This window comes from Carya illinoinensis, chromosome 13, assembly GCF_018687715.1.
Source record: "Carya illinoinensis cultivar Pawnee chromosome 13, C.illinoinensisPawnee_v1, whole genome shotgun sequence".
In the NCBI taxonomy this organism is placed as follows: Eukaryota; Viridiplantae; Streptophyta; class Magnoliopsida; order Fagales; family Juglandaceae; genus Carya; species Carya illinoinensis.
The window spans coordinates 29,536,710-29,680,888 of NC_056764.1; the positions used below are offsets into that span (position 1 = coordinate 29,536,710).

General features: G+C 35.8%; 6 protein-coding genes across 11 annotated transcripts; 4 read left to right on the forward strand and 2 right to left on the reverse strand.

Annotated features, from left to right (window-relative positions):
- The first annotated feature begins 13,564 nt into the window (after positions 1-13,564).
- LOC122291608 (rho GTPase-activating protein 7) lies at positions 13,565-38,709 on the forward strand. Of its 2 annotated transcripts, XR_006236716.1 has the most exons (23): positions 13,565-14,295; positions 16,046-16,082; positions 17,382-17,458; positions 17,860-17,930; positions 18,009-18,087; positions 18,229-18,373; positions 18,553-18,672; positions 19,288-19,365; positions 19,499-19,554; positions 19,638-19,707; positions 23,123-23,210; positions 28,385-28,628; positions 29,100-29,321; positions 30,148-30,501; positions 32,244-32,293; positions 33,084-33,144; positions 33,228-33,311; positions 34,667-34,780; positions 34,852-35,021; positions 35,884-35,953; positions 36,117-36,154; positions 37,724-37,930; positions 38,179-38,253. XR_006236716.1 is itself a non-coding variant. In XM_043099412.1 (22 exons), the coding sequence occupies exons 1-22, from the start codon at positions 14,242-14,244 to the stop codon at positions 38,356-38,358; spliced, it is 2,631 nt and encodes an 876-aa protein (XP_042955346.1). In that variant the 5' UTR covers positions 13,568-14,241; the 3' UTR covers positions 38,359-38,709. The 2 variants fall into 2 exon arrangements, 1 of the variants encoding a protein (XP_042955346.1); XM_043099412.1 differs by lacking the exon at positions 36,117-36,154 and having other exon boundaries at positions 13,568-14,295; positions 38,179-38,709.
- Positions 38,710-42,361: 3,652 nt separating this feature from the next.
- Positions 42,362-50,490, forward strand: LOC122291229 (protein SMG7-like). Of its 2 annotated transcripts, XM_043098877.1 has the most exons (9): positions 42,362-42,517; positions 43,082-43,261; positions 43,355-43,475; positions 43,673-44,278; positions 44,541-44,663; positions 45,684-45,916; positions 46,023-47,969; positions 48,121-48,261; positions 49,853-50,490. In XM_043098877.1, exons 3-7 carry the CDS (start codon positions 43,404-43,406, stop codon positions 47,947-47,949), a joined length of 2,961 nt encoding a protein of 986 aa, XP_042954811.1. In that variant the 5' UTR covers positions 42,362-42,517; positions 43,082-43,261; positions 43,355-43,403; the 3' UTR covers positions 47,950-47,969; positions 48,121-48,261; positions 49,853-50,490. The 2 variants fall into 2 exon arrangements, with proteins under 2 accessions (XP_042954811.1, XP_042954810.1); XM_043098876.1 differs by lacking the exon at positions 43,082-43,261.
- Positions 50,491-62,036: 11,546 nt separating this feature from the next.
- LOC122291821 (non-specific phospholipase C2) lies at positions 62,037-65,621 on the forward strand. The gene is made up of 4 exons (XM_043099815.1): positions 62,037-62,720; positions 63,246-63,853; positions 64,811-64,990; positions 65,111-65,621. The coding sequence occupies exons 1-4, from the start codon at positions 62,254-62,256 to the stop codon at positions 65,419-65,421; spliced, it is 1,566 nt and encodes a 521-aa protein (XP_042955749.1). The 5' UTR covers positions 62,037-62,253; the 3' UTR covers positions 65,422-65,621.
- A 568-nt stretch (positions 65,622-66,189) lies between these two features.
- LOC122291823 (hydroxyproline O-arabinosyltransferase NOD3-like) lies at positions 66,190-74,900 on the reverse strand. 4 transcript variants are annotated; one of them, XM_043099816.1, is made up of 9 exons: positions 74,608-74,898; positions 73,564-74,173; positions 71,990-72,057; positions 71,700-71,901; positions 71,289-71,386; positions 71,039-71,108; positions 70,879-70,950; positions 70,305-70,418; positions 66,190-66,638 (listed from the first exon to the last, which is right to left on the reverse strand). In XM_043099816.1, exons 2-9 carry the CDS (start codon positions 73,960-73,962, stop codon positions 66,549-66,551), a joined length of 1,113 nt encoding a protein of 370 aa, XP_042955750.1. In that variant the 5' UTR covers positions 73,963-74,173; positions 74,608-74,898; the 3' UTR covers positions 66,190-66,548. The 4 variants fall into 4 exon arrangements, with proteins under 4 accessions (XP_042955750.1, XP_042955751.1, XP_042955752.1 ...); XM_043099817.1 differs by lacking the exon at positions 74,608-74,898 and adding an exon at positions 74,366-74,594; XM_043099818.1 differs by lacking the exon at positions 74,608-74,898 and adding an exon at positions 74,362-74,594.
- Positions 74,901-84,405: 9,505 nt separating this feature from the next.
- On the reverse strand, positions 84,406-86,632 carry LOC122291471 (ABC transporter G family member 23). Its single transcript, XM_043099199.1, has one exon. The coding sequence runs from the start codon at positions 86,611-86,613 to the stop codon at positions 84,523-84,525; it is 2,091 nt and encodes a 696-aa protein (XP_042955133.1). The 5' UTR covers positions 86,614-86,632; the 3' UTR covers positions 84,406-84,522.
- Positions 86,633-104,314: 17,682 nt separating this feature from the next.
- On the forward strand, positions 104,315-109,573 carry LOC122292817 (proline-rich protein 36-like). Its single transcript, XM_043101339.1, has 2 exons — positions 104,315-109,289; positions 109,373-109,573. Exon 1 carries the CDS (start codon positions 104,386-104,388, stop codon positions 109,225-109,227), a length of 4,842 nt encoding a protein of 1,613 aa, XP_042957273.1. The 5' UTR covers positions 104,315-104,385; the 3' UTR covers positions 109,228-109,289; positions 109,373-109,573.
- The last annotated feature ends 34,606 nt before the right edge of the window (positions 109,574-144,179 follow it).

Genomic DNA, 144,179 nt, shown 5'->3' on the forward strand with positions numbered 1-144,179 from the left:
TTATTCAGTTCATCTTCTTTCGCATCTCATCTTCTTCACTTTTTTGAAATTAGTCTGCATTCTTACTCTGCAATCTCTTTCTGCTTTCTCACTTTGCAATGGCTTAGCAGTCTTCTCATTACCAATATATGAGGTATTCTGCACCTCGTTCACCAGTTGTTTCTGCTTCTTCCGTAGGTGTTATAATGCAATCCAATAATGATCTGACTAATAAATCAAATAATGAAATTATCTACGAGCTTGTGAGTCTCGGTACCCGATACTCATCAACCCTTGTCGCATATTCTCAACGACTACAATTTAGGACTGGTGGGGTTGACAAACTCCACGAGAATATTTCTATCATTCAGCGGCTTCTTATGGATTCCAACATGAAGATAGAAGCACTAAAGCGAGAAAACAAATATTTAAAATCTTTGCTTAACTCTTCTTTTCGAGTGGCTACTCCTTTAGATAGGAAAGACATACAGATTTTTGAAGAGCAAGAGTGTTTAAAGATTGAGGCAAAGAGTCTCAAATTTTTGTAATTTTGCTTTGTGATAATAAAATAATACTTCACAAATATTCATATTTGTGTTTCTATCTTCTGTTAGATCTTCTATGTATTCTATTTTATTTCTCCTTTAATAATGCACAATTTCTTATAAAACCGTAATATGAATCTGAAGTACTAATTGTATTTAAGAGATGATATTTTAGATTTAATAATTTCATTCATCTCCTCCATGAATGTTCTCTAAATCCCAACTGAAGCTTCTCATTTTACAAATTTTTGCTTGTTATTTAGAAAAATTCTACGGGATCAAGATATCAACAATCGTGACAGCGCTGCTGCTCTCATTCTAAACAGGTTGATTCACATGAATAACCTCAGTTGCTTCAGTATACTGAATGAGATGTACTTATTTTTTCTGTTCTTTATTTTAGGGCATTTCACCCCTCTCTTACCTGCTGTTGAGCGGTGCATAGCAGTGTTGCTGATTGCTGAACGTGTTGCTGATTACTATTATTTACTTTCATGGGAAGGTTTTACATTTATATTTTGCCTCCACTAGGCAAACGTCCTTTGGAGTGGCTGGGAAAAAATATTTATAATTTATTTTTTTTGGCACCGATGATGATCATCGAATATTGATGATTTTCTTCTTTCTACTTTTGACTTTTAAGACACCTTTCGTTGGATAATTTGCTTTGTCGTTTATTATTTTTCAAGCTTTTTGCAGACATGTGGGATAAACTAATTTTTAGGAATGAGTCATGCGTTCTTATCGCTAAAAAATACTATTTCCTACTAATATACGAATCTATCATTGTAGTGTGGAGACACTCTCAATCTATTGTGCTTTCTATTTATCCCGTGATAATATATTATGGAGTATAATATAGGAAGTGGGTAGGGTCGGTTGCAAGGGTTGTGGGATCCTTTTCCTTATCTTACATTTCTTTCCTGTTTCAAAGCAAAAAATATAAAAGCAATTTGTCCAAAGTTTGACAATAATGCTTCTCCAATGAAAGCAACCACTCACCTACTCTCTCTCTCTAGATTGCTTGTGAGGTATGAATTCAATTTCGTTAAGTTTGCCTACGCCATACAGAATCAGAAATTCTAATTGGATAGCTGGGGAAGATTAGATGCGTACAGTATTGCACATTAATATATGTTATAATTGGATTATCATTCCCCAACTCGCATCAAATATATTTAATTATAATAATATAATATAATTTTGTATGATTTCTCATTTATCATCATGTCTTTAATGCTCCAATGGTCGATGTAACATCAGTTGTCAATTGCATATATATATACATATTTATATATAGTTAGTTAGGTTCTCCTATTTTTTTTTTTTTTTGTCATTTTTTAGATGATATAAATTATATTTTATTCTCTCAAATAAGACTGGAAATTTTGGTAAGAATAGGCATGCATACTGTTTCAGCTTAAAGAAATGGCCAGTGATGATTCTCGAAAGCATAACCGGCCAATAAAGAAAAATATATATGCAAGTTGATTTGTAGGCATTTCTTCATTCTTTTGGACATGGTAAAAAGTATCGAATTGATCATAAATTGATTCGATCATCTTCGTTAGGAATTCATGTTAATTTAATTCCTATTATATTGATCTATTTTTGATCGATAAAATTGAAGATAATTAGTGTATGATATTACATCAAATTTCATAATGGCAGTATATATATATAGATATATATATTGGCTTGATATTTTATAGGTTAGAGATATATTCCTGTTAATGCCACATGCATTCGATCCACAGTAATTGTCTTTGCTTTCTCATCTAAAATAGTAATTTCAGTATTAAATAATATTCTTATCTAACTCTTATCCTTATCTCGACGTTCCTTTATCACACAACAAATGGTGTGTTGGCATAGTACTAGACTTAAAAGTAGCACAACTCATTTAAAATATAAAATAATAAATCAATTAACATGTTTTTTTATTGACACACCACATAAAAAATATTGACATATTGATCTACTTAAATAAAAAAAAATATATTTGTTTTTTGAATTTTTTATTAATATATATAATAAATCCTAACCTTGGTAAATGGGGGGTACGTGGTATATAAATCCTATGTATATATAGCCCCATGGTCGGGAGCTGCACGTAATTTCTCAAACCAATCATGACTCATATCAATCTCGTTTTACGCCGACAATATCTATCCTGCTTGTACATACAAGATATGAATGTTCCTTTGCTTTTGATATTTTCACTATAAAGACTTCTTAAAATAATCCATGATAAGTTTCAAAATAATCCATGATATGTAAAAGCATTATTCTCATGCAAAAAATATGTTACATATAGATATAATAATAGTTATAAAAATATGGAATCATTATCATGATCGATGTTGAATTATTGCACTACGTACGTACTGGCCTACCTTATAGGAAACAAACATGAAAAGCGACAAAAATTCATCAAATTAAGTTTTGATTTTAGTAGAATATATATAAAGGGAAGTGATTGAAAAAAATAATAAAGAAATAATAGAAAAAATTGATTTTGCCTATAAAATCTTGCCAATTCATGTGTGATGTGAGTCTGCACTTAGGACGAAAGATATTAAATATGGATATATCTTTTGTAGATTTGCTGTTAATCTCAACATCAAGAAAAATATTACCATCCTGGGAAAAAAAGGAGTATGGGAGAGAGCCACAAATCATAAACAATTAAAGAAATGAATCCGTAAAGAGATTTGGTTGCAGCAGTGGTTTGACAGGGTGATAGGACGTCTGGATGATTAAGAATAACACGCTCCTTAAAACGGTCTTTATGGCTCATTTGTGTTTACTTCTAACTTCGTCTCGCATAGCTGATTCGGTTTTTGTTTCAGAAGGTACGTATTTCCTTAGTTTTATTTCTTTTTTTATGGTAAGGAATATCTGCTTACACATAATCTGTCTGTGTATATATATGTATATATATAATACAATTAAAATTTACAATGCCTTTTGTGTCTAAACAGGAATTCTCCTCATCAAGAGATCTAAATATATAAAAGACTCTCTATTATTCATTTCAAGACCTGTAAGTGCCTTTATATATATATATATATATTATATATCTCTTTTTGCTGGTCCCTACTTATAATTTTTTTGTAGATCCTTACTTTGAATGACAAATTAATTTTGAGAAATATTTTATTCAAGAATTTTGATATGTGATATCGATCTATGCTTTTTATAAGTTCCATTTTCATGGTATTTTTCCATTTCATGTGTTATTTTCTTATCTTCATTTCCTTGTTAATTTAAAGTATAAATAATTTGATTGTATGTATTTTTCAACATATGAATCAACGAAATTGTTTATAGCATTTAAAATGCATCATGGAGGTATGGATTTCGCATTAAGCAATTATTATTTATTCATTTAATTTTGGTTGTGTGGATCAGTATCCAACTTTTGGAAGAATCATTTGCTTCGTTAACATAACGAGTAGTGGTAAGCTTGTGTTAATAAGTTATGTAGCATTTTTTTTTTAAATAGTAATATTAGTTTTGTAAAAGTTAAGTTTGGAGACTATTTTTTGAAGATCAAAGAAAACAACGGGCTTGATCCCTACTTATAATTTTTTTGTGGATCCTTGCTTTGAATGGCAAATTAATTTTGAGAAATATTTTATTCAAGAATTTTGATATGTGATATCGATCTATGCTTTTTATAAGTTCCATTTTCATGGTATTTTTCCATTTCATGTGTTATTTTCTTATTTTCATTTTCTTGTTGATTTAAAGTATAAATCATTTGGTTGTATGTATTTTTCAACATATGAATCAACGAAATTGTTTATAGCATTTAAAATGCATCATGGAGGTATGGATTTCGCATTAAGCAATTATTATTTATTCATTTAATTTTGGTTGTGTGGAACAGTATCCAACTTTTGGAAGAATCATTTGCTTCGTTAACATAATGAGTAGTGGTAAGCTTGTGTTAATAAGTTATGTAGCATTTGTTTTGAAATAGTAATATTAGTTTTGTAAAAGTTAAGTTTGGAGACTATTTTTTGAAGATCAAAGAAAACAACGGGCGGAGAATATCCTGTATAAAGATTTACCAGAAGAGAAAAAGGAAGAATTCCGTAGAAAATGGAGAGAAATATATGCTAAAAAAAAGGCATCTAGCAGTGATTCCCTCCAATTAAAAGATTCAACTTCGTTTGATGGTGATCAACTGACTATATCAATTGATGAACGTTCAAATGATGATCTCCAACATATAAACATCATTCAAGACTTTACTGTTCTACAAAAGGTGTCAAAGAGACAACGGATTTTCCATTCTAATATTGACATCGGTGAACTGATTTCATCTCATGAAATATGTGTTCCTCCTGGTGTAAATCTCTATGTGGTTGATTCAGAGGCAACTTCAGTATTAAACAATGTGATAGATCGTTCAAATTGTCCGAGTCATTTTATGGATTTTTTGACACGTAAATCAGGAAATACATACATAGATAAAACAACCGTCTCTAATCAGTTTCTGATTCAACAGGTTTTTCTGAAATTATTTTGTCATCTTTCGTATTCAAACATCCTTCTATTCTTTTTTTATTGAAATTTGGGAACATTCTATTCAAATAGGCTCCATGTATTGTTCGGGAACAGTCAAGTTTTAAAACAAGTATATCGCCACCTTGTAGGGGTAAGAAACCAGTATAATTATATTATTCATTCTTCTGATTCCATTGTCAACTCTTGTCACTCTTCCAGTAGTGTCCTGGGTCAAATCATTCAAAAAACAATCGATGAGTTTACACCTATTGTCTTATATTCACTTTTGAACTCAATAGGTGAGGGGCATCGCCGCTCTGCTGGACTTAGGCAATTATTACAAGTCGTGCCATCTGAAGCATATTCTTTGCCGTATGTGCCTTGTTGCAGACATTGTAAAGCAAAGCGATTCTATCATGAAACAAACGGATTTTGTTGTGCTGATGGGATAATTTCTTTGGCCACAAATGCCGTCCCTGATCAACTTTATGATCTTTTCACCTCTAACACAAATGAATCTACGCATTTTAAGACCTATGTTCGGACTTATAATAACAAGTTCGCGTTTACATCCTTTGGAGTTAAATTCGATGAAGATCTTTGCAGACGGAATAGAAGAATTTATACCTTTCGAACTCAGGGACAGATCTATCACTATATCAATAATTTAATCCCTTTAAATGGTCGTCCTTCTTATCTTCAATTGTATTTTTATGATACGGAGCACGAATTAGAAAATCGCATTTCTGATTCAGACAGAATGAATCCATCAATTATAGCTCAACTCATCGATATTCTTCACATCAATCCATATTCTCTGTTCTTTCGATCTCTTGGTGATTTGTCAAATTTGAAAAATCAAGTAATACATATAAGATCAAGTGTTGGTCTAGATCAACGTGTACTCAATGTCCCGACATCTTCACAAGTTGTAGCAATATGGGTTGAAAATGAAGATGCAGATCAGCTAAGAGGACGAGACATTTATGTCTTTAGTCATTCTGGTGGAAGTCATATAGTTCAATATTATTTTGGCTGCTATGATCCACTTCAGTATCCGTTGTTATTTCCTCTTGGCGATACTGGCTGGCACCAAGGCATTCAAAGGGTCAATAGAGGAAGCATATTAACAAGTAACGAAACAACCCGATCAATAGATCCTCACCGATCAATATCAGCAGAAGAATTACTTAGAAGAGAACATCGAGGTTATACTGTAATCTTAATCTTCTAATTTTGTACTTAGTTTATAGACATCTAATTTTATAATATTTCATTCCCCTACAACTTTTGCAGCATTGAACAGAAAAAGGAAGGATCCAATTGTTTCGTGTCATGAATATTATTGCTACAAGTTACAAATCAGAGAAAATGTCAGATCAATTTTGTTACTGTCTGGTCGCCTATTGCAACAATTTGTTGTCGATATGTACGTTAAGATCGAGACGTCAAGATTAGATTATTTCCATAGCAAACAACAACATATTTGATCTGAGTTATATCAAGGTATTATTGATACCATTACACTTGGGGAAACTGATACTTCTAATGTTGGAAAACGGATTATTTTGCCTTCGTCATTTATTGGGGGTCCAAGAGATATGCGAAAAAGATATATGGAAGCAATGGCTTTAGTTCAGCGTTATGGTAAACCAGACATTTTTTTAACAATGACGTGCAATCCAAACTGGCAAGAAATTTCAAATGAATTACGCCTGCATGAGCAGAGTCAAAATCGGCCTGATTTGGTTGTTCGGGTCTTTCGTGCAAAATTAGAAGAATTAAAGGATCGATTATTCAAGCAGCAGATATTTGGAAAAGTCTCGACATATGTTTATGTTATTGAGCACCAAAAAAGAGGGCTTACACATGCGCATTTTTTAATTATATTACAGAGGAATTGGAAACTCTATGCGCCTGAATCTTTTGATGAGATTGTATCGGCAGAAATACCTGATAAAAATACAAATTTGCACTTGCATAATACTGTTATCAAGCATATGATGCATGGATCATGTGGAGTGTTGAATCCAACAAATGTTTGCATGAAAAAAAATGGTTGTTGCAAAAGTCAATATTCAAAAAGTTATGCATCAGGTACGACTGTTGGAAATGATTGCTTCCCACTATATAAGCGTTCTGACAATGGAATAACTGTCAAACTGAGAGGCCATAATTTGGATAACCGTTGGGTCGTTCCATATAATCCATATTTGCTTGCAACATTTGACTGTCACATTAATGTGGAGATTTGTTCTACGATAAAAGCAGTCAAATATCTTTATAAGTACGTTTACAAAGGGCATGATCGTGTTGCTTTCAATTTGGTTTCCGAACAAACCAATCAATAAATTGACGAAATCCAACAATTCCAATCGACCCGATGGATTGCTCCACCTGAAGCTATGTGGAGAATATGCGGCTTCATTGTTAATGAAATATACCCATCAGTATATAGCTTATATTTACATCTTGAGGATAAACACCAAGTAACTTTTCGAGCAAATGAAGACTTAATCAATGTTCTCAACTCTGATCGATCTGCAAAATCAATGTTAACAGACTTCTTTGCATTAAACCAAATAGATGAAAATGCTAGGACATTGTTATACAAAGAATTTCTAGAATTTTATGTTTGGAGCCAACAATACAAAGAGTGGACTCGTCGGAAAAAAAAAACTGTTATAGGTCAAATTGTTACAGCAAATCTATTTGAAGGTGAGAGGTATTATCTGCGGATATTGCTAAATCATGTAAGAGGACCTTTGTCGTTTGAAGATCTTAGGACAGTTGATGGTGTCGTGGCTCCAACATTTCGTGAGGCAGCAACTATGCACGGTTTGCTACAAAGAGATAGTAGCTTACAAGATTGTTTACATGAAGCATCTCTATATCAAATGCCGTCCAATTTGAGACGACTATTTGCAACTATTTTGGTTTATTGTAATCCAACCAATCCGAGAGAGCTTTGGGAATGTTTTGAGCAAGATATGTCAGTTGGTTTTAGGTCGACTGAAGATTCTATGTCGGATGTAAGAATGTAAGTTTTGCGCTCAATCTCTTTTACACTTGAATCAATGTGGAAAGACATTAATTCGTTCCATCTTCTTGATGACAACATTTGTTTTGGTGAAGACCAACTCGAATCTAGGGAAATCGATGATGAATTGGCCGTTAAAATTCCAGAAGAAGATATTGTTGCATCAGAAGCCCTTAATAGTAAACAACGACATGTCTATAATTCAGTTTTGGGAAAGGTTTTTTCTAATGAAGCTGCTACATTCTTTGTCGACGACCCTGCTGGGACGGGGAAGACATTCCTGTACAAGGCACTTCTTGCCACAGTAAGATCAAGAAAATTAGTCGCACTTGCAACTGCTTCATCTGGTGTTGCTGCATCCATCCTTCCTGAAGGTCGAACAGCACACTCGCGCTTTAAGATTCCACTAGATACTGATGAACATAGCATATGTTGTGTCAGTAAACAAAGTGTCATCGCAAAGTTACTAAGTGTGGCAAGGTTAATTATATAGGATGAGGCCCCTATGTCAAGAAAACAACATATTCAAGCATTAGATAAAATGCTACGAGACATTAATGATTCAGAGTTAACATTCGGTGGAAAAGTTGTCGTTTTTGGTGGAGATTTTCGCCAGGTTTTACTTGTGGTTCGTAAAGGAACAAGACAAGAACATGTTGACGCCAGTTTGGTTTCTTCTTACTTGTGGCCTACATTGATCAAGTTTCATTTGAACTGAAAATATGCGAGCAAGATTGGATCCAGTCTTTTCAGAATATGTGTTAGAATTGGGCAACGGAATGCCACCAATCACAGTTGATGAAACTATAAAAATTCTTGATGGCATGCTTGTTCCTTACGAAGATGACTGTACTTCTTTGGATCATTTAATAGATGTTGTTTTCCATGATATTCATGAATATTCAATAAATATTTCAGCTATGATGAATCGGGCCATATTAACACCAAAAAACAGTTATGTTGATGAAATAAATGCATTACTAATTCATAGATTTCCTGGTGAGCTTAACATTGATTGATCCAAAGGTATAATATTTATTTCTATCTATTGTTCTATATTTTTTTTAGTGGATTAAAAACTGGTAAATGATTTTGTTATTTTTGCATTCTATCTATTGAGTTTTGTTTTTATTTTTTATTTTTTTACTGCTAATTTGTTAGGTCTTTTGATGTTTGACTTTTTAAATCTTTGGCTTCCTTATATAAATGTCGACGATGTTCTATTAATTTAGTTATCTTCCTGTAACACATTTAAAAACAAAAATTTTACACATAACTCAAAACAATTTAAAATCAAAGAAAATCATTATAGTCAATTATTTATTACAATTTATTTTTTGTAAATTATCTGTTACAATTTTTTATATTATACAGGGAAATCAGCTGCAAGCTACAATATTTGATAAGGATATTGACTCGCGACAAGATACTTTGCACATTTTCCAGTCATATTACATCAGTAATGCATATGTGAAGCCATTGGATCCGAAGTATAGAATTGAAACATATGAATATCAATGGATCTTAAATGTTAAAACGATAATTGAGGAAGTTCCAAAGGATGAAGGACAATTGGAGCCACCAAAGTACCAACTCATTCCATTCAATGAATTAGATGCCTACAAGAATTCAATTGCAGAAATAGGTAATTCACTCTTTACTTTAGAATATTTAATTATCAATATACTAAAAATTTAAATATTATTTGTCAGACATTTTAGCCGTTGCAATTTAAATCAAGCCATGTAGAGAGATAACTTTAGCACATGGACCAACAATTATTCAAGAGATATATGTTATCGATCAAGGGTAAAAATATTTTTTTAATAGTTCACTCTTTTTGAATTATGTTCCAATTTTTATTTCTTGCATATTTTGCTAATTCTTTATTTTTTATTCCAATTTTGTAGCTTAAACCCCATATGTTTAATTATGTCGGGTCGATTCGTGCAAGATGAATGCAAAAAAATTTCGGAAATGATTGAGACAAAGCCAATTATACTTGGAACCAAAATAAGAGTTAGTTCTTATAATGGTATTTTTAATAATTAACAATCTTATATTTTCTTTTACATTGTATATACTTGCATTAATTATGATGCCTATTTCTAATGAAGGATTATCTCTATCATCACGTCCGAAAAGTAAATTTATGATCAATCCTATTATTCCTGAGGTAACTTCATTGCAAGAGTGGTAATCATTACAAATAAGTTATTATTTGTTTCATACAATTTGAATATTGAAATTTTCATATTTTTATTTCTTATTTTGTATTTGTTTTTATGAATTTTAAGGACAGCAATTAATGATTTATTACTCAAGAGTATTATTGCAAAAAACTTGACACACCCATCTGCATCTCTATCTTCTGTTGACATTCGGGAAATAATCAAGAATTGTGATGTTGCTGAATACATCAAAAGTTTGCAACCCATGGCGGTAAAATCCTATTCTTAGTAACAGATTCAAATATTTATACAATCAATTTTTCTAAAAAATTGTCTCTAACTAATGTGATGCAGAAAACAAAATTTTGGATAAAGGCGAAGATAATTGTGGTTGATTTGCGCCAGATATTTTTTTACATGTCATATATTGGCTGTAATAAAGGAACTGTATATGATTACAATGATACATTCCTTTGTTACCATTGCAAACACGAAAACATTTCTCAACCACGGTATGTATCTTTCAAATCTTTTATTTGATAATTTATGTAATAGATTTAATGTATAGTTTTTATTGATTCTAACTTAAAATGATATTTCCAACAAATTTATAGCTGCCGAGCATATGTTGAACTCGACGATAATACAGGAAGACTATCTACTGTTATGTTTGGTGAAGTTGTAGAAGAAGCATTCGGTTGTTCAGCAGTTGAGCTTATGAATCATACTGGAGATGTACATATTCTTATTTTCCATTCGCTTTATTGTTGCGAGTAAAAAAATCTATCTCAAAATTTTTAACATATTTAATACATTATCTATAAATACATTGAGGTTTATATTAAAAAAACTTTTAAAAGTAAATTATAACAAAAATCGTTGAAATTAATTTTTATATACTTGTCTATTATGTCAATTTTATTTTTATTTATAACATGCATAGTAATTTAATTAAAAACATTACATTCAAAAATTTGTGTTAATTTAGAAGACATAAATTTTCAGCATATAAGTTATTTAAATTTTTATTAATTATGCAATTATAATTAAAAATTCCCTTTGCAGGAACATTTGTCATATATAGAAAATCTTGTGGCACAAGTTTCACAGAAAGAGTGGAAGATTGAACTTCTTGTAGACCTCAATCGACTCAACCAAAAGCAGTTCAAGAATTTCAATGTCGTCTCTATTAATGCTGTACAAGATGACACAAAATGATGGATCAGAGTAAAAATATTAAAGGACTCATATATATATTTTTTTATCATTTTGTGTTAATTTAACAGTGAAGGTTGTACATCAGACTTTCAACTATGGTCCATGTCTTTAGATGCCACAATCTATTATTGTTGTAGAAGACAACTTGTTATATTTCAATTTCTCAGACATACAGTTGTTTTAATATAATTGCTGTATTTTTCTTTTATACTATTATTTACTTTAATGAAAAAGTTTTACATTTATAATCTGTCTCCAGGTAAACGTCCCTTGGAGCTTTAATTCTACTAGCATATACATATATTTATATATAATCCATTTACTGTGCTCTAAAATCTATGCCCAAGCCAAGTACTCGTACACGTGCTGTCTACTCGCGCTCTCAAATCACGTCGCGTTCGGACGCACCGAATTCAGACGCTTCTAGATGGGGACAACACAATAAGACTCCGGTGTTATTCCTCCCGTGATACAGTGCGTGTACACACATCAAGTGATGAGCGTGGTGCTGTCCTCACTCACCTGCAAGTCATTTTTGTTTTGTTTTAAAACCTGTCGCTTTGGAGTTCTTTATGTGTCGGGCCGGACTCCTCTCCCTCTACCAGCTGGGATCCACTGCGGCGGCCTTTAAGTAAACGACGGCCGAGCACCAATAATACCAAGCCATCATGCTTATGAATTCAATTCATAAACGCTATCAACCTTATTATGGCTTTTAAATTTAATCTGTTTTGCTGTTTCTACCCACTTCTGTTATTGGGTCCATTTAAATTAATGGAATTAGGTGAGCCATTGATTTAAGTGATTAAAATATAGGATAATGGAGATACCATCGTTAGATATAGTTTTAAGCTTTAAGCTGCGGAAGTTCTATATATACATTTTGAAAAAAAAGTAAAGTTTATTATTAAAAAAATAAATTTTTTTATGTAAAGTTTGGATTTACTCAATTTTTTAAAAATAAGCGTTACATAGACAAATAAATTTGATAAAAGTAAACTACAAATTGACGAATCTTTATGTGATCTGTTAAATTTATTTTACAATAAAAATAACTTTACAATCTAACATATCAAATTAAGCCATATTAATTTATGAATTAATTTTTATATAATTATTTTATAATTAAAATATTTCTCTTACGTATATTACAATCGAAATGCAAACAAATGAATACAATTGACTTTTGAAATTCACCATTAATGTCTTTTTTCCTAAAAAAAAATAGCTACTTTTTAAGGTAAGATTTTGGACTTTTTAGTATTTATATATAAATAACTGGTGGTTTGGCTTTTGCCACCCTGGCCAGATTTGTCCATCTCGCGGTGGCTATGTTGTTGGGGGTGGCAGCAACTACATGCGACTTGAGTGTTTTTTTTTAAAGTCTTTTTAAAATCTATAAATCAATTGTGACTATAAAATATATTTTTTAATTTTAAAAAAACTAAATTAACATGAGGTAATTTTTTATCGAACCACACGTTTTATATTAATAATAATGGACTAAAAAATTTAGCGGAATTCTATTTTCTAATAAACAAAACTATGTAGAACTATTGGTAAAATTTATAAGGACATATGATATAAGAATAAAATCTCTTAATTTCAATAAGTAATAATGTTATATGGGGTGTAAACTCTCTTTTAGAAAATAATTTATTTATTCAGCAATTCTATACCACACATCTGTTGATATGAATTTTTATTTTTTAATAAATATATAGTATAAGTTGTTGAGTAGAATTTTTTTTTTTTAAATAGAACCATTATAAAAAAAATTAAAACTACATACAATTCTTATTTAAAAATTACAATGTATGATTAGATAATTTTATTTTTAAAATATTTTAAAATTATAAAAATATTTTTTATAAAATGATATTTTTTTCGCATATAATCTCTGCTTAGAGATTATAAATATAATTTCTCTATCAAAAAATGATTATTGTATATAGGTATTATTAAATATACAAATTATTATGTAATTTTAAAAGAATAAATTGAATTCGGAGAAATGGTGGAATATCTATTGATGTTATCCCAACATGTTTACTAGATTGTCTCGTGAGTCGTGCCAGTCCATCCCAGTCCACAGTTACTCTTTACCCTATTGTCTCTGTAAGAGAGATCACGGCCAAAAGTAGGTGAAAAGCGAAGACAATAGTATTACTCTCCGCCACAACTACTGTCGATCTCCCTCTACCTAATCTATTCGGGGGGGAAAAAATAAAAGGAAACTTGCCCTATTATATATTCGAAAGATGGAGAGAGAGAGAGAGAGAGAGAGAGAGAGAGAGCGAGTCTGAGAGTGCTTTAACTTGCTAGTTTCCTACTGCTCTCTTCTTGGGAAAGCATTGTTTCTTCTTGGGAAAGCAAAAGCGAACGGGAGGAGATAAGATCGACTAAATTTACTGGGAGAAAATGTCATAGAAAATTACTTTTACATTAACATATATTTCTAGAAAGAGAGAGTGTGTGTGTGTTTGTGTTTGTTTGTTTGTTTGGGAGAGGGAGTGGGGGATTCGGTTGGTGCTTCTTTACGTCTGTCCAATCAAAACCCTAGTCTTCGAAACTCTGTTAACTCCCACTCGCTTCAGATCCCCGCGATTTCCCGTTCCTGTTGATGCGCCGATCTGCTGGTACATTTTGGCTTTACGCGATGGGGGGCTTCGTTCGGCTGGTTTTTTTCCAATGTTGAGGATTTCCGGCGGAGATTGTGCGTCGATTCGGCACCATTTTGATGTATTGGCTTCGGAGCTAATTGTTTACAATGGCGGCTACGTTAGCGGCTTTCGAGCGCCCCAGAGCTGGGGCCTCCAATACGGTATGGCTCTTTTTGGTTTGTTTGGGTACGGCTGGGATAATGGATGGAGTTGGAAGGAAAATTTTGGATTTTTAATTTTATTTTTCTTTTCTTTGGATGTCAAGTGAACCGAAGCTTCAATTCCATGTTCTTTCTTCTTCTTTTCTTTTCTTTCATTCTTTTTAAAAATCTTTAATGGAGAATCTGGCATTTGTAGTTATCTGTTTCCTTTTCTTATAATGCATTTAGTTAAATCGGGGTTCTTCTGTGAGGAAGTTAGAAAGTAAAGTAATTGAAGTCCAAATCTTGTTATTACAAATTCCGAAAATTAATTTTCTAGTAAGTAATTAGTTTAAAGTTGTTATTATTAATTGATAATTATGGGACTATTGTCTATTTGATGACTGTTGTGTTTTACTATGTTGGTATGAACGGATTTAGGAAATAATTTTCAGCTTTTCTTGATCACATAGATGGTGAAATTGAATTTAAGCTCTTGGTTTTTCGAGAACTCTTATTATAGGCGAATAGTTAAGTCATATTGGGCTTTGATGGACAACTGAAATTTAATAGAACCGCTATGTTACCATCATTTAATCAGCGGACTTGAGATTGGGTTTATCCTGATACATTGATGTAAATTCAGTCGTTTCCCTTCATTTTTTTCTTCTTTTAGCAGAAGAATTTTGTCCAAATAACTTATTTTTGTATTTTTTCTCCAGTGTTGTAGCTACTTGCCAATGGATCATATGATCTAACCCTTTCGCCCCTTAAGAACACCCCACTCCCAGTGAACGCAATACTCAGTTTTAGGTTTCTGGTATGGCACAATGATAATTTAACTAGCAAGGGTCAGTAGCAGCTTCCTAAGAATTTTATATATTTGTTTCATGAAAAATATTCTGGTCTCCTTCTAGAATACATGGGATAAAGTTTTTCATCCTTCATACTTAAATACTAATAAATATGGAGCTTTAGTCCAAATTCACTGGTTGTCAGTTTATTTGGCTTTTAAGTTAACCTCTAGGGACTGGCCCAAGTGGTAAAAGCCTTGTTCTTGTGGTATGCTCCCTCTAGGTCTAAGGTTCGAATCCTCTTGGGTGTAAACAATTTCTAGGGGCCATCGGACTAGGAGAACTTCTCCTTGAATAACCAAGAGGTGCAGTTGCGAGAAACTCCTTGTTAGGACCTATGCACCCTTGGGATTAGTTGGGACTTTGTTCTTGGATACCCAGTACCAATAAAAATAAAGGTTTATTTGATTACAGAGAAGTGCAGACATCTTTATGTGTGGATGTGCATGTCTACGTGTTGACATGTGTTTACCACTGTCTCACATTGGTGTGCTTTCATTCTGCAGCTTAAGGAAAAATTGTTGGATTTTTGATATTTTATAACCGACTTATTAGCCTTGCCTTGTAATACGAGCACGGAGTTGTTGTATTGTCTGGCATGTTTTTCCTTGACTCGGAAAATCGCTGTTTCTGGTTGAATTTGGAAAATAGAACTAATGGAACTTAAAGGCACCGTTTTTTTTTCCCTTTTTATTTTTAACATTTTGAAACTTGGGTGTTGTCCTTAATCATTCAAGTTTAAGTTCAAATCATATGGATTTTATTGATAGGTTGATAATGATTGTGCTATTTTCTTCCACCAATGAAACTGTAACAGACTCTCTAATCATGTATATGCTTTTTCATTTATTTCTTAGCATTAAACTCTGTTACATTGTGGTGATTACTCATGGTTTTAACACGTGACAATTTGGCAGGTTTTCAAAAGTGGCCCACTTTTCATTTCTTCAAAAGGTTGGTTCTGAAGAAATTGTTTGTGCTATTCTTTCTTTGATTTTCTTTCTTGGGTATCCAACAATCTTATTTGTTTACATTGTTATCGTATAGACGTTTGATTATGTGTCTTTTGTGTGACTGCATCATTTTTTTATGCACTCTACTTACTAGGGAATCGGATTCATTTTACAGCAATAATTTCCCATTTAAAAAAACTTACAGCAATGATACCATCCATCATAATTTCATGTCTAAGAAATGACCACATCTTAGATCCTTCTGCAATTGTTTACTTTACATTTTTTCATGCTAATACTTATGTCCATAGCAAAAGCTTGAATCCGTTCAATGTCGAGGTAACATTGTGAGCACAAGTTTTAGTTACTTGCTATGCTTAAGTTTAGAAAATGGGCTTACTATTGCTGCTTATTCCACAAATCACTGGTGTTAAGTGGATGGTATACAATTGCGTGAGACAAGGGTATTCAAGGAGATTTTGTATAGTTTACTTAATTTATGAGGAATGGAATGTCATCATTAAAATAGTATGACAAATAATGATTGGAAATCCTTAAAATAACAAGGAAAGAAAAGAAAGAGCTAGTTTAATTTTCAATTTAATAAGCTACACATTTCTAATGCACACTCAACATATCTTTTATGAGGAACAATATTTTCTGGTGTTACTTTGAGAAGAGGAATTACCATTTGAAGGAGTTTATTGGCATGGTTCTTTTCTATTCATAATCTTCTTGTTTACTTATACAGAAGTTCATATTTTGTAAAATAAATTTGGGTGCGAAGTTTGCAAGTCTCTTTTAGTCTCACATTAGCATGCAGCTCTCTTTTCTTGCTTCTCTGTTCTTTTAATTTATGACTGAAATCTAGTAAAAGAAGTGAGGTATAAAAACCTGCATGCATGGTGGTTTGGGGTTCAATCCATTTTGACAATTTGTATGCTCTTTTCTATCACTACGAATGACTTTCCATTTTTTGGTGCCTTGTGAATGTGTCATTTGTTAGCCCATTTACAAATAGCACAAACTTTTAGAGCTAATTGGTTTACAAATAGTGTTTAATCTTTCAACTAGTGAAGTTTTTGTTTGTGGACTTTGAATTATCTTGAGCAATCTCGTATGTTCCACCATTAGCAGCATCCTCTTACAAAATAATGGATGTAATGGATTCCCCTTTGTTGTGCTAGGAGTTTCCCATTTGTATGAAGTTATTTTTAAAGCATTGTATTACATGTTATTGTCCTTTTGCATAGGAGTAATTTTAATGTTGCTTATGTTTTGCTCGTTTGAACTTCTGCAGGAATAGGCTGGAAGTCTTGGAAGAAGCGGTGGTTTATCTTGACACGCACTTCTTTAGTTTTCTTCAAAAATGATCCTGTTAGTACCTGCCATTTCTTCTCTCTCTCTCTCTCTCTCTCTCTCTCTCTCTCTCTCTCTCTCTCTCTCTCTCTTTTACGTATAAGGATGTTCATATGGTTATTTACTTGGCCAGTTTCTAGATTTATTTCTTGTTCACTATTCTACGATATTGTTATTGGTATTTAGTGGATTATGTATTCATTCTAGTTACCTGTCAAGGTGCAGCTTTAGAGATCTAGGATTCAATTCCACTCTAGGATTTCTCCTGGATTATGCCGTGTGTGCTTGGGTTTTCCCCTTGTATATGCTGTGTGTGCTTGGGTTAAGCCCGTTGTGCTTTTTAATAAAACATTGATTGCTTATCAGAAGAAAAATAAGTTGAATAACAAATGATTTGTTTTCTTTTTACTGTCATGTAGAGTGCACTTCCGCAAAAAGGTGGTGAAGTGAACCTGACTTTGGGAGGCATTGACTTGAACAATTCTGGAAGGTATGCATGGTCAATGCAATTTTCTTGTAGTAGTGTTCTCGACCCTTTGACTCATAGTTGTAACTGTTTATCTTGCAGTGTTGTAGTTAGAGAAGATAAAAAACTGTTGACCGTATTGTTTCCAGATGGACGTGATGGCAGAGCATTTACCCTAAAGGTGCTTAATTTACAAGTGTATTATTACTATTAGTTTTTTCGATAGTGGTGCAATAATTTGCATATCACGGCTTCTCATTTTACTGTAAGAATTCTTGTTTGTATGCTCTTCTGTTTTATTTGTGCTTTCTCCTCATGCCAGGCTGAGACATCCGAGGATTTGTATGAGTGGAAGACTGCCCTAGAACATGCCCTTGCACAAGCGCCGAATGCTGCCCTTGTAATGGGACACAACGGGATTTTTAGGAGTGATACAAATGATACAATTGACGGGTCTTTCCATCAATGTCTGTATTTCTTTATTATTCATTAAAGATCTTCATTGAAATATGGTTGATCTGTTTGTGTTTATGTGTTCACTTGTTTATACACATCTATGTGCACACAGACAGACACATACGTGCATATTACTTTATTTAGGTATACATATACTTTGGTATCACAATAATTCGTGTGTATCTTCCAGGGAGGGATAAGCGTCCTGTTAAGTCCTTGGTTGTTGGAAGACCAATATTGCTTGCACTAGAAGATATTGATGGAGGTCCATCTTTTCTTGAGAAAGCTCTCCGTTTTCTTGAGAAGTATGGTAAGTTGAGATATATAATTTTACTTGTGCTTGTTTTTGAACTTCACTGCACATGTGGTTTTTTTTGGCTCTGCTGTAAGCCAAGCCTCTTCAATAGTATTACTAGCAACATTCTTTTGTTTTCTCCTCCTTTCCCAAGTTATGATTGAGAAACATGTTATTTATTTTAGCCCCCTACACCGGACTGGAATCTCCATCCCAATAGCTGTTTTCTGTGTTTTTGGTGATTGATTTGTTTCATTTAATATGTCATACATGATACAAAATACGCATTCCTCTCTCTCTCTCTCTCTCTCTCTCTCTCTCTCCAAGCAAATGAAGTAAAAATTTCAGATTCTACTATGCTATTTTTCTACTAATCACCAAATACAAGGATAAAACAGTTGATGTGTGTTAAAACTCATATTTGAAATCGGTTTTGTGACTGAATCAAAAAATGCACTAAAATTGATTTCCTTTTTGACTGATTCAACTTGAATCGTTCTGATTTGAACTGTTATTCGATCCATGGTTCAAGTGATTGTATGAAGGGAGAAATAAAGGAAAATGCATGGAAAGGGTTTTCTGCTCACTCTATCATATGCGTTTTGCTTATTGACTTGTGTTTTGCAACAGGCACTAAAGTTGAAGGAATTTTGCGACAATCTGCTGATGTTGAGGAGGTAGACCACAGGGTTCAAGAGTATGAGCAAGGTATCTGTTCTGCTTCTCCAAATGTTTTTATTGTTTGTAATTGAAGAGTTAAGTGTTGTTGAGCCTCTTCTACCTTGTTGTTCACATGCCTTTCAAACTGAGGTTATCCCTTTAATTTCCTTACTGCTTTTAGGCAAGACTGAATTTGGTCCTGATGAGGATGCTCATGTCGTTGGTGACTGCATTAAGGTAGTTGTTGTCACTACCTAGCCTTCTTGACCAATATATTTAATACATGTGATTCAACTTCAGCAAAGCTGTTTGATCTGCAGCATGTTCTTAGGGAGCTACCCTCCTCACCAGTTCCAGCCTCATGTTGCACTTCATTGCTGGAGGCTTACAGTGAGTTAAATTACCTTTTTCCCATTTTCACTTTTCTTTTCTGTATATAATTATTTTACCATGGATGTTTCATGTTGAATAACCTGCCATTCATTTTTCTTTTATATTCTGTAGCATTTATTTTGGGAGGTGGTTATGAAGAAAACGTTGTCATTACACACAAAATGAAAAAATAGTAAAATCATTCAATCGCTCGAAAGGGAAGATAACTTGTGATGACCTGAAAAAAGCTAATATTTGAAGGTCTGAAAGTTGTCCCCCCCCCCCCCCCCCCACAACCAAAAAAAAAAAAAAAATCAACGATGGTTATTGTTTTTATTTTAATTTAGTTTAGAACCCCTATAAAAGACAGCCAAAACATTTTTTTTTATAAGTAAAATAATTATATTATCAAAAACGAAGGCAAAAGCCTGATACAAAGATTAGTGACCAGTTCTAGGTTTGATCAATGGATATAAGGAATTCATGTAACCCCAATCCATTGAAGTCAACCACTATGGTCCAAGTACAAAGAGTTCTAAAGAAAAAAACTATCAAATCCTCCATCGATCTCTCTGTCCTCGAACGTCCTGTCATTGCACTCTCACCATAGACACCACATGATGCATATAGGGATCATCTTCCACACTGCTTTTATCTGTTGATTTTCTCTCAGATTTTTCCAACTGGCCAAAACCCCGACCACCGTCTCCGGCATAACCCAAGCCAATTCCAATCTGCCAAGAACCTCATTCCATAACCTTCTTGCTACCTCACAGTGTATTAAGAGGTGGTTCACTGATTCACCTCCCTTCCTGCACATGCAGCACCAATTTGCGATGATCACCCTGCGCTTCCTCAAGTTATCAGTTGTAAGAATCTTACCCAATGCTGCAATCCACACAAAGAAAGCTGCTTTGGGTGGCGCCTTATGTCTCCATATCTTTCGCCATGGAAATTGAATAGGTGTCTCTTGGGTAAGAGACTTATGGAAAGAGCACACCGAAAAAGTACCTCTAACTGTAGGTATCCACCATAAACTATTTTGTGAATTACCCGGTTTAATAGAATACAAAAGGCTATAAAAGGCTTCAATATTGCTCATCTCTCAATCTTGTGCCGCCCTACTGAAGTGGATGTTCCATTGAATTTGTTCCCCTGATCTTTCCAGTACATCAGCTACTGAGGCATCACTATCTCTTGCAATTCTGAATAAAGAAGGAAAAGATTCCTTTAGAGCCCCCTGATCACACCAAGTGTCATACCAAAACTTAATATGGGTTCCTCCTCCTAAACGGATTCGGGTATAACGATTGAAGACCTTCCACCCTTTTCTTATATGTATCCACAAACCCACTCCATGTGCTCCTATCACTTATTTTGTCTATATGGAAACATATAGACAAAAATTCCGATTTGTGTTGATTACCGGCATAATATTTTAGATTTTGAATCAAGAACTCAATTCCTACCCTCCTGGCTGTCCCTTTTTAGTATTTGAATTATTTCTTGGGTTTTCTTCATTTCAGTTCATTTTTTGTGAGACTGACAGTTGGAGATGATGGATCATTTCCATTTTCCTAGCTGCTCTTTTTCATTGACTCTATTGAACATGGCCATTTGATCAAGTTCTATACTGAAATGATGTGGTAATACATATAAATAGGCTCATCTTCACTGGCCGAACTTGATTCTTGTCTTGTAAGCAAGTCATAAGTATTACTGTTTGTGAGGCAGCATTGTAATAATTGGGTCATATGAATGGGATAGTAGCCTTATGTGGTGCCTTTGGATGGAGAGAGGTGGTTGATGTGTTGAAGACTGGGAACATTCCTTAGATGAGCTTGAGATTTTTCTGACACCTTGTATTATGGGCTGCAGTCATTGTTCTCAATGGGGCTAGTTTTCATGACTGTCTTGTTTCCATTTCTAGTCCTTAACTTGCAATTAGGTGTTGTCATTGTATACCTCCTATGTACTTGGGCCATGCCTATTTTTCCTTTCAATAAGATTTATCTCACTTATAAAAGAAATGAACGGGATGGTAAAAGTACTTTAATTTTGGTCAACAGGCCTTAATCAGGCCTTACTTGGGAAATGGTTGTGGAGGTATAATTACGAGAAGGAAGCACTATGGAAAGGGGTGATTGATGCAAAGTATGGAAGTGCTAGGGGAGGTTGGTACTCTAATGAGGAAAGGGGGGCACATGGTGTGGGGTTATGTAAGTATATAAGAAAAGGGTGGGGGGTATTCTCTAGCAACACCAGGCTAGGTATGGGGAATGGCCAGAGAATCAGCTTTTGGAATGATGTATGGGTCGGTGATACAGCTCTTAAGGAGGCTTACCCTGATATTTTCAGCATTGTGAGGGAAAAAGATGCGAATGTGGCAGACTTGTGGGGTACTACACATGATACTCAAGTGTGGAACATAAATCTCACTAGAGAGGCTCATGATTGGGAAGTGAGCATGCTGGTAGAGTTTTTTAACCTACTTCATAACATCTCCCCTAATGCTTTAATTGATGATAAGCTGGTTTGGTGTGCATATTGGAAAGGAAAATTCTCGGTAGGCTCTTATTATGCGATTCTTGCAGCCTCACCTTTGCCTAACTTCCCGTGGAAGGGTATATGGAGGAATAAAGCACCTCCTAAGGCGGCATTCTTTGTCTGGACAGCAGCCCTTGGGAAGATCTTAACCATTGAAAATTTAAGAAGACGCGGTCTTATAACGATGGATTGGTGCTTTATGTGCAAAAAGAGTGGGAAAACAGTAGATCATCTCCTCCTACATTGTGATTTTGCTAGGGACACTTGGAATCATTTCTTTAGCAGGATGGGGTTAACATGGACAATGCCGGGAAGGGTAGCTGAATTATTGGCAAGTTGGAGAGGGATATCAGGGACAGCGCAGATTGCAGCACTATGGAAAATGGCCCCCATCTGTATCTTATGGTGTATCTGGAGTGAACGAAACAATAGGATTTTTGAGGACCAGGAAAGATCTATAGAAGAATTTAGGGGTTTTTTATTGAAGACTTTATTTTTGTGGGCCATGGCTTTAGAGTTCAATGGTCTCAGCTTCCATGATTTCCTTGTAACTTTTTCTATCTCTTAAAAGGGTGTATTCACAAGTATACTTCCAGTGTACCTGGCTATGCCTTCTTCTCATTAATAAAATTTAATATTACTTATCAAAAAAAAAAAAATTTTGGTCAACAGGATATTGGAACTGGTTCACTTGATATCTTAAAGAGTGAATATGGATTACCTTAAGCTATTTGGTTTAAATAATTTTTCTATGAATGTTTGCCTTATTTGATTATTTTACAATAAACTTCGGGTGCATTAGACTAATGAGCTTATATTATTTTGTTGGTTTAACTTTTATATGTGTACTCAATTAATGCTGTTTCTCTGCTCTTTATTGGATAAGAAATCGATCGAAAAGAAGCTCGGATAAATGCAATGCGGTCAGCAATAATGGAGACATTTCCTGAACCAAACCGACGTTTGTTACAGAGGTAATTTGTTCTATCTCTTGCATGTATTTTTCCCTTGCTAACCCCTGAGGGTTGAAGTGGTAAAGGCCCTCGGCTTGGGGGTATGTTGCTCCTAGGTCTAAGGTTCTAATCCCCTTGGGTGCAAACAATCTCTAGGGGCCTGTGCACCCCCGGGATTAGTCGGGACGATGTTCTTGGACACCCAGTGCCAAAAAAAAAAAAAAGTATTTTTCCCCTGCTTCCCGATATGCGTCTTTAGCATTGTCAAGCTTTGTATTCGTAGCCTTTTGTTTTTGGACTTCTCATTTTTAAATCATGTACATCTCACTTTTTAAATTTTGAAATATTTGCTTCATTCTTTACTTGTCAAATAAATAAAAACATATTTATGAGGCCAAAGTTTTTTGGGACTGAAATTGTCTCTCTTCATGACGTGTTTATCAAAAGCATTGGTTGCATGTACCAATAAAAAGAATATTCTTATGAGAAGATGATGCATGTAAAAGATTTTTTGATAATTAAATGTGAATTTTAATGATACATGTAAAATGCATAGCTTGGAACTAGCCTAACTGTAAAGGAAAATGTTTTTAATTGGAATTACCACTGAAAAGGGTTGTGCACTGCTCTGCTTAGATGTGCCTTGGGCTGGGTAGCCAGTTTCGGAAACTACTCATTGTCTTTCTTTTACATGGACTTGTTTATGGGTGTGGTTCCTTGTCCATTCTTTGGATTGATACGCCTTCCACAGATTTTCTATACCCTTAGTTATGCTTTATCAACATTACTTGGGAACGGTGAATAGAAAGTTGTGTAGCATGACCTATAAAAACACGTATTAATTTTACGTATCAAAAAGAAAGTTGTGTGTAGCATGGTACCCTTTATAGTAGGCACCATTTGGAACTAATATGTGGTTCTGGTGGTTGGGTTCATGTGTTTGGGATTTACCCCCCAGGGTTGGGTCTAAAGCAAGGGATAAATCATGAAACCAAGATTCTTTTATAGATAAATTTAAGTGCAAAGCAAAATGTTAGTGATAACTATCAAGAATGAATTTTAAAACAAATCATAAAAGCATTATAGACTAAAAATTCAAATAAAGTTAAATGTTTTGCCTGAAATTGTTTTTTGATAAGTAAAAAGAGATTTTATTAATCCACGTAATTAGGCAATGCCTGAGTACCCAGGAAGTATGCAAGAATGAGCCTAATTACAAGCTACGCATTGCAAAAAGCAGCATAAAAGTCATTAAAACTTGTTCCATTTAATACAATAGATGAGGCCCATAGCAACAATGTATGAAAGAAAAAGTCCCTAAACCTATCCATTGAGCGTTCCTTATTTTCGAAGCAACGACCATTTTCTCTCATTCCATGTGCACCGCATTAAGCATAGAGGCACCATCTTCCAAACAGCTGCGATGTGACGATTGCCCCGGATTCCTTTCCAACATGACAATAAATCTATCACCCTTCTAGGCATTACCCATGCAAGCAATATGAGCCTAGTGAAGATTTCATCCAATAAAGAGTTGACTACTTCACAATGAAGAAGGAGATGATCCCCTGATTCACTATTGTATTTGCACATGAAGCACCAATCTATTATGTGGAGGCCATGCTTTTTCAGCTTGTCAATAGTCAATAGTTTCCCATGGGATGCCAGCCAGTTGAAGAAAACAACCTTGAGGGGAACATTGATCCGTCAAATGCATTTCCATGGGAAGGCATTGGAAGAGTGAGTTGTCAATACCTTGTAATAGGATCTGATTGAGAAGTTCTTGTTCCCTATTTAAATTAGTTTACTTATAAAAAAAAGTTCTTGTTCCCTGTAGGTGTCCAAAGTGATCTATCCTCCCCTCCTGCCATAAATTAAGCAACTATACCGCATTGTAAAATTCAGCAATGTCTCCCAACTCCCAATCCATTGCAGCTCTAATAAATCTCACAGGCCATTGAAAGGAATTAGTAGAGATGTCCGTGTTATCAGCCACTGAGGCACCCTTATCTAAAGCAATCCTATAAAGAGAGGGGAAAGCATTTTTCAAAGCAACATCACCATTCCAAACATCGTGCCAAAACTTGATTTGTGTGCCCCTTCCCACCTTAAATCTGAAATTACTAAGTAAATCTTCCCAACCATTACGAATAAATTTCCAAATTTCCACGCCATACGCCCCTCTTACTTCATTAGAGCACTAGCCTCCCCAAATGCTCCCATATTTAACATCGATGATATTCCTCCATAGAGCATCCATTTCTTGATGATACCGCCATAGCCATTTTCCTAGAAGGGTCTTGTTGAAGGTTCTCAATTTTCTAACCCCCAACCCGCCACAAGACAAAGGGGCATACTTTATCCCACTTAATTAAATGGAATTTTTTCGCTTCCTTTAAACCTCCTCACAAGAAATCACAGACATTCTTTTCCAATCTATTTGCCACCCCTGTAGGCAAAGGAGATAAAGATGAAAAGTACGTTGGGAGATTGGATAATGTATTCTTGATTAATGTGATTCTACCACTTTTAGACAAGTAAATTCTCCTCCAACCCCGCCAATTTGCATTCAATCTTTTCAACAATCTCATCTCACATTACCTTGGATTTATGAGGAGCCCCCAAAGGAAGTCCAAGATACTTCATGGGCAAGGATGACACCTTGCAGCCCAAGATGACAGCCAATTCACTTAGATTATTAACCAACTGGAACCATTTTTTGATAGATTCACCTCAAGACCGGAGACAGCTTCGAAGCAAAGCAGAAGGACTCTCAAGTAACAAATCTGGTCGGAATTCGGCTCACAAAAAATCGTGTCATCTGCGAAAAGGAGGTGAGAGACTGACAAGCTACCATGTGAGGAACCACCCATCGAGAAACCCAAGATGAAACCGCTATCCACCACCCCCTTCAACATTTTACTCAGCAAATCCATTACTAAAATGAATAGAAGAGAAGATTAATGGTCCCCTTGTTTCAAGATGATCTACCCCATAACTTTGCTCAACTGTTTAGCTAGAACTTTTGAGATGATCTTGTTTACCCCACTCACCAAACTTATGGGACGGAAGTCTTGCACCTCCACCGACCTTGCCCTTTTTGGAATGAGGGCTATGAATGATGCATTAAGGCTTTTCTCAAATTTCATCAATGAGTGAAATTCAAGAAAAACCTTCATAATGTCCTCTTTGACAGTGTTTGAATGAGCCTGAAAGAAAGCCATTGTGAAATCGTTTGGGCTCAGCGCTTTGTCTTTGTCCATCCCTTTTAGCATGCTTAGCACCTCATCCTATTCAAATGACCTCTCCAACCAAGCTGCACTTGATTGATCAATTAAATCAAAAACCAGCCTGTCGTCCTTAGGCCTCCATTGATGTTGCTCCGTCATAAGCTTCTCATAAAAGTGGACAATGTGATCCTTAATAGCACCATTGTCCGAAAGAACCCTTCCTTCAACCAAAGGGCCTGAGAATTTTGCCTCCAGGAGATCTCCTCTATAAGAGTTTTTTTTTTTTTTTTTTTTCCAGCTCAGCTGCTACAACCATTTTCCTTGCCTTGTCATCAGCCGAGAGGGTCCCATCCACCTCTTTTTCACCAAATCGTTGTAGCTCCTGAAACAGATTGTTCCACTGGTCATTAATTTTTGCAAAGACTTCCATATTCCATTTTCTTAGATCCTTTTTCACGGTTTAAGTTTCCTGGCTAAAACAAAGCTAGGAGTGTCCGTGAATTGATGTGCGGACCACCACGATCTTACTTTATCTGTAAACCCATCAGCCTTCAGCCACATGTTTTCGAATTTAAAGTATCTCTGCCCCTCATGGAGACCCCAGCAATCTAATAAGAGGGGAAAATGATTAGAACAAAGCCTGTTGAGCTGTTTTTGGCATAGGTTGGGAGTGGGCCTCCCAAGAATGTCAGACAATGAATCTGTCCAACCTAGACCAGCCTGTCCTATTAGACCAAGTGAAGTCTTCCCCCCCCCCCCCCCCCCCCCCCCCCCCCCCTCCTTCTTCCCCAGCGGGGGCCGCACTAAAGGCAGATCAACCAAGTCCAGCTCTAAAATTAAAGCTGAGAAGTCAGCCATGGCTGGTGCTAGAATCCCTTGACCTTCCACTCGGAAACTGAGTGATGTTGAAATCTCCTCCAATACACCATGGGCTGTTTCACCAACTGCACAAATCAGCAATCTCATCCCAGAGAAGTTTACTATTTGCTATTGCTGTCATCATCAGGCCCATAAACTCCTACGATCCCCATCCAAAACCATCTTCTACATTCATGAAAGAACAAGCTACTGAAAATTCGCCAACATCTTCCTCCACCAAATTAACTACTGTGCCTGAAAAGTAAACAAAGAAATCCCAATTAAAGTCGTTTATTTTTCAATTTTTTTACTTGTAAAAAAAGTCTTTATAACTTTTTTATGAGCTAAAAGATAAATTTTGAAATTTTCTTTAAACTGTACATAAATGTTTTGGGAAAGGGTGAGCTTCTTGGTTTGCCTTCTTATTCTTGGGAGGGGCTGCATGGCCCTACCTCGCCCCATCAGTTTTCTTCTCTGGGGATTACACAAAGTACTGGCTATTATTTTCTATTCTTTTTTGCAACATATGGATGTTCCTATCATTTCTTGTATCCTTATCTTGTAGATAGGAATTTCTCTTTTATACCTTGTGTGTACTTAAAGTTGCGCCTTTTGTATAAATCTAGGCTTCTTTCACCTAAGGCTTTTTAACAAAAAATTTCTAGACCATAAGCTTTTGGTTACCATTCTTTAGATATTCAGTAAGGATTACCACTGGCTGCTTCTGTGCTTTACCCTCTAGTTAATTTTCAGATAGACCTAGTGTTCAGGGAGTTTTCAAACACCTTATTCTGTAGACACTATCCATATTTTGGCTGATATAATGGACATATAATGCAAAATAATGCCTACAGGTCATTGCCTATATATGGAATGATGGGCTTTGATAGAATTTGTGGACTTTGGGTGCAGTTTATACCAATGCTCTATTGAGGCAGATTTATAAAGATGGACACATTTGTGCTTGGCAGCATTAGTATTTGCCAGTTTTGTGGTGTGCTTGAATATGCATATTTTGTGAGTGAAGATGGTAGGAATTCTTCAGTGACGTTTGTTGCAGACTATATTTTCTTACTTCAGTAGTGTCTTTTTGTCATGATTCCACAGAATTCTGAAGATGATGCATACCATCTCTTCTCATGCTCACGAGAACCGGATGACTCCGTCTGCTGTTGCTGCTTGCATGGCACCTTTGCTTCTACGCCCTTTATTAGCTGGCGATTGTGAGTTGGAGGATGACTTTGATAGTAATGGTGATAGTTCAGCCCAGCTTCTTGCTGCTGCAAATGCTGCTAATAATGCTCAAGCAATTATTACAACTCTATTGGAGGAGTATGATAATATCTTTGATGTAAGATACCCTCCTTCGAGCAGTCTCTTACTTGAAAAATGAGTCATGGTCTAACTACTTTCTGTCATTCTGTGTTTACCTATTTTTAAGGTTAGCCTTGGGTTTATGCTTTTTTCTTGTTGCAGATGATGTTAGAAGAACCCAGTAATGTAGCCTCTGTTATTGGCATTTCATATTATGTGTTAAGTGTGTATTTTCACCCTTTTTCTGGATGGTTTCTGTTCCGATAGGGAAATGAGCTTGTCTGGAGTTCTAGCAGTGTGAGCAGTGCGATTGCTTAATGCTCACACCAGTGTTATGTTATCATGACCTGGGTACCATGGTCTTTACTGCTGTGCCCATGTAACATGGACTAGGATGAAGTCAATTCGTATTTTAGCTTTCAAAATTGTCTTAGTCTGCCATTATTTGATTCCCAAGCAGGTGCTCAATTTTCTGTAATTAATGGTCATGCTTTATCTGTTCTTTCAGGATGAGAATCTTAACAGATGCTCCATTTCGGCTGATTCTCGGATTGAAAACAGTGGGACAGAAGATTCATCTGATGATGAAAATCTAGATATGAAAGACAATGGTTACCATGATGCTGAAAATGAAGTTGATCCAGAAACGGATGATGATCCAGAGCGTGTAGACAGTGGAAAATCGAGTGAAAGTAGTGGTTATGCTGGTAGTGATCTTTACGATTACAAGGTTCTCTCTCTTCTCCCTCTCCCAGCACACACATGTAAAACATGTAAAAATAAGCGCGCAGAGAAGCTCAGATGTTTAAATACGTTTGAGCATAGAGATGTATTTCTGCATATTGCATGTGTATACGTATTTGTATATTCACAGAGAGATACCTATTGAGCCAAAATATATTTTAATTTTCAATCTCGTGTTCTGTTGCATCTTTGATATTGTTACTGCTGCTGCTTCAAGTTTAAGATGGAAGTACAGTCCATATGTAGGATTAGGTTTATCTTATGTTGCTCAATGTGCCAGAAATGTCATTTATTGCCACCAGATGCTGATTTTGCTTTAGTACTGATGGTCTTGATCTATATTAGCCATCTTATTGACAATTAAGTCCGCTTTCAGCGAGCCTGGCCAAACCTTAGATGTTAGCTACCTCCTCAATTTTTCTTCAGATGATGAATAGCTTAAAACTCTATCAAATTTTTTACTTTTGGTATAACTTCCGTTTGATATTAGTATAAAAAGGTTGGAGATTGTATTAGTTGTCTCCTTAAGTTTGTATATGGATGAAAGCATTGACAGTTTTATAATTCAATTTGCATAGAAAGAAAGTTCCGTCTCATTGTTGAATATGCTTGGAAGAAACTGAAATCCCAAATTCTTGACTTCCAATTTAGTTCTATGTTAAGTTACCTCATATAGAAAGTGATGTTGTTATTCATGAGTCTGGCAGCTTGTGTGTACTTGAGCCATAATGCACACACAAACACACATGCAAGCATGGGTGCAGACATTAGATTTCGTTGATCATATAGGTAATTTGTCGACACTTGAACAGGCATTTGGGGTTGACGATTCAGATGTTGTATCCCCTAGCAAGAAAAACCACACTTCAACTGAGAGTACAAATTTATGTGTTGATCATGAACAAATAAGAGATCCCAATGGTGACATGTCGGAGGAGCGAGGCAAGCAGAAGAAAGTAAATGATAAATCGATTAATGAGGTGGACCCTCCAAGTGTATCACCTACTGGCGAGTCTTGTCGATCTGTGGGGGAGATTCTTTCTTCAATGGATCCAGTGCAACCTTTGTCAATGCCTGGGATTGAACTAAGTCCTGGAAAGCCAATGGGAAAAGTTGCGGCATCTGCTGTCAATGCAAAACGATCAACATTCTGGGGAAGGGGCAATGTGAGTAGCCATTCGTTGTGCTTTCTTAGTATTACATTAACCATCAGGAATTCTAAATTTGGAAGGAGCAGGTTATATGATATCTTACTTTGGGAAAGATGGTTTTGAGGCTCTTTAAAAAAATATGTTTAATTGACCTAATTTATGTGGAAAGCTTTACTTTCCAGAATTTTCTTGATTTCTGTACTTTTCCTAGTTAGCATATCTGATGTTTACTTCTTGTGTGTGTACTTGGTAGCAGCATATTACTCATAAAGAAATATGAAAGAATAAAAGATGATCCAAAGACTCTTGAATTGTAAATGGTATTCCAAGCCTTACGAAACATCTGTCTTGCCGTTGTTTCTACTATTTGCTATAACAATTAACATTCTTTCTTCCTTTCATGTTGTCACCACGACTACTATTGTTGTCATTGATGATGCTATTCCTTTTGTTATATGCCAAAAGCGCATTGCTTACCAAAAGCAAAGCATACTTTTTGGTGTGTTTTTAGTGAGCTAAACTGCTTAAGGGCATGCTTGGAAACTATGAGAATTCTCAGTATTCTCAAAATTATCAAAATTTCTCATAAGTTCATTCCCAAGCATCACTCAAACACAAAACAGTTTTCAATTTCAAATTTTTCACTTTTTTATCTAATCATTATTCAAACACAAAAATCAATACAAATTTTACGAACTTCAGAACAAAAATAATACTATAAAGGGATATTCAAATAACTTTTTAACTTTATAATATTTTTCTACATTTTTCTCTCTCATTTCCCAAACTCCAATAAAACATCTTCCCTCAAACCATTTCACTGCTATTCACTAAATTCTGAGATACTCTAAGTGTCCAATCATGCCCTAAAGTTAAAAAGCACCAGCTTGTATTTTTTGAAGAAAATATGTAAAATATTAGTTTTAACTGTTACCGATTGTCTGTGGCATTAATTTAGATGAGGATGATGAGAGTTACACATCTTTTGACGACAGTGATATTCATATGCTTAATGATGAGGATGGCCATATATTTTAGGATTGCATTGTATTGTTTATGTTTTTTAGGTCTTTTATTCTTGTTTATATTTGGTGCAGCCGTGTACTTTATTTTGACTGTGTCTATCAAATATCCTGATTGTATATACATGTGTGTGTGTGTGTGTTGTAAAGAAGAAAATTATGTACGATGCTATGTTTTGGGTAATTAACTGATTACGTGATCATCATGTTGCATAATCCCCTAACATATTGAGTTAGTGGCTAAATTTATAACCATCTTTTTTTTTAGACTTTTTTTATTGTATTTTATGAATTTTTGTTGTTATACATTAGTTTTTAAAAATATGAGCTTTACTTTAATCAGGTGCTCACCATAGGCTCTAGTTGGTGTTTGCCTTTTGCCTGACACTTTCATAAAGACTGATTTAATGAGATATATATTTTTTTTCCCTTTCAAGTAAGATAATTTTATAAGTCACTAAAGGGGCACAATTAAGCATGCGGGAGTATAGGAAGGAAAATTAGCAGAATGAGAAATGTTTGTCCAAGTGCTGTCTGAACATATTAGTACAATTTAAAAAGTGTCCTTGCAAATGACGAGTTAAATTTTAGTACTTATGCTTGGGTAGACAGGCACATGATTTGGTTTGACAGAGGCATGAAACAAACAGGAGATGTTCTATTCAAATTTTTGCAATTTTGCATCTTGCACCTGCAATGCCAGGGATGTGAATATATTTGTGGGTTTTTATACAGGCCAGAAAGACACCCTCAATGGAATCGGTTGATTCTTCTGGAGAAGAAGAGTAAGGCGCTCATAATATTTATTAGCACATTGCTTATTCGCATGTATTCTTAACAGTCTTTAGTATCTCTGATTGGCTCTGTTAATCTCAGAATCTGGTTTGATCATTGAGGCTTTGCTTTATAACTTAAACACCCCCCCCCCCCCCCCCCCCCCCCACAAAAAAAAAAAAAAAAAAAAAAAAACTTGCGGGCTTTTATCTTATGTTTGGATCCAGTGTACAAAGAAAAAAATTATCCGTCTGCGATAACTTTCTTTGATGTCCATTGGATAAAGTTGTAAAATCCCCTGTTCTTGTAAAGTTGAGCTCTGCCAGACTGCAGTTTCAAAATGGAAGTGAGAAATATTAGAAAAAATCTTGAAAGAAATTCCTATTCAAATAAGAAAAATGATAAACATGCATAAATTTTCACAACGCTTTACACAACTATGTTTTAAAATTAGGGATATTTTGTAAAATTTCTTATAAAAGTAACATCACTTACAAAAATACCCTCATTTTAAAACATGTATTGTGTGGGTATCATTACTCAATAAATAAGGGGCGTAAGAACAGAGCTTATTTTTTATGCCTTTTTACTTGCACAAGATTTAGGTTTTATGTTAGGTAATCATGTTTAGGTTTTTTAGATTCTGTTGTACTTCATATATCTTGAAAATTCTTTTGCATGGGCTAATTAATTTTTTTTAAGCTTAAGAAACTGTCTGCAGGATGCAAGCTCTTCATTTAATATGTTTACTACCCAAGTAACACTATTTGTGTAAACATTGATTTAGTTTATTATTCATAGGCTTGCTATTCAGAGACTAGAGATTGCCAAAAATGACTTACAACAAAGGATCGCAAAGGAGGTAATATTGCTTTTGCTGAAACAAAACTGAGCTAAACTGTAATGATTTTGTTACTAACAAGATTGGCCATCATTTCTTTATAGGCTAGAGGAAATGCAATTTTACAAGCAAGCTTGGAGAGGAGGAAGCAAGCTTTGCATGAGCGGCGCCTGGCACTTGAACAAGATGTATTCTCTCCACATTGATTCAATTCCTGCCCTAAAACTTATATGTTGTCTTATGCTTCGAATTTGTTTGCATTAGATGTTCCACATATTGTGTTGGCATTACAAGTTTTGATGTTGCCATTACAAGTTTTGATGTTGCCATGATGCTGCATGTGCTATCAGCTCTGAAATTCTGCCATATCGTATGTTCTTGTTATTTTCTGTGTTCCCATCTAAATATTCTCAACTTTTCAAAAGAAATTTCCAAAGTTCTGTATCTGTGCAACTGCACTTAATAAATAATTAATATAGATGGATTGAAATAAAAAGGAAAAATCGTAGCAGAACTCTAGCAAGGGACCTTTTAAAATTCTCTTGCCTTTTGATGGGGGCTAGTTTTCATAGTTTGCTTGTATCCATTACCAGTATCTTGTTTTTGCTAGGTGTATTCTTTGTATACTTCCTGTGTACTTGGGCTATGCTTCTTTTCCATCAAAATTTTTTATCTTACCTATAAAAAAAAAATATTAACTCTCTAGCTGTGGTATAGAATTGATGGGATTGTATGGTGGCGTTTTATCTCATTTGATGTTGTCTTAGGATCCAGCCAGTTGAAAATTCCAAAATGTGCTGAGGAAAGAAAGGTTTAATATTTGCTATGTCATCTATAACATTTAAATGTGATGCAATTGATAAATAGGTATAATTAGACTACATTGAAGAACTCTACTTTTGTAAGAAGCATATTCAGGATATTTGGTTGCACTTATATTTCTTTTTTTATCGGTAAGTTGCACTTATATTCCTTGTTCAGAATTGGGTTCAAGCTCTTCTGTGCTCCTTTTTATCAGTGGATTCATACATATTCGAAGGAGTGTAGTTGGTTCAATTTTCTCATAAGGGCCATCATCATATAACCATTTGTCAACAGAAGCCACTTTCCATTTCCAGTAAAATGCAAGCCAATAGCTGCAGAAAAGTAAGGAATAATGGAAACAGAAATGGGGTTTGATTTAGAATATGCCCTGCTCAAAATTCTAGCATACTGGCTTGTTAGACACTAGAGCATGTTGCAATGCCTTCTAGAATCTTGTATAAAATATAAGAAGTTAGTTTCCAATTCAGTATGTATGATTAATTTGTTCTCCCCTAGGATATTCCCAGAAAATCGTTGTGGGATCAGTGACTGACGTATTTTGCAAGGGTGAAGTATCTAAGAAAATCAATTGTGTTTCTACTTTTTGCATGCTGTAAACACACTTGCACGTATATGTTCTAAGCCTTACAGGCATCGCCTGTTTTCATGTGGAGAATAACTAAAAACATAGGTTCATTGCACTGTTTTCATTTGTCTTCTGACTTGTGAATGACAATAGGTTTCAAGATTGCAAGAGCAGTTGCAGGCTGAAAGAGACCTTAGAGCTGCACTGGAAGTTGGTTTGAGCATGTCTTCTGGACAGTTTTCTGGTTCGCGTGGCATGGATTCTAAGGTTTGTATAGATCATTTTTTGTCATATGCTTATAAAATATATATTCTTATGACTTTAAAACTGATGTGAAGACAAGGGCAGAGCTAGAAGAGATTGCTCTTGCTGAAGCAGATGTGGCAAGGTTGAAGCAGAAAGTTGCTGAACTCCACCATCAACTTAATCAGCAAAGGCAGCATCACTATGGTTCCCTCTCTGATGCATCTGACCGTTACCAACACGTTCAAAATCATAATCCCCAACAGTGAGTTTGAGAAATCATGCTACTGATTTTTAATAATCAGATTATGGTGTTAAGTTATTAGTGGTATCCTCGTTTCTTTGACACCAATAGGACTGTTTACCATGCTTACAATGATGTTTATAAAGCTTACAATGATGATGTCTCACTCAATTATGATGTCTCTCAAAACTGGTTTATGATTTCATTTTGCCTTATTTTTTGGCATATTTGTCCCCATGTTATAGTTTATAAAGAGAGATTCTATAGGTACTACTATTTGGTGTGCAAAGCTGTTCTATCCAATTTCAATTCCTAAATCTAGTGATGTAGTAGCAGTGTGTATTTAATCATGTGGTTTATTGGTGATGGTCTAGTTTCTAAGAAGTTTAAAAATGAGGAAAACATCTCTCCTTCCAATCTTGATTTGGTCAGATGAAAGTGATGGTGTATCACACCAAAGGAGGCCCAAGCCACATCTGGGCCATACTCCAAAAGAAATAGTTAAATGGTGCAATTGGATATTCTTGGAGCCGTCCATTTTGGATCATAGGGTCTTTTGCCTGCCACCAACTCTAATGACCCATTTATATCAATATGTTTCCTTCGACATAATAATTTTAAATTGTGTAGGTATGCATGATAGTATCTCGAAGATAAAGTCATGTTATCAAGTTTACATGCTAGTCATCAAATGGGGGAAGTATCAAATGTCTCACGGCCTTCTGTGAACCTTGTCTTTTTCTGGTTGAATATCGTAGTGTGGCAAAAGTTTAGGGATGTGAATATCCTTTTTGTTGAACGTAGAAGTTACTGCAATGCTACATTTCAAAATTTTATTAACTTATATTTTCTATTACTATATAAGCATTTATTATTATTGCAGGAGATTTCTTCCGCAAGATTTTGATACAACACTTGCTTATTGTAACCATGACCGGAAACAGAGGACTGAGGTATTTTTTGCAAAATTTTCACCTATCTGTCTACATCTCAATTAATCTGAACACGTTATTTGCTAGGATTTTATAGAGAAGAGATGCTAGTTCCAGTTAGTTCATCGTCACTTTCTTAAATTTGTTTGACCATTCTCTTTCTTCATTTTTTTTTGGGGTTTAGATGGTGCAGTGGAAAAAGATAATCCAAATAAATCCATGGTAACTTCTATTGTTTATATACTTTTTAAGTAATAGTTAAATATGAAAGTCCATTTCTATATTTATTAAATCAAAATAATATTTAAAAACTATAAATAAGAAAAGGGCATAGTAGAAATATTGTTACCAAGTATTCATATTCGTTCTTTTTTATTATATACTTCTAAATATGGTTATTTACTTGCCATTCCTTTTCATTCCCTTCTTGCAAAACATCCAAACAATGAGACAAGAAAGATTCCATTCCATTCTACTCATTTCCTTTCCTTTCTTTTCCATTCCAATACATTTTGACAAGAAACTTTCTAGACAAACAAGGCTCGAATGCCATGTTGAAAATTGAAATAGTCCAAGAAGTTTAGGCTGTTAGGAAGTAGGCCAACAATATAACTCATGCACAGGCTAATAATGATCTATATTACTGGTATTGTCCCAGGCCAGTACTCTATTAAGATCTATTTGATTTTCACCAACTGCAGGTTTCAGGCCCCTCCCTGAGAGCAAGGGGCCCAACATCTGAACTAATTTTCCCTTCGTTGGATTTATATATTTATATCCATTGAAGCCGCTAAAAGGGTGAATCACTATAGATGGCAACAGGGTGGGTCAGGATCCCTATCCTCTGCCAGTGAGGAAAAATAGAACCCCGCCCTTCCCATCCTCCATCCTTGCTCCGGGGATTAACTCTATGCTATTGTCTGTCTTCATTCCCTCTTCGCATAAGTGTCCACTGAAGGTTGACTTGGCAGACAAATGATTTGGCATTTCACATCTGAGAATATTCATTGATTGTGAAGCTCAAAAGGCTAGTGATGAGTATCTGAGCATTAAGTAGAGTTGGATACTAGCAGACCTGGAGAACATTTGAGATGAGCTGCTAATATTTCCTTCATTTTATTATCTTCTGTTCTTTGATATCTGCTTAATCCTTCTCTAGACTGGCACCCCAAACCAAGATTTTTGCAGAGATCAGTGGCTCCATTTTTTTTTTTTTTTTTTTTTGAGTAAGAGAGATTTTATTAATGATGAAAGAGGATGTAACTCTAGTACATAAGAAGTATACAAGATATCCACTTAACGATCTAACATATAACCATATTCCAGATTTAGCTGTGGTGCCTCCTCATTAGCTCAGGCTGCCACAGATTTAGCTATGTCTCTATATCTGTCCATTCATGCGGTGTCGTGGAGGGGGATTTGTTCTTCAGTTTTCTTTAGATGAAGTGAAAAGTTATTGATTCAGAAATGTGATTATATTCCAGAGGGGGTCATTGTCTGCTATTTTTGTTTGCCAAGTAGCTGTTATAATTTGAAGCTTACGTAGGAAGTATCTCCTCACCCAAGTGACCGATGTGCAGCACATTGACCTCCTTTTTTTTCAACTATTACATGGATTATAACAGCATTCTTTCCAATCTATGTAGTTGATGTTTGTTCATTTAACATTGTTGCTTTCTTAAGACTCTGTTTGCCCTTTGGCATTGTCTATTTTCTAGGAATTGTTTTTCTCCTTTTTTCTGCAAAACTCTTGTTTCAAACAATACGAATGAATAGACTATATCGCCACAGGAGAGTTTGTTGGGCACAGATTGGAGGAGTATTAAAGGACAAGTGTTGGCTTCTGGTAGCAATATCATGCAGTCTTCTCGAAAGCAATTCATGGAGTCAACAAGCTTGAGTGATTCTAAAAGTACCGAAGCATCCACAAGTATTTCTATGGATGAACTTAGTGCTGTTGATTCTGCCATCGTGCCTTCCACTTCCAGAGCAGTAGAGGCAAGACTTTTAACTATTTTTATGAATCTATGCACTTGGAGGGCATACTTTTTTAAATATATTAGAAACTTTTATCTTTTGAAAATTAAAGCCAGTCAAATATTTTCATTTATTTGTTTCTATTCCAGCATGTGTCTTGTTAAATCCAGTTAGTTTTAGGGAATTGCAAAGACAGGTTTCCAATTTTATCAGTAGGTGAGATTTATTTCCAAATTTATCCTGATATTGACATTGTAATTTGGTTACAGATGGAGTATCCAAGACATCCATCTGCAGCATCCTCTACATTGGTAGAATTGACAACTCGGCTTGATTTCTTCAAAGAAAGACGTTCTCAGCTCATGGAACAGCTCCACAACCTTGATTTGAACTATGGCACGTCTTCACAAGACTTTGTCTATAGACCATCATCCCCACCATGGAATTGACCGACTGGAGATGATGCTTCAATTGACTGTGTTCAGAAGAGTCTTGCCTGACTTCGTATTGTATATTCTTCTACCCGATTACGTGTATCTTTATCCTCTAGTCCAGTAGTTTTGTTTAATATTCTGTCTTTCATATGAAAATTTTCTGTCTCGATTTTTCTTAATGTTGTTGGATTTTGGATGAGAAATTATTTTCCATTTGTTCTTGGGGTTTGTTCTCTCTCCCTGTTTTTTATTTATTTTGGGTCATAAACAATGTAAGGGAAGCATTCTATGTCTTGTCAATAGTAAGTAGAGGTATGTTGTTGAACTGACACATTTATAGTGAAGTACCTTTTTCGTGTTTCATAAGTTTTTTTTGTGCTTTATGTTGACCATTGATAAATTGGATTATTAGTTGAAAACCATTTTTGAAAGTAAAATGAGTGGTAGGAAGAAATTTCAAGCACGGGGGGCCAATTATCAACAGGTTGAGGTCAATAACTATTTAAAAGGAGAAATTTGCTGTGTTTGAGTGTGGAATTCTTCCGATTTTTCACTTTTTTCTGTTAAACCACTGGAATTGCGATATTTTTTCACTTGTGTCATCCTAGTTATCAATTTTCTCCGTTGCCAAATCTGAAAATAGAATTCTAGTCTCATGAATTGCTCAAAGTAAGGTCTTGTCCTCTTTAATGGGTAAAGAAATTTTCTACGCTATTACTATTGATATGAACGAAAAGTTGGGGGAAAAAAAAAAGATTCTCCTTGGTACCATGCATGTCTGAATCAAAAGCATAAATATTCATTGATTCAATCGACAACAGATACTCCTTATATGGAGTACTGTGTGATAACCTCCTCTTGTTTTATTTTATTTTTCATTGTTTTATAATTGTTTTTCTCATATAATCTGTAAATGTTAAGTGTTTTCAAGAGTTTTTATTTGAAAATTCATTTGATGTTATAATATTTTAAAACCATGGAACCCTCTTCCCCATAGCACAAGCAAGGAAAAAGACATTGAGTGATCTAAGCAGGAGATGCCTTCGATGACTACGTTATAAGTGATATAGGTGAACAATCCTCAAAAGTGTCTAAAGAGTTTTATACCTTACCAAGAGTTATTATAGTAGACTGACTGTACTTTTCGTATTGGAAGCTTCCTCACACGCGATTGATGATGCATTTAATGCAGGTCATTTCATTAGATGCATAATGTTGGGTGTGTGCTGAGTTTGAGTTTTAGCGTTGTTGTTGCAGGATAATTATGACACGTTATAAGTCATTTCTCATTTATTACGCGGTTTACGTTGGGTCTAATTGCTCGTTCCATAAATCTCTATCTTCATTCTTATTGATCATCATTCCCAAGTGAGGTCCTCGCCCTCGGGTTTTCTTCTCGCCACTGCTTTCTCATGGACCCTCATCTTTGTGCCTTCGTTTTGCCACTTTCTTTTGGTAGGGCTTTCGCCCTATATTCTCATTTCGTCACTTCTTCTTGTGAGCTCTTTGCTTGTAAGCTTTAGGGATGTGAAAAAAATTTAATAAATTGGTAATTCGGACCTAACCGGATCAAACTGGTGGGATCGGTTCGGTCCCAAATTTGATTCGATCCGGTATCGATTTTATTTTTTTTAAAACCGGTTGAAATTAGTCCAGTTTCAATTTTTCTTTTTCTAAAACCGGATCGGACAGGACCGATTTATATATATATATTAAATTTTTATAGTGTATATAATATTTATATATAATATATAATTATATATAAAATAAATTTGTATTATATGATAAATTACTAATTAATATAATATTAAATTTTAAAATCTTATATCATTTTGTTTATTGTATTAATAGTTATACTTAGGGTTGTACACCGACATGACCCAACACGGAAAAGGCATTGTTTCGACTCGACCCGAAATGGGGTTATTCCGAACGAAAGTATTTCGTATTTCATCCATTACTTGATTACTCGATCCGGATTGTGTCGGGTTGGGTTTGGTTACTCCATTTAAATGTTTTTTCTTGGATCTAGACGAACATGATAGAATTGAGAAGTTGAAAAGTCTTTCTTTTCCCACTGTACACACACACAAAAATGTCTTTCCCGATTCATCACCTACCTTTCTTTCATCTCTCTCTCTCTCTCTCTCTCTCTCTCTTTGAGTGAGCCATGGTGTTACGCCGTCACCAAATTCCTCAGTTGACCAACTGGCCCAGTTATTGGGCCCAAACACCACCGACGCCATGGCCGTTGCAGGCTACCTCTGTGACCAAATCTCCACCATCTCCAACAAGTTCACCGACACTGTTTTGCCATGGCGTAACTTGTTTAGGTTTGCCTTTGCGTTTGGCTCCCCCTCCAACGGCTTCATTGGTAGCCACTTCTTCAGACAGAAGGAAATTCTTTCGTCGTCCTTCGACTACAGTAACTTCCTTTACTAGTTGGCCTTCGCTATCGCAGCTGCAGGTATCACTAGCGGCTCAATCGCCGGGGGCACCCAGTTCATTGCCTACCTTATCTACTCCTTCCTCACTGGTTTCATTTACCCTGTCGTATCCCACTGGATTTGGTCCCCCGACGACTGGGCCAGCGTTTTCAACATAGAAAACCTTTTGTTTGGTATTAGCGTGGCCACGACCCTGTCTGGTTGCACTGCGGCTCTCACCACTCTCTTCGGTAAGAGAATCCTATCCGGCCACTAGAACGTGACAGATATGTCCAATGGATTACTTGGTGAATTCGTAGCGATCATTGCTGGTTCTAAAAAACAACTCCGCACAGAATCGGTTAACGGGTAATTACTCAACTCGGATCGTTTGAAAATGGGTAGCAATGGAATTAACCGCTTTGGAACCATTTTGTTTCGGTTCGGGTAAAATTCTACGGGTTGGGTCGAAATTTCGGATCGACTTGTGTGGACGGTTTAAATGTTCACCCCTAGTTATACTAACATTATATAGTGCATATTAATAGTTATATTAGTACTATATCATTATATATTATAATATACTATAATATATCATTATATTATATATTAATATAATATTAATATAATATATATTATATAATATATAATATAGTACATTAAAATTAGTAAAATCAGATCGAACCGGACCGAAAATCGGAGTACCGGTTTAAGAAGATAACCTGTGCGTAATCAATTTTGAAAAATACAAAATCGGTGCATACTGGTTCGGTTCTAAATTTTATCCAAAACTGAATCGAATCGGACCAGTTACACTCCTAGTAGGCTCCCGTTGCCTTTAGCTCCTAATAGCAACTAGCGAATGCATTCTTGTCCGTATTTCTCTATTTTCTCACTCACCTATTTTAGTTACTTTTCACCCAATACATTTCATTTGCTGTCTACGTCTATCGTAATCTAAGTTCTAAAACTTAAACGAAGAAATCATAATTCACCCTATAAGATATTCAATAATTTTATATTTTTGTAGTAAAGATTAAAGGAAGAACAAGAATCCTAAATGCTTAATATGAGTTAGCTCTATAAGTGATGGACATCACATGTTTTGTAAAATGTTTTATATTCATCTCATAATTATAAATATCATTATTATATATCCTCTCTCATCTATAAATACCTCATATATATGGAGAAATATCTGTGGTTCCCAAGATTCAATTGAAAAAAATACGTACTATTTTTTTTACAAGTATATTCATTAATTTTATCCCTAAAAAAATATATCTATTTTTATTTTTTCCATTTCTATCTTTATCCCATTTGAGATTCTCAAATTCTGATTAAGAATTTGAGTTTCGAAAATTAAGGAAAATTTAATAAAATTCAATTCATATTGAAAAAAAAAAAGAAAAAAAAAAGAAAAAGGATTTTAATGACTCCAACGGCACAGGATCAAGAATTTCCAATATTAAAAAAATAAAAAAATCTAAAAGGTATAGGAAAATGGAAAAGACGGGCAGAAGAAACGGCGTCGTCTCCGGTATGTGACAGAAATGAGAGAAGAAACTGGGTTGAATCTCTCATCAAAACTCCTCCTAACCTCATCCCCCCCCCCCTATTGCTTTTATACCTAAAATTATATTTGTCTCTCTCCCGCAGAAGCCAAACCCTAGCAAAGATTTTCCTATTTTTCTTCACTACAAGATGCTTTGATCGACATACCACGCGCGGTGGATCCGATTCGCGAGGTCTGTACTTATTTATTCTGTTTATTTTTTTTTCTTATTGTTTTGGATTTTGATAATTGTGTTATTTTTTGGGAAATTTTGAGCTGATTGGTCCAATTCTCGCATAATTTTTGGCGGCATCGGATCTGGGTTATTTCTCTTCCTTTCATTTTTATTTCTTATTATGTATTTTTTTTGGGGAAAATCTTTTGACTTTTTAATCAAAGAGCGTTTCTTGTATTTATGGAAATATTTTCCTACTTTTCTTTGCGTTTAGAGGCCTATAAAATTAATTTAACGAAAAGCGAGATTATCTTATCAGGGTTGGAGGTCGTAATTTATGTTCTGTTTTATTTATGGGTATCAGAATCATCCTATCCAGGTTCTGGTAACAAAAAGTTATGAATTCTAGGAGTTTCTATTTTTTGTTTCATTTCTTTCCCAACATCGTACCGGCAGCCCGGTGGGTTTGTGCAAAATGTTTGACGAAGATATTTGCAGGTTGAGAGGTTACCTCTCATACTAAATGTGGGGTTTTATCTTTATTGATTGATTGATTTTTTTATTATTATTTTTTATCACTAGGGTTGTTGGGTTGAGAATAAACGAGCAAAAATCTGTGTGGTGCTGTTTTGGTCATGCATTCATGCTGCTACAAGAGTCCTTTGGCTGGTTTTTACATATATGGCTTTGTTATTGCCGTACGAGTGTCCGTTATTTAGGCTTTAGAAGGAGCAATGCACAAAAAAAACTCATGGTCTTGAGGTGTGCTCTCAGCAAGAATATCAACTTGCAAGCTAGATACTAGTGAGTGTGTTATCTTTTTGCTTGGGTTTTCAAATTGATGTGTTTTTGTAGATCTTCTGCTGATTAGTCCTGCTTGAAGTTGGGCAAGCCTATTAAATGGATGATGATTGAACGGATGGATAAAATAACTGCTCCTTCATCTGGGGAGCGTGCCCAACGCCTTTATGAGAAGGTATCTCCTTTTTCCCTCATTAAAATTGAGGTTTTTCTGTTCTGGGTATGGGGCTTGGATTATCTTTTCAATCCTTAACTAATTTGTGCTGGTAAAAATATTGCTGGATTTTCCATGTACAGGACTCTCTCTCTCTCTCTCTCTCTATTTGCACGATTATCTTTCCTTTAAGAAGATAATATTTGTACTTTATGCAGAACATAGAGCTTGAGAATAGGCGTCGGAGGTCAGCCCAGGCACGCATCCCATCTGATCCAAATGCTTGGCAACAGATGCGCGAGAATTATGAAGCGATACTTCTTGAGGATCATGCTTTCTCTGAGCAGCACAGCATCGAATATGCTCTATGGCAGTTACATTACAGGCGAATTGAGGAGTTGAGAGCACACTTCAGTGCTGCTCTAACATCTGTAGGCTCAAACGCATCTCAAGGTGTGAAAGGCCCTGCTCGACCTGATCGAATTACAAAAATAAGACTCCAATTTAAAAATTTTCTTTCAGAAGCAACTGGGTTTTACCATGAGCTCATATTAAAAATCCGAGCTAAGTATGGCCTTCCACTGGGTTATTTCACTGAGGATTCAGATAATCGAGTTGTTACAGAGAAAGATGGGAAGAAATCTGCTGAAATGAAAAAAGGTCTTATATCCTGCCATCGTTGTTTGATATACTTGGGTGACCTTGCTCGTTATAAAGGATTATATGGGGAGGGTGACTCCAAAAGTCGGGAGTATACGGCAGCGTCAAGTTACTACTTGCAAGCTGCATCTCTTTGGCCATCAAGTGGGAATCCCCATCATCAGGTTTTCCCCTTTATTAACACACTGCTACTGTTTATCCTAATAGCATTTGTCAGGACTTTATAGCACTTTTCTCTTTTGCTGGCTGAGTGAATAATATATGCTTCTTGTATACAGTGATAACTCCCTTCTTATTAATTAAATTTATCTATCTTGTAAAAAAACTTTTGATCCTAATATATTCCCTGTTTAGGCCGTATTTGTATGTTTTATTTTGATCTTGATCTTGATATTTCATGGTGACAGTCTCTGATAATTGTCACAGCTTGCTATCTTGGCTTCCTATTCGGGGGATGAGTTGGTGGCTGTGTATCGATATTTTCGGAGTCTGGCAGTAGATAGTCCCTTTTCAACCGCGAGGGATAATTTGATTGTTGCATTTGAGAAGGTATAGTGTTTGAACTTATTGGTTTATAAAATATATATTATTTACCTGAGTTGTGGCTGTTTTGCAAAAGTGTGATACCATGTCTAGAGTTATATCCTTCTGTGTTGTTTTGTCATCAGCATCATTATTTTTCTGTTAAGTATTTGTTTGGTTTGAGGAGTTAACAGTTAGTCCTTGTGTATCCTTAATCTCTTTCATTAGTTTCTAGATTAATAAACTGAATTTGTATGTTAAATGCTTTTCTTATATTGAAAGTCTGAAGGCTTACTGCATTTTGAGTAAGAGTGGAAACTAGGCTATTGTTGTTTTCAGTTGGAAGTTCTTTAACAGGTGAATCGCATGACATCAGTTAGATAACTATGAGCATGCTTATGGGTTTGGAATCTAATTCACTTTCTTGATTTAAAGGCAAGCCACTCATTCTAAAAATTGATATTTGACAGTAAGTTAAAATACAACTCAAGTCAACTCAAAGAGAGGCTTAATCTTAACTAAGTGGGGTTGGCCACATGGGTCGTTTTAACACCAGATAAAATCCATTTTCATCAGATATGACACTAGAGTATGATATAACCTGATTATTTGAACGATGTGAATGTGATCTTTCAGCATCACTGCTTCTGAACTTCTAAATGAAAAAGTTAATTAGAAGTAATCTATTAGGTTTGGAGAATATGCTTCTGTTGCAGTGCTAATTAATCAAAGTCCATTCCCTGTCTGAGTTTTTTTTGAATGTCCTTGCATGAAATAAAAAAACCAGCAGAATTGTTATTGCTGCATGAATACTGTTCGCTGATGGTTAAATGAATTGTTTGATGACATTCACTTAAGTTGACCACACTGTACTCTCAAACAATGCATGTTTAGTTATATTTTTGCCAGACTAAAAGCTATTTGTATTTTTATGCTTCTGTCTGGAGTCATGAGCTTTGATCCCATAAGAAAACTCCTCTAGTATCTGGCTTAATATATGCTTCTCTTTCTTTTTCTTCTTTCTTTTTCCCCTTTCATTCCTGGCAGAATCGTCAAAGTTACTCTCAACTACCAGAGGATGTTAAAGCTTCTGCAATCAAGGAGTCACCTGTGCGGATGACTGGCAAGGTAAGAGGGAAAGGGGATGTGAAACCTGCACCAAAAGATACCAACTCAGAAGGCAGCCAGGTAAAGGAGAGAACATCCACCGTGCCTGAGACATATAAATCCTTTTGTATTCGATTTGTTCGTCTAAATGGCATTCTTTTCACACGTACAAGGTATTTTACCTGGAACCCCAACTAAATTTGGTTATATCTTGACCAAGCACTGTGGACTGACTCTTTCTTCCCTTCTCACCCCTCCCCCCTTCTGTGGTATTTCTAGCCTGGAGACATTTGCAGAAGTTCTCTATTTGGTCAGCAGTGGTTTACGTGAGCTCCTGTCTTCTGGGCCACAGGAAGAGCTGAATTTTGGTGCTGATGCTCTTGAGAATGGACTTGTCATTGTTAGACTTGTCTCCATTCTTGTATACACAGTTCATAATGTGAGAAGGGAGACTGAAGGTCAGACATATTCAGAAATTGTACAGCGTGCTGTTCTACTTCAGAATGCATTTAATGCAGTTTTTGAGTTGATGGGACACATATTGGAGAGATGTGTGCATCTGCATGATCCTTCTTCAAGTTATCTCTTACCTGGAATTCTGGTATTTGTTGAATGGTTGGCTTGTTGCCCAGATGTTGTGACGGGCAGTGATGCAGATGAAAAACAGGAAACTGTTAGATCGAGATTTTGGAACGATTGCATATCTTTCTTGAATAAGCTCTTGTTGAATGAGCCGATGTCCATTGATGATGATGAAGGTGTGACTTGCTTTAATAACATAAGCAGGTATGAAGAAGGTGACACTGAGAACCGACTTGCTTTGTGGGAGGACTTTGAGTTAAGAGGATTCTTGCCGCTACTTCCTGCACAAACCATTTTGGATTTTTCGAGGAAGCACTCCTTTGGAGGTGATGGCAATAAGGAAAAAAAGGCCCGTGTTAGAAGGATTCTAGCAGCGGGGAAAGCTCTAGCAAATGTGATTAGAGTCAATCAAGAACCAATGCGTTTTGATTCGAAGGTCAAGAAATTTGTTATTGGTGTTGAGCCCCAAATCTCAGACGATTGCATGTTTGCTACGACCTATGTGAGCATGCCTCCTACAGATGGTATAATGTATGAAAAACAGACTCAGCAAACAAAAAATTTGGACGTTTTACGGCCAAATCCTGAGCTACACATGGGAGGGGAAGAGGAGGATGAAGTAATAGTTTTTAAGCCTACAGTGGCTGAGAGGCGAACTGATGTGATTGGTTTGGAATGGTCCCCATATGAGGGCCTGGAGCCTGGTCTAAATGCTTCTGCAGGTGTGAAATTTCTTGGCAGTTCTGTTTCAGCCCCTCTAGGTAATCTCCGGCAGCAGATTGCTCTTGAGGCGGGTTCACAAGTGCCTGCATCTGTTGGTAATATGGTTCCCCCGCATCTGCAACCAATTCAATCTTATGCTTCAAAGTGGTCAGTGGAAGAGGAAGCTCTTCTTGCTAACAGCTTGAAAGGTCTAAGGCTTCTGGAGAATGGAAATTTAATGAAATCGGAGCATCAAGATATTGGCAGATTTACTCCTGTTCTTTCAGCTTCCATCCAGCAAGCTGTTAGTGCTACTGGCGGTATGCCATACAGTCACACAAAAGCTCCGGAAGCTGGGATATCCAAAATTGATGCTTTTGCATATTCTGGGGCTATTTCTGATAACTTTGCTATGAAAACATCATCAGCATCGCCTGTAGGTATGAAAAAAAGTCCAGTTAGTCGGCCTGTTAGGCACCTTGGGCCTCCACCTGGTTTTAGTCCTGTTTACTCTAAACAAGTGAATGAGCCTGCTTCTAGTTCAGAATTAGCAAGTGAAATTCCAATAATAGATGATTATAGCTGGTTGGATGGATATCAGTTGCCATCATCAACCAAAGGCGGTGGGACAAATGGTTCCATGAATTATCCATCCTATTCAAACCCCCAACACATTGGTATCAGCAATGGCTTGAGTGGGACTGTCGGCTTTCCATTTCCTGGAAAACAAGTTCCAATTATGCCATTCCCGGTGGAAAGACAAAAAGGCTGGCAAGAACACCAGACACTTGAACAGCCAAATCTATACCATGAACAGCAGTTACAGCAACAGCATCAACTCATCAATGGAAATCAGCACTTTATTCCACTGCCTGACCAGTATCAAGGACAGTCCCTCTGGACAGGTCGTTCCTTCGTGTGATGTCTGTACGAGAGTATGTGGTAAGACCAAGTTCTCTGTACTTGAAGTTGCAATTAGTATATTTTTTAACTGCTTATATTATTAGTAGTGTCTTTTCTTTTGTTATTACAATAAGTTATTGATTATTGTAAATAGAAACTTGTTCTGATCTGACAAACTACCATTCCCCAGGTCCTTGGGAGTGATTCTGGTGAATGTACTGCATCATTTTGCTACCAAATTTAAACTCCAACTTTGTAGCCTTGTCAATGTTGAATTAGTGTTGGAGCCTGGGTGGCATTGGCTTTATTGCAGGCGCTTGCTACTACACGAGTGAGTATTTATCTAATTACAAACACTTTGTGTGTGAATGATTTTTTCTTTTTCCTGTTTTTTGGTTTTGTTTTTTTGTTTTTTTTTTTTTGGGGGGGGGGGGGGGGGGTGGTTGGTGTTGTAGGACTTTGGTCTCTTTCCTGTTCTCTCTCTTCCATCCGTAACTCTGGGTTATTTTATAAGCAAAATAAAAAATATTTTTTGATATGTTTTAACAAGTAAAATAAAATATATTGAATTCAATGAATAGGTGTAGCCCAAGCACACAAGAGGTATACAGGAAAAACCCTACTTAAGATTTGGGAGCTAGAAATAGATACAAGAAATTCATGGAAGCTAAAACCACTGAAATCAATGACAGTAGCCCATAACTCTGGTGTTGGTGTTGTAGGACTTTGGTCTCTTTCCTGTTCTTTCTCTTCCATCCGTAACTCTGGGTTATTTTATAAGCAAAATAAAAAATATTTTTTGATATGTTTTAACAAGTAAAATAAAATATATTGAATTCAATGAATAGATGTAACCCAAGCACACAAGAGGTATACAGGAAAAACCCTACTTAAGATTTGGGAGCTAGAAATAGATACAAGAAATTCATGGAAGCTAAAACCACTGAAATCAATGACAGTAGCCCATAAAGCGTGAGTTCTTTCAAAGAGCATTTCTGATCTTCAAAGCTCTAATCGTTCCTCTCAAACAAAATGCACCACATAAGACACAAGGGAACCATCTTCTGCACAGCTGTAATTTGGGGATTACCCTGAAGTCCTCTCCAGCTGGCAAGGGGATCCACCACCTTCTTGGGCATTAACCAGTCCAGTCTGGTCCTGCTGAAAATATCATCCCATATGGCCCTGGCCACCTCTCAATGAAATCACAAGTGGTCTGCAGTTTCACCACTTTTTTACATATACAACACCAATCAATAAAAAGAAAATCCGACTTATCTTCAGGTTATCAATGGTCAAGATTTTTTCAGGAGAACAAGTGGGCCTCAATACCCAATTACAAAAAAGAGCAAGTGAATTAACCATTGAGCTGGTTGTTATTTAGTATAATTAGTTATATAACTTCGATACATGTAGATTAGCATTTCCTATGTGACTTGGAGTACCTTGCTATGGTTTATTGTTGGGTTCACTTTGTCTGGTTCAAAGCTTTTCACTCTGAATCTCATACTCTGTGGATGGATGCAAGAAACTAAATTTGAGTTAAAACAACCAAAATAATTGGTTTTCATTGATTTAGGACTGAGTTTAATGTGAAGACGTTTCTTGGTTGTGATATATACAATAGTTGAGCCAACTTGAGCCTCGTCCTTCTTTGGCAATATTACACATAGTCAGCACTGACTGGTATGGATGATGACCTGTTTTCCTACTGTATGACACTGAAAGGCGCCTTTATCTCTTCCCTCTGTCATCCGCCGTCCACTGTCTGGTCTATAAATACCTGAAAGTCATTTCACTCGGCATTTCTTTTACTCGAACTGATAATTTGCATTTTCTCTGGATTCATTGCTTCTGTTCAATTTTCTTTGTTATGGGGTGTGTTGTATCATCTGCACTTTGATTTTGTTCTCTTGTCACAGATTTCGTCAAGCACTCCAGCCTGGAGGAAGAGAAATATGGAAACATCTTCTATGATTTGAAGTTCGTAAGAAGTAAATGCCTTGTCTGGCTACATGGGATGGTAAAACGTGTTAATAAGATCATCTGTTGGTTTTGGGCCTTATATCTTTAGACAATTGGTGGAATAAAGATGTGCTCCCCCATTTAACTCAACTGTTAAAGACAGTCTAGCTGTCGAAATTGCTGATATGGTCTTAGGCTGGTGGCAGATAGAATATATAATGCTACTCGACGAGTTCTTTGCTACGACGCATAGAGGAGCTCCAGTTGGGAAGATCGCTGGTTGTGATCTGGGGTATCATCAAGTTGGACAGTGATATGATATAAAGACATCGTGAAGATTGTATTTTGGGGGAGTACAAAAGTGTACGTGTAGGGTCGTTGCCTCTGGATCAAAGACTTTGTTACGTTGTTATTATGCTCTCTTTTGAGTTATTATTAGAATGCGTGGGCGAGTATGTGATAGGCGATATACACTAGCTTTTTGGTTCTGAAAAGTCGGGCTCGACTCGAACTTTTTATGATGAAATAATCTGTGGAATATACACATGCTATGTTGGATTTCGGATTGTATCCGATATCAGATTTGGCTTATTTATCCCTAGTGTTTCAATTGCCTCAATTTCTATGTATAATTGTGGCGCCTCTATAAACAAAAATGGAGTAAATTGGTGTGTGAATGTTTTGATCTTGCTTTCCAATGTTGCAATTTGAGTTAATAGCAGCATTGATTATAATGTTACCTAATAAATACATCTCCCAGCAAGATTACTGGAAAAATTGCAATGAAAAATCAGTAGGAAAATGATTACAATGTCAATTATCCGTCTGATATTAGTTAGACCAGTGAGAGATGAAAATACATCAGGAAAGAAGTTATGATTGTCTTAATTGTTTGGTTTCGGTTTCAAAACATTGTTTGGACGTCTTTAGGACATCTTCAACTCTCTAGAATCAAATCGAGTCAGCAAGAAACGTCGTACCCTTTCGTTGAATAGAAAATTGAACGGGAAACCAGATTAGCTCCAATTTCATGGGAAAGCTCAGAAGTAGGGTTGAAAAAGGGGAAAAAAACACGAGAAAATGACACATTTCGTTGAAAAAGATGGTGTGTTTGGTAAATATGAATCATGGTTGACAACTACTTTTAAGCAACATGTTATCATATTCTAAATAATTTCATAGGTAAAGTGTATGAAATAAAAGTAAATTAAAAGCATGATAGATGAAAAAAACGTTTTTTATTTATTTATTTTATTTATATATATATATATATATATATATATATAAATAGCTAAAGTTTTAAGTAAATATTGAATCACTTAAATATATATATGTATGTTGTTATAAACTATCTTGAATTGTATGACCACATTTATCTAGTCGTCAAATGCATAGTGCATAGTGCTAGCATAGTATTTAGCATAGTGAGTTGGTCGACATATGCATAGTGCATAGTGCTAGCATAGTACTAACATAGTGAGTTGGCCGATATATGTATAGTGCTAGCATAGTACTAGCATAGTAAGTTAGCTGACATATGCATAGTGCATATTGCTAGTATAGTGCAGCATAGTAAGCTAGCATAGTTCCCTTTGTACGCCTATATATATCGTTGAATTCTTTAAGAAATTTATAAGTTTCATAACCTTTCTGAGCTCTATCTCTTTCTCTCTCCTTTTAAAAGTTTTATAAAGCGTTATGGCTCTCTCTTTTCTATGACTTCATAACACGTTATCAGCACGAAAGTTCTTACAATTTTGAAACTAGTAGTCCTCAACTTCAAGTAAGTTTTTCAATATATTTTTATATTCCTTACTTATATATGTAAAAAATGTCAAATCTTATAAAATTGGAATTCGTTACTCTTGACATTTCTGGAAAAAATTATTTATCTTGGATCCTTGATGCTGAGATCCATCTGGATGCGATGAACCTGGGAGATACAATTAAAGAAGGAAATCAAAGGTCCCTGCAGGACCGTGCTAAGACAATGATTTTCCTTCGGCACCATCTTCATGAAGAATTAAAAACTGAGTATCTAACGGTGAAAGATCCACTTATTTTGTGGAATGATTTAAGGGAGAGATATGAACACCAGAAAACTGTAATCCTCCCAAAAGCTCGTCATGATTGGATGCACCTGAGGTTGCAAGACTTCAAGAGTGTTAGTGAGTATAACTCTGCACTTTTTAAAATTAGCTCGCTATTGAAATTATGTGGTGAAAAAGTCACTGATGATGACTTGTTAGAGAAGACATATACTACTTTTCATGCCTCGAATGTGCTCCTGCAGCAGCAGTATCGAGAGCGAAAGTTCAAGAAATATTCTGAATTTATATCTTGTCTTCTATTAGCTGAGCAAAATAATGAACTTTTATTAATAAATCACCAGTCACGTCCTACTGGTTCTATATCATTCTTTAAAGTGAATGGTACTAGATTTACATCATTCCCAGAAACGAATGGTGCATCTTTTCAAAGAAAACGAGAGCGTGGACGTGGTAGGAAAAACTATGGAAGTGGAGGTCCTAGAAGTGACCACACTGAAAGGGACAATAATAGATATACACCGTACCACCAGAAGTGGTTCAACTCAGAGAAGGGCAAAGGTCCCCAAAACAAATTTTTAAAGAAAGATGAAGATGGATGCCATAGATGTGGTATGACTGGACATTGGGCTCGTATCTGTCGTACAGATAAGCACTTGATTGACTTATACCAATTTTCTATAAAAGAAAAAACAAAGAAATTTGAAACAAATTTTACTGAACCATCATATGCTTTAGATTCTATAGATGGAGAAGATATTACAAGCCTTAATGTTTCTGATTTCTTTGAGGATTCTAGTGGTAGAGTTGATCATGGAAGTGTTCCTTTTTAATTAATGTATTTCTTTTATATTATTATAAAATATTTTTATATTCTGCAATGTTTTGTAGTAATAAAAGTTTTATTTATTCTTTTATACTTATTGATGATATGATTTATCTGAGAATGGAAATGGAGCATCCCTGAAGGATCGCCCTAAATCAATAATTTTATTGAGTATCTCATATGAGTGATACTTGTACCAAAAACTCATTATGATTTATGCACCTGAAGTTGCATAATTGAAATTGTGGAAAGAACATATATTTGAATAAACGTCTCGAATGTGCTCCTGAAATAGCAATATGAAATGCAAACGTTCACAATATATTCTAAATCTGTATCAGTGACTGAACAAAATAATGAGCTTTTGATAAGAATTATTATTCACGTCTTACTAGATCTACATCATTCCCTGAAGTGAATGATAATGAATTTATATCATTCTATTCCCTGAAGTGAAAAGAATGATGCGTTTCATTCAAAGAAACTAAGAGATTGGACGTGATAATGAATATCTTTTTGGGCCAGAAGCTCGTATTGGAAAAGCTGTAAGCTTTCTCTTTGAGATGATATTATACAAATTATTGAATCAAATATTATGATGCATCAAAAAGTAATATGATTCAAAATATTTGTATCTTTTCATGGTTATCTTGATCATCCAAAATCAATTACGATAAGTCGAATGATTTTCATATGGACGTCCATAAAAGAACCAGAAGATTCTTTTACTATAAAGTTTTACCACCAGAAATGAAAAGAAAAATTTGCTTGAAGCAAATAAGATGAAATTATTCGACGTTATCTTGATTATCATATGTGAACCAGAAGTTCAGATGATAATTAAATTTTAGATACAATAAGATAAAAATGTCCCATATTCTAGCTGCTAAAATCCCAGCGAGGATTGAAGTCCCTGTAGAACAATTAAGAAATTCAGCAGTCTAAAGACATGTATAAAGGCATGTGAGACTTATCGATACAAAAGATAGAGTATCTCAAAAGAGAAAGGCACAAATAATTTGGTGCTCCTGAAGAGGCCATACCCACAAAACAAGCAATAAAGTCCATCCAAATTCTCTGTATAAAATTTTCCTATATAAACTCTTGAAGAGTACCTCCTGAAGAGGTTTTTCATGAAAATGTCTTCCCTTGAAGAGGGACAGGTATATGAAAATAACGAGATCTCGTTACATTTCATGAATAATGGAGAAATTATGGATAGAAATAAAATTGTTGTCGACAATGTATTTCCATATGAGATGACAATTGACATTACCAGAAGTAATGATGAAAGTGAATAAAAAATTGTCGAAGAATACGACGTAAAATATTGGCCAAATTTGAAAAAAAACAATTCCTGCAGAATTGATTCACTAGTAAAATATGATGCATCGGGACTTATAGTCCAAACACCTAAAGAGGTGATGCTTGTTGAATGTCAGTGTGTATTTATGGAAAGGAAATAAAAATGTGATATATAAATCACGAGTCAGTTTTTCAATTCCTGCAGAATTGATATCACTAAGTAAAATGTGATAAATATGGACTTGAAGTCCAAACACCTAAAGATGTGATTTTTATTAAATATCAGTGGATATTTATATACATGATATAAAAAGCCTGAAACTTTTAATATGAAAATGTGATATAGAAATCACAAGTTAGTTTCTGGAAGAAACAATATTGATATGATTTTAAAGTGGTTGAAATCATATTGAGATTTTTATTAGCTCGAAAGTTACCGAGAGTTTGGATATGCATGATTAACTGCATATTTATCTGGATCATTGGATCATGATATATATATATATGAAAATCCCTGAAGGATAGAAAATGTCTGAAGCTTCTAATATGAATACATCTGGAAATATGTATTCTATCAAGTTTCAAAGATCCTTATATGATCTAAAGCAATCCAAACGCAAATGAAAACAAGCTATTATTGCAGTTTATATATATGATTTAAATGTCATTGAAGCTCCAGAAGAGCTCATAAAAACTGCACATATTTGAAATATAAATCTGAAACCCTTGCGGCTTCAAGGGGAAGATGGATGATGTTATTAGTCATGAAATACCATCTTTTAATACAATTAGTATTTCAGATTCATATTATGGGTTTGATATGAAGTGTGCATTATTAAAGAAGAAATAAAAGGGAGCACAAAGAACATCTACCAAAAGATAGAAACACAAATATGAATATTTGTGAAATATTATTTTATTATCTTGAAGCAAGAATTACAAAAATTTGAGACATTTTGCCTCATTCTTCAAACGTTCTTGTTCTTTAAGAATCTGCATAGCATCCCTATCTAAAGGGGTAGGCAATCGAAAAGAAGATTTAAGCAAGGATTTTAAATTCCTATTCTCTTTCTTTATTGATTCTATCTTCATGTTAGACTCCAGAAGAAGTCGTTGAAGTATAGCAATATTCTCGTGGAGATTGTCAACTCCACAAGTTTTGGATTGCAGTTGCTGAGAAAATGCGACAATAGATGATGAGTATCGGGTACCGAGACTCACAAACTCATAGATAGTTTCATTATCTGACCTACGAGTCAGATCATTATATTGCATGATAGCACCTGTGGTAGAAGCAGGAACAGCTGATGAACGAGGTGCAGAATACCTCATATATTGACCCTGAGAAGATTGCTGAGCCATTGCAGAGAGAGATTGCAGGATAAGAATGTAGAAAGAGATTGCAGAGTAAAAATGCAGTATGATTACAGAAAAGTGAAGAAGATGAGATGCGAATGAAGATGAACTGAATATCTCTTTTATAGAGAAAATTATGATACTGCATCTCTCGTGAAGCAAGAGAAAAGAGATGGAATATAGCTTCATAGCTTTGCGGCGTCTGACAGCACGCCTGACAGCTGCGGTGCCTGACAGCACGCCTGACACCTACAGAGGAGTTGAAAATCCGCGGTGCTTGTCTGATCTTAAAAGGCTGGCCACCGTTTTTATTAAAAAATGAGGTTAGCGGTTTAATGTTGATGAATTCTCCACTAACTGTGTTATTTACAAGAACTCCAGAAGAGTACAACTCTAGAAGAGTAGTGATGAGCAGAAAGATCCAGTTGTGATTATTTTATCAACATGGATCAAGTCCACAGTTAGTTGGATGTACAGATGCAAGTTATCTTTCAGATACACACAAGAAGATCATTACAATTCATGAGAAGAAAGTTGAAATTGATATCAAGAAGGTACGGTCAAGTAAAAATATGGCAGATTTATTCACTAAAGCATTACCAACTGCAACATTTAAGAAGATTATGCAGAACATTGGAATGCGGAGGTTTGAAGACCTGTTATCATGCACTACCAACTGCAACATTTAAGAAGATTATGCAGAACATTGGAATGCGGAGGTTTGAAGACCTGTTATCATGCACTTTTCAGGGGAAGTAATGTTTTGAAGACTTCTGCTGATTGTACTCTTTTTCCTTCGCTAAGGTTTTATCCCACTGGGTTTTTTTTTGCAAGGTTTTAATGAGGCAATCCTAAAGCACTCGGCGATACACATGAATACTGTACTCTTTTTCCTTCGCCATTGGTTTTTTCCCACGGGGTTTTTCCTTGGCAAGATTTTAACGAGGCATATTCTTTAAATATGGTCATCCAAAGGGGAAGTGTTATAAACTATCTTGAATTGTATGACCACATTTATCTAGTCGTCAAATGCATAGTGCATAGTGCTAGCATAGTGAGTTGGTCGATATATGCATAGTGCATAGTACTAGCATAGTGAGTTGGCTGACATATGCATAGTGCATAGTGCTAGCATAGTGCAGCATAGTAAGCTAGCATAGTTCCCTTTGTACGCCTATATATATCATTGAATTTTTTAAGAAATTTATAAGTTTCATAACCTTTCTGAACTCTATCTCTTTCTCTCTCATTTTAAAAGTTTTATAATACGTTATGACTCTCTCTTTTCTATGACTTCATAACATATGTGTATATATATATATATGAATAGTTAAAGTTTCAAGTAAGTTTTGAATCACTTAAATATATAAGCATAGGCTTCAAGTTCGATTAAAAAATATAAAGCAAAAAGCACATACAAAATTTGGTGACGTAGTGGCACACTCTTGCAGGTTAAATCTAGGGGTGAGAATTTGTGTTCTAGTCGTATCAAGTTATGAATATTTGATTATATAGGTCAATTCGAACTTAACTTTTTAGCTAAACATGACAATTTTAAATCTTAAACTGAGCCATTTAGATAATGAGTTGTGTCGTATCACTTATTTTGACATATTTAATAATTAATTAAAAATATGTCAACACATTTCTATAAAAAAAAGAAAAGAAATACGTATACGTCAACATCACTAATAATTTAAACTTGTTTCATGCTAATGAAATTAATATGCATAACCCATTTGACTCGATTAACGTAAATTCACATAAAAGTTAAAATTTATATTTATTAGTAGTCACAATATCTTTTAAAAAATATAAGACTACTTATTAACAAAAAATATTAATATTTTTCAATTTTTAACATATAATAAAACCAATATTACAAATATTACAATAACCAATATGATCATAGGTTTATAATTACAATTCCAATAATAAAAACATAAACATACTTAGAAATATCAATATTACAACTCAACAATAATAAAAATGTGATTTTAAAATAAAATATAAATGCGTCAAAACGGATTAATTTCGAGTTAAGTTGGTCGACCTATTTAAAAATTGTGTTTTAACGAGTCAACCTGTTTTGACTTAAACTTGTTAACATCAAATCTGAACCTATTAATTTTGTATTGTATCACATATTGTCACCTCTATTTTTTTTTTTTGATAGGAAAGAAACCGTTCATTTAACAAAAAATAGATAATTAAATAGAGTTTTTATGGCTTGTAATACATTTGAGGGAACACCATCCCACCACCTCCGTCTTCCACATTCCAAGCTCTTCTAGCTAGCCTATGGAAGCTTCATTGCCCATTCGATTTACATGAATAACATTGCAAATCTGAAACATCTTCATCAGTTTTCTAGTCTCCTGCACCAGAACACATTGATTCATGAAGGAAGCACTGTCTTGATTGATCTCTGAAACCATCACCAAGCAATCATTTCCCAGAATAAGGTTCACAATCTCCATATTTGCAAAGAGCTGAATTCCCAAGTGAGTCTCTTAAAATGATCACAGTCCCAACCTTTTTTTGATCATAGAATAGAGCACCATCCACATTCAGTTTATAAGTCCCAACTGGTGGTGGAATCCATTTACTAGGACTCTGAGATTGAGGAGTCTTGTGTTCTGATAGGCTGAAAAGTCTTGTTGAACGAAAGTACGAAGCCTGCTGGACTTTGGGATTGTCACCTCTAGTTAAATCTTAAAAAACAGAGAATACATGGTATTGTATATTTTAGATACCTCTAATGCATATATGAACCAATTAAACTATACACACACACACACACATATATATATATCACCCATATCAAAAAAAAAAAAAAATATATATATATATATATATCACATTTGTTGATCTGAATATAAAAGAGATGATGGGTATAGCTTTAATTATAAATATATACAAGTAGTGCACGGAACCAAGCTTTCAAGTTAGTTTATTAATCTTATAACCCCTCCATTTTAAAACTAGGTGTGAATCCAACCTCGTCTGAACATGAAGAAAACAGAGTGCAGTGCAGATCATTCATTATTTTGGAAGCTGAAGGCCACTTGGATCGAGTTGGTATCCCAATCAGAGGGCTGCTGCTCTTTAATATTTTTTTTTCTAATCTTTATATATATATATATATATATAGAGAGAGAGAGAGAGAGAGAGAGAGAGAGAGAGAGAGAGAGAGAGAGAGAATATCTTCTAATCGGTGCTTCCGTTTAAGCCTTAAAAACAGCCTCAAATGAATGGTTGCCACATCGTCATTCCATGGTACTTACATTGAACCGCATAACACATGACCCTCCACTTACCAAATGCTCACGGCCTTGCCCAAGAACATCTTCAAATGAGTCTCTCTTCCAAGAATTCCCAAGACCCTCTCTGTCCCAAGACCCTGAATTTATTCATGACCAAGTTCTGTGCCCACCAAGTTCCCTCGCCGTAGTCCTTGCCGCAGTTGCTACACAAAAAAGATTTGTGTGTGTTTTGTTTTGTGGTTTGCTAATTAATTTCAATGGAGAAAAGAAAGTATTTTCAAAATCTTCTATTGGCTACGAAAGCTACCAAACCTCTTCGATGGTGAATGCTCATGGTACTTCGTGAGGACTGAGGAGTGCTATTTTTGGAGGTTTAAATTTGTAGATTCACATATGGGGTTAGATTTGTAAAAGGCTGATTTTTTTTTTTTGTTTGGAAAAGAAAATAAAAGAAAGTCAGGAATTGGTAACGAAATTTTTCTTGTGAAAATCTATCAGTTAAAATTCCTTTTTTCCTTTTGTTTTAATTTGATATAAGCACTAGTCTCAAACACTTTGAAGCTTCTCCGACAGTGGTTGAAGGAAGGATTTTTTCATAGATTTCCATGCCATGGATACTACGGCGAGAAAAACTTTCTTTTCTCCAAATGAATGGCGGCTGTGGCGACAAAACTTGTTGGGTGACAGAATTACTTGGTGGGCGACAGAACTTTGTGCAGCGACGTTGTTGTTCGGTTGTGGTGGCGACAAAACTGGTATCGTGCGGTCACTGCGGTGGTCTGGAATTTGCTACGGGTTTCAAAGTTGATGCTGCTATACTTTGCTAGATCTTCACTTATGTTGATTTTATCGAATGTGAAGAGTTTCATAATATGTAGTGTAGTATTACTAACGTGGCTAGCTATTATTGGCGGCTGTTAAATGCCTAAGAACGGAATGACCGTTTTGAAGAGGAACTTATATATATATATATAGTAATTCTACGTATAGTCAAGAAATGTGTAAAAGTTGTGCAATTATTTTAAAAAATAGTAGGGTTCACGTTTAAAAGGTTATTTTTTTTTTTTTATTTAGATTTCGTATTAATTTATTTTTTTTAAGAAATTGTGCAGTATTTATATAATCACGATGGTAAATATTATATATATATATAAAGTGTTCGCAGGCAGCATTCCTTAAGGGCAACATGTGCCTTTCACTTTTGTTGACATTGACATTCAAAATAGACTTTCTTGTGGTGATTACCGGCAGCTAATCGTCAAACCATTGCAAAGAATTAAGGTCACAATCCACCTTTTTTTTTTCCCCTACTGTTCATCTTTAATTTCTCTTCAAAGCGTTTTAGAGCGACCAGGCATTGAAAATGCATGTATTTTGTAGAATGATGCTCACAATTTTTCATGAGTAGGTTATGTACAAATTCACAAGTGATGACTCCTATTTTTTCTTGAGCAAAGCTACGTACAGTCCTAATTTGAAAATTGCAATACAGACATTGACAATTTTATTTTTAAAATTTTTTAAAATTATTAAAATATCTATCTTAAAATAATTTTTTTCTCTTTTAATAAAAGACATGCACATGCAGTCGCAAAATAAGAATTGCACATAGAATTTCTTTTTTTTCTCAAAGTGGTAGATTCTATTGATTGGGAACAAAAAATAAAAAGAAAAAGATTACAGATTGAGAGTTGTTTAATTAAGTTATACCCACACTTTCACATCATAAACCCAAGAAGATATTAATCACTTTTCTTGCTTTTCTTTCTTTAAAGCAAATATATATATACACACACATATATTAATGGGTGTATTATGAAATTGTTGAAAGTGTAAAACATAAATAAATGTTGAGGATGCCCTTTTGGTGGAAAGCATTGTAATTGGGGTCCCAAATGTCCTAGCTAGTCATATATGTTCCTTAAGGCGTACCTAGTGCATTATTGAAAACTCACTTTTCCCTTAACGCACTATGGGTGATGCTAGACCTACCGAGGTAAGCCACTCAAAGTTCTCACTAGATGTGCAATTTTCTTTCGTTTTTATTTTTCAAAAATTTAAAAACCCTTCAAACGTTTAAAAAAAATCAAAAACTTATTAAAAAAACACTTCCTTAACAATTAAGTTAAAAAAACAAAAAACAAAAATAAATCAATATAAAAAGTCGGTGAAAATCCTCGATAAAAGTAGTGTTTTCCATGCACTAAACATTCATTTTATTTTTAATTATTTAAAATTTTATTTGACACCATTACATATTCCTCAAAAATAATAAAATTAGGATTATAAGGAAAAGTTTAAAATTAAATATCTTCTTACAAATTAAGAATATCAAATTCTTATTTCCGTTGTGTGAAAAATATGTACTCTACACATACTAACTTGAAGAGATAAATTTTCTAATTTAAAACGATTCATATGGTTATAATTTAATTATTAGGTATAGAACAAACTTGATTTTTCATGAACTTATTATATAATAATTGAAATTATACCATTTAATTTTTTTTTTTAAATAATGCTTTAGGTGGAAAATCCCAAGGATTCCATCAATTCCACATTATTAATCTCAAGTCGTAAAATCGAGACCTTAAAAATAAAGCTAAAAACCCAAACTTTTAGATACTGTTTGGTCATAAAGAAATTTCATCTCAAACACAAAATTCTCATCTTATCATTAAAATTTTTTCAAATCCCCATACAAAATATAATAAACAATTTAACTTTTTTCTTACTTTTTCAAATCCAAAAATAATAATAATATTAAAATATAATATTAAAATATTAAGACTCAAAATTCAAGTCTTAAACTATTTAAGATATAAATATATAAAAATTCTATATACAGTTATTTTTATTTTTTATACATTGGCAGAGGAGGGCCGAATTCATAATCTCAATTTTGGAGATGTGGGTCTCGTGCCAATAGGCTATAGGTTGTTAGCAATATGTGTAGTTACTTTTATATATTCCTTAGTACTTAGCTAATGTAATTGGTTACATTACTTTTATTTTAATATAAAATAAATGTTAAGTTCTACCACGCCAATAGAGTACGCAAAAATGACTGTATGTAACAAAATTGATAAATATATTAAAATATATATATTATGTGATAAAAATAACTTTTTTTTTAAAAAAAAAAAATTAATAGATCCGAATCCAACTTAGATGGTAGGATCATGATCAGCATAATTAATAGATACATTTAATTTATTAATCTGATATTTATAATCAGATTTTAAACCTAAAATAAATCAGGCCCCCATCTCACACGCAAGTTTGTAAATGCTGACAGTAAATGCCATCGCTGTCACGGAATCGCGACAACAAAAAAGCCGCAACGTCCCCACGTCTCGTGAGCCTGCATGGACGAAACCGGATTTCACCGTCATAGTCGCCTTTATAAGCTGGCTACTGCAGCAGCTCACAGGCGCCACAACAGCCGGTCACGAGCTTTCCCTCGTGCTTCGCTATACCGCTAACCAGACACCCATACTCTCTCTCTGTAGATCTCTCTCTTCATCGACTTCAGGAAAAGATCAGCTTCGCCAACAATGGCCGTCAAAGAGTTTTTCTCTATGCTCTTCATCTTCCTGGTCTTGCTCCGCCATAACCAAACTTATGCGAGTCCGATCAAAACCATTGTCGTGCTCGTGATGGAGAATCGATCCTTCGACCACATGCTGGGCTGGATGAAGAAGCTCAACCCCCAAATCAATGGCGTGGACGGCTCTGAATGGAACGCTCTCTCCGTCAAGGACCCCAACTCGAAGCGCATCTTCTTCGACAACCAGTCACACTTCGTGGACCCAGATCCCGGCCACTCTTTCCAGGCCATTCGTGAACAAATCTTTGGCTCCAATGACAGCTCCGCCACCCCTGCTCCCATGAACGGCTTTGCTCAGCAGGCCTACTCAATGGACAATACTATCAACATGTCTCGGAGTGTCATGAATGGCTTCCTCCCCGACATGGTTCCTGTGTACAAAGCTCTGGTCTCTGAATTTGCGGTGTTCGACAGGTACAGAATATTATACGGACCTTAAAACATGTCATAAAAAGCATAGCTTTCAAGCTTCGAAAACTGATCATGTTTCATCATGAGTACCATCCACGTCGGTTGCGCCATATTTGAAAATAAACTTTACCACCAATCAGAACTTATTACTGCTCGATTTTCTTGCTCTTCATTTCTGGGAAATTCAATGATAGAAAATCAAAACTGCAGTGAAGGTGATGCATTTTAATTAGGATTTTAAAGAATTAGGAACTCAACACGCAAGGATTTAATTTTTTACCCATGCCAAAAAAAAAAAACAATTTATTTGATTAAATATTTATTTTTTGAGAATTATTTTCATAATTTCTTCCATACCCATTTCGTTCCAAAAATTCAGAAAAATATAAAGGAATTAGAAAAGAATAGGATTACCGATCGCTAATTTGGCATATTCCCAAGTACTTGTTGATCCTATATATGAGAAAATTTATTTATTTTCTCAGCTTATTTTATGTTTCACGTCGAGAATTTATTTATTCAAAACAGATGGTTTGCTTCCATGCCGAGTTCAACACAGCCAAACCGGCTTTTCGTGCACTCGGGGACTTCAGCAGGAGCAACCAGCAACGTTGCGGCGCTTCTGGCAAAAGGATACCCACAAAGAACCATCTTCCAGGACCTCGATGACGCCGGAATATCCTTCGGAATATACTTCCAAAATCTCCCCACCACTCTGTTTTACAGGAACCTGAGGAAGCTCAAGTACCTGGACAACTTCCACCAGTACGACTTGTCGTTCAAGAAAGACGCCAAGGCCGGGAAGCTCCCGGGCTACGTCGTGGTGGAGCAGCGTTACTTCGACCTCAAAGGGGCACCGGCCAACGACGACCACCCGTCGCACGATGTGTATCAGGGGCAGGTGTTCTTGAAGGAAGTGTACGAGACGCTGAGGGCGAGCCCGCAGTGGAACCAGACGCTCTTGGTGATCACGTACGACGAGCATGGCGGGTTTTACGATCATGTGCCTACGCCGGTGCGCGGGGTTCCGAGTCCGGACGGGATCGTCGGGCCGGAGCCGTTTTACTTCAAGTTTGACCGATTGGGAGTCAGGGTCCCTACCATAGCGGTCTCGCCTTGGATCGAAAAGGCCACTGGTATGAACTTGGTTCTTATCACCATCTCTCTCTCTCTCCTCAAAATTAATGAAGACTTCAAAACATTGTTTTGTTGCACTAATTATTTATATATATATATTTTAGTCATAAATAAAATACATAAAAATAATTTGATAAATGAATGTAATTTTATATATTATAAAATTAATTTTATTATAAGATAAATTTAATAAATTATATAAAATTATATCAATTTATAAAAGAATTTTTATGTAAATTCTTTAAAGTTATAACAGCATGTAATTGTGTGTTGTAAAAACTCAAAAGAAGAAAGATTAATTTTAATAATTTAATTAATTGTTTTTATAATTTGGATCTTTTCAAGGATTATCACTAAAAAAAAAAATGACAGTTTCTTAAAAAATAAACAGATATTTATGCATTTAGTTTAAATCCCTTTTAGTTATTGTTACATCTAATCTAATGGTTGTCAACATCACCGTCAAACCATATCTGAACTGAAGGTAAATTCCTCATTTGCATTACTTAAAAATATCTCTATGAACTACAGACAGCCAGACAGGTACGTACCCTTAGTTTAAAGGGTGGGACAGGGATTAATAATTTGTCCCAGAATTTTCATTTTCTCGGTCCTATCCTCTTGTCCTAATCTGGCTCAAATATCTTCGCTCGGTTGCCTTTATGTCTTGCTTTCAAAAAAAGCAAAAGTCACGTCGAAGCTGCCTTTTTCACACTGTTTTTTAAAACAGAAGCTGCTACCCGAAGGTGGAAAGGGGGCCACTTTTTTTCGTTTTTCTCTCTGTTGTCAATATGCAGTGTGAAATCCTAGTCAGATTACGAGGGTTCTGTTTTTTTTAACAACTTAAAGCCAAGTTGCACCTCTCCTTGGCCAACACCAACTGACTATTTCTTTCCCTTTTTAACTTGTATTTTGTTTGCTAGTTTATATGACTTGTGATGATGATGATGTTACAGTTGTTCATAGGCCCAATGGATCTCCTTTTCCGACTTCAGAATATGAACACTCATCCATTCCAGCAACAGTGAGGAAGCTTTTCAACCTTTCCTCTCCCTTTCTAACCAAGAGGGATCAATGGGCTGGTACCTTTGAAGGTATTGTACAAAAAAGGACTGAACCCAGAACAGATTGCCCTGGTTAGTCACACTTGCCCCTATTTTCAGAATCAATTAGAGAAGACTATAATGCATGGGAAAAAACCGAGAAAGAAACCCAGAATTTCTCTAACACAATGTTTTGTTATGCTATTTGAATAGAGCAACTGCCTACTCCTGTCAAGGTCAGGAATACTGAGGCTAATGAAAATGCCAAGCTTAGTGAATTCCAGCAAGAGCTATTACAACTGGCGGCGGTCCTAAAAGGAGATAATACCTTCACAAGTTACCCAGAAAAGATAGGGAAAGACATGAATGTCAAGCAAGGGACAGAGTATGTTGATGATGCAGTGAAACGCTTCTTTGAGGCTGCGCTTTATGCTAAGAAAATGGGAGTAGATGGAGAACAAATTGTCCAAATGAGGCCCTCCCTCACTACAAGGCCATCAAAATCTTCAAGCAAAAGCCCTTGAGAGAGAGAGAGAGAGAGAGAGAGAGAGAGAGAGGGGGGGGGGGGGGGGGGGGGGGGGGGGGGGGGGGGGGGGGGGGGGGGTTGAAGACTTTAAAAAGGGTAGTGTATATGGGTAAAAATGTGCAGAACTCTATTGTTTCTCTGATTCTATACAGATTCAAAGGGGGGGAAAAAAAGGAATAGACAACTGACTTATCAAAAGTGCAAATGTTAATAATGCAGTTCCGGCGCCTAGATTTTACTACACAAAGTTGAGCACATATCTAATTAAGCCAAGTCTAAGCGAGCAAGGGGTAGCAGTGACTTCGGCCAAAATCACATCTTAATTTAGAGAAATCCTATTTATGATCTAGAATGGTGGACATATCATCCATGTTGCTGACATGTGAGATTGAAAAGATTTATAGCCAATTCCTACCATGTTTATAGTGTAAAGAGTGTTTCATCCACACAACTTGCTGGTAAAGGGATCCCATCCCATAACCTAATGGTAGATAATTTAAGCCCCCTTTTGGCAGCTAAAATCTGAGGTGAATAACGCCTTGCCAAAGACATTTGAGAACTTGCCACCTCAGTATTTACATTAAATAGTCTCAAACTTGCATGTGTATGTAACTTTTTCTTTCCTTTCTATCATTTTTTTTCCCTTTTGGTAAACACTACTCTGTTTCTTTCTTTAAGACAATTTATAGTCCTAGACTCCTAGTAGAATCTGTGCATAATAAGATGGAGCTTTTAGCATCTTATGCCATGAGTGCTTACAGGATCCTTGTAACAAGGGGGCCTCAACAGTTTTAACTGTCGAGCACCCAATATATTCAACCGCCAACTTACAAATAAGAAAAGTTCACTAACAACTTTCATTTGTTCATAAATTGTTTCCTCATCAAAGCTGCTGGTTCAAACTAAAACCTCATATGGTAAATCTCGTGTATACAAAAAGAATTGTTGTCCTTCATATTTATAGGTCAGATTTTTTTTTTCCTTGCAAAAAATATATCCATTGGTTGATTCATCAAGCAACTCCTTTTCTTTACCTATACTCTTTGTTTTGTTATCTATAATTTGTGTCGACGATTCTCTCCATGGCACCGCTGATATCTGTACCAATATAAGGATCCATGGGTTTTATCTTACTTCTAGGTCTCGGCCAGTAGTTAATGTGTCCCACCCAGGAATATTTGCTGTAGCCTCATTCACCAATTTTACGAGTCTTACCTGCAAACATGGAGAGAGAGAGAGAGAGAGAGAGAGAGAGAGAGAGAGAGAGAGAGAGAGAGAGAGAGAGAGAGAGAGAGAGAGAGATCAGATAAGCTGTATTCAAATCTATGGTGGGCAAAAGAAAACACAATATAAAAGGATAAAAAAATCTGTGCAATTTCAAAAAAGAAAAAAATAACCTGTGGAATTTCACCAAGTACTAAAATACATACGTGGCAGTAGATTTGTAAATTCATCAATGAAATGAAAATATTGTTTGATGCTTGTATATTACTGGTGAAATATTAATGCCATAGTCAAAGCATTGTATGGAGATTGGCTAGCAAAACCACAATGGCAATATTAGGGATAAATAAAGGCATTTTCTTTTAAGGAATCTCACAATTCAGTCCCCAAAATAGACATGAGCGACTTGGATCCCCTCTGTGTGCTCTTAAAGAGTGCAGTGCGATACTTGACTCGGGCCTTCACAATTCAGTCCCTAGAATAGACCATGAGGCGGAACCACGATACTAGGCTTGGGTCCTACAGAATACCATATGTTGCCTTGCTACATCTGTATGTACGTATTATTTCTTATATACTAGTATGAATATATTTAAAAGCAAAAGGTGGCTCAAATCTACCAGCTAAGTTACTGTCATAAAGGCAAAGTAGAAAACACAATCCTCGTATCCTTCAGACCTTCCTTTGTTTTCAACTAATCAACATCTCAAATACTGTTATCTGCATTACCCAGGAGATCCCAGCAGTGGAGAACATCAGTTCCTAGTAACATAGCAAAGTATCCACTTTTATACTGTTCTTCCTCCAGAACCATATTGCACATCCCATATACGACCAAAATGAATGAATTGAGATGGTATTTGAAATTATAATCTAGAATATATATACTATTATCTGCATCACCCAAGAGATCCCAGAAATGGAGAACATCAGTTCCTAGTAATATAGCAATGTATCCACTTTTATACTGTTCTTCCCCCAGAACAATATAGCACATCCCAATATATGATGAAACTGAATGAATTGAGATGGTATTTTGTTAAGTATCATCTTGACTATGTCTACAACTTTATTTTGCCAATCATCTTAAAGGAACCAATAGGGAGAAAAAAAATATTGTCCACCATTCTTGATTTCTACTGCACCTCTTAGTAGGTTTCAAACCCATATGAAGTTTTGACTGATTGGAAGAGAAAAAGAATGAAAGGAACTTGTAGGATTCCCAATAGATTCTTTGATCTCATTTGGAAGCAGAGGATTTTTTTTTTTTTTCACACATCTATATCCATGTACTATATAATTTTAAAAGCATTAAATTTTACTCTTATGAAGCCACATCATCTACTATCTTATTATATTATTATTCAATTAAAAAATTTCTCCCATAAAGCCACATAATCCTTTAGTTAATTTTATTTGAAATTAGTAGACCTTCAGTTTTTTAACGCATGACTTTTTGGTTTGGTAAGAAGTTAAAGAGAAAAATGAACCTGAGAAAGAGTAAAAGACATAGTAACTTCATTACTTGATGATGTTGCGGAAAAAAAGGGTTCAAAAAGATGAGCTTCCCAGCTCTTTTCTTTTTTTGCTGGTAGAGGTCAATCTAAAACATTTCATATAGCTTTAAAAAGCTTTTTTTTATAAGTACATATACTACACATGATCTAAGGCAGAAGGCTGAGAAAGGTATTCTTTAAAAATCTTAAACATTTAAAACAATGTTAAACAATTAGATAAATGCTATTTATTTCTAAAAAAATATCTTACACTTTCTTGTACATATTGAGGATCTGTCCGATTCTATAAAGCAGCCAAGACATTGAGGAATATCCAAATGAGTTTTGCTAAGTACAAGCAAAGTTGCTTACTAATCTGCATATTAATACTGATTCCTTCATATTCAAAATTTAAATTAGCACTGCTTTCAATAAAATCTACTTTTTGACCAATCACATTAGATTGGTGCACATATTAGTGCGCAATTATGCTTGCAACTAGATTTTTTCTATCCAAAATCCCAAACAGGAATTTAGGGAATTGTTCTATTTAGACCTCTCTTATAGTTGTAATTTCTTAATCTCACTTATAATGTAATCTAAATTATCTGTGCGTTAGGCATGTAACAATGTTTAACTACGATATTATCCACTTAAAAACAGGTCTTTCATTGTAAGATCATTAACAAAGCAGTTGACTAAGCAAATAAAGCTACTTTTGGAGGCACCTTGTCATGTCAAATACCCTTTCTATATAAACAAAACGTCGTCCCTTTTTAACATATGATTATCCTTGGCATGTCAAATACCCTTTCTATATAAACAAAACGTCGTCCCTTTTTAACATATGATTATCTGAGTTAGCCTCAAATATCTTGCTTTTGGAGAACCTGCCTTTCATCCTTTTTTCACCGACATCACATACCTTCACCTAATGGCATAGAGAGAAACCATCAGTTCAGTAAGAGTCTATAGCCTCCACAAACTTCAAAAACTAGTGGAGCTCCCTCATGAATAACATGTCATTTACCCATAGATGCACCTCTGCTCCTCAAGTTGCATCCCACTCAAGTTGCAATGGATTGCATTTCATCAAGGGATTGCTTGGTAATTTCTATAAGTAGGACTAACATTAAGGCTGGTTTAAATCTTGATGCATTTTTGGCAGAATCACCATTTGAGTCTGCATTGACGATTGAAGCTAACGCCCTGAAAGACAAGGCTAGAAGGGACAAGCATGTATCATAGCTAGTTGGGTTTCAAAATTTGAAAGAGGGGATCAGGAACTTGGGTTTTTGATTGACATCTATCAGGTCAACGCTGTTGGATCATCCAACCCTGTAACCAACGATGGCCCAGCAGGCGTCAGTTTCTTAATGTTTGGAACCATACCTAGCTGTCAGAATGCAGAAAACTGACTGATGTTGGTTAGTTTTGAGTTGCCAACATCAAGGAAATTGGGTTTTGTGGGTCAGATGCTCAACCCAAATTAGATCTGGTTAATAAATGAATAAAGTTACAAGTTAACTTCACGTTCCAAATTAAAGCCTATACGAATACAGTATTGGTTCAAGTTATTAAACTCTATTTTTTCCTAATTTCTAATAACAGGGGTATTTCTATTTGTTTATGAAACTTAATTTTTTACGACACTTATAAAAAAAAAAAAAAAAAAAAAATTCTATGACTTCCAAGGTTTTCACTTTCTCATTTCATAGGCAGTAATACTTAAAATAACACTTATGGGCATTAGCAGCGAACATTTTTTTTATAGGTCAGAGATTTAGGCAAACATAAAACCAGAAGTTTAAGATTTAACTAACACAACAAAAATCATTCTAGTGATAGAACAGTTGGATGTTACATTCATCAAAGCAATAAAATTCAGCTATGAAGAAGGTATTAATACACATGGGCTTTGAGTATAAGAATCCAGCAACTTAAGCTCAGAATTTTGATATGGTGTAATACATGATCAGTAACTTCAGTTCAAGGAATGTGCTTCTTAAAATCATTATTGCAGGTTTTTAAACGCCATCATAATGATAATTTAAGGGGCAAGTTATATCTAAACATGAAGTTGACAATGGAATACATCCTTGACATAACTGGCTCTAGTTTCTCCAATACTTAACAGAGAAAAAATTAGTAATGGACTTACCACACTTTCCGGAACTCCTGGAGGGGGTAAGGAGAGATTTCTAGGTAGAGGACTAGTAAGATATGATCTCTTGTCAAAACGCCATTCCCCTATCTTCCCATATGTTAATTCTCCCTGGATGATTACCAACTTGGAATAAACAACTAAAGGAAAAATGATTAAGTGAACAAGAACTCATTATAAACAATGAATAAATAAAGTTTAAATAACACCTTCCCCATAAACTATTACCATTTTCTCATTGACACCTGTAAACTTTCACACTGCAACTTGAACCCAGGTTATTGTCAGGTTCCCCCCTCCATCATGTAAAATGGATGGAAAAACACTTGCATCAGGGTCATTTGTGTCGTATTACATGTTTTTCCATCCGAGTTGATGACTTCATTGAATGGAGGGGGCAAAAAGACATTGAAACTTCAAACTAGGATTCAAGTTACTCTTAAGTCATAGGAAAAGTTTCTATGCGTTTGAAAGGAATGGTAGTAACAATTACAATTAAACAATCAGATTTCTATGATTATATGATAAGCCAGAGAGAGAGAGAGAGAGAGAGAGAGAGAGAGCTGCTCACCTTTGAATTATAATCACATCCATAAGTATAATGGATGATGAAATTCTTTCCGACTTCCAAATCCCATGGAGGCTGGAAGCTCACAATGAGGTATGTTAATGCCAATCAATGACTTAACAAAATAGAGAATACAAAAATGATCTTCAAGCATCATTCATACCTGCAGCATAAAGTCTTTACGAAGAATATGCCTCACACCATGCAATGCAGATGCTACAGCATATGCATACCTTAAGTTGGAAACAAAAAACAGAAAAACAAAAGGTAACAACATCACAAGATAAATCAGCAATGCCATGAAAAACACCCCAGTTGAAATGACTTTCCAGTTAAGTTCTGAATTAGTGGATGCAGCCAAAGGGAGTGGTGATGCCCATCCACTAATTAAAACTAATATTAGATCCACTCACATTTCAAGCACCCATCCAAAAGTCTTATCTGTCTCTGGATCATCTTTCATTCTCAACGAAACATTCACCCATGTGGGAGCAATTTCCTCCAGCAATGACTGAAGCACATAATTTAATGAACACCATATTACAAGGCAATCGAAGTGAATGCAAAAAGGTCTGGTTGATGACAATGCAAGTATAACACTGCTAATGATGACAAAATATTAGTTTGTTTAGCAACACTACTAGAATTAACTCTTCTTTTTCTTCTACTAAAATTTTGTAATAATATTTTGAACCTTCTTAGGTTTATGAAAACATGCTCTCAATTGCTTCTGAGAATTCAAACAAACATCTTTACAAATTGCTTAATGAAAAATGCAGGGTCAGGTCAGTACACAAGCCACAATAGTGATAAAGAGATTTTACCTTTTTTATAATTACAGGAGAATTGCCAATTGGATCAATATCAGTCACAGGACCATTCCCCTTGGGATAAAATTTCCGAAGTATTTTCTCATGCTCAGTTGGTTTAATGTAGAAAAAAGGATACCCTGCTGGTTGGATTCCATCTGCCAAGTTAGGTAAAGGCTTTAAAAATATATGGTCAGGCTCTGCCATTAGAATATATCTGCATTAACCACATAACTCAACAGCTTTCAGATTCTCATCCCCTAAAAGAGCAAACAATTTAGGAGAATATAAGTTTGAAAACTCACTCTTCTTCAATTGTTGCTTTCTCCAGCCATTGCACAAAAGCCCAAGGTCTATTCAGAACAACATAACCCTGGATTTGACACTAAATTTGAATAAAAAGACTTCCTATATAGTCAAATAGGATTCTATGATTGCTGAAATTCAACCTCGATAGAAAATAGAAAAAGAGAAGAAGAAGATAAAAAACTAATAGTGCAGAAACTGATATGTACTTGCTTTATACTACCAGTTATGTCAATACTATCTCCCAATGAAAAGAGAAACTTACCAACCTCTTGAGGTCTAGTGAGTTTATGAGTGTCAGATTGGATTCTAGCATTGATGTTAGTATTTTAGTATTATTCAGCTCATTGTAAGCAGCAAAACTGGTATAGGTGCTTAAAAAATTATAAAACCAGTACCAGCAATTCATAATCCATTATATCATCCAAGTGACGCTAATCTGCCTGTATACTACAAGCAAATTTTCAAGTAATGGTTTCAAACTTTCAATTACTTTTGTTAAATTAAAATTTGAACTCTCGGTAACATGCTCACAAAGAAACCCAAGAAATACCTAATTCTTTTTCCAACTCCCAAAACATCTTACCCAAGAAAAACCTAAATTAGTAAAGGCCAGGGTCAATTTAATACATGCAAATATATTTTAAGGCATGAAAACAACTATATCATGGGAAGGGCCATGAAGCCCCATTTCAAATGGATGAGACTGAAACAAACTAGATATTTGGTCTTCTTCCATATAATCTGAAGTTCTTATGAAATCATAAGGTTATCATGTGACAAAAAAGTCATAAATTCTTGCAATAAACCTTACTATCAAACTCAAAAGACAAGTAGAATATAAAATCAACCCAAAATCCAACGATCCTTTATTCCTCATTCGAATAACATAGAGCCCAAGAGAAATCCTCTGCTTCATTCCGAAAAATTAAGAGTCTGCCACTTTTTCATATATTTTTAGGCAATATTAATTGGAGGTACTAATGTACCACCAATCCTTTATTTCTCATTCGAATAACATAGAGCCCAAGAGAAATCCTCTGCTTCATTCTGAAAAGTTAAGAGTCTGCCACTTTTTCATATTTTTTTAGGCAATATTAATTGGAGAACAGGTACTAATGTACCACCATCATTATGCTCACAATGGGATTTAGATACTTGGAAACACTTATTTTCCTTATCCATATATGAGAACTTGGGAATGGCTGAAGACACGTTGTCCAAAAGTTTCTAAACTTATAGGCATATAGCATACAAGCTTTACAATCATACACACTTCTTTCTCTCCAAAATCCGTTTTCAATGAAACAAATGAAGTGATAGACAATGTGTAGCATACAATACGTTCTAGTTAGAAATTCATGCAAACATTAGAAACAAACTGAGGAAAACTTCTATGTTAATAAACACATTTCAAAACTACGTGGTTGGAAACCCTTTCCGGATTACGCTAGTTAAAAAAAAATGTCTTCTACTGCTAATTAAAAAAGAGTCTTCTAAATTACAATAATGATGATTTGATTAATTTTAAAAAGAAAAGCCAACTGAGATACAGCATTTTTAAGATTCTCACCCGATCCAAGCCCTCGGGAAGAGGATCAACCACAAAAGTGGGAATCTCCTCCATCAACTTGTCTGGACTACCAGTATGCAAAACTCGGGTAAAGTTTCCCATGTCAGAACCAGGCATGTCTTTTACCTTCTTATACCAGTAGTACATAATCCGACACTGCCATTGGCTATAAGGTGTATCGGTTGCTGTAACGGCAACATGATACTTTGAACTCAAATCCTCTGATCTTTTCACCTTCTCAGGTATCCGAATAACAGGATCAACCCAGTCCAATCCATCCACAACCCAACTTCCTGAATTGGAAGCTTTGTTGTGTATTATCATAGTTAACAAGAGTACCGGTGCCAAAAGCACCAAGAGTACCGGATACGCACGTCCCATATTTTTCCTTCCGATCATCTTCAAGTCTTACTATAGTAACATCAAAATACAAATCCTTAAAACTCAACTATCCACAATTCTTCTATCGATGAGTCTTTGAATACAAAGCCGTTAATTCCTTCAAAACCCTTCAAGTTCACAGCTTCAATATACAATGGACATAAAGACCGGCCTTTATGTAAATTCTTAGCTAGTCAATCACAAACCCAGAAAACCGCAAGCACGAATTCTGCATTACAATTACAAGAAGGTTATGATAAGTCAACGTGATAGAGAAAAAAATAAGAATAAACATTGATTCTCAAAGCAAGAAAAAAAAAATCTGCCTTTTTCCATTAGTTAATAATAATAACAAATAATAAAACAACAGCAAACCATCCCCTATGTCCGAATATCAAGTAAAATGATGAATCATACATACGGAGGAATTCGGACGTCTATCACGTTCACACAACAGATCTGAGACTTTACTTCGAAGAAAAACGAAAAGGGCACACCTAAAACTCTATTCAGAACAGAAACATAACAGCCAGAGAGAGAGAGAGAGAGAGAGAGAGACAGACAGAGAAGGAAAGCAATTAAACCAAATAAATGGGATTTCGTTGTAAAACTGACATATCTTAAAAGCGGAATAAATGTGCAGAACAGAAAAAGGAGCAATACCAGAACAGAGTGCGCAGAGTTTCGGCGAAATAAATATTTTGGGTCTGGTTGTCAACGCCTACTAGAAAACGCGGAGGTTTGAAAACTTTAGCATTTGAATATTCGCAATTTCGCAGAATGACTTCAGACTTCAAGTTCGAAGGTCTTCCCTGGTAATTTGGTGGAAGCTGATGTGGTCGCCAATGATATCATGGTATATACATGAACAGAGTCAGACAGGGCAAGCGGATTGACCACGATCGCGAGGAGACGCTGCGATAAGGACATCTTGGAGGCCTTGGCCTGTCTTCTCTCCACCATTTCTATCCATATATATTTACGGAGTAATGTTATTCACGTGTCACCGTCTTATTTAAGTTTTATTATATATAATGTAACATATTTATCATTATTTAATAAAATAAATAATTATTTAATAATAATAAATATCTCTTATCTTATTTAATAAAATATAAATAAAATAATAATATAATATATAAAATTTTTCTCATTTTTCTTCTGTTTCTACTACCGTTTTCTTTTCTTCAAAAGCAATTCATACCTTTTGTTCTTATCCGCTCTCATGAATTAAAAAGAGTTTTATTACTTACAAATAAATTCGCGTATCGATCTAAATATTAATATTATTGTCTTCATATTTAAAATTTAAATTAATATTATTTTTATTAAAATTTAATATTTGATCAATCATGTTAAATAGATATGCATATTGATGCGTAAAATCGCTTACCACCAAATTTTTTTATATAAAAAGACAAAATTATACAGCTTGTCTTTTGATTATACAATCTTTGCATCCCAGAAAAAACAAGCTTCCTTTTTATGGAATCTTCTTATAGGGTATAAGAAACAACGAAATCTACCCTACTCACCTTTTGTAGCTTCCCAATGACCATAATCTTTTTGAAAAAAACAGAAAAAAGAAATCCCAATCACCATATTTTATATTTAAGCGGTGCTATCTATTTAAAGATTCAAGGTGTGTTTGTTTAGTGGGACTGAGCTGTACCGAATCAGGCTTTAAGATCCAAGTTGTATTGAGTCATAATTAAAAAGGTGAATGCTAATGAATTAGTTCGTGGGGATGAAACGAAATGTATCCGATTATTAAATTTTGCATATGGAAAATTAGGGTTATGTTTTTAATCATGTGAAGTCAAAATACGTTATCAGCTTAAGGGTTGTTTGGATTGAAAAATTATTTCATCTCATAATTATAATTTTTTTAAATTTTAACACAAAATATAATAAATAATTTAACTTTTTTAAATCTTAATTCAACTTTTTTAAATTTTAAAATAATAATAATATTAAAAAATAATATTTTAACAATACTTTATTTAACTTTTAATTTTAATCTAAAATCATATCTATCTCATCTCATTATTTAAATAATCTATATATATATAGGATTTAGATTTTTTAAAGTTGTTTTTAAAATAAACAGTATAATAAATATTGAACATTTAATGCTATTTAAAAAATTAAAAAAAAAAAAACGAAGTGCTGCACCACCTAGCTTGCCATGGCTTTTAGCCGTGGCCTCATAATTCACATTAGGGTTGCAAACGAATCGAATCGAGTCGAATTCGAACAAGGGGTTAAGAGCTCGTTTAGCATATATATCTACTCGAACTCGACTCGAGCTCGAAAAAGATTGAGAATTTCTGATCGAGCTCGACTCGTCTAATGTAAAGTCTGATCGAACTCGACTCGAACTCGAGTACAAAAAGTATTCGAGTTGATACGAGCTCGAGTAGCTCGACTCGAGCTCGATTTAAATCATACCCACAATTTTTTGTTTTTTATTTTTGTTGGCTGAAGTAGAAATGAGATTATTTCTCTTCATCAACTTTAACTAGAATTATGATAATATATATTAAATTGAGTTCTTAATGGTTATTAGACATAAATCAATGATTCATCACTTATCACAATATAATTAAAACTTACAAATAGGTAAAATAATAATTCCAACAAAATCTATCAAACTTACAAAAATAATAAATTATAATTTCAAATGATAAATCACTAATTACAGTAACAATTTCCAGCAAATTTACTAAAAGAATAAACTTAGTAGCTTCAAAAGCTTACAAACTTACAAATAATGTCCATTACAAATATAACACAATTCAATGACTTAGTTCTTAGTAGCTTTAGAGCTTGACAAATAATAATAAATAAAAAATTATTACAAATAAATTAGTAGATTGATAAAACAATATCAAAGCCTCCATGGCACACATTCAGAAATCTGACTAAAAATTAGACGAAATATCAAAAAACAAGCTTACTTACCTTTGTTTACAAATCTCTATCAAATAATAAATTCCATTTCTTTGATCACCAAGTACAAAAAGAAACACTACAAAATACCTTCTTATAATTATTCATATTTCTTCATTCAACACAATTATACTTTTACAAAAAACTAGGGCTGCAATTCAAATAAGTCAGATATTCAATTAATGAAATCACCTAGATCCAAGCTTCCAAAAAATCCCAAATTCCCAACCTTGTCTAGTTGGGCAGCTTCAAGCCTCCAACCTCCAATGAGTCAATAAGTTTGATCCACAAAAAGAGATTAAAAACTAGCCAAATGCCAATCACCATCAACCTATAATGCAAAACACACACGATATAATTAGCAACATGATATAACAAAATAACAATTCAAAAATAAATAGCATTATACCAAAAAGGCAAAAATATACAACTTGTCACTTGATTCCCATCAAGGTAGTAAAATCTCCTCATAAGTTGGTTCTTCTCTCTAGAAAATGAAAGAAAAAATTAGTTAAGACAAGTTCTCAATAAGTTAAGACAAGTTATAGATGGCAATAAAAAATCATTAAATAAAATTATACTTACATTTGATGATTTTTTCAAATAATCAAGTAAGATACGTACACAAAAATTAACATTACATTTGTTCTTATTATAAACAGGAAACCTACACTATGGCATGCATATAACTTTCTTGACATCCACAACAGCCTAAAAGATAATAGTTTAGGTGAAAATAAATAATTAATGAGAATGAAGAAGAAAGCATCATAATATCAACTGTGGATTGCATGCCAATTTTTAAAAACAATAATGCATTATATTGGGTTGTTCTCATTCCTTTGAGAGTTACCTTGTATGTCACATCTGTGAACTGCGATTTCCCAAATAAGAATTCATCCCCAGTGAGCAAATTGATTACACATTCTCTTACTTTAAGCTTAAGGTCAAACTCGGATTTCCTAGCCTCAAAACAGGAGTACTCAGAACCAGTTAGGAATATGAACTAGTTCCTTTGCTTCTAAAACCCAATAGCCGTTACTACTGCTGGAAAGAAGGGGAAGTCTTGTACATAAATATCATATAGAATGAATCTCAGTACAAGATTGAACCTGTCCATGCTATATAATATTGCTATTGCTAGCCATGTTCTATGGATAGCGTTGATGCTATATATGTGTGTGTGTGTGTGTGTGTGTGTGTGATCAATGCCCATTTATCAACTATGCAATTCCATAAACTTCAAACAACTCACATAAGAAAAAATCTATAGTCGTATTTGATATATAGAATGTTAACTTCACACATGGTTAACCCCCAAAAGAAAGCAATAACAAAGAAAAGAGGCCGGCCAAAAATAACCCAGATCTGTGCAAAACAATCTAGCAAAAAAAAATCCAGATCTAGCAAAAAAAACCCAGATCTAGCTAAAACAAAAATACCCAGATATAGCAAAAAAAAAAAAAAAAAAAAAAACCCAGATATGTGAAAAACACATTACAAGAGAAGTGCAACGACCCATGCATTCAGGCAGCTTGCGTTTCCGGCCATTCTGAAAATAAATAAATAAATATATATATCAATGAAAATAACTCTAATTATAAGGTACCCCATTGGCTCGGTCAAAGCAAGATTCAATAAATTGCAATTTGTAGCACTTAGATAGTCAGTTTTCCACTTTATTTTGAAAGAGAAGCCTCCACATGGATCGACATAAAAGGCAAAATTATAAAGAAACAAATAAATAAGAACAGAGCAGCAAGACCCTTACAACAAATTTATCAAGTTTAGAGAAGAAAATTTAAGAGAGACATATAAGGAGATCTTCATAAATAGAACAAAAAAATAAAAAAAAAACAACTGAAGTTTACATGGCTAGGAAGAGACACTCTAGTGGTGAGACCAGGGATGATAAAGCTCTGGATGGGGCCGTGACAGGCTGAAAGCGATTTGTTAGCATCAGGCAAAGGCTGTCCGGCCGATGGGTGGCGAAGATCAAGGACACCTTTCAGTGGAGTGTGAAAAACACGTAGTTGAGAGGGATGAGGGATCTAGGGTTTCAAGGATTTGGGACGATTCTGGGATTCAGAGAGAGAGAGAGAGAGCGAGTGAGAGAGAGAGAGTGTAATTATTTTTTTAGAACAGTGCGGCGCAGAGAGGGGGAAGGGAAAAATTAGATGAAACTAGGGTTATGGAAGCTCCAAAACGATGTCGTTTTGGATGGGTTTAGAGGGCTGGGCCCTTCATATTACCAAAGCCTAGAAGATTTTTATTATAGTATTTTTGTTATTTCCTATAGACTTATAGTGTCTTTTAAAAATGAAATAAATTAAAAAATATTTTTAAAAAATACTTAATAAATTTTTTTACAATTGGTCATTTGTAATGTGGTTTAAATAATTCAATAAACTTGTTTCTACTTAAAAAAAAAATGACATTGAAAGAAAAGCTTTTTGTTTTCATAGATAAAATTTTACCTATATTTAACTAAGATGCTTTAGGCCATATATTTCTCTTATTGTCAATTTATTTTCCATCATATTGATATTTGTTTTTCATATATTCATTTTTCTGTTATACTTAATAATTATTTAGGTGAATGCTATATAATAATTATATTTTAATAAGAGCATATGAAAATGTAAATATTTATTTTAATAGATTTGTATTTTTCACAATGCACATGTGCCTCTTGGCTCTTACTAGTAATATTAAATATGGCCAAATAATCAAAATGAAATTAGATAAGAAAGTGTAGTAATCAAATTAAAGTTGCTTACTCTTTATAAACATTTGACTCAATAATTCTTTTGTGAACTTAATACATTATTATACTCAACATTATTCCTTTGTCACCTTGTTATACATAAAGTAACAAAATATATTACTTATATGAAGTATAAAAATAATACATATAAGTTTATAACACATAAAATATATACAATAAAAGAATATATATGTAAGAGTATATATATAAATATTACGAGTATTGTGACGAGCTCAAAACGAGTCGAATCTAGTTTATACGAATATTGTTCACGAGCCTAAACCGAATTGAGTCGAGATTATACGAGTTTTGCTCGTTTAATATTCGAACCAATATTAGTGTTCACGAACAACTCATTTATTAAATGAACCGAGTCCGAGTCGAATTTATACGAGTCGATCTCGAATTATTCACGAGCGGCTCTGTTCGTTTGCAGCCCTAGTTCACATGTTGAACTGTATTAAAACCAATGTTTTGAGGATGTGTTAGGTAAGTGAAGTAGTCTCAAATTAATTTATTATTATTAATAAATTATTTATTATTATTATTCACATATCATCTCTAAATAACCTAAGTAGCTCCACTCTTAATTTACCCAATAAAATGGGGAGTGGTGAGACTAACTCTTTGGTCCAATTGGTCCCGTGTCCTTTTCTTTTTTTATCTCTCGGTGTTGTACCAGCTATAATGAGGTGTTTATCGGGATCTCCCTACCCTTTACTCAAGTATCCTCCTACTTTAATCAATGTAAATATGCGCGCTTTTAGAGAAAAACAAATATTGCTTGGAAAGTTTACTCTTCCTCCTTGTTATATGTCTCTCTCCCACTTTAAAGAATCAAATTAAATTAATTTATTTTAGTATAGACAGGTCGGTATATAAATATATATATATATACACCTTATGCTTGTCTTTTAATAAGCTTCTTAAAATAATTCAAATCTTTTTATAATATACAAATCTTGTCTAAGGAAGTCAGTGTATGTGAAATTTATTTATTTATTTATAATTTTTGTGAGAATATAATTAATTGACTATAATGCATGCATGTTATTATAGTGGAAAAACAGATAAGAGATGGATGATGATTAGGTAGATGTACTTGGTAGAATGAGACACTGAACTTGTGCATCATTCTTCTTTTGAGAGAGAGGATAATGTTTTTAATAATTAAAGAAGCATCCAACTTTGATATATGGTGTGTGTACGATAGGTGCGCATTGAGATTCCCAACACTACCCCCAAAAATAAATAAAATAAAAACAATAAAAACAATAAAAGCATTAACCCTTACAACATATCAACTTCATTGTGGATTTCCCACTAGCTCGATCGATCGGAGAGTTTTTCTTTTTCTTTTTTAATAAAAACTAATTAAAGAGACAATATTAATTTTGCTTTATGATTCATATTTCTATTATATATATACGTACACAACTACAAGAAAAAAGATTTTTTACGATTAATTTAAGATATTATTTTTCTTATAATATATGTTAAAGATACCCAACTTTTTTGTATATATATATATATATATATATATTAATTATCGCCTCCATTTGAATTTTACAGTACTGCAAGCTGCTTTTTCTAGCTTAATATGCGGCAGCAATGGCGTCTAGCTAGCTTGTTTTTACATAAAGTAGGTAGACAGATTGAATGCCAAACAGTTGCATGGCAATATTCTATAAAAGAAAGAAAAATAAAGCAAAAGGAAAGGGATTATATATATATAGGACGTCATGCCTGATCGAGTATTGTAATCTGCAACATTATTGTCAAGAAAAATGGCCACTTTTGCAGTCTACAGAGGATCATTGTCTTGATTACAATGGAACAAAGTAATTAAAGATCATGTTCACGTCATTTTTTTAGTAAAAAGACTATCTAAAGTTATTTTATTTACAGGCTGCCTGCAGCAGTAGTGAAGATGAGACGTTGCATTCCACACCCGAAGAGGTTGCATCAGGATCTGATCAAGGGCTTAGATCTACAGGATCATACATGCATCTTAAATTTGATGGGGGAGACAAGAAAGTTAAAGATGTGGAGGTGCTTGATAATTAAAGGAGATAGATATAATAGTAGTAGAAGATGCACGAGGTAGATATGTACGAGCTTAGAGATGGGTCAAGGCGTAGGCCGCGGGTAGGAATGAATAGTACATGGAGATGGGCCGTAGAGACAAGAAAGTTAAAGATGTGGAGATGCTTCATAATTAAAGGAGGTAGATATAATAGTAGTAGAAGATGCATGAGGCAGATATGTACGAGCTGAGAGAAGGGTCAAGGCGTAGGCCGCAGGTAGGAATGAATAGTACAGGGAGATGGGCAGTAGGTGCATGTGGAAGACGAAAAGATCAAAGACGTGAAAAGAAAACTCTCCTAACTTTCGTGTAGAGGATGGGGAGAAGATCAAGATCTATGATATATCCAACAAGCACCCTAGAGAGGAAGAGGGACACGTTATGTACTTTGATAAATGATATTTGCATACTTGCAGTAGTAGAGTACTGCATGCGCTGCGTACTCATTATTTAAAAAAAAAAAAAAGTAAATATAAAATTTTATAAAATAATTAAATTTTTAATAATAAATTTTATTTATTTTTTAAACAAAAAGTGCATAATGCTTACATAAATCATGATTTACTCATCTCAAATTACTTGCTTGGTAAGTTACCCAAGCCACCTCCGTGTTGGCCTCGTATATAGCAGCGATTAGGTGGCCCACCCCCATCGCCACCATTGCCTGGCCGGCCTATGCAGGAAGCTGCCCTTGAAACATGGTTTAATTTGAGCAGGCCACCTATATATGCAGGTGCGATCCTGTGGTGGCCATCAGATGGCGTGAGGGTTTCCATCTTTTCTTTTTTTAATGTTTTATATCTTTATTATGCTGTTTTCAATTTATCTTTTCTATATTCGACTCTTTTCAATTTTTCTTTCAATTTGGCAGTTATCCTTTTCAATTTTTTGACTTTTAAATAATTTTTTTTTTATTCCTTATACCATTTAAGTTTTCTTTTTCTTTTTTAAATGATTTTCTTCCTTTTTTTTTGTTTATAATTATTTATTACATTTTCTGTTTGTAATGTTATTTTTAGTTTCGGGCTTCTTTTTCATAAATTTTGAAAACTATTTCTAGTTTTACTATTTTTACGTTACAATGGGATACTACATTTCAACTTTTTTTTTTTTTTTTTGATAGAAAATGCTTCACTGCATATATTCATAGGCGAAGTTACAACTGTGACTTAACAAACTGGAAAACCAGACCATAAACCAACTAACGCATCTGCTCAGGAGCTCCCCCGTCAACAAATTTCTTTGTGACGGACATTGTCTAAAAACTTCTATACCTCCTCTTTTGACAGCAGTCAAAAGAGAAAGCTCTCTGATGAACAGAGATAAACTACCTCTCTTCCGAAGAAGAGAGGTACACCACACTCTTTCCTCCCACGGAGGAAGAGTACCCAAACCTACATTCCTCCAAAAGAGGAGTAGGACAAAACCCACATTCTTTTTAAGAAGGAGTGGGACTCTAGGCAATATTTAAAATATAAAACTAAAACACATTAAAACAAATACAGAGCAACATAAAAACATTAAAGGGCTGTGCAAAACAGAAGGCCTAGCCCAGGCCCATGACCCGGCATCCCGAGGGCCCAACCCGCTAACAACAGGGCGCCTAAGGATCGGACTAGGGTTTCTTCGCTACGTCCGCCGCCCCCTCTTCCTTCTCTGTTCCTGTGCAGCGCTGCTGCTGCCGATCACCACAAGGCACGGGAAGACCCGCGATGCCTAGATAAGCCCCTGCAAAACAGTCGGCCAGAAACATATATATTAAACCAGCAGTCCCATCGTACGAAACCCAAACACTCTGTTACGAGAACAGAGAATCAAGCCTCTCGCCGTCGAGCCACCCCGCCGTATCCTCGCCCCACCAAAGCCCAAGCCGTCAGCCTTGCGTCAACACGAATAGGTTAGCTTCTCACCCGTCCAAATCCTCCCATCTGTTTCGTCCACGCCGTACGACTCCTCTGCAAAGCGCCACCTCGCAGGATTGCTCACGCCTCCTCTGCAAAGCGGCATCTCGCTGGGTTGGTCGGGACCCTTACCGGTGATCCTCGCACCAGGGAAGACACTGAAAACAGGGGAGAAGAGCTAACCACCACAATCGCAAGAGCCGACTGAAAAAACCAAAAATGGGCCAAAACAGCAGACGAAAAGAACAAACAGAAAACCAAAGGATAAAAAACTAAAACTAAAACTAAAAGGAGGAGGGAGGGGGGAGGGAGGGAGGAGCCGAGGCTCCCACCTCCCTCAACGGCGATGAAACGGTCTGTTTGTTTGTTTCACTACATTTCAACTTTTGATTAGCTGACGAGCAGATTTTAAGATTATTTAAATACTTTTTAAGTCCTAAGATAACTCCAAACATGCGCTGTCATGGATGGCATAATAAAATGCTAGATATGATATATGAAAAGATAAAACCAATGGAGTTTGTTGCAAGATGATGACAATTCAAAGACCTTAATTTCAATGGGTATACATTACAATTCTGCTAGAGCAACAGATCTTGATCTATTTTGTTCCAATTATTGATATCAATACTGAAATATATATATATATATATATATATATATATATATATATATATATATATATATATATATATATATATATATATATATATATATATATATATATATATATGATAATTAATGAAACTCCTAGATGAAACTTACAAGTTCCCTGGATTGCAATATCACCAGTATTTCAAACATTTTTTACAACCCCAAGTGGTGGAAAGCCACCTTCATATGGCAGGTGTTTGTAGTGATGATTTATAGCATCATATTGTGGTATTGGAAACTCTTCGAGAAAGAATTATCCAACAAAGCAGACGATAGAATAGAAAGAAGCAAAGCATTATGCCCACATTCATCCACCTTGTGTCCTTGTCGAGTCCTCTGCTCTTCAAGACATCGATTCCTGTCAGCAAACACTTGGAATGATCTTGAGCCTGCCAAGAGAAACACTCACTTCTCACACTCCAATACTCGTTTGTGAGAAGTGAATCCAATGGGTATCTATAGAGGGAAACATAGTACATAAAGAGCCAATATTTTGGGATGCTTTCTTTTGGAATGAAGTAGCCAGAGAAGAGGAAGAAGGCTCCAAGAACAGTGCAGATGAGTGAATTTCCTGAGATGAAATCAGGCGAGACTGCGCTTAAGAAGAGCACTAGGGAGCTAGCCATCAACACAATAAGCCAGACAATGAAAGTGAAAAATGCAAATGCAGTGACTGAAGGATTGAGTCCTACAAGCCAGTATACTGGAGTTGCAAAAAGAACAGCCACCACAAATAAGAATGGCAGAAATATTATTGTATTGGCAATCATGTAGGAGGATGTCCTGTAGGCACCCCTTGAGGCTTCCTTCATCAAAACACGCCTCTCTTGGAGGTATATTGGAAGAGCTTCGACTGTGGAAGAAAGAAGAAAACTAAGACTGAATGCAAATAGGCCCAATCTTTCAGTCACACCTCCTTCATCTCTTCTCACTTTCATGTATACGCTTCCCAACCCAAATCCCCCCACAATAGCTTGCATCGTTCTCGCCAAGAATAACTGCTTTGTTCTGTAGATGATCTTCCAAAATCTTGAGCAAAGAAACATAATCTCAAACCAAATGGAGAAGTAACTAGTAAATGTTTGTCTGCTATCATTGTGTTGTCCGAGTACTCTCTCCATCTCCCCCTCTGGAAAGATAGAGAGGGAATAAGGCTCCTTCTCTTCTACACTGGACAAGGGAGTTCTCAAATATGAATCCTCCAGTGTACTTGTAATTTCCATGGCGAATTCTATGGCATTTAGCTGCAATGGAATTTCATATCCCAATTTATTTATAGCTTTCTCGAGTGATTCAAGGCTACCATTGTGGACAACTGAACCACCAGAGAGGATCAAGAAGTTTGGAATGAATTGAAGGATTCTATAGCCCGGTTGGTGGATAGATAGAATCACTGTTCTTCCCTTGCCTTTCGCCATGGAAGAAAGGAGCTCAATCACTTGGAGTGCCGAACTGCTATCTAGGCCTGACGTTGGCTCATCCAGGAGCAAAATTCGAGGGTCATGAATCATGTCAACTCCAATGGATACCCTTTTCCTCTCTCCACCAGATATCCCTCTGTTCTCTTCATCTCCCACAAAACTATCTGCTACATGCAGAAGACCGAGGTCATGCATCAAGCTCTTCACCCTTGCTTCTTTTTCTCGAGCGTTCATTTCTCTGAGCCTAAACTTGGCGCTGAACATTAGCGTTTCCTTTACGGTGAGTAAAGGAAGCAGATTATCTTCTTGCGCGACAAACCCACAAATCTTCCGCAAGAGAGCTGGACTGCTAATGTTGTGATCATTGATTGAAATGCTTTTCGGGTCGAAGTCATTTTCCTTCACCCTTCCTGATATTAGTCTGAGCAAAGTAGATTTCCCAGTTCCACTCGGGCCAACAATGGCAAGAATTTCTGAACTCCTTGCAACAAAGGAGACGGACTTGAGTATGTTGACGGGCTTGGGCTTTTGTAACAGGTGACAAAATGAGTTATCGAGTAACCTATGTGGGTGGATAGCATAGGAAAGATTTCTCACATTAAGTTTGCAAGTTGTTTTGGACTTTTGTGATGGTTGCGGGGGCGAGTGATGGAAAGAAGAGGAAGGAGTGCTGGATTCTTCTTGGGAATCCGAAGCTGAGAAGAGCATCAAAGAATCGTCTTCAATGGTTTGTTTCTGAAAGCAAACAGCCATTGTTCTGAGCTTAATTCTCAGTAGGGGAAGAGATAGGAGGCGGTGGAGGCTTTCAAGTGCAGAAAACTCAAGTAGGGTAGAAATGGGGGTTAGAACAACCAAAAAGAGAGATACAAAAGGTTCCCTTTTCTCCATTTTGACACACCTATAACTGCCATTTGAATCATTCAAGTGCTTTGCCAGAGTTATTCCAGTCAAACTTCTCGGATCACCAAACTCTGCCAACCACTTACCATCCTCACCAGCACTGTTTCAACTCCTTTTATTCTGCCATTTAAACCAAAGGGAGAAGTAATTAGTAAATGTTTATCTGTTATCATCGTTTTGCCCAATTTACCTCCATTTTTCACACTTCTATACGCTTAATAATCGAGATCATTTATGGGTAGACTTTTAGTTCAATTGGTATGTCCTTCGTGATCTATAATAACATAAGGATAAATGAGGTCGTGGGTTATAAAAAAGAGAAGTGTTAATAAATAGATTATATAAAAGTAAATCTATAAACTGATATAACTTCATGTGATGCATTAGATTAATTTTACATTAAGAATAACTTTACAATTTAGCATACTGTATCAAACTACATCAACCTATAAATTTATTTTTGTGTAATCTATTTATAGAAGTATTTCTCTTAATAAGAGAGTTAGAAGTTATGGATCTGGTCTCCACGAGTGACACATACATGTTGTAGAAAGATACAAATTATTGGAGATAAAAAGAAATATACATCTTTACTACGTTATCGCAAGATTATAAGCCGTTTGAAAAACTCAAAAATAAAAAATAATCGAGACTATTTCATCTATATTTATAAGGACAAGTAAGAACTAAGTTTTTATATTAAGATTCAATCAATTAATAAGGCCACACTATGAGAATATGAGAATCAAATTAGTCACAAAAGTTCGTTTTTTTTGTAGTGCCATATGAGAATTAATTAGGACAAATATAAACTAAGTTATTATTTACATGATAAATTAATGTGCTAATCTTTGAAGACATGGCACATATAAAGAATATGAGAATCAAAGTTTTTCATAGTTATGCTATATAAGAAAAAGTTTATTCGTATTAGGTAAACTAAATAAATGAATTTTACAAATAAAATATTTTAATGTGTAAGTTTTGGAATAGAATCAAGCTTCGATCTATATTTGGATATGTTTTGACACTATGAGAATTTTCAAAGTTCATAATTTCATTCTCCAATATCAATCACATATAAAACACTTTTCAATCATAAATTTTTAACTTTTTTATTTTATTTTTATCTAATTATTATTCAAATACAAAAATCAATACAACTTTTATAAATTTCAAAATAAAAATTATATTAAAAGTTATATTCAAATAATTGTTTAACTTTATAATATTTTTATGAGTAATGCTATATACAGTTGTAGGGTGCGCAAGTACCGTGCAGTAACTTTGAAAAAGAGTAAGATCCACTATTATTATTATTATTATTATTATTATTATTATTTTATGTGGGTTCTGTATTTATTAATTTTTTTAAAAAGTGATTGCATAGTGCTCACGATTGCAACTATTATTCCTCTATTTTTATTCAATATTTTTCCTCTCATTTTTCCAAATTCCAATAAATTATATTCAATCAAATAATTTCAGTCTATTTACCCAAATACCCAAACATGCATGAATTAATTACTTACATTTTGCAGACTTAATGAAAAGTAGGGGTGTAAAAATAAACTAAAAAAGGAAAACCGGCTTGGACTAGATGGTTCGGTCTGGCTTTCAACCAATTTGATTTGGAATATATTTTTTCATTTTAAAAAACAATTAAATCTAGTTTGGAATCGATTTTACGTTTTTTAACATTATACCGGATTGGTTCACATATTATATATATATTTTATTAATTTTTAATATTATATATAATTTATTTTATATAGAATATATATAATTATATATGAAATAATATATTATAATTTATAACATAAAGTTTTAAATATAAAATATATATATTAAATACATTTTATTATCTAATAAATTCTCAATGTATTTATTTTAATAAATATATTAGTAATACTAATATACTTAATATATTAAAACTAAAAAACCAAACCGAATCGGTAAAACCGAAAGTACCTTTTTAGGGGATAATTGGTGCGTATTCGGTTTTAAAAAATGTAAAACTAATATTACTGATTTGATCTTAAATTTTGTTCAAAACCAGATCAAACCGAACTAGTTACATCCCTAGTAAAAAGGAAAACAAAGAAATCTTGCATCCATTGGTTCCTCCTGATTTTTCCATGGATCATCTAATTATCATCTGTTTTGTTTTTGAAAAATCAAAATCAAAATCGAAGCTTAAATTTCTTTTTAAAAAGAATGAATAAAGCGTTAATTTCAATTATAGTTCCACACTACAACAAAATATGGACCAAAAGTTTGGGTAAAATCAATTAATATACGAAATTATGAATGTCTAGAGTTTTTGATGAACTTGGAAAAATTATAAAATCTAGATTTGAGAAAATATTTTCTCAACTAGAAAGTATAAATCAATATTGTAATTTAAACTTTATTTTCCTCAAAATGCAATCATTTTAAAGCTAATTTAATTAGTTATTCAACTCCAAATTGGAACATTTAGGGTTGGTTTGGTTACATAAAACTAAACTAGTTCATCTTATCTCATTTTATTTAATTATTACAATTTTTTTCAAATTTATACAGAAAATATAATAAATAATTTAAATTTTTTATATCTAAAAAAAATTAATATTAAAAAATTATATTATAACGATATTTTATGTAACGTTTAACAAAACATTTCATTTTATCTGAATTGCATAACTAAACAAGTCCTCAATACGTGAGCTAAACCCTCGTTAACTTGCGTCTCACATGAAATTTGCATGAATAAAAAAGATCAACTGACAACTATTTTACAAATCTATATTAATTAAATGGAGGTAATTTAGTAAAATTAATGTCAATTATGGCCCAAAAATGAGCCTTTAAAATTAGGCTGAAATGGGCAATCTTATTGGTTCCTCCATTACGTACCTTTTAAAACAAGTTCACCTATGTTGGAATGTCACGGCCCTTTTTTTTTTTTTTTTTTTTATTACAAACACAGCCCAAATTTAGACGTACAAGTACAATAAGGTTGAGATATATATATATATATATATATATATATATATATATATATATATATATATATATATATATATATATATATATATATATATATATATATATATATATACACAATCCATCCAATTGTTCATTATGCTACAATACCTTAGTATATATATTTCCCTTTATTTATCATATTTAGGATTTATTCTTATGATATTTCAATAATATATATAAATAAAAGGAGCGTTACAGAGGATCTTGTTTAAAGAAAAGTACTTCGTATATATAGGGCGTTTACCGGGACTAAGGCTTACGCTACCCTCATCCTTTGTCTCATATACATATTACTCTCCTTTCATGCCAAAATCAATTACTTTAATATCTCGTTTGGATGATAAGATCGGATATATATATATATATATATATGAATAGTAATGAATTTTTTTGAGTTAAGATATTTTTTAAAATTTTAAAAAATGATGAAGAAAAAATTGAATAAAAGTATTATAAAACTAAAATATTGTTGGGATATAATTTTTAATATAATTTTTATTATGATATTTAAAAAAATTGAATTGATTTTTGTGTTTTGTTTAGAAGTTTAAAAAAATTATAAAAATTAAATAATGATTAGATGAAAAAGTTAAAAAATTAAAATTAAAAAATATTTATATTTAAATAATATATTTAAATATAAAGATAAGATGAAAAATAATATTGAGATAAGATTTCTTATCCTATCTCTACATCTAAACCAGTCCTAAGTCTTTGCATGACAAGTGGATTTGATGCCAACTACTGCCAAGCAGATGGCTAACAAAATTAATGGTTGTCGAGTTCATTAGGTACAGTGGGTCCTGACTCCTTAACAAGCTAGCATCAGTTAGCTAGGAGTATTGCTTGCATGGTTCTCTTAGAAATGAGACAAGAGACTCACGAGAAATCAATATTAGCCGAGAAATCAATATTTGCAGTACGTATTAATAGAAAACCTCATAAATTAAAGTAGGAGATATGAGATGGAAAGCCATGAAAGTTAGTTGTCAAGAATTGAATTCAATATAATTCGAATAATACATTTACAGTGTAGGAGCATATATTATATAACTACATGCCTTGTTCTTCTATGGTAACAATTATAAAAGGAATGAAATAATTTACATTTATAATAAAATGCTAATATCAGGGAATGACTAATTCGATGGGATGTGATTCTGTCAATACTCCTCCTCAAGTTGGTGCATGGAGATCCGTAATGCCCAACTTGCAGAGAAAGTGATGGAAAAGATCTTGTCCCAAGGCTTTGGTGAATATGTTGGCAATTTACTCTTGAGAAGATGTGTGAACAGTGGTAAGAAGGCCGGCCCGAATTTTATCACGAACAATGTGACAATCAATCTCAATGTGTTTGGTGCGCTCATGAAAGACGGGGCTGTGAGAGATGTGGAGAGCGGATTGGTTGTTACAATAAAGACTAATAGGTTTGGGATGAGAGACACCGAGATCTTTGAGAAGTTGTTTCAGCCAGATGAGTTCGCAAGTAGTGATGGCCATGGCCTGATATTCGACTTCAGCGGAGGAACGGGCCACTATCGTCTGTTTCTTTGTGCGCCAAGAAATGGGGCTCGTGCCAAGCTGAATGAAGAACCCTGTGGTAGAGCAACGAGTAGTAGGACAACTGGCTCAATCGGAGTCGGTGTAGGCTGTAACATGTAAAGGACTAGAGGAGGAGAAGAAAATCCCTTGACTAGGACTGCCCTTGAGGTAGCGTAGAACACGGATGACAGCTTGCATGTGTGGATCGCGAGGAGCATGCATGAATTGACTGAGAATATTCACTGCAAAAACAATATCAGGACGGGTTATAGTCAGATAGATGAGGCGACCAACGCGTCGGTGATAGGCGCCCGGGTCAGTGAGAAGAGAGCCATCATGGTCAGTGAGCTTCAAATTTTGTTCCATAGGAAAGAGTGCAGTCCGAGCGCCAAGTTGGCCGCTATCAGTCAGGATATCAAGGGTATACTTGTGTTGGTTGAGAAAAATACCGGTCTGAGAACGAGCAACTTCAAGATCAATGAAGTATTTGAGGGAACCAAGATCCTTTGTTTTGAAATGTGTAGAGAGGATGCTTTTGAAAATATCAATCTGAGAAATATCATTGCCAGCAACTAAGATGTCATCAACATAAACAAGAACTATGGTGATGCTAGTGGGAGAGATAAGAGTAAATAAAGAGTGGTCTGCCTGTGATTGATAAAAACCTGCATCAAGAAGCACAATAGTTAGTTTAAAAAACCAGTTGCGGGAGGCTTGCTTGAGACCGTATAGAGATTTCTGGAGCCGACACACATGAGTCTCCCCCTTAGGGCAATAACCAGGTGGGGGTGTCATATAAACCTCTTCATCAAGATCACCGTGTAAAAAGGAATTATTGACATCAAGTTGGTGAATGACCCAATTTCTGGTGGCAGCGACTGTCAGCGAGCAGTGAACAGCGAACAATGGTCATTTTAGCAACTGGAGCAAAAGTCTCATGATAATCAAGACCTTCAACTTGAGTGTAACCTTTGGCAACTAACCAAGTTTTGTACCTCTTGACAGAACCATCGGCCTTGAGTTTAGTTTCGAAAACCCATTTGCATCCAATGGGTTTCTTACCAAGAGGAAGAGGTTTGAGGGTCTAGGTGGCATTGCCCTCTAAGGCTTGGAGCTCAGCAGACATGGCCTCACGCCAATGAGGGTGGCGAATGTCAGTGGAGTAACAGGAAGGATCAACAGATGTTGTGAGAGCAGTTAAAAATGTAAGATGAGAAGGAGAAAAACGAGAATATGAAAGAAAAGCAGATAAAGGATGAGCAGTACCTGAAACTGATGCAGCCGATGAGGATGTAGTGGACTCCGTATGTATGGTCAAACAGACATAATCCTGTAGATAAGCAGGGCGAGTAATGGTACGTCTACGACGAAGGGAAAGAGAAGATTGGGGAGGTGGTGGGGGTTCGGGGATAGAGGGGGAAGAAGAAGGAGATGGTGTTGATGAGATGGGCGAACGGGAAGAGGAATAATAGGTAGTGAGGGATTCGGAGAGGTGGAGAGGGTTTGGAATGGAAATATGTGTTCATGAAAAGTAACGTCACGAGAATAAAAAATGGCATGGGTATCCAGGTTATAAAGTTTGTAAGCTTTATGTTGACCGGGATATTCAAGAAAGACGCATTTGGAAGCACGAGGTGAGAATTTGTCGTGGGAAGCATGAAGGGTTTGAGAGTAACAAAGGCAGCCAAATATGCGTAAGTGAGCGTAATTTGGTGAGGTGTTGAAGAGTAGTTCAAAAGGGGATTTATTTTGAAGAATGCGACTCGGGGTGCGATTAATAAGATAAGCAACAGTGAGAACACATTCAAGAAGTGTCGGTGTTTTCGCTCCGTAACACCATTTTGTTGTAGAGTTTCGACACGTACGTTCATGAATGATTCTATGGTCATGGAGGTAATTTTGAAATTTATGGGAGAGAAATTCTTGTCCATTATCAGTTTGTATAATTTTAATTATGGTATCGAACTGATTTTGGATAAGTGTAAAAAAATGGAGAAGATGAGTGTAAGCTTCAGATTTATGGCGCATGATATAAATCCAAGTGGAGCGAGAAAAATCATCGACAATAGTAAGGAAATAATAAGCACCACAAAGTGAAGAAGTATGATAACCACCCCATATATCACAAAAAATACGTTTGAAAGCAAAAGTACTTTTATTAGCATTTAATAGAAAAGGAAGTCGAGTATGTTTTGAATGAGCACAAATATCGCAATCAGAAACAATACAAGGATTATTATTAAAAAGAGTAGGAATATTTAAACAAGAAGGGTGACCTAGGCTTTGGTGCCATAGGATCTTATTAGCGAGAGTTTGAGTAGAAAAAGCCGTGAAGGGTGGAGACCGATATACGTAAAGTCCATTGCAAAGCTCACCCGCTCCAATCAGCTTCATTGATTGTGAGTCCTGAAAAAAACATTGAGTGGAGGAAAAAAGAACAAGACAAGTATTAGTAGAGGTGAGTTGAGGTATAGAAAGTAAATTAAAATGGAAGGAAGGGACAAAATAGACATTTGCTAAAGTGAGGGATTCGGCTAAATGGATTGTGACGATCCCTTCAATGGGAAGTGAAGCTCCAGGGGGTAAGCAGACATTCGGGGCATGGGAGAGTGATGACAAATCAGAGAATAAAGTCCGATCATGGCACATGTGGTGGCTAGCTCCACTATCAATAATCCATGGTCGGCTGGAAGTAGAAGAGAAAGGGGAAGAAACATTACCCACAAAATTGTTGGAGGGATTCGGTGGGCTGAGCAAATCTAGGAGTTTTTGATAGAGTTCAGGTGTTAGACCAGGTACCGGTGAGTTCGTGGTAGAGGAGGACACGTGGTGAGCCATCGGTGAGGGGCTTGACGATGGTTTACCAAGAAGAGAGGGCTAGGTCTTTGGGCGAGGTGCTCAGCCTGGAGGATAGCTGATGATGCGCCAGCACCGGTCACATGTGTGGCCGTTCCGTCCACATTCTAAGCATCGGAGGGGTGGTTTGGAGGAGTTACTGGAATGGGCAGCGAAGCTAGTGATTTCAGTTGGAGGGTTCCGAAGATGAAGGAGCCGCTGCTGTTCCTCCTGAAATAAAATAGAGAAAATTTTGGTGATGGGGGGAATGAGTTCCATGGCCAAAATCTGGGTTCTCAGTTGGGAGAATGAATCATTGAGGCCAAGAAGAAACTAGTAAACTTGTTCATCCTCCGCTTGTTGTTGAAATTCTTTGAGATCACTGCATTTTTGGAGATGAGTAAGTTCATCCCAAAGTTGTTTAATTTGGTTGTAGTAGTCATGAATGGAAGTGGTATTTTGATGCAGGGATGCTAATTCTCTTTTAAGGTGATAGACTCGTGCATTGTTCCCATGATAGAACCAAGATTGAAGGTCAAACCACACTTCACAGGGATCGGTATGAAATTCAAGAGAGTTGGCGATGGAAGAACTAATGGAGTTAAGGAGCCAGGTAAGAACCATGTCCTTGGTTTGATTCCATTGAGAATAATTGGGTGAATCTATGGCGGGTGGAGGAAGGGTACCATAAACAAAACTGAGTTTGTTTTTGGTATTGAGAGCACGAGTCATGGCTTTTTGCCATTTGGGGTAATTATCTCCAGTCAATTGGCCAGAGACGAGAATAAGACTAGGGGAATCAGAGGGGTGAAGTAGATAGGGAGAAGAAGAAGAAGGAGGGGGGTTGGAGGGTTCGGCCATGAAAGGCATTGGGTTTGAAGGTGTTAGGAACATTGTTTGGCTAATACCATGTCAAGAATTGAATTCAATATAATCTAAATAATACATTTACAGTGTAGGAGCGTATATTATATAGCTACATGCCTTGTTCTTCTATGGTAACAATTATAAAAGGAATGAAATAATTCACATTTATAATAAAATGCTAATATCAGGGAATGACTAATTTAGTGGGATGTGATTCTGTTAATACTATTGATCATCAGCAACATATATATGTAAGTGGTTTTGGGTCTCTACCAATTTAGAATACGGAAGAGGCTGCATGGATTGTGGGGTCCTGTACCGTGGACATGATTTGAGAATTAAGCAAAATATTATAAGGATATGGTAGGAATGATTGGATTACAAGGACGTTCGTTAAGAGTATTTCACAAAAGTTAACTTAAGAGGTGATACTTTTTCTCATACTTATAAATTGAGCACCAACTCCTTACACAACCGATGTGGGACAACCCCAACAAACTCTAAAGAAACTTTTATATATCCATTTTCAACTTTCAACTGACACTTCTCCTTAAATGTAATGATCATCGAGATAGTTTCTGTCACAATAAATATGTCATCATTGAACTTTCAAATTGTTTCAGATTGCACTTACTGTAATCAGCTTATGATGGGGATCAAAAGAAACCTTAAATGAGTTAAAAGATGTCAAATGGTGTGACATGGGAAAAAATAGTTGAAGATTGGTAATTATTACATTTGTACAAAGAGATGTCACTTTGAGATGTAATATTTGTGTAGTTTTACAATTTAATATACCACGTCAAGTCACGTCAATTTATAAATTTATTTTTGTAAAATCTTTTTGTGGTTAAAATATTTCTCATGTTTATATAATCTATATATATATAATTTGATATCTCTCTTCACAAATCCATTCATATATTATTATTAAGGAAAATCTTTTAATTAATCTTTTTTATTACTCAAATTTATGATCATGAGTAAATCTAGATACAAGTTCCAAATAGACAAAACCTGCATAAACCCATTGTAAAAAAGTGAAGTTCACTAAAAAAAAAAAAAATATTTTTATTACTCTTTTTTAAGGTTGGGTTCATTTATTTTACAAAGGCTTGCGCGAGATTTATCTATTTGCATGAAATTTAAGTTTGGATCCATTTTTTTACAAAATTGTTGTGAGAAGATTAAAGATGTGTTTATGGTTTGGAATATTTATTTCTAAACAGTCCACAAAACTTGACTCAAAAGAATAACAAGTTCATAAAAATCATATGAGCCATTGGTAATGGAGAAGTTGTGGGGGTGATTTATAAGTTAATATCATATTTGAGCATGAAAATGATTGAAAAATCTTATCCTTGATTGTTTGTTTGGTACATATAATTTCAGCAGTATCATCCCCGGTGTACGTTTTAGTTAATCCCTATACTCTTTGATTGTCTCCCACCTCAAAAGTTTTGGAATAGAAGAGCTCTTATTCAACCTAGACAAGATCATAATAATTCTTACTTCCTTTTAATTAAAATAGTTCTTTTCTCTAATCGGGTATTTTGGATTCGAATTGCCGCATCCATACTCTTGAGTACCAAATTAGGGAAGTTATTCTTTAAGTTGAGGTATAATTGCAGAAAACTCTGCATTTATACTCTTGGAGCTGTCGAAATGGAAGAGTTTCCATTTATAATATTACTTGAGATAAACTAATTGTGGGAAACTTTTTACTAAATGTATGTGCACCTCCAAAGTTGGTCGAAGTTTTGTTCCATGAGACTCGATTCCAAAAATAATAAATAAATAAATAAAGTTCTCTCTCATGTCACTCTGTTTTCTGTACTTTTCGTTTGACATTAAAAAAAAAAAAAAAAACTAAGGAAGAGTTGTTTGTTTTATACCTGTCTACAAGTCACCACCAGCCACCCCTATCTCCATGATCACCACCACCTTCCAATAGTTTTTAATTGTCTACACCGGACCGCTGCTGCCATCCCCACCACCCATCGCCATGCACGGTACCTTCCCACTAGTTTGTGACCAACTTAATTATTCTTATTAGAGGACAATCAGATTGCTCTGATTATGACCAAGATATCAGTAATTCTCCACAATTGTAGCAGTTTGTTTTCCTTGTATATTTGTTTCCATATTTGTAATTGTACAGCTACCGTGTGTCTTGTCTATAAATGAATATCTCCTCACAGCATATTGCTTGAGGCATTTCCTTTACATGGTATAAGAGCCAATAGGTCAACCCTTTGCTGGTTTTTTTTTTTTTTTTTTCAATGGCCGAATCCAACATTTCTTTGCTTATGCTCAATACAATGGTTCACATGGTGACCATCAAACTCACTCCTACAAATTATCTCTTGTGGCGTCTTTAGTTTGTTCCCTTGCTTCAAAGTCAGGATCTTATGGGCTATTTGGATGGGTCTTTGTCTGCACCTGCTGCTTAAGTTCGTGCTGGAAATGATCTTGTTCATCCTACCTACAAGATGTGGCACACGCAGGATAGCATTGTACTTAGCCTTTTGTATGCCTCTCTCATTGAGGAATGCATGGCTGAAGTCGTTAATTGCACTACAGCTTGTGATGCTTGGCTGGCCCTTGAAGTTTCATTTTCTTATAGTTCAAAGATTAGAGAACTCCAACTGAAAGATGAACTCCAGCTAATGCAGCGTGGCTCTCATGGTGTTGCTGAATATGCACGCTCTTTCCGATCCTTATGTGATCAACTTAGTGCTATTGGCAAACCAGTTGATGACACGGATAAGGTACATTGGTTTCTCCATGGCCTTGGTTCTAATTTTAAAACTTTTTCAACTTCCATTTTGTCACAGTTGCCGCTACCCTCTTTTGCCAATCTAGTTTCGAAAGCTCGAAAGTGCTCAGCCATGAGCTTTTTTCTAGGTCAATTCCGGGGGATTCCTCTTCTCAGTCGGCTATGGTTGTCCAACGTAGTTCTTCTTCTAGTCGTTTCAAACTAGCCTCTCCCTTACCAGCATCAGGACAATCTACTAAGACCTCTGCAATCACTGGTCAATGGTGTGGCAAAGAATGGCACACTGCCAAGAAATGTCATAAACTTGGTAAACTATTGAAGAAAGGTAAGGCTGAAGGTTTGATTGAAGCCTTTGTTGCTACTTCACTTGATGATTCTCAAGATATTGAGTGGTACACAGACACAGGTGCAACTTCTCACATGACTAATGATGTTGTTGCTCTTGATAAATCTGTCCCTTACACTGGTAATCAATGGGTCTTTATGGGTAACGATCAATCTTTGCCTATTTCTCGCATTGGTTCTATCTCCTCTCTTGTTGCTTCTCATCCTTTAAAAATGTTCGATGTTCTTCTTGTTCCTCATATTACTAAAAATCTCTTGTCAATTAGTAAGTTAACTCGTGATAACAATTGTTTAGTGACATTTTCTTCTTTTGGTTTTACCATACAGGATCTAGCAACAAGAACGGTGGTGGGAGTCGGACGTTGTGAGAAAGGGCTTTATATTCTTGATCGTGGCCATGCAAGTTTTTTGTCCAGTCTTTCTCTATGTAATTCTCGTGCTCCTTCTGTCATTTGGCATGCACGATTAAGACACCTTTCTTTTCACATTGTTTCCTCTTTGAATAAGCATGGAATTATCACATTTTTTGATAAAGACAATTTTAATTCAAAATCGTGTTTTGGTTGTCAATTAGGAAAAAGTCACCGCTTGCCTTTTCCAAATTTGAATCAACGTTGTTTTTTTTTTTTTTTTTTTTTTTTTTTTTTTTTTTTTTTAAATTTGAATGGATTCACTGCGATTTATGGGGTCCCTCCCCAATTCCCTCTCCATCCGGTTATAGATACTATTGTGTCTTGATAGATGATTTTTCTCGCTTTAATTGGTTCTTCCCTTTAAAGCTTAAGTAAGATTTTTTTGACATTTTTGTCCAATTTCACCAGTATGTCATTAATCAATTTGATTGTAAAATCAAATCCTTTCAATGTGATGGAGGAACAGAATTCACCAACCATTGTTTTACTTCTTTTCTTCGTAAGTGTGGTATTATGCAATGCATAGCCTGTCCTTATACCCCTAATCAGAATAGTATTGCAGAGAGAAAACATTGCCACATTATAGAAACCAGTCTCACTATAATGTTTCATTCACATGTACCTTTTTATCTTTGGGTTGAGTCCTTCTCCACGACATGCTATCTCATCAACCGACTACCATCACCCATTCTTGATGGGAAGACTCCTCATGAAATTCTATATGGTAAAATTCATTCTTATTCTTTGCTTCGAACCTTTGGTTGTCTTTGTTTTCCCTTTCTACGTGATTATATGCCCAATAAATTATCACCTCGCTCTATTCCTTGCATTTTTATTGGCTATAGTCCTCTTCATAAGGGTTTTCGTTGCTTGGATAAGAAAACTAACCGGGTCTATGTGTCTCACCATGTTCAATTGTTTGAGGATTATTTTCCTTATGCTACCTCCACTATTCCTTCTTTGGTTGGCACTGATTATGTCACCTTTACTGACACTTGTGACAATTTTCTTCCTAGTGATAGTTCTTTCCCCATAGGTGTGATTCCAGTTTCTAGTTCGGCCTCCACTCCTTGTGTTCCTTGTGCTGACTCAAGTCCCCTTCTCATGCCTCCTATCACACTCTCTCAACCTTCTTCGCCTGAACTAGGCTTGGGCATCCCTCTACCTGCCTCTTCTTCCACTGTCCAACTGTCTACCTCTACTCACCCTATGATCACCCATGCTTGGGATGGTATCGTTAAGCCTCGCATTATTCATTCATTATATGCTTTCACTGCTCCTCAATGGTTTCAGGTACATCTTGCGGTTAAAGAGCCTCATGGTTTTAAGTTAGCTGTCAAGCATCCAGCTTGGCTCTTGGCAATGGATGATGAAATTGCCGCTCTCAAGCACAATAACACATGGCGATTAGTTCCTTGTTCGGCCGATCATAATGTTGTAGGTTGTAGATGGATTTTTAAGATCAAGTTTCATGCTGATGGATCCATTGAGAGACACAAAGCTCGTCTAGCGGTGTAAGGTTTTTCTCAAAAGCATGGCATTGATTTTGAATAAACTTTTAGTCCAGTTGTTCAACCTGCTTCTGTTCGAATTATTTTGTCCCTTGCTGCTATGAATAATTGGCCTTTACATCAACTTGACGTAAAAAATGCCTTCCTTCATGGGTTTCTCTCTGAGGAAGTCTATATGGAGCAACCACCGGGTTATATTGATCCGCAATTCCCAACTCATGTCTGTCGCTTACAACGTGCTCTTTATGGCCTTAAATAGGTTCCTCGAGCATGGTTTCAGCATTTTAGCCAAGTTTTGCATGGTATTGGGTTTATTGCTAGTCGTGCTGATTTCTCTCTCTTTGTTTATCATAGTCCTCATGGTGTTGTTTATCTTCTATATGTCGATGATATGGGTATAACGGGAAGCAATTCTTCTATGCTGCGTTCTCTCATTGATCAGCTGGCCAAAGAATTTTCCATGAAGGACCTCGGTGATTTACACTATTTTTTGGTAATTGAAGTTGTTAGAAATGACAAGGATCTTTTTCTCAGCCAAGCTAAATATCCACTTGATTTGTTGACTCGAGCAGATATGGTACATTGCAAGCCTATCTCAACTCCTTTTTTGGTGGGATCTCATCTAATCGATTCTAGTATTTCCTATTCCTATGCTACACAGTTTCGTTCTCTAGCTGGAGCATTACAATATTTGACTCTTATGCGGCCGGATTTATCCTACAGTGTTAACTCTATATGTCAATATATGCATGCTCCCACCGTTGATCATTTTAGAGCCTTAAAGCGTATTTTATGCTATGTCAAAGGAACCTATGATTATGGCCTGCAACTCTCACGAGATTCCTCTCAGACTTTGCTTGGCTATTCTGATACCGATTGGGCTGGTTGTCCCGTCACTCGGCGTTTAACAATCGGATTTGTTGTTTATCTTGGTTGCAACTTAATTTCATGGTGCTCTAAAAAGCAAACTACCGTTGCACGCTCCAGTGCTGAGGCCAAGTATCGTGCTCTTGCCTCCGTTGTTGCGGAACTCTCCTGGACACTTCAACTTCTTCGAGAACTCTAGATCACCCTCCTCTCTCCTCCGAGACTTTTATGTGACAACAACAGTGCCATATTCATTGCTTCCAACCCAGTCACTAAATCTCGCTCCAAACATATTGATATTGACCATCATTTTGTTTGGAAACTTGTTGCTTGAAGGGTTATTAGTCTCGGCTTTGTCCCCTCACACCTCCAATTGGCTGATGTTTTCACGAAAGCGGTGGCCAAATTACAGTTTTTATTCGATCGTGGCAAGTTGTGCATTTTTCCTCTTTCCACCACGCCAACTTTGAGGGGGGATATTAGAGGACAATCTGATTCCTCTGATTATGACCAAGATATCAGTAATTCTCCACAATTGTAGCAATTTGTTTTTCTTGTACATTTGTTTCCATATTTGTAATTTTATAGCTACCGTGTATTTTGTCTATAAATGAATATCTCCTCACAGCATATTGCTTGAGGCATTTCCTTTACAATTCTGTTGTACAAAACCAATCACTTTTTGATCTACACATTACATAAATGCTTTACATGCACCCATTTTATTAATTCGGCATGCCTAATTGTGCTTTTTCATGTATTTTTAATGCATCTTATTATATAGTTGATAGAATTATTGACGTACGTACGTGGATAAATTAAACAGATATATACTCTTATCGATCGGGGTAATTGGTTTATTAGTATATAGGAAGCTAGTCCTACTGAGTAAACCCACTGCGAAAGGCTACGTATTGTAGTTTTTTAATAGAAAAATGATATTTACAGTCGTGGTTGTGCAAGTAGCGTGCAGTCGCTTTGAAAAAAATGAATTAATATGGAACCCACATAAAAAAAAACTAACTTTTTAATCATAGACCCCATTCTTTTTCAAAACGATTGAGCGACATTTATAATTCCACGACTGTATGTAACATTGCTCTTTTTAATAATTAATAGTTAAGGATTTATTTTTAATATATATATATATATATATATATTTGAAGGGATCTAAAAAATGTTTTAAAAAACAAAATAAAATTAAAATTACACATTCTGTATCCATCCTCGATGGATTTCTTAATCAGTGTAGCATGTCCTAGCATAGATCGTTCAGTATCCGTTCGAGACCAGTTCATGAATATGGCATATAAAATCGTACAGGAATTAATGATGCTTTAGACTTTATTTGCAGTTTGTATGCATATTCTATATCATCCCAACTTGTTCGTCCAAGCACATGCTTATGATTCAGATATTAGATGAGATGAGATAATATGATTTTAGATAAAAGATAAAAATTGAATAAAATATTATTATTATTATTATTTTGAGGTTTAAAAAAATTAAATTAAAATTTTAAAAAGTTAAATTATTTATTATATTTTATGTGAGAATTTAAAAAATTTGTAATGATGAGATAATGTGAGATAAGATCAATTCCCAATTCAAACGAGGCAGAGTACTGCCTTTTTGGTTTCTTCAATTGGACAAATTAAGGCAGCTAGAACCATGGTCTATAAATCTTCTGAATTAAGTAATGTATGTTTGGTTTTTGAACCAAATTTAATTCATTTTAAACCAATTATTTATAGGATCGATTCACTACTTTTTTAATTTTCTATAAAAAAAGTTACTTATCTCAACTTAAAAAAGTTAAACATATCTCAATAGGACCTATAAAATATTATTATTCACAACTTAACTCAATTTATCTTAATATCTAAATGCAGCCTAAATTAATCATTCAAAAGCTTATCGAGGCTTTTTCTTTTTAATTTTAATTTTTTGTTTTTCTTTAACGCCTAGCCTGCATATGCTTAAAATTCTGCAAAATTATTTTTTAGTCCTTCTTTCCCTTTAGGTAATTAAATAAATTCACAAGTCACCTCCACCATAAAATATCGCCGGTACAAATTACACCACCACCGCCATTATTTTGACGATCTCCACCATCCATGCTACAAAGTCTCCATTCTTCACCACTATTTCTATCTCCACCTCCTCCATATATGTATAAGTATTCTCCGTCTCGGTCGTCAACTCCTCCTCTCTACATCCATAAATCTTCAGGACCACAATCTCATTTCATCTAATTCTCAATATATATGTACATAAAAACAAGGAGGAAGAAACAATTTTTGATACATAGAGTACTCATATATAACTCTAGTATTTAAATATGAAATTTTTTAAAAAAATGGAGTCATGATTATTATTATTATTATAAATTGATCAAGTTCTAATTGTATATGTAAAATTAATTGAGCATGCGTGATGGGCGGCGGCTAAATTAAGGTACGGTTTAGTTGTTGTAACTTAAATGTCATGTTCTCGTAGATGCACGAGTTTCAGCCCCAACTTTAATTAATGTGTTCTCCTAATTGAAGGGAGTGCAAGTACTACAATTAATAGAAGTGTTATGAATTGTAGAAAGAAGCTGAATACATGTGTTTTTTTTATCTGCCAAAGGGTTATAGTTTCTGCCTATGCAAGCTGTCAAACAAGTGGACAAATGTTGGCAATTAACTTCTCTGAAAAATTTGTTCAAACCATAGAACTTAACCTTCTCTTTATGAAGTTTTTGGTGGATATCAGTCATGTTGATGCGCATTGCAGAGCGAACAAGCATCTTTTTCCAAGTTTTTATTTGAAAATCTCAAGTGAGAAAAAGAGAACGCACGTAGAATAGATCCTATAATATTTATTGCTATCTTATACATATTTCGAGCAGTATTAAATGAATAAGATAAATAATGTAGACTTTACTTGATGTATCTATCTCTCTTCTACTTAAAACCATCAAATTTAGACAAGAATTTTTGAGGATCTTGAAGCTAATGAAGCCGTAGTTGAAGGGAAATTCTAGGATAGTTTTAGCTAGAGTGCAGAATAGAGTATTAAGGGTGATATGGGACGCGTTTGTCCATAGGAATTGGGAAATGTTCTAACAAGTGGATTTTTTCTGCATGCCATTATATATGGACTGTATAAACTATAAACTCCCATTAATCTTCAGTGCAATTTTCCTTCCAACACTTAAATGAAAATGTAAAGTTTATAAAGAAATTGAGATCGAACCCCTCCCTGTTTTCAAATTCAAACTTACCTCCATTGTTACCATGTAGACTTTCAAAACATAAGTAATGCTTAGAGGCGGGAGTCATATTCCTTAAACACCAATTTATTTGTAAAGAAGAAAAAAATGGGAGGGCCAAAAAATCAAAGGTAGATAATAGGTTAGTTAGAGGATAGAAACTTCATGCGTACACAATGTTAAACAAAATGCATGCAATTCTCTCTAAAGGGATGGTTGATCTCTATAAATTTGCTCATTCACATGTACTCTGAATATATTCACAAGGCATAGAAGCCCCCCAACTGTGGGACTTTAGAAGTGTTGGCTCCAAAAATGGCCAATCTATGGCTTAACCTTGTCTATGCATTGGGATTGTTCTTGTTAGCGACCAATGTAGTAGCAGCCATTGACAAGCCTAATTTTGTCCACTCTCCACCCCCTAACCAAATAAGACGACCACCAATAAAGGTCCCAAACCCACTACCACCATTCCACAATCATAGGCAACCACCTCCACTACCACCATATTACAAGAAGTCTCCTCCACCACCGCCAAGTCGTCGTAAATCCCCGCCACCGCCACCACCATACTATAAGAAGTCTCCTCCTCCACCACCAAGTCGTCGTAAATCTCCGCCACCTCCACCACCATACAACAAGAGGTCTCCTCCTCCACCACCAAGTCGTCGTAAATCCCCGCCACCTCCACCACCATACTACAAGAGGTCTCCTCCTCCACCACCAAGTCGTCGTAAATCCCCGCCACCTCCACCACCATACTACAAGAAGTCTCCTCCTCCACCACCACCACGCCATCAACATCGTAAGTCTCCACCACCTCCACCACCATACAACAAGAATTCGCCTCCACCACCAGCACCACCACATAATTCCCAAATGTCCCCACCACCGCCAATGCCAAACTACCAAAACTCCCCTCCTCCACCACAGCTAGACAACCAAAAGTCTCCCCCGCCTCCTTATGTTTCTAAATCTCCTCCACCACCATCATCAACACCTCCCCCTCTTTCACCTCCAACTCCATCCTCACCACCATCCTCACCTCCATCACCTAGTATTGAACCACCATTACCAACTTCTCCATCTCCATTCCCATCCATACCTCTACCTCCAGCTCCATCCTCTTCTCCATCCCCATCTACACCCTTGTTGCCACCACCTTTTCCATCTCCTTCCCCGTCATCATCTTCATCTCCATTACCTGGAATCGAACCACTACTACCACCTTCTCCATCTCCTTTCCCATCCACACCTCTATCTCCAACTCCATCTCCGTCCTTATCTCCATCTACATTCTCACTACCACCACCATCTCTATCTCCATCTATAACCCCATCACCTATCATTGAGCCACTGTCACCACCACCTCCATCTCCTTCCCCGTCACCATCTTCATCCACATTACCTGGCAACGAACCTCTACTACCGCCTTCTCCATCTCCATTCCCATCCGAACCTCTATCTCCAAATCCATCTTCTTCCTTATCTCCATCTACATTCCCACTACCACCACCATCTATATCTCCATCACCTGTCAATGAGCCACTGCCACCACCTTCTCCATCTTCTTCCCGCTCACCATCTTCATCCCCATTACCTGGTAACGAACCACTACTACCACCTTCTCCATCACCATTCCCATCCGAACCTCTATCTCCAAATCCATCTTCTTCCTTATCTCCATCTACATTCCCACTACCACCACCATCTATATCTCCATCACCTGTCAATGAGCCACTGACACCACCTTCTCCATCTTCTTCCCCCTCACCATCTTCATCCCCATTACCTGGTAACGAACCACTACTACCACCTTCTCCATCTCTATTCCCATCCACACCTCTATCTCCAACTCCATCTTCCTCCTTATCTCCATCTACATTCCCACTACCACCACCATCTCTATCTCCATCTATATTCCCATCACCTATCAATGAGCCACTACCACCACCTTCTCCATCTCCTTCCCCGTCATCATATTCATCTCCATTACCTGGAACCGAACCACTACTACCACCTTCTCCATCTCCGTTCCCATCCACACCTCTATCTCCAACTCCATCTCCGTCCTTATCTCCATCTACATTCCCACTACCACCACCATCTCTATCTCCATCTATAACCCCATCACCTATCATTGAGCCACTGTCACCACCATCTCCATCTCCTTCCCCGACACCATCTTCATCCACATTACCTGGCAATGAACCACTACTACCACCTTCTCCATCTCCATTCTCATCCGAACCTCTATCTCCAACTCCATCTTCTTCCTTATCTCCATCTACATTTCCACTACCACCAACATCTCTATCTCCATCTATATCTCCATCACCTGTCAGTGAGCCACTGCCACCACATTCTCCATCTCTTTCCCCCTCACCATCTTCATCCCCATTACCTGGCAACGAACCACTCCTACCACCTTCTCCATCTCCATTTGCATCCACACCTCTATCTCCAACTCCATCTTCTTCCTTATCTCCATCTATATTCGCACTACCACCACCATCTCTATCTCCATTAGTATCCCCACCACCTATTAATGAGCCACTGCCACCACCTTCTCCATCTCCTTCCCCGTCACCATCTTCATCCACATTACCTGGCAACGAAGCACTACTACCACCTTCTCCATCTCCATTCCCATCCGAACCTCTATCTCCAAATCCATCTTCTTCCTTATCTCCATCTACATTCCCACTACCACCACCATCTATATCTCCATCACCTGTCAATGAGCCACTGCCACCACCTTCTCCATCTTCTTCCCCTTCACCATCTTCATCCCCATTACCTGGTAATGAACCACTACTACCACCTTCTCCATCTCTATTCCCATCCACACCTCTATCTCCAACTCCATCTTCTTTCTTATCTCCATCTACATTCCCACTACCACCACCATCTCTATCTCCATCTATATCCCCATCACCTATCAATGAGCCACTGCCACCACCTTCTCCATCTCCTTCCCCGTCATCATATTCATCTCCATTACCTGGAACCGAACCACTACTACCACCTTCTCCATCTCCGTTCCTATCCACACCTCTATCTCCAACTCCATCTCCATCCTTATCTCCATCTACACTCCCACTACCACCACCATCTCTATCTCCATCTATAACCCCATCACCTATCATTGAGCCACTGTCACCACCATCTCCATCTCCTTCCCTGTCACCATCTTCATCCACATTACCTGGCAATGAACCACTACTACCACCTTCTCCATCTCCATTCTCATCCGAACCTCTATCTCCAACTCCATCTTCTTCCTTATCTCCATCTACATTTCCACTACCACCAACATCTCTATCTCCATCTATGTCTCCATCACCTGTTAGTGAGCCACTGCCACCACATTCTCCATCTCTTTCCCCCTCACCATCTTCATCCCCATTACCTGGCAACGAACCACTCCTACCACCTTCTCCATCTCCATTCGCATCCACACCTCTATCTCCAACTCCATCTTCTTCCTTATCTCCATCTACATTCGCACTACCACCACCATCTCTCTCTCCCTCTAAATCCCCATCACCTGTCATTGAGCCACTGCCACCACCTTCTCCATCTCCATCTCTATCCCCATTTCCATCTTCATCCCCTTCACCTAGCAATGAAGCACCTCTAGCACCTTCTGTTTCTCCATCTCCATTATCGTCCACACCACCATCCACACCTATATCTCCAAATCCATCTTCTTCTCTATCCCCATCGCTACCTCCATTGTCTCCATCTTTATCCCCATCACCTGTCTATGAGCCGTTACCATCACCTTCTTCATCTCCATCTCCTTTCACATCCCCATCCACACCTCCATTTTCTTCTTCATATCCACCCCCATCCACATCTCCACTACTACCACCTTCTTCATCCCCATCACCTGGCAATGAAGCACCTCTAATACCTTCTCCTTCTCCATTATCATCCATACCTATATCTCCAAATCCATCTTCTTCTCTATCCCCATCACTAACACCATTGTCTCCATCTCCATCTTTATCCCCATCACCTATCTATGAGCCATTGCCACCACCTTCTCCATCTTTGTCTCCATCTCCTTTCACATCCCCATCCCCGTCCATACCTCCATCTTCTTCTTCATATCCACCCTCATCCACATCTCCACTACTACCACCTTCTTCATCCCCATCCTCACCTCCCTTTCCATCCTTATCCCCATCTTCATCTCCATCATCATCAAAACCTCCATATCTATCCCCATCCCCATTCACACCACCTGTCAATGAACCAATACCAGCCCATTCTCCATCTTTATCCTCCTCTCCATCTCCATCCCCATCTGCAACTCCATCTCTACCACCATCCCCATCTCCATCTCAAGTTTTATCCCCATCCCCATCACAAGTCAATGAATCACAATCACAACCTTCGCCATCTCCATCTCCATCCTCCTCACCGTCTCCATCCCCATCTTCATCCATAACTCCATTGCCACCACCCTTGCCATCTCAATCTCCATCCCCATCCACCTCTCCTTTTGTATCTCCGTCCCCATCCCCATCTCCATCCATATCCACATCCCCATCATTACCTTCTTCACCATCCCCATCACCATTAGAACCTCCACCTCCATATATTCATCAATCACCACCACCACCACCTCCTCCATCTCCTCCCCCACCTAGTTACAAGTCTCCACCACCACCTCCTCCATCCCCTCGTCCACCTTGGTACAAGTCTCCACCACCACCTAAGTCATCTCCTCCTCCACCTCGCTACAAGTCTCCACCACCACCTAAGCCATCTCCTCCTCCACCCCGGTACAAGTCTCCACCACCACCTAAGCCATCTCCTCCTCCACCTCGATACAAGTCTCCACCACCACCTAATCCATCTCCTCCTCCACCCCGCTACAAATCTCCACCACCACCTAAGCCATCTCCTCCTCCACCCCAGTACAAGTCTCCCCCACCACCTTCTTCATCTCCTCCTCCACCCCGGTACAAGTCTCCACCACCACCTAAGCCATCTCCTCCTCCACCTCGATACAAGTCTCCACCACCACCTAAGCCATCTCCTCCTCCACCCCGCTACAAGTCTCCACCACCACCTAAGCCATCTCCCCCTCCACCCCGCTACAAGTCTCCACCACCACCATCAGGCTCATCTCCTCGTACTTAAGACTACAAGTATTTAAGACCTCATATCATTGACTAAACAAATCACAATTTCTATGAGATTATGTAAGTGTGTAACAATCTTTTTTTCCTTCCTTTTCTTTTACCCATCATTAATTATGATAATTTTTACTATTTTTTTTTTGTAGGTACCTTATTATAAACTGATGAAAGAATAATTGTTGCTAAAGTTCTTAGGCTCTATTATCGAGCTTTGGTTTATATCATTGTAACTCAATGCCAATCAAGGTAACCGTTCAGGACAACCGAGATGTGATATGCTTGGCAGCTCTTGTGCAATACATAGATGTATTTTATTGACTTGATATAATGAAACGATGGTTACATGATATTTGTTCATCAATGCATGTAGATGCATTTTCTTAGTTTTCATTGATTGGGCCATTTATCTATTCTTAGTTTTCTTAATATATATATATATATATATATATATATATATGAAAAGATCAATGGTTGATGCCATTGTCTCTCAATATCTCTCCTGATCGTATTACATAATTTATGTTGAAAAAATGAAAGAGGTTAATCAAAGAGAGGGGTTATCTAGTTAGACAATAAGCTAGACGATTGTAAATCTATCTCTTAGAAAAATCTTACTTCCCACTCAAGAATGGCTTTTGCAATAAGGAACCCAACAATATTGTCCTCAAGATATAACATTTCTACAAATAGTTTGCATATTGCAAATATTGAATATATACCATTATTAAAATAGAATAATATATTTTAGCAATAGATAAAAATGAAGAAGAAAGAAAATTAATTTGAAAATTTTGAACAAAATAGTATTTATTAAGAAAATAAAAACGATTAATGAATATTGTTAAAGTAGTAGTTATTGAAGTTCAAAGAATCCTAACAATTAATGAAAGTTACAACAATTGAAATAAAAATAGAAAATTTCATTAACCAAAAGACACTTCTTTTAGTTTAAAAAGTCATATCTATATATAGGACTATTGTAAAAAAAAAAAAAAAATAGTACAAAGTTCCCCGAAAGCATCAGTGTTAGGCATTGCGAGCGCACATGATATATTCTAATTTTATAGTTTCTAGTGGAACACATCTATTTATAAAGCACTAAGGTCTGGTTTGAATAGAGAGATATTTCTATCTCATTACATTTCATTTCATCTCATCACATCTCATTTCATCTTATCTCAATATCCTGCAAATATCACAAATACAAACACTTTTTAATTTTTAATTTTTAACTTTCTCACCTAATCGTTATAACTTTCTCAAACTTCTAAACAAAATGCAAAAAACAATTCAAGCTTTTTCAAATACTAAAACTAAAATGAGTTCTACTACATACAGTCACTTTTGTATACTTTTACACACTCCACTAATGATTGACCAAAGCAATTATTTTATATTTAAAAAAGTGATGCAGCCAATTACATTAGTGGAATACACAAGGAATACGTAAAAGTGACTGTCAATCTTATCTCAACTCAAATATCTCACTATTATTCACAAATCATCTTATCTCAATTTACTATCCAAACCAAGTTTAAAAGTTGTGAAGCATCTTTCTAACAAGGGACTAAGAAAAGGGCTCAATTGGAGATCAGAAACTTTAAAAATAAAACAAAAAACAAAATAAAATAAAAAGATAAAATAGAGGCAAACTTAAGATACTTCGATATACGCTAACAATGTCCATGAACTCAAGCATTGAAACTAAAGTTGTTTGAATAATTACCTCTCCATTAAAAAGTGAAAATTTCGAAGACTGTATACATATATATATATATATATATATATATATACAATTAGTCATTGTTTACCATTACATTATAGAAACACCAATTTCTCCCCTTAAAAGGCCTAATAGGAGGAGTATGGTAACTCCTTATAAAATTCAGGATTAGTTTGTTCCTAAGCCATGTGAGACTTTTTAATATGCTCCCTCACGTGTGGGTCGGTATTTCCAGTACTATCATCGTGGATAGGTCGCAGAGCCCATCATTGATCATAGGTTAACCTAGTCTGATACCATATAGAAACACCAATTTTTTTCCCTTAAAATGCCTAATAGGGGGAGTATGGTAACTCCTTATAAAGCCTAGGATAAGTTTGTTTTTAAGTCATGTGGGACTTCTCAATACACATTATCCATCTTGAGATTAAAGATTGAATTTAAAGAAACTCCCAAACATCGAGTCGGGGTCAGGAACAGGGACATCATCTTCCTTCACTTGGGAACCTCTTTTGTGGAACACCAAATCCATTTAAGTTGGTCCTTCAACAGGTGCCAATAATGATCAAACTGGAAGGAGGATTTCTCTAGCGATTGGTACATAACATTAACCTTGTCAAACTTGCATGTAAACAAATAACTTTATGTTAAATCAATGTACAAAAAAAAAATAATCATTCTTAAGACAAGTAAGAGTATGGATATTCTACCTTGTCTTGATCGGTCATGTCACTTTGATTCAACCCTTCAACCTGGGCTAGTTTCGCACAAAATTTGTTTGTCTCCTTTTGAATAACCGACTACCAATGTATTAAAGACTTTATTGTTTGCTCATTTGTGGTTTCTTTAAATTGATGAAAGTATTCAAATATTTTTTCCCAAAGTTGGGAGTGTTTTTGGTCTGTAGCCTGGATCGCATCAAGGTTACAATTGAGCCATGCAGAGACAAACAACTTTTCTTCTTCGGAGGTGAAGTTTGCACCCCTGACTGATTTCCTAACACCGAACGGATCGTTAAGGGGTAGGGGTGGAGAGTCATCAATAGTCATAAGAGAGTTTCCACTTTGGCCACCATAGGTGGGGTCAAGTTGAGGATTTTGACTTAAGAGGTTGGTGAAGTACATATGTCCAGAGTCTTGTGAATCCATCTCTAAAAAAACATTGAAATTTTAGACACGTAACTTTTGTGAAGTTTGGGGTTTATCCATTGCCGGCTTAGGAACCGAGTGGTGACATTTTGGAAATTTGGGCACATTCTCTCATGGTTGCAACAACCGGTTGCCACTACTTGTTGGTCGTCCAGGTTACCTAGCCATTGAGGAAATGATTGTAAATTTCCTATATCCCCACCAAGTTTTGTCATCATCACAGCCTCGGTTTAATTTATACGGAACTTCTCTATCACAACATAACACAAAACAATGACACAACACAAAGCAATGTAACAGAACTGACCAATTAACATATTCACACAAAACAACAATCAAACAACATGCAAATTTCAATAATGCTAAATAAGAGCATTCTCATCCGGGACCTTTATATGAGGCTCAGAATGGTGAAAATATTGACAGCATACGTAAGCAAGGAGCCCAACATCAAATGGCTACAAAACCCCACCCGAAACTTGATTGCTTTTTGTGGAAAGTACCACAAACTGCAATATGGTCATCTTGCGAGGATTACCCCGCCACATCAGTGGGGCTTCACTATAACACCATCATCATAGCCTAAAAACAACCCTCACTCTCCCGAGAGATACAAGACACTGTAAAAGACTCAACAACACAGAAGAAATTACCCAAGGAAAGAGAAATGAAAGTGCACATAGCTAAGAAATTAATTTTGGGAAAAAATGAATGCTATGTCAAATTTTGCATATATCCACATGATAGAATACACATAAGAACATATATAGATATATATATATATATATATATATATATATATATATATATATATATATATATATATATGTATATGTATATATATTGCACCTAATTGCATAATTAAAACAGAAACAATAAAAAGATTCAAATTCATACAAAGATATTTTCAGAAATGTAAGACCAACAAAAGGCAGCCCAGAGTCTTCTGCATCTAGTAGTGACTACTGAGCATAATCAAATGAAAAGTTAATAAAGAATTAACCCATTTAAATCTTAGGAAAAAAAAATTAAAGAGCTAGAAAATAATGTTTCTAAGAGCTTTAATTACTCATTTGGTGGATAAGATGAGCTCTCTTTTCTAGCTTAATTTGCCAATTAAAAAATAAACAAATTCTAGCTTATTTCTTTTAGATTGACATCTCTTGCTCACATATTCTCAATATCCAGTTTCAAACGATTGCCATACCAGCAATTATGAAACTCAACCACATAGCAAAGAACTAGAATCCATAATAGTAAAAGACAAGCATAATGCTCAACCATTCTACCAAACAAATCTATAAACCAACCAATCACCTGAATGACATATTCAAAGCCACCTGCAATCACCCTAGTAACATATTCAAGGTCACCCACCAAAGCAAATAAAAGCAGAGGCATAGAGCCAACAAGCCATGAAAATTCTACACCCTTTTAATCCAGTTTGTATACACCAAACCAAAACTGAGGAGAAATTCATTCAAAATCATTCTCTATCACCAAAAATAAAAACATCCATAAAATCATATCAAAGTGAGAAGACATTCATTGAAATTGATACCCAACAACCAAAAATAAAAACTTCCAAAAAATCAAACTGAAACCGAATGTTTGAAGCCCCAGATCAAAAAGGGCATGTGATGAGTTCCTCTTCTACCAAACTGGAGCCCCGATCCATGGCCAACCACCACATGGAAAACACAAAGTAACCCGTTTGAAGTGGTGCAAAAATGTGTAGGGAAAAAAAATTGGGTCCGAAAATGTGTAGTTTTTGTTTAGAGGGAGACGAAGATGGAGAGAGACTGAAAAATAAGCTTAAGAAACCAGACGAATTTTCTAAGAGGGATGCGATTGGTTCATAGAGAGTCCAAATAAAAAAAAGTAGCATTTAAAATCCATAAAGAGAATGGGGAATCTAGCCATGAAAAGAAACTGGGTGAGGGATATTACTTACAAAAATTGCCAATGGAGAGGATGCACTCGATGGTGGCTGCGTTCCAAGAGAGGGGCAACACGGACAAGTTCACCCAATTGTTGAGAGAGAAGAAGACGTAGGACAATAATGGCCAGGGAGAAAATAACATTTGGGATGTATAGTCGTTCCCCAAATATGGGGAACTTCTGTAGCACTCGTAAACCTCATCCTCATTTTAGGGATTGGGATGGAGTAGGACTTTTGATGAAAACCGGATAATTTTTCCCAAATTATAGGGTTTACTGTAGGATGTAAATGCGGATGGGGATGCTCTAAGCACTAGCATTGGCTTATTCATCTTTATCTTCATTTTCAAATTTGAATCATATATTTTTAAATTCATCTACATTGACTTATGCATCTTTAAATTTTTGCATAGTTATGAATAGTGATTATTCAAGTTTGAAGAATTACTTTTCACTCTCCAAACGTTATTTTTAATATTTTTTCTCTCTCATACCCATTAAAATCAACTTTGTGAAATTTGTATTAAGATGATTTTGATATATGAAATTTGTATTAAATTGATGATACAAAGTGGTTTTTAGTATATATTAAAATTTCTTGATAAAATTGATCATTTTGATATATGAAATTAGTAATATTTAGATATATAAAAGTGGTATTTTTGAACACATGGTACTAATTGTAAAATATGTAAATAGTAATAATTTTAAGAAAAAATAAAAAAATATAATATTTTATTATTATTTGATTAAAAAATGCATAATCCAATGTGAGAGTTTTTTTTATATGTAAAATCACTCTTTAAAAGATGTAATTTTAAAAATGTATATAGAGAAACCAATGCTAGTGTTCTAAAAGCTTACATGAGCCTTGTTACTAGTCGTAAAACCCTGTTTTGACGAAACTGTCCCTTTTTCAACGACGTTTGAAATAGTCTATTACAAAATATTTTTTTTAAAAAGAAATACTACTATAAAGAGCTTTGTTTCCATATTTCCTGATCCAACACAAAGGGCCGGAGTACATATGTATATTATGTGTATATTTATATTTATGTATATGTTTAGGAACTGAAAATAATGTCAGAAAAAATAAATTAGAATGTCATTACTACTTCTAAAATATATATTTTGATAAACACAATTTTATCACATTTTCTATAGAATGTTATCATTAGATTGACTCAAAATAAAACGATAAAACATCACCATAGATGCTAAAATTCTTGATAAAATCTCTCTGTAACAATTCTCGTTAAGATATTATGGCTACTCCTAAAGCGTCATTGTAACAGTACTAGCATGTTAATCATATAATTTTTAAATGACCCATAAAAATATATCAAGTTATATAATTTTTTTTTATTTTTTTTATTTTTACGGAACCCTAATTTTATTAATAAATCTATCACTTATGACGAAAGAATACCGTGGAAAGAATCAGAAACTTGAGGGTTAACAAATATGCAACAAAACCAAATGCAGGTGTAAAAAAACAATTACTAGTATAGAAAACAAGAAACCATACATGCAAATAATTTTAGAACAAGTAAACCATAAACAAATAAAACCTTTCATAATAAGAAAATTAAAAACCTCCCAGCCTTATTGACTTTTCCAAAGATAAGGAAAATCACATTTATCAAGTCTTATTAAACCTCTTATTAAAGAAGGGGTTTCTGAAGATGAAAACCTCAAACTTTTATCAAGTTTTATAAAGCTTAGTCATCATGGAATTATCATCTTCAATAAGGGTTCTTATCTAACTAATTATAAAGTATTTTGATAATAACAACTTTGTTGACATAATATTAATATTAATGAATTTAACTTCAATCAAGATGTGGTGTTGATCCCTCTAATTTTACACCCTAGCTGACACATCAACTTTCTATTGAATGACAAAATAGACAAATCCACACTAGATTACACATTAAAAACTAAAACTTTGAAAAATGAAAGGGTGGTTCTCTAGCTGCTGCTTGGGGACCGGGGTGGCGACCACCATCAATTTTTATTATGATAAGTTTCGATTTTTTAAAGAGCTTGCACAAAAATTGAATATTATTTTGTAAATGCATTAAAAGCAATGTACTTCTTGTCCTAGGCATAGAAGTAATTACTAAAAATAAATTTGTTAAACAATTTAATTGCTCCATCAATTTCTCCCGTTAAGGCTAGCTAGGGTTTCCATTCGTAATTACTAAATGATGGGAGAAGAAAAGCTGCTGACTAGAAGTTAGAAGCATCCTGTCCTATTGAATGATGGAAAGGAAGGAGAGGAATCCTCATTGAGTGAGGTATTGTTGGAGCAAAACCAAAAAACAAAACTTCAGTGTCTTTCTTAATGTTTAAGGGAAAACAAAAACAAACAAAAAGAAAAAAGAAAAAAGAAAAGAAAATGCACCCATCGGTGCAAATGCTTGATAGATCATCATTCTACCTAGCGTTTCTCAAAAAAGTATCATGAGAATTTGAAATTTCATTAATGACAAATATATAAAGGTTCAAGTATGAAAAAGTTGTTGAGGAAACAAAAGAAACTTTAGAGATCTTAAAAAATAACTGATATAAAAAATTGTTAACAAACAAAAATATTTCAAAATGAGATTAATGTGCTAAAAGTTGTGTCTTGGGGGGAAAATGATCTAAATTTGTGGGCTCCTTCAAAAAATTAGGTACATGATAAGGTTTTAGAGTAAACTCACAAATGACATGGCTTAAAGTAGTACGTCACATTATAAAATTATTTTTATTATAAAATAAATTCTAATATACCATGACATAAAATTTTATTAACTTGTGAGTATATTTTTATAAAATCTTTTTATAGACGTAGCAATACTCTTTTGTTAAACATGACGCTTTAACAATATTTACAAGCTTCCAAAAATCAAGATAGCTCACAAACTCTTCTCTTGAGAAAAATCTTAATTATAACCTCAAAAATGTTAATAAAAATTTACAGATAATGTAAATTTGTACTTATAGATATCACCAATTTAAATGCTAATTGATTATGCCAAAGATTAATGTGGTAGTTGTAACACATATTTGGGGTGTCAGTTCCACAAAGAGACAAATTAAAAGAATAGCAGAAGGAACAAAGAAAAAATTAAATGATTAATGGAAAACAAAGATTAATTTTAAATGTAAATTAAAGTGAAGTAAAGTGACTCACGAAAAAAATACTCAAATTTGATGAATAGTAAAGCGTCGAGAATCATTTGCACAAATCCGACATTTTAATTATTCTTAATTCATTGAATAACTCAATTGGGAACTCAATTCTCAAAATTTCCATTCAAAAGATATAAATTTTTAAATCAAAATTAAACCAAATATGACCTTTTGAAAAATCATTCACCACTTTTAAAAAACGTAAATTATTATCACTGTTGAGAAAATTCAATGACGACAATATACTCAGAGAGCGATATTGAAGCAAAGAATTAAATCAATATAGATAAATAATTGATCCAAACATAATCAAAGAACTAATTAATTCATTCAATAGAAAAAGCATGATTGAATACATAAACATAATAAATTCAATGATTATTCGGAAAAGAAAATATTAACAATGAATTGAGAATGATAAAACAAAAGAGTTTTAGTACTTGAAAATCAAATACATAAATTAAAAATACCATCTAATGTGCAAGTTCATCCCTAACCTTACTTGAGAATTTAGTTACCCATAAATATAATGGACAACAAAAATCTCAAGAGAAAAATTAAACAAACGACGACCATGAAAATTAATTCCATCTCTTCATTCTTCAGTCTGTCCTCTCACCACGACATTGCTAGTTCTTCTCTCGAATTTCGTGCTAATGATATACTTATACAAAAACTCTTGTTGCAACCGCCTGGGGAAACCCCCGTGTCACCGACGTCTAGGTGGAAACAAATGCAGCGTTCCATTGGTGTTATTGCCGCTTTGCAGAACTACTTTTCTAAGGAGAAAATATCAGAAGTTAACCTACCCAAGCTTCGCCAACAAGAACTTAGAAGATTTAAGTCATTTATTGCTATTTTACTTCCTTCCAATATTGATGAAGAAACTATAGCTCCTGTGACTGTCTTGGTTCAGAAGCTTCAAAATGCTCTCTCCTCCTTGGAGCGTTTCCCTATTGTGCTGAGTCATTCATCAAGGTCATCTAGTGGAAGTGCACTTCTTTCCTCTGGACTGAGTGCATTGTCTAAGCCTTTCAAGTTGCGTCTATGTAAAGCCCAAGGTGAGAAATCTCTCCATGACAATTCATCTAATGTTGTACTCATAGATCCATTAGCATGTTTACTAGCTATTGAAGAATTCCTTTTGCCTCGAGTCTAGAGAGGTAAGTCATGTCAAAAATTCTCAGCATTTACAAGGAAATTTGAGTCTGGAACTACACCTATGTGAGCTGGTGCTTCTTCTCCATCTACTTTTACTCCCGCTTTCGCCACTAGTTGGCATTCTACCAAATCCACAACATTTGTTGGAAATTCCAAGCACATCCGTTTTTTTTTTTTTTAAATATATCAATTGTGAAGGCTGAACCTAGTTTCCTTTTTCTATTTCTTGGTGGAGAAATGTTTCAAAATCCTATTAAATCTAGACGGTGGCCTTGCACGAACTGCTTCAAAGAAGCATCTGGTCTGCAACTCGACAAAAGAAGGCTTTACTTTTGCCTTTTCTTTACTTTTTTTCTTTTCATTTTTACTTTTTTGTTTTCTTTTTCTTTGCCATGCACAACCGGTTGTATGCAATTTGCGCATACCAGTTGTATGTAGCAGTTCTGATACTTGTATAGGGTAGAAAAAAAACCATGATATCTTCATGATTCCCATATAAAAAAAAAATATCCTAAATTTTATGACTCATCTTGGCAACCACGTACGTATTTCAGGAGTTCAAATTTGGAAATCTTTATTAGAGACAAATTTATATCCCTTTAAGATAAATTTTCAATACATTAAGAATCGCATCAATTCGATATCTGAGTAGAAAGTTACGATTAAAATACTAAAACATGTCCAGGCTATCTCCTAGCAAATTTCAGACTTGAACTTCTTGCAGTTTTCTTTTGTGATTTTTTTTCTTAATCTAAATTACTCTTAAACCCCATGAAAGTCCTCTTTTGAATTTGACTGAGTTTTGACTTGCTCTTTTATAAATTTTGAATTAAACATAAAAATTTATTTAGGAGTATTCTAAAATAAATAGAAACTCAATTCAAGAATACACATTAACTTCTATTATTTATATTCACATTTTAGTATTTTAATCAAATAATATGATATTTAGAGTGCACTTTCGCGCACTCATCATTAATATATATTAATTTTTTTATTATTTGGGGTAAATGTAGTTGATTGATGAAGGTTCTCTTACTGATCTCTACATTATTGAGATATTGTGTTAATTCCTTACGCCTTTGGTATATTCCCATAAATTTTACTCGTTTTGCTCTAAGATTGAGTGATTGATAATCAATGGGTGTTCTAATCTATTATGGTTGGTTTTTTGTTTTGTTCTTGGTCTATAATTATAGCATCTTAAAAGAACAACTAAACTGCACGCCAACCTTTTCACATTTTAAAACAATAGCTAAATTTTAGCATTTTAGCCGTTAGGACTACATGTGTCTCCGAGTGTTTTAGGATCAACGTGCTTTGTGTATAACAACAACAACAATAATAATAATAAAACCACTTAAGGAAGTTATGCATTCAAGATATCAAATTATAGGCATATAATTCCTTTCAAGTCGAAACTGAGTATTTTCCAGGCTTACACACTGCTTACATATGGAAATGATATTGTGGTTGTTCATACTTATGGATCACAAATTAAGGATATCCATTTCTTGCTCTTATTGTACAGAAGGATACACTTGTTCCTGGAAATTAAATACAATGTTGAGAACTTCAACCATACATAAAATCCAAGGGCGGTGGTTACTAGTGTAGCAAATCAAACTGATTTAGGGTTTGGATTGAACTTAATACTGCTTCGGCAGTGGTGGTGATTTGTAATAATAAGGGGTTGGGGAAGACTTGGATGGTGGAGGAGGTGATTTGCGAACATATGGTGGATATGCCAAGTGAGATGAGGGAGCAGACTTGAATGGTCGAGGAGGTGACTTATGGGAGTAAGGAGGATGTGGCTGATGGGATGGAGGTGGAGGTGACTTGTAAACATATGGAGGGCGAGGTAAAGGAGTTGGTGGTTGTGGTGATTTATAAATATAAGGAGGTGGAGGAGATGGTGAGGGTGGTGGTGGAGACTTGTAGACATAAAGAGAAGGTGATGGTCATGGAGGTGGTGGCGATTTATAGACATTTGGAGGCGAAGCTGATGGAGATGGTGGTGGTGGAGACTTATATACATATGGAGGAGGAGGTGATGGTGATGGAGGTGGCGGCAATTTGTAGACATATGGAGGTGGAGGTGGTGGCAATTTGTAGACATATGGAGGTGGAGGTGATGGAGATTTATAAACATAGAGGGGTGGAGGAGATGGTGAAGGTGGTGGTGGAGACTTGTAGACATAGGGAGGAGGAGGTGATGGTGATGGAGGGGGAGGAGACTTGTAAACATATGGAGTCAGAGGTGATGGAGATGATGGTGGTGGATATTTATAAACATAGGGAGGTGGAGGAGATGGTGAAGGCGGTGGTGGAGACTTGTATACATATAGAGGAGGAGGTGATGGTGATGAAGGTGGACGCAACTTGTAAACATATGAAGGCAGAGGTGATGGAGATGGTGGTGGTGGAGATTTACAAACATAGGGAGGTGAAGGAGATGGTGAAGGCTTTGGTGGAGACTTGTATACATACGGAGGAGAAGGTGATGGTGATGGAGGTGGAGGCGACTTGTAAACATATGGAGGCGGAGGTGATGGAGATGGTGGTGGTGGAGATTTATAAACATGGGGAGGTGGAGGAGATGGTGAAGGCGGTGGTGGAGACTTGTAGACATACGGTGAAGGAGGTGATGGTGAAGGCGGTGGAGGAGACTTGTAAACATATGGAGGCAGAGGTGATGGAGATGGTGGTGGTGGGGATTTGTAAATGTAAGGAGGTGGATGAGATGGTGAGGGTGGTGGTGGAAACTTGTAGATATAGGGATGAGGAGGTGATGGAAATGGTGGTGGTGGTGATTTGTAAATGTAAGGAGGTGGAGGGGACAGTGAGGGCGATGGTGGAGACTTGTCGAGATATGGAGGAGGAGGTGATGGAGGTGGTGGTGGTGGAGATTTATAAACATTAGGAGGTGGAGGAAATGGTGAAGGTGGTGGTGGAGACTTGTAGACATAGAGAGGAGGAGGTGATGGTGATGGAGGCAGTGGTGATTTGTAGACAAATGGAGGTGGAGGTGATGGAGATGATGGTGGTGGAGATTTATAAACATAAGGAGGTGGAGGAGATGGTGAAGGTGGTGGTGGAGACTTGTAGACATGCGGAGGAGGAGGTGATGGTGAAGGATGTGGAGGCGACTTGTAAACATATCGAGGCAGAGGTGATGGAGATGGTGGTGGTGGTGATTTGTAAATCTAAAGAGGTGGAGGAGATGGGGAGGGCGGTGGTGGAGACTTGTAGACATATGGAGGAGGAGGTGGTGGTTATAAATCGCCACAAATATTTATTTTTGTTGGTGGTGCAGCAAAGATAAGTTTTCAGCAATAAAAAATGAAAACTAATCTCGGTAACTATTAGCCATAGTTAACATTCTAGTAGATGAAATTTTAAGACTTTTTGTAATGAAATAAATCGCTGCGAAATTAGATTATTTGTTGCTTTTTTTTTTTCTCGCGACTAATTCTTAATTAAGACTGATCCTTTTCTACGACTTGGGGGCAATGAAAAATCGTAGAGAAAAGTTAATTGTAGCAATTTCAAGTACAAAAGTATGATTTCATAAGATAATCGGTATGATACATGTCAATCCCATGATTAATGGTCATCCCAGATGTCTCTCTATGTAATTAGGATTGTAATCAATCTGTTTACATATTATAATCAATATGTAAAAGGTTTACACAAGTAATTTGCAGGAAAGCTTAATTGAATTCTTATTACAATAAGTCAATATATAATACAAGACTGTGGCTAAATAAGGAATGTACATCTCTAAATAGAAATTGTAAACAGATTGATTACAATCCTAATTACGTAGAGAGAAATCTGGGATGACCATTAATCATGGAATTGACGTGTATCATACTGATTCTCTTATACAACCTCTCAAAATTAAGGTGCCATCGGCGACATTGATTTTGCTACATAGAGTTTGAAACTGAGATCTTGCAAGGGGCTTGGTAAGTAAATCGGCAAGTTTATCGTCTGTATGGACATGGGCGACGTGCAGCTGGACTCTATGAACATAATCCCAAACAACGTGAAGGTCAATAGCTATGTGCCTCATTCTGGAGTGCATGACCGAATTAAGATTGAGTTGAGTTGCATTGACATTGTCGCATAAAAGCAGTGGAGTGTCATGAAGCTTAAGACCAAGTTTAGTGAGAAGAGAATGAATCCAGGCCATATCTGAGGCAGTAGTGGCTAGAGCTCGATACTCAGCTTTTGTGGGTGAACGAGCAACTGCCTTTTGCTTCCAAGTACACTAGCTGATGGGATTGTTCCCTTAAAAAATAATATAGGCAGTTGTGGACTTGCGATCATCAAGATTACTCCCCCAATCGGCATTAGAGAAACCACGAAGAATGGGGTTTGTTTGCTAATGTAAAAGAATACCAAAATGAATGGTATGTTTGACATATCGCAAGAGCTGTTTGACATGTTGCCAGTGGGAGATAGTGGGTTGATGCATGTACTGAGCAAGACGATTGATTGCAAATCCAATGTGTGGACATGTAAGAGATAGATATTGAAGAGAGCCAATAGTGCGACAATATTCAGTGGCATCACAGCTTGCAGTACCATCATTGAGAAGGAGCTTAGCAGACACGGCCATAGGTGTTTGTACTTCTTTAGCACCAGTCATCTTGAAACAGGTGAGAAGATCATGGACATATCGATTATGTGATAGGAATAGACCTTGCTTCACTGGTATAACTTCCACCCCTAGGAAGTAATGCAAGTCACTCAATTCTTTCAAGGAGAATTTGTCACCCAAGGAATGAACAACATGCTGCAGGAATTGAGTGTTGTTGCCAGATAGAATTAAATCATTGACATACACCATAACATAGAAGTGAATGTCGTCACGATTGTAGATGAACATGGAGTTGTCTAACTTGGAGTTAAAAAAATCCCAGGTCCAACAGACCAGACCATAAATCATTATACCAGGCTCTAAGGGCCTGATTGAGGCCTTAGATGGATTTTTGAAGTGCACAGACATGTTGAGGATGAGATTGATCAACAAAACCAACTGGTTGTTGCATGAAGACTTGCTCGGTGAGTTGGCCATGCAGGAACGCATTATTAACATCCAATTGATGTAGTGAATAGTCATTGAAGAGGGCCAAACTGTAGGGGTGTACAAGAAACCGGTGAACCAACCTCCACCGACGGCAATCGACCGCCGGACGCTGGAACCGGCCAGAACCGGTGAAGAACCAGTCGGCCGGCGGTAGAAATAAAGAGAAACCTATCACGGTCGGTTCGCCCACATAGAAAACCAGTAAACCGACCGACCGTATATATATTTTTAATATATATCTTATATAAAAACGACGTCATTTCATATGAAAAGGCGTTGTTTTGTTTAAGTGAGTAACAAAAAAAATAAGTGGGACGACGCCGTTTGGTTGGCGTCGTTTGGTTGGGAACGGGTTATGGTTATTACCCTTCCCGTTCCCAGTTCCCCCCTTCCCTCTCCCTATTCTCTTCTGCCGCCCCCCCTTCAATTCTCTCTCTCTCTCTCTCTCTCTCTCTCTCTCTCTCTCTCTCTCTCTCTCTCTCTCTCTCTCTCTCTCTCACTTCATGACGGTCTCCGTTGAACGGCGCCGCAGAGTTGAATCGGTGAACCGCCGCAGCACTCCGTGACTCCCTCGCAAGCTGGCCTTTGTGAGCATTCTTCATTTCTTCTTACTTCTTAGTGTATAGTGTATACTATATATTATATAATCTGTTATATATATTATATAATCTTTTTTCTGTTATATATATTACATATATAATCTGTTTTATATATATAATTATAAATTTTAATCTGTTATATATATTATATATATAATGTATATATATTATATATATAAATCGTATATGATATTGAATCTGTTATAATGCGTATAATGTGTATATATATTGAATCTGTTGTATATATATATTGAATCTGTTGTGTATAATGTGTATATAATGTGAATCTATTATAATCTGTTTTATATATATATATACCTTGTTATATATTAACTTATATAATCTGTTGTGTAATGTGTATATATATAATTATTAATTTGTTAATATATAATCTGTTAGGGCTTGTTAATTATTTATATAAATTGTGAGAAGATGAGTGAACAACTAAGATTAGAGTCTTAGACTTGTAATGTTTGCCATGTTGCAAACTAGCTGCTGGGATATTTTGTGTTATGTTTGCCAATTTTCAAATTTGTGATGTTGTTTGACATTTATATTTTGTTTTATAATTTAGATAGATTCTTCTTCTTCTCCTATTGATGTTGATATAAATGAAACTCAACCAACCATTAATTTGGAAGAAGATGTGAGGGAGACCAATGTTTCAAAACCCCCTAGTGCCCCTACTAGTAGTACTTGTCCATTACCTAAGAAACATAAATGGACAGACAAGTCGATTGTATGGGATCATTTTACGAAGGTGGATGGTTGTCCCGTAGATGATCCAAAAGCTAAATGTAATTATTGTGGCAAGATGTATGTTTGCCACTCAAAGAGGAACGGAACTTCAACGATGCAAAATCATTTGCTTTCATGTCATAAAAATCCTCATAAACGTGGACCTTTGGATAGGTATCAAAAAATATTGACAGGTGAGGTATCACCTGAGGAAGGGGTTGGAGAGAGTGATGGTAGTACATTAAAGACTTTTGTAACCCACAAATTTAGTGAAGAGATTGCGAGGTTGGCTATTGCAGAAATGGTAATTATTGATGAAATGCCATTTAGGATTGTTGAAGGACAGGGATTTAGAAAATTTGCTTGGTCTCTTGAACCCCAGTTTAAAGTTCCATGTCGTGTCACAGTTGCAAAAAATTGTATGAAGTAGAAAAGGGGAAACTTAAAAAAGTGTTTAGAGATAGTGGCATGGGGATTTCCTTGACGACAGATACATGGACATCAGTACAGAATTTGAATTATATGTATCTGACTACACATTTCATTGATAAGAATTGAAAATTGTAAAAAAAAATAATAATTAATTTTTGTTTAATCCCTAATCATCGAGGGGATACCATTGGAAGATATGTTGAGTCGTGCTTGCTTCATTGGGATACTGATAGAATATTTACTGTAACTATTGATAATGCAAGTTCGAATGATACTGTAATTTCCTATTTGAAATAGTTTTTGATAGGGAATTTGTTGGGGGGCAAGTATATGCACATGAGATGTTGTGCTCATATATTGAATCTTATTGTGTGTGAGGGTTTGAAGGAGTACAATGATGCAATTACAATGGTTAGAAATGCAGTGAGATATGTGTGTTCATCCCCCGCAAGATTAGAGAAGTTTAAGAGATGTGCAGAAAAAGAAAAAATTGATTGTAAGAAAATATTGTGTCTTGATGTATAGACACGATGGAACTCAACCTATTTGATGTTGGAGGCAGCTGAGAAGTTTGAGAAGGCTTTCAGGCGAATGGAGAATGAGGATTATAATTTCCTCTCCTACTTTGATGATGGGCACATGGGACCTCCTAAAGCTACAGAATGGGAGACAGTGCGGGTGTTTGTCAAGTTTTTGGAGATGTTTTATGAAGCCACTACTAGATTTTCTGGATCTTTATATGTGATAGCTAACACCAGTTTTTTAGAGATTTGTGATCTCCAAACTGAATTGATTATGCTGAGTGAGAATACTAATACTTGTTTGAGGAGTATGGCCATAAACATGAGAACCAAATATGATAAGTATTGGGGGTCATTAGATAGGATGAACTTGTTCATGTTAATTGCTGTTGTGCTTGATCCACGAAGCAAGTTAGAACTTCTTACTTTCCATTTGAAGAAAATCCATGATGAGTTTTGTGCTGAGGAGTTGATTTCGAATGTGAGACAGGTATTAGCATATTTGTATGCAGAGTATAATGCTACATTTGGTTCCACCACAAGTATTCCAGTTTCTCAACCCCCTCCAACATCTAGATCCATGAATGTTGGTGATGGCAAACGTGAGACCAAATGGTTCAAGGAGTGGTATAGGGCATCTTCCGCCATGGGATCTAATATTACCAAAACTGAAGTGGATCGATATTTATCAGATGGTTGTGAGGCACTCAGCAAATCGTTTGACTTGTTAACTTGGTGGAAAATAAATGATGCTAACTATCCTATACTTGCGAGGATTGCACGAGACTTATTAGCCATGCCTGTTTTCACAGTTGCATCCGAGTCAGCATTTAGTACGGAAGGTCGTGTGCTTGATCATTTTCGGAATTCATTGGCTCCGAGAACTGTTGAGGCACTTATTTGCACTCAAAATTGGTTAAAGCATCCGGCAACACACATTGATATCCGAGAGGTTATGGATAATGCAGAGAGCTTTGTAGTAGAATCGGGTAATGTTTTCAAATTTTCATTGTAATTTAATTTTGCATATTTTTCATAATATGAATTCACTAACATTTGATATTTTATTCTTATTTATTCTTATAGAGTTGACCGCACAATCGAACGTGACAAGTATTGACGATTGAAGATTGAAAGCTTGAAGCAATAATGAGTGAACTTGAAGATCGATATTCTTAATTTTCTGCATTGTTGCTATATTTAAGTCTTTAAGACAATTTGTTTTTATTTATTTATGTTATTTTTTTACTTGTATTTTTGCTATGCTTAAGACAACTTGGCTTGTTTTTAAAATTTGTAATATGTAATACTAAATATCTAGTAAAGTTGTTTTTATTTATTTTTAATTATGTAATAAGTAATATAGTAATTAGTTAGTTAATATGATGAATGCTTTGGTTATTTATTATTTTTATTTATTTATAATATGAATTATGATGAATGATGAATTTACAAGATCTTGGATGATGAATTGAATTATTATTTAAGAACAAAAAATTAAAAAGATGTTGGATGATGAATTCAGGAAAAATATATATATAACAAAAAAAAAACCCAAACATATTGGATAAAAGGTCCAAAACATGGCCCAAAACCCACAGCCCAAACAGGCGAACCAATCGGAACCGGCAGGCAAAGGAACCGACCGGTTTTCTCCCCCAGCACGGTCGGTTTTGGCCGGTTGATGCAGACTTTTTTGAAGGACCGGTCAGTTTCGGTTTAGGCCTAAAACCGAAACCGGCCGGTCAATTTTCAGCCCTAGGCCAAAGAGTGAATCAGCTGAATGGTGGTGGATTTGATAACGGGGCTGAAAGTCTCAGTGTAGTCCACACCAAGACATTGATTAAATCCTTTTGCAACGAGGCGCCCTTTGAATCTGTCCACAGTACCATCGGGGTGTCGCTTAACGCGAAACACCCATTTACAGCCAACTAAGTTAGATGCAGGGGGTTTTGGCACAAGTTTCTAGTTACCATGGGAAACCAACACAGTGAATTCATTTGCCATGGCTTTGCACCATTGAGGGTCCTTGAGAGCTTGAGAAACACACGTCGATTCCAAGGTTGAGGCAAGGGGATCCTTCGTGGTTACCGAGAGTTTTTTGGGACAAAAAATATTATTCTAAGCTCTAGTAACCATAGGATGGGTTCGACGAGGTGGTGTGGTGTTTGCTGGCAAAGGAGACTCAGGGCGAGGGAAAGAATGAATGGGAGAGGTTGAGGACATACCTGGAGTAGACATCGGAGTGCCGGGAATAGGCGTCTCAGCTGCAAGAGGTGTAAGAGGCAAACTATCCAAAGCAGGAAGAGTGACAGGAGGCACCAGGGAAGGAAATGCATTACTCGTAAGGGAAGAGATAGGAACAGGCTCGGGGACGCGAGGAGGTGCATTCTTGAAGGGAAACATATGTTCGTCAAAGGTAACATGTCGAGAGAGATATAACTTATCCATGTGGAGGTCCAAACACTTGAATTTATGTTGAGTGAGGGAGTACCCTAGGAAAACACAAGATTGAGACTTCGGTTGAAGCTTGTTGGTTCGATAAGGAACAAGCCAAGGATAAGATTGGCACCCAAACATTCGTAGTTTGTGATAGTCTGGGGCTCGACCAAAGAGTCCTTCAAAGGGACTTTTACGCGAGAGTAAGAGAGTAGGAAGGTGGTTAATGAGGTAAACCGCAGTAGCTAGAGCATAGGTCCAATAATTTGAGGGAGCCGAGGCATGATGGAGTAGAGTCAGACCTGTTTCAACAATATGACGATGACGATGTTCAGCTATGCCATTTTGTTGAGGGGTGTGTGGGGCAGTAATGAAATTACTCATGCCCCGACCACTAAGAAAGAAGCTTAGTTTGATGAACTCACCACTATTGTCTGTGTACAAGTTTTTAAGTTTGCATGAAAATTGATTTTCAACCATGGAAGTAAATTGCTCAAACGTAGCATTAACATCAGACTTATGCCGCAAGGCGTAAAACCAACAATACTTAGTGAAATGGTCAACAAGTAACAAATAATAGTGATAACCATCAATGGAAGGGATTGGGGAGGGTCCCCACACATCGGCATACAAAAATTCAAGAAGGACAGTACTCTTGAGAGAAGTAGAACTAAAGGGTAGTTTATGCGACTTATTGCATTGACAGGAAATACAAGACAATAGAGATTTAGAGTAGGAAACGGGTAAGGCATGATTTCGAATAAGAGATGACAAGATCTTTGGAGTGGGGTGCCCCAACCAATGATGCCAGCGATCGAAGGAGACACGAGTTCCAGCTAACTGAATTTTATTTGCTTGAGGGAAAGATGAACTGAATGCCACTGGATAGACCCCATCTTCACACCTACCGTGCATGAGAACTGCCTCTGTCGTCTGATCCTTCACAAGGTAAAAAAGGGGATGGAACTCAATAATGACATTATTGTCATGAGTAAATTTGTGAACAGATATCAAGTTTTTATGAATGAGAGGCACATGTAAGGTGTCTTTTAATGTGAGGGATCGGGAAGGAGAAGAAATTGTAGTGGAACCAATGTGAGAAATCAGCAAACTTGTACCATCACTGAGAACCATCTCATCCTGTCCCTCATATTCTGAGTGAATGGAGAGATTAGCTAAGTCAGATGTGATATTATGAGATGTTGCAGAGTCAAGGAGCCATTTGCCGTGTGGTGGAGCTATCGAAGTGGCACAGTTTGCAGCAGGACGTGACTGAAGTTTGAAACATGTTTTAGCAGAATGACCAAACTGATCACAGATTTGGCAAACAATAGGAGTCTTCTTTGATCCAGATTTATTGTTGGATTGCTGTTTGGATTGAGATTTGTTGTTTTAGTATCGGCCATTGGATTGTTGCAAGATCTTAGTTTCAAACTCTACGTAGCAAAATCAATGTCGCCGATGGCACCTTAATTTTGAGTGGTCGTATAAGAGAATCAGTATAATACACGTCAATCCCATGATTAATGGTTATCCCAGATTTCTCTCTATATAATTAGGATTGTAATAAATATGTTAACAGTTTCTGTTTATAGATGTACATTCCTTATTTAGCCACAGTCTTATATTATATATTGACTTGTTGTAATAAGAATTCAATTAAGCTTCCCTGCAAATTACTTGTGTAAACCTTTTAATTTCTTGTAGCATGATGACATTTAAGATTTTGTAATAGAATTAGAATAATACTACATAAAGTTATTTTTGTGTATTTTTTATACACTTTATTGATGTGATTGGTTACATCAATTTTTTTTAATACATAAATAATTACATCTATAAAGTGTACAAAAGAATACATAAAAGTGACTGTATATAAAAATTTTGATAAAATTAAGCCTCTAGGGATACATATTGTATCTTTGAATCCCAACTCACCAACTCAAGATTGTTGCATATAATTTGAAAGATAAATGTGCTGATGCGTTGTCGACAAAAATTGACAGCCACTCAACACAAGGGGACCTTCGGCTCCTCCCTCCCTCCCGTTCCTTTTCCTTATTTTGTTAGTTATTTTCCTTATGTTTTCCAGCCCGTTTTAGTTTAATTCTAGTGTGGCAAATAAGATGAGAAGGTCCAGATGGTGTGGCGCAAGGTGTTAGGGGTTGAGGTCAAGATGTTTTTTAAGGGAGAGGCGCCTGTTTCTCGAGGCCATAGAGCGGTGTATTAAGGCACGATCTGCTCCGTCCTAAGCTAGTGAAGATAAAATGAAGATGAGGTGGCCCACGGCATCCAAGTTGGTGCTGGTCAGAAGTAGATGAATTGCCGGAGAAGTGCATGGAGATGGAATGAAGAGGAAGTTGCCCTGTTCTTTTCTCGATCGACATACGATACCGGAGAGCAGAGCTTTCTCTATGGCCTGCGGAGGACCGCTGGAGAGCATGCATGGATCCGAAAGTTTTCAGACAACGGGAAGGAGCTTGGAGCCATGAGCAATCCTTGTATTTCGGAGCCAAGTAGTCTGTGAAGGAGCTTGGAGCCGTGAGCTTGGAGAAGAAGTGTTGTCTCTGCAATTGGTGGTCTCTACACCTGGTTGGAGGGAAGGCGCCGCACGGAGAGGGAGCAGCAGCAACAGGAAGCGATGAAAACCTAAGTGGCTCTCCCAATGGGCTGGGTTTTGTTTTGGGCTGGGTTGTATTTTTTGTTTCGGGCTGGGTCCAAGGTGTTTTTTAAGTGGTGTTGTTTGTTGTATTTTGTTCTTTTAGTTTGTTTTAGATAGCAGTAAAAAACTTTGTCTTTAGGACTGAGGATCCATAGAGTTTAGTACTCTACTTCTTGGGAGGGGGAGTTGTATGGGCTGTCTTAGATGGTGGTCTAAGACAGATTTAAGTCTCTCAGACGGTTAGTCTAGAAGCCTGTCTCTCAGACATTTAGTTTGGAGTCATTGGACAAGATCTTATCAACTGCAAAAAAATTTATGGGTTGAAAAGCATAAAAATGTTAGAATTTAATTTATATCTTGCATATTAAAAATTGTAATTATTTACTTTACTGATGAATAAAACTATATCTCACTTTCAAAAAAAAAAACACGAGGGGACCTTGAAAAAACTTGTGCCTATTAATCATGTGGACCAAACGTATTCAGATGTAATCATGTAAGGAGTACTATAAATGGGTGTGGCCACAAACATTCTAGGCCAACACATAACAATCTCTGAGCTTTAATAATTACATATGTGGATATTATACATACATATATATATATATATATATATATATATATATATATATATATATATATATATATATATATATATATATATATATATATATATATATATATATGCAATGCAAAACTAACCAACAATGTTTTTTTTTTTTTTTTTTGCTAGCTGTTTGTACGCGCACCACGTGTCCATTATGTTTTGTCCAAAACTACTGCCAATAAGTAAGTATCAATGTCTGCATCAACTCTCAGGTCCGTACGTGCATGCTGTCCCCCCAGACAGACATTATTGACGCAATGCTCCAAAGATAAGGGACCTCCATGCACAGGTGGCGTTTTGTTCATCGTCACTTACATTTTGGACGGACAGAGCAGTACTGCTCTGCATGAATGCCATACATGAAAATCCAAAACTACTAAGTTCTTTATACGCATAAGAAACAAAAGATATACATATTTTTTCTGATCGGTTTCCTAAAGATAATATAAAGATCATCATGATTTTCGGGACGTTTGTTATCAATATCTGAACTTTATTGCTGATATTCGTGCCATTATTCATGTTTATCATGGAATCTGTTTTTAACTTCTCTAGTTTTAACAGATCATATCAAAAATCTACTGCGAAAAGAAATTTCATGCATGATCATCTGCAAGATATCAAAATAATGAAAAAGTGCAGGAATTGTGCACGAAAGGGAAACCTCAAAAATGAGGCAGTGTGATGTGTGCACAATTTCTGTGCCAACTTCTCTGTCTATAGTATTTCTATAAAATAATATTCCATCTAATTTCTTACCATTTGTATTTGCATACACATACATACATACATACATACATATATGTATATATGTATTTTTTTGTTTTAAGAAAAATGAGAAGTTGGGTGACCAATACAGCAACCCTCCCTAGGTGTGGCTATAGTAGCCCCTCTTTACTGTGGAATATCCAGTTTGAATCATAGTTACTGTTTTGAGAGCAAGCCTACCATCAAAATTTCTTTAAAATATCCAACTGGTTTAAAACTCCATCCCACGGCCTAAAGGTCCAACTTTCCTATTATAAATAATTTCAACTTACGTCCTGACTCAAACTTCTAATATCAAATATATGAAATATCAACTCGTATAAACTGAACTACCACTTTAATGGTTGTATATGCACATATATATACTACAAGAAAAATACTTATATCATGTGGTAAGTTATTTATGACAATTTTCTATTAAAATGATCACTCATTGCAAATTATAACTCGTTATAAATAATAGTTTTTCTTATAATGATTGATCATGTTCTTATTGGATTGAATATTGTGATTCGAGTTCCCATGACATGAGATGAATATTGGAAAACATTTCTTGTTGTATCTTACGTAAATTAATAAGATTAATTAATTAAGAAGAGGGAAGAAAGAGTTGGCAAGTAGAATCCTTCATTGTCGTCGACCATGCATGTGATCTATTTCTCAAGTCTTGTCCTTACATACATGTCCTTTTCTTAATTTAAAATAGAGATTCACAAAATATGAAAGTTCAAAGATGGGACATCATGAGAAAAAAGACTGAAAATAAAGTAAAACTTAATAAAAAATGATCACTAATTATATATATAGATATCTCAATTATTTAATTAATTTGTTGCATGCATGGTACATAAAAATATATATATATATATCTCTCATATGATTGGACCATTTCTATCCCATATTATTTGCGACACTGGGATTTAGTAACTTTTTTTTTTGGCTGGGCATATTGGATATAGAGAAGGGTAGTGATAGGGTAGTACCCTTTTATTATCTATTTATTATTTATAAAGTACTATGAATTTTTTATTTTTTTTTATCATTTTTTTTAAGTATTTTTTTAACATTTTTAGTCATTAAAAAATTTTAAAAATATATATAATTTTATTAATAGTCATTTTTTTTAACTATTAAATAAAATTAAAAATTAAAAATCAAATACATGAAAGAGTAATTAGATAAGTAATAGAAGGGCAGTAATCTATCATTTTCCATAAAGAGAATAGAGTCCTAGATTTCTTCCTAAATTGATTTGCCTTTCTTTTCTCACTTTTGACCCTCCAATGGAATCATTCCTTAACTAGTCGACCAAATTTGACCAAGAAAGACTTTCAAGTCAAAGCATGATTGACTATATTGTACAGTTCAAATCCCGTGAGATTTATTAGTTACTAGAAACCAGAAATATGGATTTTATTTTGTTTACATAGAGTTTGTAGTGAGTGATCGAGAATCAGATTATTAAGGGTTTAATTGTTTATTGAAAATATAACTATTTTCAAGTATCTTGAAATATTCTTAACATTCAAACGGCCCTTAAAAGATCTGGGAGCTGGCACTAAACTTCATACATACACATATACACATGAAGGCATGCAGGATAAAGCTAGCTGGCAAAAGTGATAATTTTATGTGGTCAAATGATCAAGTTCCAGCTTCTACATATGCATGCAGTTCTTGGATATATGAATCCCAATTATCGAGATTAGTTCTAGAGCCGGTGGGGGATATTTTATGGATGAAGGATCACTAGTGTTGGATTTAGGAAAGTATATTTTATAAAAATAAATTTATAAATTGACGTGATTTGTTATATATAATACGTCAGATTTAATTATTTTTAATATAATGTATTTAATATTTAATATAAAATAAAATCGTGTCAGTTTATAAATTTATTTTTATAAAATTTATTTATAGACAAAGTATTTTTTTGTTTGATATTTGACAATAATTTGACTGGACAGAAAAGTGTACGTATATATACCAAGACAGGATATAGACATTGACATGGGGAAGGATAAACTCAAAAGGAATCAATGGTCAAAATTCCTTCTACAGCTAGCTAGGGTCTTGGACATGTGAAATATAATGCAAGATTCTACCTGGTTAGAAGATATTTTCACGAATTATTGAATGTATTTTATCACCTTCCCATCTTCTTAATTTCGTACAAGGTTCATGGGAGGAGGAAACAAGGAAGGTCGACAGAGGAAGAGGAGGAAAGCACGTGCACGGATATCAGAATCCCAAAATTTCCATAAAAATTAGTTGGTTAGGTAGCCAAAGCAGCTGCTTGAACAGATCACAAAAGATGTGGCCCGTAGCTCACCACGCATCTTACGGTCATTTGTCACCTAACGCCAGCAACATCCGTGAAATGGTCGTGTCTGAGAACTCCAACATCTCGCGTCTCTGTGTATGTGTGTTCAGATTGCATATGATCTGATACCTCAGGGAATTGGCAAACTTTATCTGTATAAGTTTGTGGATGATGTGAAGATTCTTTATATATTTTACCCTTTTTGGTTTTTTTATTTATTAAAATCACATTTATATATTATTATTTGGAAATAAAAAATGCATTTAAATTATGGAAGTGATATCTTAATATTGGCCACGCACTACGAGTGCGCGTGTATGGGACCATCACTTCCACTCTTGAAGGAACCCACATAATAAATTCGTGAAACGCCATATCTTCCTTCCACACTTGCCTTCAAACCTCAAACAGATCTCTCTCTCAGAGAACCAAGCGCAAACCAATGTCCCGTCATCGGCGGCAAGCCTCTCTGGTGCTTCCCCCGGAGATAATATCAGGTGAAGAGATAGCAAGGCCATCTGACATGGGCCAGGCAGCTGCAGGTGTTCTTACGGGACATGGTGCCACTGGTGCAAGCTGTGCCACCGTCGGTACTGAAAGCTCCAAGGATCGTCACAAAGCTAGTAAAGACGAATCCGTCACTCATTGCCCAGCGACGGTAAAGAAGCCTCCAGCTGCCGGAAAACCTGCCAGCTAGGCTAAATATCATAGTCGAATCCATGAATCTGCATTTTGAGTACTCCTAGTCCTTGTTGAATGTTGATCATGTCAGTACGGTTTCCTTTTGTGGTACTACTATATCTTTGCTTTTGTTTAAGGAGCCAGCTAGCTCTTTGTTTCATTTCTAGAAATCTCTCTCTCTCTCCCCCAAAAATAAATGGAGAAAATGGGAGAAAGGGTAAGATTGTGGAGAGTTCATCTCTTGGGTTATGCTTATAAATATTAAGTAGAGTTTCGAAACTTGATTAATGGCGCCTGCTTTTGCCAACTTTTTTTTTTTCAGTTTTTTTTTTTTCCATTTTTCTTCCTCCAGGATTAATCGTTAATTTCTCAGCCACGTTTCCTTATTTCTGAAAGTTCAGAAGAATTTGTTTGATCTCAAAGATCAGTTTCTAAAATCTGGAAAGAGGAAATAAGGTTGAGCAGTGAAGACATTTGAACCATTCTGAACTGTCATGAAATCATAATTAATCTTAATTTCTGGGATTCTATGAGATTACAGATTAATAATTAGGAACTCGATCCCCTTAAAGTTGGAGTCTTTTGAAAGATCTGATATTCGAATATCATCAAGTGTAGTAGTAGTGTTTATTATAGTCATATACAGATAAGTTTAGAGCAGTAATTTCCTTGTCTTAAATCTTTGTTACACTATTAAACTTGATCAATTAAAATTAAAAAACTAACTGATGAAGCAGATAAAAGATGAATATGGAAGACGTATGTATAATGCATGAACACAATCTGAGTTACACCCAATCCATGATTATAAAAGGATTGATCATTCTAATAAAGGTTAATTATATATAGAATGAACATGAGGTGAGGTTAATATATAGTAATTTTATGATCATTTAGTATTATATAATATGGTGGGTCAAATTGGATCAACTCGATATCCGGCCACCTATACTCCAGGCCAAACTGACGGGTGAGACTAAAAATTTTAAATGGGCAAACAAGGATGATATTGTGATGGTATCATCCATATATATATATAGGTGTGTATTCCAGACCTTTCTCTTCTCATTTTTTTCTTCCTCTAGCTAGCTGCTACTCCTCGATCCCTCCTCCCTCTACTCCTTGCATGGTCTTCTTCTTCTTTGATGTGCATGGCACAGACCCAAGGCCGTGAGTGTGGGTCTCTTTAGGCTAGCTAGAGACTCGTGACCATGACCATAGGTCTCTTGGCCAATTTGTTGGAGGCTAAACTTTTGTGTCTTGATGTTGATTTTGTGTTGATGATCTGCAGACCAAATAGTGAAATATCCGTCCACCTAATCAATAGGGACGAGTGTACGGAGGGAGACAGAGGCGAAGATCAACGATGCGTATAGTCATATATATTATACCCGTATTGATAATCATCTATATATATATGGAAGAATTTTTGCTAATCACTAATCCTATCTAGCTTGTTCGAGTATTAAGGGCAAGTTTTTAGTTGTAGAAACAAATATTTGTAGCAGTACCAGTGCTATATATATAGATGGGTAATTACCGGCAGGTGGTTAATTTGTAATGGACATCCCCGGCCAGTTAAAACTCTTGTTATGAAAAGGATAAAGACTTTGCATCAAGCACCGGTCGGAACTGATCACTATATATGCACTATATGGAGGATTAGTTTGGACATCTCAACATGTAACTTGTGAGAAGAAGAACCAAATTAATGCCATGGTTATGAATGAATCAGGATTTGACAGTTTTCTTTTTATTTTTTCTAAGCAATTAAGTTTATAGATAAACTAAAGGTTACATGATACAAGAGTTAATGGAGTGAAATACTCAACAATCATATATCCCAAAATAAACAAGTACCACACAAGTGAAATAAAAAACAAAAAAAATGGATATGGAGTAAGAAAAAGCGGCTCACGCACCTCACTTTTTGAAAGTTTTCTTCAACTGTCCGAAAGATCTAGTGGTGGCTGGATAGGAGGAGGGAGGGAGGAGCCGAAGCTCCAACCCCCCTCTGGGCGGAGTAAAAGGGAGGATGGCCGAGGTTGGTTTGAGAGAGAGTAGGCTCTGGAGAGAGAAAATAAAAAACAACTCTACCTTGTTAGATGAGCATATACCCTCTAAATAACAAAAATAGGCAATTCAAATGATGATATCCAACTAAATTATGACAGTTTTCTTACTTAAATATACTTCATAAGTTTTGAAGAAAGATAGACACAGCATGTGAATCATACTATTATGAAAAGCTCTAAATATAAGCTCACACGTCACATTTATTTATTTTTTCTTTTACCAAATGTTTGTGTAAGGAATAGAGAAGATAGCAGAGAGAGAGAATTGCACATGGAAGTTTCTGAAATGAAGAAAGAAATCGTGCTCTGCTCATACGTTTTTGGAAGATGTACAGTGCTGCTACTTTATACACAGTTGTCTAACAGAATAAGATTCTAAAATTATAATACAGCTCATTTAGGAAAAAAAAAATAAGAGCAAAATAAAATAAATGCAAATGATTTATCCTTTATCTAAATAGACTAAGGCATCTGGGCGACTTGTAGAGGCTGGAGGAGGAGAGTATGTGGCAGCTTGATCATGGGCTTTGCTATCTTGAGGCTGGGCTTGTGTAGATGGATTTTGGGCCTCATGTTCATTGTCTAATAGCCCCCCGCAAGGTGGAGAGTAAAGATTTACTACTCCCATCTTGGAGAGGTGCAGCTGTAGGAGATGGGCAGGCAGTGCTTTGGTGAAGATGTCTGCCAATTGAGCTTGTGAGGGAACATGAGAGGTGATGATACTACCTTCTTGAATTTTATCTCGGATGAGATGACAATCCAACTCGATGTGTTTGGTTCTTTCGTGAAAAACTGGATTTGCGGCGATGTGTAAGGCCGCTTGATTGTCACAATATAGCATGGCACCTTGTGGATGTGAAATCTGCAAGTCAGTAAGTAAGAATCTGATCCAAGTAAGTTCAAAGCATGTGGATGCCATGGAACGATACTCGGCTTCAGCAGAAGAGCGAGAGACCACTGTTTGTTTCTTTGATTTCCAAGAAACAAGACATTTTCCAAGAAAAATGCAATAACCGGTGACTGATCGACATGTGTCGGGGCATGATGCCCAATCTAAATCACAATAGGCACTTAGCTGTAACTGAGATGTAGAGGGCAGTAAAATGCCCTGACCAGGTGCAGTCTTGAGATATCTGAGAAGTTTGTGAGCTGTGGCCAGATGTGAAGATGTGGGGTGGTCCATGAATGTGCTTAAAAGCTGGACAGTGTAGCTGATATCGGGTCTTGTGATTGTGAGATACAAGAGTCGTCCAACTAGTCTTCTATAAGGGCTGGGGTCTGAAGGGGGCTGCCCCGAATCCTTACTCAACTTGAAATTTTGTTCAAGGGGCAGCTTAAGTGGCTTACATCCAAGGGAACCAGAATCTGAAAGTATGTCTAATGCATACTTTCTTTGACATAAATGTATTCCTTTAGAGGATCTTGCAACCTCTAAACCAAGAAAGTAATGCAAGTAACCAAGGTCTTTTATCTTGAAATGAGTGTGTAGAAAAAGTTTGAGAGAAATAATGGACTGTGAACAGTTACTAGCCACAATGATGTCATCAACATACACTAACAAAGCAGTGAAAAAGGTGCCATCTGCTTTAGTGAAGAGACTATAGTCGGCTTTAGATTGCTTGAACCCAAAAGCAACGAGAGCAGAAGAAAACTTGGAGTGCCATTGTCTTGAAGCTTGTTTAAGGCCATAGAGGCTCTTAACTAACTTGCACACTTGGTGGGGTTCTCCTTTAGTGTAACCCGGTGGTTTTCTCATGTAAATTTCCTCATCTAAATCACCATGTAGAAAAGCATTATGTACATCAAATTGATGTAAGGACCAGCCTTGTATTGCTGCCACAGATAAGAGAACCCGAACAGTCACTAGTTTAGCAACTGGAGAGAAGGTTTCTGTGTAGTCTATGCCTTCTTGTTGCGTAAAACCTTTAGCAACAAGTCTGGCTTTTAGCCTCTCAATGGACCCATCGGAGTTGAATTTGATTTTGTAGACATATTTGCAATCAATGGCTTGTTTTCCAGGAGGTAAATCAGTGAGTATCCATGTGTTGTTTTGTTCTAAGGCATTTAATTCAGTTTCCATAGCTTGGCACCAACCAGGATGCTTCATGGCTTGCTTATAGGTGGCTAGTTCAGATATAGTGGAAATGGATGCTGAGAAAGCACTAAAAGATGGAGTGAATTTCTGATAAGATAGATAATGAGCAAGAGGGTGAGAAGTACCCGTGAGTTCTGTGCAAGACTTGGACAAAGATTGAGCTGGTTCATGAAGGGAGGCCTGCTTGCAGTGGAATTCTTGCAAGTATTGAGGTGCTCTTCTGAGTCTAGTGGATCGGCGAGGAGGTAGGGTAGGAGGGGAACCAGAATTTGAAGGAATAGGAGAGGGAGGGTCTGGTTGAGAAGGTGAAACAGATTGTGAATTGGGTGAGGGAGAGGCATCTGGAGGTGTGTGTAAAGAATGATCAAAAAGAGGAGTGGAGGCTGGAAAAATCCAGGGAGTCGGGTAAAGATTTAGTAAAAACCAGAGGTGAATGGTTAGTGGAGGAAGAAGTAAGTGAGGGAATTGTATGGAAAGGAAAGATTGATTCATGAAATATGACATCCCTAGAGATGAAAGTAGTTCTTGATTGAAGATTAAGGAGTTTGTATCCCTTAATACCAAAGGGATACCCAAGAAAAATACATATGCGACCACGAGGATCAAACTTTTTCCTACCTTGAGAGAGGGTAGAAGCAAAGCATAGTGAGCCAAAAATTTTCAGATGAGCATAAGTTGGTTTAGAATTGAATAAAAGCTCATATGGAGTTTTATTTTGAAGAAGAGGGCTCGGTGTCCTATTTATTAAATAGGTGGCTGTTAAAACACAGTCATTCCAATATTCAATTGGAAGACCAGCTTGAATTTTTACAGCTCGAGCCACATTTAACAAATGTTGATGTTTTCGTTCTACAATCCCATTTTGTTGGAGGGTGACAACACAACTTTTCTGATGAATGATGCCTTTGTTGTTGAAAAAATCAGTCATTTGAAATTCCCCCCCATTGTCACTTCTTAAAATTTTGATTTTAAGATTGAATTGAGTCGTAATGAGATTGTAGAAAGATTCAATGCATTTTCTAGTTTCAGATTTACTATGAAGGAGGTATAACCATGTACTTCTAGTAAAATTATCCACTATTGTCAAAAAATATTTGGACCCATCATATGCAGCTGTTGAGCAAGGGCCCCATAAATCGTAGTGTATTATTTCAAATGGAGAAGATGTTATGTGTTGACTAGTAGGAAAAGGTAGTCGATGTAACTTAGCCATTGGACAAATATAACAAGGCTTAGTATTAATGGAAGAGATGTGGTTCTTTACAATAAGATCATGGATCAAACTAAGACAAGGAAAAGATAAGTGACCTAGGCGACAATGCCAAAGGTCGGTAACACCAACATTGTTCAAAACAGAAGCTGAAATAGTGAAAGGGGGTGTTGAAAGCTGTGAAAGTGTTATGGCGAGGCTTGAAGGAGAAATTTCAGTTTGTAGCAAGTGGTAAAGGCCATCCCTTACTTCACCCTTCCCAATCGTTGTCCAAGAGATAAGGTCCTGAATAAAACATAAATCAGAAAAGAAAATGAGGCAGCAAGTGAGTGAAGTAGCAAGTTTCTTAGCTGAAAGGAGATTAAAGGTGAAGGATGGAACACATAGAACATCGGTGAGGCAAATGGAAGCTGTGAGCTGCACATTGCCGATGTGTGAGATAGGTACTTCAGTCCCATTTGGTAGTTTTACAGTGTGAGAGATAAGTGATGTGGTAGAAGTGAACAGGGAGGGGCAACAAACCATGTGGTCTGTTGTGCCCGTGTCAATAATCCAAGGAAAAGTGCTGGATTGTAATGCATGGTGTGTGGATAATGAAAGAGATATACCAGCAAGGTTGGAATGAGGGGAAGGCAACTTGGACTGAATCTGATTAGCAGAGTGCTGACCAGCAATGGAAGCCTCCCTTGGCTGAAGCAAAGCCATTAGTTGCTGAAATTGTGCCTTAGTTAAACTCACTTTGTCGTCACTGGTCTCCTCAAGTTGTGATGGATAAGATATGGAGGATTGGGTAGCTAAAACCGTGGGGTTAGAAGCTTTGTTGAAAAATTTGTGACCCGGAGGATAACCGTGCAATTTGTAGCATTTATCTACTGTATGGCCAGATAAATGGCAATGAGTACAGAGAGGGGCCTCGGCATTACCAGCCTTGAAACATGTATCAAGGGTATGGCCAGTGATTTTGCAGTAAGTGCAAAATGGTCTGTCTCTCTTTTGGTGAGGCCGTGTTTGTGATGGAAATTTCTAAGGAGAAAAAGGTTTCTTAATGGCAAGAGCCATTGAGTCAGGGGATGGGGCATGATGGGTAAGCTGATGTTGGCGTTCTTGTTGTTGGATCAATGAAAAAACCTTAGTGACAGGGGGTATGGGATCTAACAACATTATCTGGTCTCGTACGTTAGAGTAAATATCATTCAAACCCATCAAAAACTGAAAAACACAGTCACGTTGATAACGATCCAATAGAGTAGACATAGTACCACAGTTGCACACGGGAATGGGGTCATAAATTGAGAGTTCATCCCATAAGGTTTTCAGTTTGCCATAATAAACACTTACAGAGTCGTGTTCTTGAAGAAGATTGGCAAGGTTGTTCTTGAGTTGAAATATACGGGGTCCATTCTGGTGTGAGAAACGGTCCTAGAGGTCGAGACATATTTCCCGTGCATCATCGACAAAGACCACGCTGGACTTGATAGGGAGCTGATGGAGTTTTGAAGCCAAGAAACTACCATATCGTTGCAACGCTCCCAAGGTTCAAGCAAGGGGTCAGCTAGGTCAGATGGGCGTGGGATATCATCGGTAACAAAACCCATTTTGTTTTTGGAACGTAGAGCACGGCGCATGGCCCGTGCCCAGGTGAGGTAGTTATCGGCAGTAAGTGGGTTAGTGACAAGAAGCACGGCTGGGTTATCTCCATTTTCTAGGTGGAAAGGATTGCTGGGGTCACTGAAATTCAAGAAACGAGTCATATGTGAGCTCTTCAAGTGGGTCTTCCATGGAACGTTTCTCTCAGGCTACTGATACCATGTAAGGAATAGAGAAGATAGCAGAGAGAGAGAGAATTGCACATGGAAGTTTCTGAAATGAAGAAAGAAATCGTGCTCTGCTCATACGTTTTTGGAAGATGTACAGTGCTGCTACTTTATACACAGTTGTCTAACAGAATAAGATTCTAAAATTATAATACAGCTCATTTAGGAAAAAAAAAATAAGAGCAAAATAAAATAAATGCAAATGATTTATCCTTTATCTAAATAGACTAAGGCATCTGGGCGACTTGTAGAGGCTGGAGGAGGAGAGTATGTGGTAGCTTGATCATGGGCTTTGCTATCTTGAGGTTGGGCTTGTGTAGATGGATTTTGGGTCTCATGTTCATTGTCTAATAGTTTGGTATATGGATAATGAATAGAATAATTCAATTAGTTTAAGAAGAATAAACCTATAAAAATTTTTCAAAAAAAAAAAAAAGGAAAAAAAGAAAGTGGTGTGTGGGCTTATATATAGCAAAGCTCCACTATTATACTGTCAAATACTGCTCACGGATGGTAAACACAATGTGGTCTACATGTTGTGTCTATTTATTTTCAAATTTTAGATAGTGTACGTTTGCCGTTTGGGTAATCTCAATCGATTATGAATTGTACTAGTCATTTTGACTGCTTTTAAGATGCCTACAAAATCCCAAAGTTGATGCCCAAAATATGGATTAGAAAAATGCATGCAAAAGCGCTTAAAAGGGTTTTGTAAGATGCCTATATTGTAATAGATTGCTGGGTAGCTAGTGAAAAGTTTGTGACAATATTTGAATGAGACCGTATTTTTAGATATATCTTAGTTACATATTCGAAAAAGAAAGTTTCGTTCACATCTACGTTTAATCTTACAAAACTTGATGAATATTATAAAAGCGTACGTAAAAGCAAGATTAAGGGCTTGTTAATTTGGCCATTCACAGCTGGTTTGAGAAGTGAGATAAGATAAAAAAAATTTGTAAAAAATAATAAAATAGTTTGAGTTTAGATGTTTATTGATGGGTTTTGAAAAATGAAAAATAAAAAGTTAAATACAATATTATAAAATTAAAATAATGTTAGAATATAATTTTTTTAATATTACTTTTGTTTTGAAATTTGAAAAAGTATTATTTTGTATTTTGTTTGTAATTTTAGAAAAATTGTAATGATTAAATGAAAAAGTTAAAATTTGAAATTAAAAAATATTTGTATTTGAATAATGTTTGGGAATAAAATCTTCAGATGAGATGAAACGACATAGTTTGTATTTCCAAACAATCCCTAAGAATATCTCATAATATTTATGAATAGTAGTAAAATGATTTAAGTTATAATATTTTATTGAGTTTTAGGAAAGAATAGAGAAAAAATTGAATAAAAATTCAAAAAATTAAAAAGAATTTTTAATATAATCTTGAATATTATTGTTGGGGGAATTTTTGCTTAAGGCATGAGGCCACAAAGACTAGCCTAGGTAGCTCGAAAGGCTTGGCCTGGGCCTAGGAAGAACCCGCAATCCATGTAAATTGGGCATAATTATTCGGATCGAGATGAGACATTATAGGGGAAGCAAGGGAAGCCGAGGCAGAGGAAAGGGAATGAAGCACACTATGGGTAAGGAATGGGACTCCAAACTAGCGATAGGAGACCACGTATCATTAAATGAGTTCACCAGACAATCACACCGTATTAAAGACGGTAAGGCAGAGGGAGCTCCAAGAGGATTTCCCTTCTCCCAGGCTGTAGGGTATGACCT

What these genes read in the sequence shown, in the direction of transcription:
- LOC122292817 (XM_043101339.1), top strand. Translation starts at nt 104,386, where the DNA reads ATGGCCAATCTATGGCTTAACCTTGTCTATGCATTGGGATTGTTCTTG.
- LOC122291608 (XM_043099412.1), top strand. Translation starts at nt 14,242, where the DNA reads ATGGCGGCTACGTTAGCGGCTTTCGAGCGCCCCAGAGCTGGGGCCTCC. An exon ending in GAGCTGGGGCCTCCAATACG is followed by an intron (nt 14,296 to 16,045) that starts GTATGGCTCTTT and finishes ACAATTTGGCAG; the next exon opens with GTTTTCAAAAGTGGCCCACT. An exon ending in ACCGGAAACAGAGGACTGAG is followed by an intron (nt 35,954 to 37,723) that starts GTATTTTTTGCA and finishes ATATCGCCACAG; the next exon opens with GAGAGTTTGTTGGGCACAGA.
- LOC122291821 (XM_043099815.1), top strand. Translation starts at nt 62,254, where the DNA reads ATGGCCGTCAAAGAGTTTTTCTCTATGCTCTTCATCTTCCTGGTCTTG. An exon ending in GAATTTGCGGTGTTCGACAG is followed by an intron (nt 62,721 to 63,245) that starts GTACAGAATATT and finishes TATTCAAAACAG; the next exon opens with ATGGTTTGCTTCCATGCCGA. An exon ending in ACCCAGAACAGATTGCCCTG is followed by an intron (nt 64,991 to 65,110) that starts GTTAGTCACACT and finishes CTATTTGAATAG; the next exon opens with AGCAACTGCCTACTCCTGTC.
- LOC122291229 (XM_043098877.1), top strand. Translation starts at nt 43,404, where the DNA reads ATGATGATTGAACGGATGGATAAAATAACTGCTCCTTCATCTGGGGAG. An exon ending in CCCAACGCCTTTATGAGAAG is followed by an intron (nt 43,476 to 43,672) that starts GTATCTCCTTTT and finishes TACTTTATGCAG; the next exon opens with AACATAGAGCTTGAGAATAG. An exon ending in TGATTGTTGCATTTGAGAAG is followed by an intron (nt 44,664 to 45,683) that starts GTATAGTGTTTG and finishes CATTCCTGGCAG; the next exon opens with AATCGTCAAAGTTACTCTCA.
- LOC122291823 (XM_043099816.1), bottom strand. Translation starts at nt 73,962, where the DNA reads ATGATCGGAAGGAAAAATATGGGACGTGCGTATCCGGTACTCTTGGTG. An exon ending in TTCCCGAGGGCTTGGATCGG is followed by an intron (nt 72,058 to 73,563) that starts GTGAGAATCTTA and finishes TGTCAAATCCAG; the next exon opens with GGTTATGTTGTTCTGAATAG. An exon ending in CAGGAGTTCCGGAAAGTGTG is followed by an intron (nt 66,639 to 70,304) that starts GTAAGTCCATTA and finishes CCATGTTTGCAG; the next exon opens with GTAAGACTCGTAAAATTGGT.
- LOC122291471 (XM_043099199.1), bottom strand. Translation starts at nt 86,613, where the DNA reads ATGGAGAAAAGGGAACCTTTTGTATCTCTCTTTTTGGTTGTTCTAACC.